The sequence below is a fragment of the Brachyhypopomus gauderio genome, chromosome 2, assembly GCF_052324685.1.
Source record: "Brachyhypopomus gauderio isolate BG-103 chromosome 2, BGAUD_0.2, whole genome shotgun sequence".
In the NCBI taxonomy this organism is placed as follows: domain Eukaryota; kingdom Metazoa; phylum Chordata; class Actinopteri; order Gymnotiformes; family Hypopomidae; genus Brachyhypopomus; species Brachyhypopomus gauderio.
In genome coordinates this window covers 15,813,815-15,946,188 of record NC_135212.1, presented here as the reverse complement: position 1 = coordinate 15,946,188, position 132,374 = coordinate 15,813,815, and the positions used below count along the sequence as shown (strand labels likewise).

The window sequence follows — 132,374 nt, the reverse complement described above, 5'->3', positions numbered from 1 at the left end:
TATACTCTAGGAGTCAGAGCAGCAGTTAAAATAGTAAAAAAAATAAACCTAAGTGTTTGGTAAGAGAAAACAGCACTTATATTTCACCTCTAATCATAAAACTCGTAGTGACCTAGTAAAAAAATAGCTACATAAAGAAATTAAAACAAAAAGAAAACAGCAGCTAGCCCCATTAAAAACACACTGGAATCTGTTTAACGGAAGGGGCAAGAGAACATAGCATGTTAGCTTTAAATGGTTCTAACAAGAATACACGACACAAGCACCATATCAATGAGTTAAATCCATCAGTCTATTAAAATATGCACAGTATCAGACGGATGTTAAAAGATACATACCCCATTCACAGGCAGCAATTCTATCGTTCTCCCAGTCAACTTCTTATGACCATAGTGCAGTTCTCAGCTAGCCTATGCACAAGGCCTAAATTACTAGTCAAGTATTTAAGATAAAAAGAACACACAAAGAGGGGGGGAATTACACAGCAACATACCTTTAGTTACTTCTGAGCTCTGTGTTACTCTCTGTGCTGCAATACACACAAGCCAGCACTCACGCACACGCAGCTCCAACCAGCCTCTCAGTCTCAAACTCTGGCTTCGTCTGCAGTGACTCGCGCTGATCCCACACACGCCGTAGGTTTGGCTAGCTTAGCTACTTCTGCTAACAGGACCCCGTAGCTGCCCATCATATCGGCCTGTCCACAAAAACCCGGGAAGCCCAGCCAATGCCGACTCGCAACCCATTAACCACAGCCCCCAAGTACCACTGGCTACATTACACCCCCTCCAAAGGAATCGGCGTCCCGACGATTGCCGCTCTGAACATACCCGTACTAGGCCTCCTCTCGCATGGTTCCTAAACACACTGTACGGGGGAGTCTAAAGGGATTTGCATGTTGGCCTGCTGTAGACCTACTTGAGCGTCGAATGGGCATGTTATCAACTGGGACATCTACTTCATGTAGAACTCCACCCTCTGGGGCATCAACATCCTCCTGGCTCCCTTCCACGCATAGGATTAGGGATTCTGACAGTTCCTCTATCTCACTTTCTGAGGTCACAGAACTGGGTGTAGATGGGGCCTCCACTGGCACCAGTCGTTGCCCTTCAGGGACTGCTCTCAACTCTGTCCGATGTACCTGCTGGACTGGGCCCTCCTCAAAGGCAGGGACTACAGAGTAAACAACTCCTTTGGCCGGTCTCCGGACCACCCTGTACACTTGAGAGTTCCAATAATCTTGTATTTTGTTTCGGCCAGGCACATGGTTCCTTTTGTACACCAGCTGCCCGTCTTCAAAGCCAGGGTCATTTACCCGATCATTATGCTTCTGGTTCCGCTGTTGAGCCCTTTTCTTTGCTCTTTCACTCACTTGCTCCCGAGCCAGCCTCAAACTTTGCTGATGTTTCCAAATCCAGTCATCTAAGGTGTCCTCTTGTTGTGCATCATCCGCAGTCCCCAGCAGAAAATCAACAGGAAGCTTTGGCTCATACCCGAACATGAGATAATATGGGGTCTTTCCTGTGGTTTGGTGAGGAGTGGTATTATAAGCAAAGACTAACTGAGACAGATACTCAGGCCAATGTCTTTTTTCTGATTGTGGCAATGTTCGTAGTAGGTCATGCAGTGTCCGGTTGAATCGTTCACATTGGCCATTCCCTTGAGGCCTATATGCAGTGGTCCTACTCTTCTGGGCCCCATACATCTTGCACAGCTGCTGAATCAAGGTGCTTTCAAAGTTTCTACCTTGGTCTGAGTGGATGCGGGAAGGTACGCCAAAGCGGTGAAACCAGTGTTGAACTAACACCTTGGCCACTGTACTTGCTCGTTGATCTCTCGTAGGAATGGCTTGAGTATATTTGGTAAAAACATCAGTAAGAACCAACACATTTTCCCTTCCATCACTTGCCGGTTCCAACAGGGTAAAATCGATGGCTAGGATCTCATGAGGCCGAGTTGCTTGTAGCGTGCCTTGGAATGCTCGAATCTTTGGTTGAACGGCTTTACCTAGTACACACCTTTGGCACTGCTGACACCATCTCTCCACATCTTTGGACATACCAGGCCAAAAACAGCGGTTCTGAAGCAGTTTGAGTGTTCTCTCCATTCCTTGGTGCCCATGATCATTATGAACACTAATCAGGACTTCTTCTTGCAAGTGTGTTGGAAGGAGCAGTTGACATGTTTCTGGTTCGCCCCCAGGCGGGTGGACAGCTCGATACAAGACTCCTTCTTTCTCCAGCAAACGATTCCACTGCCGAAAAAGAGCCTTAGTTGGACTGGACAGGGCTTCTCGCTCCTCTGTTCTAGGATACCGCCCTTCCTTACGGAATTTGCACACTGGCCCGATGACTGGATCTGCCTCTTGCAACAAGCGCAAGTCTAATGGGGAACGTCCAGCGAAGGCCACCATCTCTCTACACTGACGCGCCTCTACCGTTGCTGGTTCACTCTCCAAGACCTCAAATCTCAGTGGTGGGACCTCTGTTCCAACGGCGAAACGCTCCACATACTGCCTGGACAAGGCATCAGCATTTTGATTACTTTTCCCAGGACGATACTTAATTTTAAAATTGAAAGCGGCCAGTTGCGCTGCCCAGCGTTGCTCGATGGCTCCAAGCTTTGCAGTCTGAAGATGACTCAAAGGATTGTTATCTGTTAAAATGGTGAACTCGTTTCCCAGCAAATACTCACGATATTTCTCAGTTACTGCCCACTTAACGGCAAGAAGTTCCAACTTCATTGAACTGTAGTTCTCCATGTTCCGCTCCGCGGGCCTCAGTCCTCTGCTGGCAAAAGCAATTGGACGTACCTTGCCCTCGTGTTCTTGGGAAAGAACTGCTCCCAACCCGCCATGGCTGGCATCTACCTCTACGATAAAAGGCTTGCTGAAATCTGCATAAGCCAACACTGGGGCTGATGTAAGTCGCTCTTTCAGTGACTGAAAAGCAGATTCACATACTTCGTCCCAAGAAGCTGCCAACGGGACAGGTGGAGTTTTCCCTTTTCGGCGCGCACCTGCAAGTTTCCCAACCAGCTGGTGTAGAGGAGCAGCTAACTTGGAGAACCCTTCTACAAAGCGCCGATAATAGCTGGCAAAACCAAGAAAGGAACGTAGTTCTGCAAGATGTGAGGGCCTTTTCCACTCTCTCACTACTTCGATCTTAGCCGGGTCTGTGGCCACGCCTTCTCTTGACACGACATGCCCAAGATAGTTCACTTGCCGCTGGAAAAAGTGACACTTTGACAATTTGACTTTGAGCCCTTGTTTCTGGAGGCGAGAGAACACTTCCGCTAGCCGTTCCAGATGCTGTTCGACACTAGATGAAAACACAATCACATCGTCAAGGTATAATAAGACAGACTGGTAGCGACAATCGCCAAACATGCGCTCCATGAGCCGCTGAGAAGTAGCTGGGGCGTTACAAAGTCCAAAAGGCATACGATTGAATTCAAACAAGCCAAATGGAGTGCAAAAGGCAGTTTTACACTTGTCTTTTTCCAACACGGGAACTTGGTTATAGCCACTGGCTAAATCCAGGGTCGAGAACCATTTTGCACCGGCTAGAGCATCCAAGGACTCCTCGATCTTGGGAAGAGGGTAAGCATCACGACGGGTCTTAGCATTTAGCTGTCGATAATCTACACATAACCGAAGGCTCCCATCCTTTTTGGTAACCAGGACAATGGGGGATGAGTATGGACTGGTGCTGTTTCTAATCACTTTACTCTCTAAAAGTTGCTGGATATGGAGCTTGACTGCTTCATATTGAGAGGGAGGGATACGTCGATAAGGTTGGCGAACTGGAACTTCATCCCCCAGTGGAATCTCATGAGTCATTAAAGTAGTACACCCCAAATCTCCTTCGGTTTGGGCAAAGATATCAGAGTATCTGTCAAAAAGTGAACTCGCCGCTGCCATTTGTTCTTCACTCAATCCTTCAATGTCAGATAGAAAGTCATGGGAAGACTTGGGCCTGGAAATAGCTTCTTGAACAGACACGAAAGCAGAGCACTCATCCCAAGACGGGCTGATTGAAACAGAAGATGAGGTCGTTATGGAAGTTACGGTTCCAGGTTGTACTGTGCCAATCACATGACGTGGTGGAAGCCAAACATCTGAACTGCTAACATTAACAATTGGGGCATATAACAAGCCATCCTTGGCTGAAACCCAGGCAGGGGACAGAAGTAGACCCTCAGGAAGGTGTCCATCAGGGCGATCAAGAGGCTCAAGGAGAAACTCCACAGAATCTAACTGGGGGCAGGTAACAGGAACCATGGAGAGAGTACCAGCACATACGCGAATGGGTTGTCTACCTTGGACTTTTACCCTGAATGGAGAAGCAGAATTATAAAAGGCTTCGATCTTCTCAACCTGTTCCAGAGCACGCCTAAACGCCGGGTCCGCTGACCGCACGGGAGGGGACCGAAACAATTCCGCACCATGTTGCTCAAAGAGAATCTGATAGCAGGCTTCAAGCACATTCATACCCAAGATACCCGGTATAGAAGCCTTACGCTCACGCAAAACCGTGTGTTCTGGGTCCTTAACAATCAACACCCCCCTTTCTGGTATGTGTTGCCCCAAAACCCCTATACCCAACTCAAGGTAGCCTGTGTATGGTATATCTAGCCCATTTGCTGCTTTCAAGCCCAACCACTTACAATCCTTTTGTTGCATATGTGAGAAATGTTTAAGAAAGAAACTCTCTGTAATAGTCGTTACCATAGACCCAGTATCAATCAAACAAGGCACTTTTATTCCCCCCATAGATACAGATAAAACCGGGCAATTACCAACCAAATGATTAAAATCCGAACTGGGAGAGAGACATGAGCCAGGTATTTTATTTCCCAGAATGTGGCTCTGCACGCTGGGGATTTCTAGTTTTCCGACTGGCTATTAACACGACCCGAAGGCACAAACTGGGCAGGTCTGCTACTAGGAGGAGGAGGCGGGTTAGCTTGGCAATAACGCGCTATATGGCCAGGTCTATCGCACCTAACACAAATCGGCCGGCCATCAGAGGTGCGTCTAAACCGCCCATCTCTAGGTGGAGCGGTGTGGGAATTACTATCTAGAGGTGCTAAGCGTCTAGTTAGCATATCTAATTGTGCTTGCTGTTTTAAAACTAGATCTTTTAACTCAGCTAATTCAGAAGAATGTGAAGTTACTGAATCACACTGTGAAATGAACTCAACCTCATTATCCCGTATCGCCACACGTGGACTCCTACCACGACTCCTAGGCCGATCCTCCTCCAACCACCTCATAGCCTCCTCCCGCACATCCAAAAGTGAAAGCTGCCCGTCCGCCCGCACCAACCTCTTGAGTTCTCTGCACAAAGCATGATCCATTACATTTTCACAAAATTGGTCTCTTAACACCATATCAGCATTGGCAATGGAACCACTGTTACACTGTTTGACCCTTTCCATTAACTCCATCAAAGCATGTGAAAACTCAAATACAGACTCTCCCTCCCTTTGCCTCCTATCAAAGAAGCGCTGCTGCCAGTAAACATAAGACTTGCTACACCCATATATTGCTTGTAAAACAGTAATTATTTCGAGGTAGCTTTCTTTAATTGCTGAAGGTCTATATTTAATCTCATTACGAGCTTCTCCCTCTAAATGATCATACAGAAACATTGCTTTGTCAAAGTCAGACATATGCTTTGATCTAATACAACTCTGAGCTTCTTCTACCCACTCTTCAATGGAAAGACCACCTGAACTCATGGAGCCAGAGAATTTGGGGCACTTCCTTTCCCTTGGAATGTAGAATGCCTGCTCCCGTCGTACTGGTTGAGCATCACCAGCTTCTGCACCTGCAGATCGTACTACAGATAGTCTCTGGTTCTCTGTCCGCAGATGCTCCACCTGCTCTCTCAATCTCTGTAGTTCGTCGTCCATTCTCGCCGTCGGCTTGGTCCCTCACACTGGTAACTAGCTGCTGTTTTCTCTAAAAGGCTAAACTAATGCTGCTCTGCTCCACCAAACAAACCAAAAAAACAAAAATCTTGTCAGCCAACCTAACAGTGACCAAATAGATCCTGCCGACTACGCCAAATATGTGGCCCGTACCCCTCCTTTTGGGCTATTTAACAAAATCCGACTACGCCACCCCTTAGTTTATTCCTAGAGCAAGGGGAGCTCTGAAAGATCGATACACACAGGTTGCTTTAAGAAAAATATAAATTTCCTTTATTACAGAGTTTGGTCACACAAGGTTGACAGGCAAGCAAGAAAAATAATGATTGTAAATCTCAAAGAAGAAAATAAAACAGAAATCTTTAATTACCAACTAAATATAAATAAACAACTAATCATAACGGAAAATATCCAGGTTAGGGATGGGACAGCTAAACCACTCAGTAGTGACTATAATTCCAATAAAAGATAAAGAAAACCCAATACTAGTAATATGAAAATTCCACTGCAAATCAAATGAGTGATCACTGCACACCACTACAATTACTGAGTGGATAGTGGTCTCATTACCCGGATCTAAGTAAACCTATGATATTTAGTTGTAGCCAGACCCCCCTAGGCAAAATATCACTACGAATAACAATTAAACAATTGTTATATACTCTAGGAGTCAGAGCAGCAGTTAAAATAGTAAAAAAAATAAACCTAAGTGTTTGGTAAGAGAAAACAGCACTTATATTTCACCTCTAATCATAAAACTCGTAGTGACCTAGTAAAAAATAGCTACATAAAAGAAATTAAAACAAAAAGAAAACAGCAGCTAGCCCCATTAAAAACACACTGGAATCTGTTTAACGGAAGGGGCAAGAGAACATAGCATGTTAGCTTTAAATGGTTCTAACAAGAAAATACACGACACAAGCACCATATCAATGAGTTAAATCCATCAGTCTATTAAAATATGCACAGTATCAGACGGATGTTAAAAGATACATACCCCATTCACAGGCAGCAATTCTATCGTTCTCCCAGTCAACTTCTTATGACCATAGTGCAGTTCTCAGCTAGCCTAAGCACAAGGCTAAATTACTAGTCAAGTATTTAAGATAAAAAGAACACACAAAGAGGGGGGAATTACACAGCAACATACCTTTAGTTACTTCTGAGCTCTGTGTTACTCTCTGTGCTGCAATACACACAAGCCAGCACTCACGCACACGCAGCTCCAACCAGCCTCTCAGTCTCAAACTCTGGCTTCGTTGCAGTGACTCGCGCTGATCCCACACACGCCGTAGGTTTGGCTAGCTTAGCTACTTCTGCTAACAGGACCCCGTAGCTGCCCATATATCGGCCTGTCCACAAAAAACCCGGGAAGCCCAGCCAATGCCGACTCGCAACCCATTAACCACAGCCCCCAAGTACCACTGGCTACATTACACCCCCTCCAAAGGAATCGGCGTCCCGACGATTGCCGCTCTGAACATACCCGTACTAGGCCTCCTCTCGCATGGTTCCTAAACACACTGTACGGGGGAGTCTAAAGGGATTTGCATGTTGGCCTGCTGTAGACCTACTTGAGCGTCGAATGGGCATGTTATCAACTGGGACATCTACTTCATGTAGAACTCCACCCTCTGGGGCATCAACATCCTCCTGGCTCCCTTCCACGCATAGGATTAGGGATTCTGACAGTTCCTCTATCTCACTTTCTGAGGTCACAGAACTGGGTGTAGATGGGGCCTCCACTGGCACCAGTCGTTGCCCTTCAGGGACTGCTCTCAACTCTGTCCGATGTACCTGCTGGACTGGGCCCTCCTCAAAGGCAGGGACTACAGAGTAAACAACTCCTTTGGCCGGTCTCCGGACCACCCTGTACACTTGAGAGTTCCAATAATCTTGTATTTTGTTTCGGCCAGGCACATGGTTCCTTTTGTACACCAGCTGCCCGTCTTCAAAGCCAGGGTCATTTACCCGATCATTATGCTTCTGGTTCCGCTGTTGAGCCCTTTTCTTTGCTCTTTCACTCACTTGCTCCCGAGCCAGCCTCAAACTTTGCTGATGTTTCCAAATCCAGTCATCTAAGGTGTCCTCTTGTTGTGCATCATCCGCAGTCCCCAGCAGAAAATCAACAGGAAGCTTTGGCTCATACCCGAACATGAGATAATATGGGGTCTTTCCTGTGGTTTGGTGAGGAGTGGTATTATAAGCAAAGACTAACTGAGACAGATACTCAGGCCAATGTCTTTTTTCTGATTGTGGCAATGTTCGTAGTAGGTCATGCAGTGTCCGGTTGAATCGTTCACATTGGCCATTCCCTTGAGGCCTATATGCAGTGGTCCTACTCTTCTGGGCCCCATACATCTTGCACAGCTGCTGAATCAAGGTGCTTTCAAAGTTTCTACCTTGGTCTGAGTGGATGCGGGAAGGTACGCCAAAGCGGTGAAACCAGTGTTGAACTAACACCTTGGCCACTGTACTTGCTCGTTGATCTCTCGTAGGAATGGCTTGAGTATATTTGGTAAAAACATCAGTAAGAACCAACACATTTTCCCTTCCATCACTTGCCGGTTCCAACAGGGTAAAATCGATGGCTAGGATCTCATGAGGCCGAGTTGCTTGTAGCGTGCCTTGGAATGCTCGAATCTTTGGTTGAACGGCTTTACCTAGTACACACCTTTGGCACTGCTGACACCATCTCTCCACATCTTTGGACATACCAGGCCAAAAACAGCGGTTCTGAAGCAGTTTGAGTGTTCTCTCCATTCCTTGGTGCCCATGATCATTATGAACACTAATCAGGACTTCTTCTTGCAAGTGTGTTGGAAGGAGCAGTTGACATGTTTCTGGTTCGCCCCCAGGCGGGTGGACAGCTCGATACAAGACTCCTTCTTTCTCCAGCAAACGATTCCACTGCCGAAAAAGAGCCTTAGTTGGACTGGACAGGGCTTCTCGCTCCTCTGTTCTAGGATACCGCCCTTCCTTACGGAATTTGCACACTGGCCCGATGACTGGATCTGCCTCTTGCAACAAGCGCAAGTCTAATGGGGAACGTCCAGCGAAGGCCACCATCTCTCTACACTGACGCGCCTCTACCGTTGCTGGTTCACTCTCCAAGACCTCAAATCTCAGTGGTGGGACCTCTGTTCCAACGGCGAAACGCTCCACATACTGCCTGGACAAGGCATCAGCATTTTGATTACTTTTCCCAGGACGATACTTAATTTTAAAATTGAAAGCGGCCAGTTGCGCTGCCCAGCGTTGCTCGATGGCTCCAAGCTTTGCAGTCTGAAGATGACTCAAAGGATTGTTATCTGTTAAAATGGTGAACTCGTTTCCCAGCAAATACTCACGATATTTCTCAGTTACTGCCCACTTAACGGCAAGAAGTTCCAACTTCATTGAACTGTAGTTCTCCATGTTCCGCTCCGCGGGCCTCAGTCCTCTGCTGGCAAAAGCAATTGGACGTACCTTGCCCTCGTGTTCTTGGGAAAGAACTGCTCCCAACCCGCCATGGCTGGCATCTACCTCTACGATAAAAGGCTTGCTGAAATCTGCATAAGCCAACACTGGGGCTGATGTAAGTCGCTCTTTCAGTGACTGAAAAGCAGATTCACATACTTCGTCCCAAGAAGCTGCCAACGGGACAGGTGGAGTTTTCCCTTTTCGGCGCGCACCTGCAAGTTTCCCAACCAGCTGGTGTAGAGGAGCAGCTAACTTGGAGAACCCTTCTACAAAGCGCCGATAATAGCTGGCAAAACCAAGAAAGGAACGTAGTTCTGCAAGATGTGAGGGCCTTTTCCACTCTCTCACTACTTCGATCTTAGCCGGGTCTGTGGCCACGCCTTCTCTTGACACGACATGCCCAAGATAGTTCACTTGCCGCTGGAAAAAGTGACACTTTGACAATTTGACTTTGAGCCCTTGTTTCTGGAGGCGAGAGAACACTTCCGCTAGCCGTTCCAGATGCTGTTCGACACTAGATGAAAACACAATCACATCGTCAAGGTATAATAAGACAGACTGGTAGCGACAATCGCCAAACATGCGCTCCATGAGCCGCTGAGAAGTAGCTGGGGCGTTACAAAGTCCAAAAGGCATACGATTGAATTCAAACAAGCCAAATGGAGTGCAAAAGGCAGTTTTACACTTGTCTTTTTCCAACACGGGAACTTGGTTATAGCCACTGGCTAAATCCAGGGTCGAGAACCATTTTGCACCGGCTAGAGCATCCAAGGACTCCTCGATCTTGGGAAGAGGGTAAGCATCACGACGGGTCTTAGCATTTAGCTGTCGATAATCTACACATAACCGAAGGCTCCCATCCTTTTTGGTAACCAGGACAATGGGGGATGAGTATGGACTGGTGCTGTTTCTAATCACTTTACTCTCTAAAAGTTGCTGGATATGGAGCTTGACTGCTTCATATTGAGAGGGAGGGATACGTCGATAAGGTTGGCGAACTGGAACTTCATCCCCCAGTGGAATCTCATGAGTCATTAAAGTAGTACACCCCAAATCTCCTTCGGTTTGGGCAAAGATATCAGAGTATCTGTCAAAAAGTGAACTCGCCGCTGCCATTTGTTCTTCACTCAATCCTTCAATGTCAGATAGAAAGTCATGGGAAGACTTGGGCCTGGAAATAGCTTCTTGAACAGACACGAAAGCAGAGCACTCATCCCAAGACGGGCTGATTGAAACAGAAGATGAGGTCGTTATGGAAGTTACGGTTCCAGGTTGTACTGTGCCAATCACATGACGTGGTGGAAGCCAAACATCTGAACTGCTAACATTAACAATTGGGGCATATAACAAGCCATCCTTGGCTGAAACCCAGGCAGGGGACAGAAGTAGACCCTCAGGAAGGTGTCCATCAGGGCGATCAAGAGGCTCAAGGAGAAACTCCACAGAATCTAACTGGGGGCAGGTAACAGGAACCATGGAGAGAGTACCAGCACATACGCGAATGGGTTGTCTACCTTGGACTTTTACCCTGAATGGAGAAGCAGAATTATAAAAGGCTTCGATCTTCTCAACCTGTTCCAGAGCACGCCTAAACGCCGGGTCCGCTGACCGCACGGGAGGGGACCGAAACAATTCCGCACCATGTTGCTCAAAGAGAATCTGATAGCAGGCTTCAAGCACATTCATACCCAAGATACCCGGTATAGAAGCCTTACGCTCACGCAAAACCGTGTGTTCTGGGTCCTTAACAATCAACACCCCCCTTTCTGGTATGTGTTGCCCCAAAACCCCTATACCCAACTCAAGGTAGCCTGTGTATGGTATATCTAGCCCATTTGCTGCTTTCAAGCCCAACCACTTACAATCCTTTTGTTGCATATGTGAGAAATGTTTAAGAAAGAAACTCTCTGTAATAGTCGTTACCATAGACCCAGTATCAATCAAACAAGGCACTTTTATTCCCCCCATAGATACAGATAAAACCGGGCAATTACCAACCAAATGATTAAAATCCGAACTGGGAGAGAGACATGAGCCAGGTATTTTATTTCCCAGAATGTGGCTCTGCACGCTGGGGATTTCTAGTTTTCCGACTGGCTATTAACACGACCCGAAGGCACAAACTGGGCAGGTCTGCTACTAGGAGGAGGAGGCGGGTTAGCTTGGCAATAACGCGCTATATGGCCAGGTCTATCGCACCTAACACAAATCGGCCGGCCATCAGAGGTGCGTCTAAACCGCCCATCTCTAGGTGGAGCGGTGTGGGAATTACTATCTAGAGGTGCTAAGCGTCTAGTTAGCATATCTAATTGTGCTTGCTGTTTTAAAACTAGATCTTTTAACTCAGCTAATTCAGAAGAATGTGAAGTTACTGAATCACACTGTGAAATGAACTCAACCTCATTATCCCGTATCGCCACACGTGGACTCCTACCACGACTCCTAGGCCGATCCTCCTCCAACCACCTCATAGCCTCCTCCCGCACATCCAAAAGTGAAAGCTGCCCGTCCGCCCGCACCAACCTCTTGAGTTCTCTGCACAAAGCATGATCCATTACATTTTCACAAAATTGGTCTCTTAACACCATATCAGCATTGGCAATGGAACCACTGTTACACTGTTTGACCCTTTCCATTAACTCCATCAAAGCATGTGAAAACTCAAATACAGACTCTCCCTCCCTTTGCCTCCTATCAAAGAAGCGCTGCTGCCAGTAAACATAAGACTTGCTACACCCATATATTGCTTGTAAAACAGTAATTATTTCGAGGTAGCTTTCTTTAATTGCTGAAGGTCTATATTTAATCTCATTACGAGCTTCTCCCTCTAAATGATCATACAGAAACATTGCTTTGTCAAAGTCAGACATATGCTTTGATCTAATACAACTCTGAGCTTCTTCTACCCACTCTTCAATGGAAAGACCACCTGAACTCATGGAGCCAGAGAATTTGGGGCACTTCCTTTCCCTTGGAATGTAGAATGCCTGCTCCCGTCGTACTGGTTGAGCATCACCAGCTTCTGCACCTGCAGATCGTACTACAGATAGTCTCTGGTTCTCTGTCCGCAGATGCTCCACCTGCTCTCTCAATCTCTGTAGTTCGTCGTCCATTCTCGCCGTCGGCTTGGTCCCTCACACTGGTAACTAGCTGCTGTTTTCTCTAAAAGGCTAAACTAATGCTGCTCTGCTCCACCAAACAAACCAAAAAAACAAAAATCTTGTCAGCCAACCTAACAGTGACCAAATAGATCCTGCCGACTACGCCAAATATGTGGCCCGTACCCCTCCTTTTGGGCTATTTAACAAAATCCGACTACGCCACCCCTTAGTTTATTCCTAGAGCAAGGGGAGCTCTGAAAGATCGATACACACAGGTTGCTTTAAGAAAAATATAAATTTCCTTTATTACAGAGTTTGGTCACACAAGGTTGACAGGCAAGCAAGAAAAATAATGATTGTAAATCTCAAAGAAGAAAATAAAACAGAAATCTTTAATTACCAACTAAATATAAATAAACAACTAATCATAACGGAAAATATCCAGGTTAGGGATGGGACAGCTAAACCACTCAGTAGTGACTATAATTCCAATAAAAGATAAAGAAAACCCAATACTAGTAATATGAAAATTCCACTGCAAATCAAATGAGTGATCACTGCACACCACTACAATTACTGAGTGGATAGTGGTCTCATTACCCGGATCTAAGTAAACCTATGATATTTAGTTGTAGCCAGACCCCCCTAGGCAAAATATCACTACGAATAACAATTAAACAATTGTTATATACTCTAGGAGTCAGAGCAGCAGTTAAAATAGTAAAAAAAATAAACCTAAGTGTTTGGTAAGAGAAAACAGCACTTATATTTCACCTCTAATCATAAAACTCGTAGTGACCTAGTAAAAAATAGCTACATAAAAGAAATTAAAACAAAAAGAAAACAGCAGCTAGCCCCATTAAAAACACACTGGAATCTGTTTAACGGAAGGGGCAAGAGAACATAGCATGTTAGCTTTAAATGGTTCTAACAAGAAAATACACGACACAAGCACCATATCAATGAGTTAAATCCATCAGTCTATTAAAATATGCACAGTATCAGACGGATGTTAAAAGATACATACCCCATTCACAGGCAGCAATTCTATCGTTCTCCCAGTCAACTTCTTATGACCATAGTGCAGTTCTCAGCTAGCCTAAGCACAAGGCTAAATTACTAGTCAAGTATTTAAGATAAAAAGAACACACAAAGAGGGGGGAATTACACAGCAACATACCTTTAGTTACTTCTGAGCTCTGTGTTACTCTCTGTGCTGCAATACACACAAGCCAGCACTCACGCACACGCAGCTCCAACCAGCCTCTCAGTCTCAAACTCTGGCTTCGTTGCAGTGACTCGCGCTGATCCCACACACGCCGTAGGTTTGGCTAGCTTAGCTACTTCTGCTAACAGGACCCCGTAGCTGCCCATATATCGGCCTGTCCACAAAAAACCCGGGAAGCCCAGCCAATGCCGACTCGCAACCCATTAACCACAGCCCCCAAGTACCACTGGCTACATTACACCCCCTCCAAAGGAATCGGCGTCCCGACGATTGCCGCTCTGAACATACCCGTACTAGGCCTCCTCTCGCATGGTTCCTAAACACACTGTACGGGGGAGTCTAAAGGGATTTGCATGTTGGCCTGCTGTAGACCTACTTGAGCGTCGAATGGGCATGTTATCAACTGGGACATCTACTTCATGTAGAACTCCACCCTCTGGGGCATCAACATCCTCCTGGCTCCCTTCCACGCATAGGATTAGGGATTCTGACAGTTCCTCTATCTCACTTTCTGAGGTCACAGAACTGGGTGTAGATGGGGCCTCCACTGGCACCAGTCGTTGCCCTTCAGGGACTGCTCTCAACTCTGTCCGATGTACCTGCTGGACTGGGCCCTCCTCAAAGGCAGGGACTACAGAGTAAACAACTCCTTTGGCCGGTCTCCGGACCACCCTGTACACTTGAGAGTTCCAATAATCTTGTATTTTGTTTCGGCCAGGCACATGGTTCCTTTTGTACACCAGCTGCCCGTCTTCAAAGCCAGGGTCATTTACCCGATCATTATGCTTCTGGTTCCGCTGTTGAGCCCTTTTCTTTGCTCTTTCACTCACTTGCTCCCGAGCCAGCCTCAAACTTTGCTGATGTTTCCAAATCCAGTCATCTAAGGTGTCCTCTTGTTGTGCATCATCCGCAGTCCCCAGCAGAAAATCAACAGGAAGCTTTGGCTCATACCCGAACATGAGATAATATGGGGTCTTTCCTGTGGTTTGGTGAGGAGTGGTATTATAAGCAAAGACTAACTGAGACAGATACTCAGGCCAATGTCTTTTTTCTGATTGTGGCAATGTTCGTAGTAGGTCATGCAGTGTCCGGTTGAATCGTTCACATTGGCCATTCCCTTGAGGCCTATATGCAGTGGTCCTACTCTTCTGGGCCCCATACATCTTGCACAGCTGCTGAATCAAGGTGCTTTCAAAGTTTCTACCTTGGTCTGAGTGGATGCGGGAAGGTACGCCAAAGCGGTGAAACCAGTGTTGAACTAACACCTTGGCCACTGTACTTGCTCGTTGATCTCTCGTAGGAATGGCTTGAGTATATTTGGTAAAAACATCAGTAAGAACCAACACATTTTCCCTTCCATCACTTGCCGGTTCCAACAGGGTAAAATCGATGGCTAGGATCTCATGAGGCCGAGTTGCTTGTAGCGTGCCTTGGAATGCTCGAATCTTTGGTTGAACGGCTTTACCTAGTACACACCTTTGGCACTGCTGACACCATCTCTCCACATCTTTGGACATACCAGGCCAAAAACAGCGGTTCTGAAGCAGTTTGAGTGTTCTCTCCATTCCTTGGTGCCCATGATCATTATGAACACTAATCAGGACTTCTTCTTGCAAGTGTGTTGGAAGGAGCAGTTGACATGTTTCTGGTTCGCCCCCAGGCGGGTGGACAGCTCGATACAAGACTCCTTCTTTCTCCAGCAAACGATTCCACTGCCGAAAAAGAGCCTTAGTTGGACTGGACAGGGCTTCTCGCTCCTCTGTTCTAGGATACCGCCCTTCCTTACGGAATTTGCACACTGGCCCGATGACTGGATCTGCCTCTTGCAACAAGCGCAAGTCTAATGGGGAACGTCCAGCGAAGGCCACCATCTCTCTACACTGACGCGCCTCTACCGTTGCTGGTTCACTCTCCAAGACCTCAAATCTCAGTGGTGGGACCTCTGTTCCAACGGCGAAACGCTCCACATACTGCCTGGACAAGGCATCAGCATTTTGATTACTTTTCCCAGGACGATACTTAATTTTAAAATTGAAAGCGGCCAGTTGCGCTGCCCAGCGTTGCTCGATGGCTCCAAGCTTTGCAGTCTGAAGATGACTCAAAGGATTGTTATCTGTTAAAATGGTGAACTCGTTTCCCAGCAAATACTCACGATATTTCTCAGTTACTGCCCACTTAACGGCAAGAAGTTCCAACTTCATTGAACTGTAGTTCTCCATGTTCCGCTCCGCGGGCCTCAGTCCTCTGCTGGCAAAAGCAATTGGACGTACCTTGCCCTCGTGTTCTTGGGAAAGAACTGCTCCCAACCCGCCATGGCTGGCATCTACCTCTACGATAAAAGGCTTGCTGAAATCTGCATAAGCCAACACTGGGGCTGATGTAAGTCGCTCTTTCAGTGACTGAAAAGCAGATTCACATACTTCGTCCCAAGAAGCTGCCAACGGGACAGGTGGAGTTTTCCCTTTTCGGCGCGCACCTGCAAGTTTCCCAACCAGCTGGTGTAGAGGAGCAGCTAACTTGGAGAACCCTTCTACAAAGCGCCGATAATAGCTGGCAAAACCAAGAAAGGAACGTAGTTCTGCAAGATGTGAGGGCCTTTTCCACTCTCTCACTACTTCGATCTTAGCCGGGTCTGTGGCCACGCCTTCTCTTGACACGACATGCCCAAGATAGTTCACTTGCCGCTGGAAAAAGTGACACTTTGACAATTTGACTTTGAGCCCTTGTTTCTGGAGGCGAGAGAACACTTCCGCTAGCCGTTCCAGATGCTGTTCGACACTAGATGAAAACACAATCACATCGTCAAGGTATAATAAGACAGACTGGTAGCGACAATCGCCAAACATGCGCTCCATGAGCCGCTGAAAAGTAGCTGGGGCGTTACAAAGTCCAAAAGGCATACGATTGAATTCAAACAAGCCAAATGGAGTGCAAAAGGCAGTTTTACACTTGTCTTTTTCCAACACGGGAACTTGGTTATAGCCACTGGCTAAATCCAGGGTCGAGAACCATTTTGCACCGGCTAGAGCATCCAAGGACTCCTCGATCTTGGGAAGAGGGTAAGCATCACGACGGGTCTTAGCATTTAGCTGTCGATAATCTACACATAACCGAAGGCTCCCATCCTTTTTGGTAACCAGGACAATGGGGGATGAGTATGGACTGGTGCTGTTTCTAATCACTTTACTCTCTAAAAGTTGCTGGATATGGAGCTTGACTGCTTCATATTGAGAGGGAGGGATACGTCGATAAGGTTGGCGAACTGGAACTTCATCCCCCAGTGGAATCTCATGAGTCATTAAAGTAGTACACCCCAAATCTCCTTCGGTTTGGGCAAAGATATCAGAGTATCTGTCAAAAAGTGAACTCGCCGCTGCCATTTGTTCTTCACTCAATCCTTCAATGTCAGATAGAAAGTCATGGGAAGACTTGGGCCTGGAAATAGCTTCTTGAACAGACACGAAAGCAGAGCACTCATCCCAAGACGGGCTGATTGAAACAGAAGATGAGGTCGTTATGGAAGTTACGGTTCCAGGTTGTACTGTGCCAATCACATGACGTGGTGGAAGCCAAACATCTGAACTGCTAACATTAACAATTGGGGCATATAACAAGCCATCCTTGGCTGAAACCCAGGCAGGGGACAGAAGTAGACCCTCAGGAAGGTGTCCATCAGGGCGATCAAGAGGCTCAAGGAGAAACTCCACAGAATCTAACTGGGGGCAGGTAACAGGAACCATGGAGAGAGTACCAGCACATACGCGAATGGGTTGTCTACCTTGGACTTTTACCCTGAATGGAGAAGCAGAATTATAAAAGGCTTCGATCTTCTCAACCTGTTCCAGAGCACGCCTAAACGCCGGGTCCGCTGACCGCACGGGAGGGGACCGAAACAATTCCGCACCATGTTGCTCAAAGAGAATCTGATAGCAGGCTTCAAGCACATTCATACCCAAGATACCCGGTATAGAAGCCTTACGCTCACGCAAAACCGTGTGTTCTGGGTCCTTAACAATCAACACCCCCCTTTCTGGTATGTGTTGCCCCAAAACCCCTATACCCAACTCAAGGTAGCCTGTGTATGGTATATCTAGCCCATTTGCTGCTTTCAAGCCCAACCACTTACAATCCTTTTGTTGCATATGTGAGAAATGTTTAAGAAAGAAACTCTCTGTAATAGTCGTTACCATAGACCCAGTATCAATCAAACAAGGCACTTTTATTCCCCCCATAGATACAGATAAAACCGGGCAATTACCAACCAAATGATTAAAATCCGAACTGGGAGAGAGACATGAGCCAGGTATTTTATTTCCCAGAATGTGGCTCTGCACGCTGGGGATTTCTAGTTTTCCGACTGGCTATTAACACGACCCGAAGGCACAAACTGGGCAGGTCTGCTACTAGGAGGAGGAGGCGGGTTAGCTTGGCAATAACGCGCTATATGGCCAGGTCTATCGCACCTAACACAAATCGGCCGGCCATCAGAGGTGCGTCTAAACCGCCCATCTCTAGGTGGAGCGGTGTGGGAATTACTATCTAGAGGTGCTAAGCGTCTAGTTAGCATATCTAATTGTGCTTGCTGTTTTAAAACTAGATCTTTTAACTCAGCTAATTCAGAAGAATGTGAAGTTACTGAATCACACTGTGAAATGAACTCAACCTCATTATCCCGTATCGCCACACGTGGACTCCTACCACGACTCCTAGGCCGATCCTCCTCCAACCACCTCATAGCCTCCTCCCGCACATCCAAAAGTGAAAGCTGCCCGTCCGCCCGCACCAACCTCTTGAGTTCTCTGCACAAAGCATGATCCATTACATTTTCACAAAATTGGTCTCTTAACACCATATCAGCATTGGCAATGGAACCACTGTTACACTGTTTGACCCTTTCCATTAACTCCATCAAAGCATGTGAAAACTCAAATACAGACTCTCCCTCCCTTTGCCTCCTATCAAAGAAGCGCTGCTGCCAGTAAACATAAGACTTGCTACACCCATATATTGCTTGTAAAACAGTAATTATTTCGAGGTAGCTTTCTTTAATTGCTGAAGGTCTATATTTAATCTCATTACGAGCTTCTCCCTCTAAATGATCATACAGAAACATTGCTTTGTCAAAGTCAGACATATGCTTTGATCTAATACAACTCTGAGCTTCTTCTACCCACTCTTCAATGGAAAGACCACCTGAACTCATGGAGCCAGAGAATTTGGGGCACTTCCTTTCCCTTGGAATGTAGAATGCCTGCTCCCGTCGTACTGGTTGAGCATCACCAGCTTCTGCACCTGCAGATCGTACTACAGATAGTCTCTGGTTCTCTGTCCGCAGATGCTCCACCTGCTCTCTCAATCTCTGTAGTTCGTCGTCCATTCTCGCCGTCGGCTTGGTCCCTCACACTGGTAACTAGCTGCTGTTTTCTCTAAAAGGCTAAACTAATGCTGCTCTGCTCCACCAAACAAACCAAAAAAACAAAAATCTTGTCAGCCAACCTAACAGTGACCAAATAGATCCTGCCGACTACGCCAAATATGTGGCCCGTACCCCTCCTTTTGGGCTATTTAACAAAATCCGACTACGCCACCCCTTAGTTTATTCCTAGAGCAAGGGGAGCTCTGAAAGATCGATACACACAGGTTGCTTTAAGAAAAATATAAATTTCCTTTATTACAGAGTTTGGTCACACAAGGTTGACAGGCAAGCAAGAAAAATAATGATTGTAAATCTCAAAGAAGAAAATAAAACAGAAATCTTTAATTACCAACTAAATATAAATAAACAACTAATCATAACGGAAAATATCCAGGTTAGGGATGGGACAGCTAAACCACTCAGTAGTGACTATAATTCCAATAAAAGATAAAGAAAACCCAATACTAGTAATATGAAAATTCCACTGCAAATCAAATGAGTGATCACTGCACACCACTACAATTACTGAGTGGATAGTGGTCTCATTACCCGGATCTAAGTAAACCTATGATATTTAGTTGTAGCCAGACCCCCCTAGGCAAAATATCACTACGAATAACAATTAAACAATTGTTATATACTCTAGGAGTCAGAGCAGCAGTTAAAATAGTAAAAAAAATAAACCTAAGTGTTTGGTAAGAGAAAACAGCACTTATATTTCACCTCTAATCATAAAACTCGTAGTGACCTAGTAAAAAATAGCTACATAAAAGAAATTAAAACAAAAAGAAAACAGCAGCTAGCCCCATTAAAAACACACTGGAATCTGTTTAACGGAAGGGGCAAGAGAACATAGCATGTTAGCTTTAAATGGTTCTAACAAGAAAATACACGACACAAGCACCATATCAATGAGTTAAATCCATCAGTCTATTAAAATATGCACAGTATCAGACGGATGTTAAAAGATACATACCCCATTCACAGGCAGCAATTCTATCGTTCTCCCAGTCAACTTCTTATGACCATAGTGCAGTTCTCAGCTAGCCTAAGCACAAGGCTAAATTACTAGTCAAGTATTTAAGATAAAAAGAACACACAAAGAGGGGGGAATTACACAGCAACATACCTTTAGTTACTTCTGAGCTCTGTGTTACTCTCTGTGCTGCAATACACACAAGCCAGCACTCACGCACACGCAGCTCCAACCAGCCTCTCAGTCTCAAACTCTGGCTTCGTTGCAGTGACTCGCGCTGATCCCACACACGCCGTAGGTTTGGCTAGCTTAGCTACTTCTGCTAACAGGACCCCGTAGCTGCCCATATATCGGCCTGTCCACAAAAAACCCGGGAAGCCCAGCCAATGCCGACTCGCAACCCATTAACCACAGCCCCCAAGTACCACTGGCTACATTTAGCTAACTGCTCATTCCCCCGTGTAAGCCGTCGCGGCTCATGGTTCAAACCACAGGTGTCAAACTCAAGGCCCGCGGGCCAAATGTGGCCCGCCGCGTCATTTTATGTGGCCCGCGAGAGCTTAAAAAGCCAAATTGTCCAAAAACAAAAAAAAGAAGTGAGCAAAAACTACATTTCCCACAATTATGTTACCAGCGAAGTGACGGTATCTCGACACTTCGGTGTTTCCATATCAATGCGATTTTCCCAATAAGTGTAATTGGGAAATACAAATAATGATCCCAAAATGTCCAGGAAGAGAAACATCGATGCAGATAGAAGGTTGTTTCAAGAAAGGTGGGAAAGCAATGTTTGCGCTTCAAGGAGAAAAATGGGTATGAAGGGGTGGCGGTTGTCAAAGAGTACAATATACGTCAGCATTTTGCAACCAAACACGAAGCTACGTATGCCAAAATTAGCCATCAAGAAAAACGACGAATTGTCAAAGAATTAAAAAGCAAACTGCGATCGCAACAGAATGTGTTCACAACCACAAACGAAACGGCAGTAAAAGCTGGTTTTGTTGTGGCTAAAGAAATCGCCGCGCTTCAGTCTTTTTCAGAGGGAGCATTTTTGAAGCACAATCGCTATTTTCACAGTAACTTGATATTTCAAGTTTTGAACAAAGTAAATGTGATATATTTGATAAATTTTTCTTTATTCACTTGGATAGATTGATCGTTGATTGATGGAGTAATGTGGGTTTCATAACCTAACAAATTTAAAGGATTTATGTTATAATAACAGCAACAAGCAAACTTTTTTTTACATTTACACAAATATATCTGTAATATTTGTAACTTGAATAAGTAATAAATTCAGAGTTATTTAACATTAAGGAGTAGGTACATTCATAAGTTACATATGGCCCTCCGTGGGTAACGATTATGCTGATGTGGCCCGCAGTGAAAATGAGTTTGACACCCCTGGTTTAAACGATTCCTCGCCATCACAGGCAGTATTGTTATACTGTGCATAAATACTGCATTGTACCAGTACGTTTCATAACATCAATAAAAACTTCAATACTTTACCAGATTCAGAAGGCAAGGAGGAAGAGGAGGGCAAGGACTATCCCCCCTCCGTGTGCTCCGCCCCCACCATAGATTACGGTGAGGGTGAGGAGAAAGAGGAGGGCGAAGAGGATGAAGACCAAGCTCCCTCTGTGTGTTCCGCCCCCACCAAATAATATGGTGTGGGCGAGGAGGAAGACCATCTTCCCTCCGTATGCTCTGCCCCCACCGAGTACTACGATGAGGGTGTAGAAGATGAAGACCATCCTTCCTCCGTATGTTCCGCCCTCACTGAGTACTACGGTGAGGACGAGGAGGAAGAAGACCGTTCCCCTTCCGTGTGCTCGGGTTTTACCGAGTACACGGACAGCGAGCTGTTTACAGAGGAGGAGGATGAGGATGAGGGGAGCTTGCTCTACTTGGAGTGCTCTGCCAAGACCGTGAGGGGGAGGAGGAAGCCAGAAGAGGGCATATCCCCTTTTTTTATGCATATGGACTACTCCAGGGGTGATAGCCCGGAGGAGCCCATGAGAGCCTGGGCAGTGAGGATGAGATGGAAGTCGAGGACAACGCTCCCACTGCCAGGTCTGTAGGGCGTCCACAGACCCACTCTGCGGTGCGCCCCACGGGGGCTACCAGAGAGACTGGTCGCGCACCCAGCGAGAGGGCGGCGAGGGCGTCCGCTAGCCACGCCACAGCCGGAGCGTCCACCAGCCGCGCTGCACCCAGCACGTCCGCCAGCCGCGCCGCACCCAACGGAGGGTTTGCGGCAAAGGCAGGAGGAGGACCGTAGCGTCTGCAGCTCTGGGAGGGTTTCCCCTCCTGACCACCCTCCTACAGGTGCGGAGCCTGGTCCCGTTTGTGTGTGTGTCTGTCCCAGTGTTTGTGTCTGTCCCGTTGTTTGTTCCAAATCCCTATTTCCCTTTCATGCCTCTGTCCTTTAATGTTCCTGTTTTTGTTAATGTGCCTGTATGTTTGTCTAAAGTGTTTTCCCCTGTCTTCCCAGGGAGGGTGTTCTAAGCTGTTCGCTGACTCTCCACCGAGGGCGGTCATCTCCCAGACGCAGGACAGAGCGCTCCGGATCCGCCCATCAATGTGGGTTCGGGGCACAGGGTGGGTTCTTGGTCCTGTTGGCACCCCGGGACGGGTAGTGCCCTTGGTGGGGGAGTCTGTCACGTTACGATCCCCGACCCCTCCCTTTTGGGCACCTGTGTGAAGCTGGCCCCCCCTTCTACCCAAAATGCTGAAATAACACTGCAGTTCGTTTGTGCTAGGTTTGTGCCCGTTTGTGCTGCAAATATTTTCGTTTGTGCTATTAAGGCTTTTGAGTAATTTAAAAATGCATTTTCTGACCGGTGACGTCACGCAGCCCCCCCTCCACGTCCAAATTTCTCCAAAGTAGTTTCATTCGTTTGTGCTACGTTTGTGCTGTTAAAATGAACGCTTCAGTCACTTGCTTTGTAAAGTTACAGTCGTTTTATTTTTCACACGCGTGACATCACCAGCCCCCCCTCCACGTCCAAATCACTCCAAACTGGTCTCGTTCGTTTGTGCTACGTTTGTGCTCGTTTGTGCTGTTGAAATTAATGTTTGTGCTTAACGTCACGAGCGCACCTCTCACGTGTTTAACTATAGCTATACAAAAGAATGGGCTGGATGATGTTGGACTACAGAAGGGACAGGAGGTGAGGGGTAACAGAGAAGGCAGAATTTCTGGATGACATCAAAGCTTCTGTTGAGAGATGTATGAGGATCTTAATGTTCCCTTATGCAGATCAACCACATCCTTGTCTAGAAGGCCTCTGTCCAGAAATCTTCAGAGGTGTTGTGGGCAGTGGAGAAGATCAGGAACTGTCCTCTTGCTTCATTGCTGAATTACCAGAGCAGCTCCAATGACAATGCTTTAATTAGCTCCATGTTTTATGTTGACCTCTTGAAAGTTTCTGCAACATGCGAAGCAGGGCATCCACATTCAGGTACCACTCCTTTGTCTGGCCATCTATCTGTTTAGCTCAGTGCATTCACATTTAAACATTTGCATTTAACCATTTTACTAGTACCTTTATTATATTGCTATAATGCTCATTTATTTTCTTTTGTCGCTTTCTTGAACCACCAAGAAACACCATCTCATTCAATTTATGTGGTGTATTGTTGATTGACAAAAAGTCTAAAATGTTGATTTATATGTACAGTACATTCAATGCATGGATACACAATGCAAACCATTTAAGGATACTGCTCTTTACTCACATTCAATAAAGAACTGCACATGCAAACACTCTTTGTATAATGTCTTGCTTGATAGCTGCCTTTTTTATGATTAACTTTTTATTGAATTTTAATTAAAAACATTACCCTGGAGTACAACATTTGATCAAACTAGAAAAGAAAAGGGGGCAATTTACACACATACAAAACAAACAAACAATAAATAAATAAGTCGCACAATAAATTAAACTCCTGACAGAATCCACTGCTATACACTTAAAGCATCATACACTGTAAAATAAATAAATAAAAATATTCCATACAATTAATGATTCGATATAGGCCTCACACACAGATATGAGTTTTATGTGCTACCCACCATTTTGAAATAGTCTAAGAATTTCCCCCATTTGCTATTGTGACGATGGGTGCGAGGCGAAGGACGAGACACAGATCCTTGCTTTAGCAGACGTCACGTTTATTTCTACAACTATTGCGCAAGACAGCGCACGTAAAACATAGACCACTCACACTGAAACGTGTAGACTTAGACAACGACGAGCACAAGACACTGCACGAACGCACATTAAATAGACAGACCACATCAACCCCACGTGATGACGAGACGAGCCACAGGTGAGACGGATAATGACAAGACGCACCCGAACCCACGGAGCTACACTGACGCAGACGAATAGACGCAGACCACGTTAACACACGCCCCAAAGGAAGGGTTCGGGGACCGTAACGTGACAGACGCCCCCACCAAGGGCACTACCCGTCCCGGGGTGCCAACAGGACAGAGTGCCCCGAACCCACGTCGATGGGCGGATCCGAAGCGCCCAGTCCTGCGTCACCCTCCCTGGGAAGACCGGGGAAAACACGTTAGACACATTTAACGGGACGAACACAAACACACAAACAGGAACACTTACACACAGAGGAACAAACGGGAAAAAGGGGTTTGGTACACATACGGGCAGACTCACGAACACTGGGACAGACACACACGACACAGGCGCCAGGCTGCGTGCCAGGAGGAGGGCGATTAGAGGAGAGAGATCGGGAACTACTGGAGCTGCAGGCGCTGCGGTAGGCGATGCTCCTCCTGCCCTTGCTGCAAACCCTCCACCGGGTGCAGCGCGGCTGGCGGACGCGCCATGTGCAGCGCGGTTGGCCGACGCGCCAGGTGCAGCGCGGTTGGCCAACGCGCCAGGTGCAGCGCGGTTGGCCGACGCGCCAGGTGCAGCGCGACTGGTCTCTCCCCTCGGTGGACCGTAGGGCATCCCTCCTTCTCCTCTCGACCGCCCCTTGGAGCCGGCAGTGGGGTCTTCTCCCTCTGTGTCCATCGCCTCACTGCCCCGGCTCCAGCTCATGGGCTGCTCCGGGCTGCCACCCCGCGAGTAGTCCATCTCTTCTCCCTCGGAGCGATCGGAGGATGGGCCCGCCTCAGGAGTCCACCTCCCCTTTACCGTCCTGGCAGACAGCTCCGAGGGGGGAGGGCTCTCCTCCTCGTCCTCAGTTTAGGACCCCTCGTCATCTTCCTCCTCTCCGCCATAGTCAGCGGAGAGTGCGGAGCACACCGACGGAGGGTACTCTTCTTCATCCTCCTCTCTCCCACCGTAATCTATGGTGGGCACGGAGCACACCGACGGAGGGTAGTCCTCTACATCCTCTTCTCCCCCACCATAGTCTATGGTGGAGGCGGAGCATACGGATGGAGGGTAGGCATCTTCTCCCTCACCGTAGTATATGGTGGGGGCGGAACAAACCGAGGGAGCCTGGACTTCCTCTTCGCCTTCCTCTTCCTCCTCCGAGCCCTCATCGGCGAACTCGCCCTCTGGGGTCTTCTCGGTGGTGTAGAGCTCCACTGAGCCCACCAGTATCGGCGAGAGTTCCCTGGTGGGAGGGAGGTGTCGCTCCCTCCACATCCGCACCGCAGACTGGCGGAACATCTCTGCCCTTTCGGGATCCACGGTCTCCCGTGCCGCACACAGCATGTACGCGCACACTGGGTCTGACTTCAACTGCTCGGGAGTCGGCGTGGTGGTGTTGCGCGGGTCGGAAGAAGAGGCATGGCGTCGCTTGCTAGGGCGCTGGCCCCTCTTTGGCCGGGTGGCGTAGCCTGGCATGCTTAGGGTGTCTCTTGTCGGCTCGTCGTTCTGTGACGATGGGTGCGAGGCGAAGGACGAGACACAGATCCTTGCTTTAGCAGACGTCACGTTTATTTCTACAACTATTGCGCAAGACAGCGCACGTAAAACATAGACCACTCACACTGAAACGTGTAGACTTAGACAACGACGAGCACAAGACACTGCGCGAAAGCACATTAAATAGACAGACCACATCAACCCCACGTGATGACGAGACGAGCCACAGGTGAGACGGATAATGACAAGACGCACCCGAACCCACGGAGCTACACTGACGCAGACGAATAGACGCAGACCACGTTAACACACGCCCCAAAGGAAGGGTTCGGGGACCGTAACGTGACAGCTATGATACTGATCCAGTCTATCCAACAGTTTAAAAGACAATTTTTCATAAGCAGCCACTCTTCCCAGCTCCAAAAGCCAGCCCTGAATTGACGGTCCTGTTGAAGACTTCCAGATTCTCATTATAATTTGACGGCCCAGCATAATAGCAGTTTGAATCCAAAGAGATTCTACTTTGCTGAGATGTGATAGAGGGGAAGGATCTCCTAGAATATAGAGACTCGGACACAGATCAAACTGCTCCTTGACTATTTCCAAGATATGATTATGCACCCCTTCCCAAAAAAATTTTAACGCTTGAGCAGGACCAGAGCATATGGATTAAGGAGCCCTTTTCTATTTTACAACGCCAACATAATGGAGAATCCTTCAGCCCCAACCTATACAACCGGCTGGGAGTCCAGTAGAACCTGTGCAAGATCTTGAATTGAATGAGCCGTGTTTTAATGTCTCTAGACATCTGTTTAGAATTGCCTACTATCTTTGCCCAGTTATCCTCTGCAAATGAGTGGCCCAAATCCTCCTCCCAAATTGCCTTCAAAGCAGATACAACCTTACTACCTGTAAAATTTATCAACAAAGAGTAGTATTTAGATGTCTTCTGACCAGATCCAAGAATATTTAAAATTGTTTTGAAGGGATCTATGCTTTGGAGACAAGAAGGAGTGCCAAACACGCTTGTAAGCAAATGTCTTAGTTGGAGATATCGCCAAAACTGGTTGTTGGACAAGTCAAATTTATCTTTCAGTAACTCAAATGAAAGAAGTGTGTTACCCTCAAATAAATCACCTAGGAATCACCTAGGAATAAAATTCCTTTATTTACCCACTGCTTCCATAATATAGGCGACTTGTCTATCTGTAACTTTGGATTACACCACAAACTAGCTGACCCATTTAAGAATGGGTTAACACCCAAAATGCGTGCAACCTTCCTCCAAATTCCCTGAAGATGAGTAATGATAGGATGTGTTTGTAATAAAGAAGACAACTTGGAAGTCGGAAGTGCTATTGGAGGCAGAGTTGGACAGAGCGACTGCTCAATAACCAGTCAAGGGGGCGCCCTTTCGGGGGGCAACAGCCACTGACCGACATGTCTGAGACTGTAGGCGTAATAGAACAATGTCAGATTAGGCAGACCTAAACCACCCTTATCAACTTGATAGCTGCCTTAAGAAAAATACTGTATTACTGACACAAAAACATTGAACTGAATCTAAACGCCTTCATTATTTATTAACTTCACTAAAACAGTTGAGCAATGGCTTACATTTTCATATTAGTTCAAGCTGCCAATAATTGCAAACATTTGAGTGAAAAGTGAAAGTAATATTGATCTTCCAATAATGAAATTGACTGACAGGAATCTTTGTGTGAATCATTGTTTCTGTGGGGATGCAAAAACACAAAGACACAAACCTCATGCAGGAATCTGCACTTCTGTGCTAATCATTTTCTTGACGAATACATGAGTCAGAGTTAGGAAATAATGCATCTTATTTGACATGGACACTCAATATTGAAGTAATTCATACAATTTTGTATGTTGTAATGTGATTAAACCATACATATTGCATTAAGTTGTACTGTATTGCCATTCCCTTAAATGCGGGCAAATTTGATCAAATACACAGAGCATGAAATTATGGTTTGTATTTAAATATCTACTTCTATGATTAAGTAATTGATCAGAAATAGCCTACAAATTTAGCATGTAATAAAACTAGCAAGCTGCAAGTGAACTAACCTTCCTAGCCAACTATTATGGGAAAATCTTTGAATGTATCAGTTTTGGAACTAACAGTGGGGGATGGGCTATTATCGACTTCCTGCGCAACAATTTTGTTTGTCCAGTTGGTGGCAGTAGCGAACCAATACTCAGCCATATGTAAAGACTGCACATGAGAAGTAAATAAGGCTGCACATGAAAAGATTGATCGTGTTAACATAGTAAAAAACAGACATCTGAGGGATGGACCACACACAAAAAATTCAGAACAATAAGGTTTAATTTCTAACAGGAAAGAAAACAATAGCAATTGAACTGAAATGAATTCTGGAATAAAAAATTAATGGAACTAAATTCTTAACTTCACTAGATGCCAAAGCCAGAAATGAGAGCCTGGGTGGCTGAGATCTGTGAACAAAGTTTAAGTCGTGCATCACACCATGGAGACCATGACAATTTGCATTACCTTCCTGAGCTCATACCACAACTTGTCAGAATTGGCTCCTACCTGCCTCTGTGGACCGGTGTATGTGGAGGCCGAATTCAAAAATGTAAAACGTGGCCTCTTCAGGAACGAAAACCTACCTACACATGTGGATCGTTTTGTGGGCAGACACCTAAATTACATTGAAGGGGAGATGCGGCTTTCCTCAGCCAAACACAACAAGCCAGACAGGGATGATATTGGTTGCGACAAAGGCCTGGCAGTGGACACACCCAATCAGCCAACACTGGAAAACTGGAGGGGCCTGGCAGTACCCCCAAAAAAGAGGCAAACCTCCTATCTTATCCCACAGCCAGAGTGGCTACACACAGCTCCAAAGCAAACCAAAATTCAAATGGGACTTATGGAAATATGTGCAAGTCCATTAAGATTGGAAAAGCAACAGTAAGCCTGGCCAACACCTGCGCATTTGACTCTTTCTGCCAATGTTCATGCTGCACTTTCTGCGACAGTGAAAACTTCAACAAGCACCTAACCACCACTGACAAGAGAAACACCCAGATATTTCAGCTGGTCACAACCATTGTGACAGATGGGGTACATTCTGAAGCCTACCGGTAGAGGGCAAGAATTTTGCACAACATCTTTGAACACAACACATTAAGATCTGGAACACTGAAGATCAACGCAGCATGCAACATTGCCCAGGTCATAACAAAAGCAATGGATCATTCTCCAAGTTTCATTACAAAGGCACAGTGTGGGAACCCAGAATGCTCAAGAGCAATGGCCAGCTTCAGAGCATGTCTCCTTGCACCCTTAAACATAGGGCACATAGAAAGAGAGGGCATCAAGGGTCTTCAAGCAGCTCTTGAGGATGGAGTGCAGTTGCAGTATTCAATTTGCCAGCGACCTGCAAAAGCAGCACAATCAATTACTGACGAGGCCTGCAATGGTGTGGTCACCCACAGCCACACTGCTCGGACAGCACTGTCCATTGAAGTTGCTGCAGAGAAGGATTATGTGCTGCAAGTCTTCCCCATCAACCTCACCTGCAATGAGCCCTTCATTCTAAGGGGTGTTGTAGCATTCCGTCTGGGGCCTTACTGGGCAGCCCTCGGGTATAACGTCGCCTACTGCCGGAGGCCTTTCTCAGGGTGGCAATGCTTTGACGACCTCTCCAAGGGGGTTTCCACTGTGCCTGACAAGCATACAATTACATCATGTGTTTTTTACACGAAAGAGTAGGTTGGGAAAACAAGCAGCAGATTAGTTAAATTACATTACACTACACTTAGCTGACATTTTTTTTTATTCAAAGCCACTGAGTTATTTAGAAAAGTACATAAAGAAAACCCTAAAGAAAAGTACATGTTCCATCAAATAACAAGACTTTCTACAGTAAAAATGGATTTAAGAAAAAAAATGTTGTATGACTTGTGTTTTTACTTATTAATGTTTTTGAGTGCCAATCAAATAAGATGCATTATTTCCTACCTCTGATTCATGTATTCAGAAAATGATTAGCACTTTGCAGAAGTGCAGATTCCTAAAGCATGGTCATTGGAGCTGCTCTGGTAATTCAGCAATGAAGCAAGAGGACAGTTCCTGATCTTCTCCACTGCCCACAACACCTCTGAAGATTTCTGGACAGAGGCCTTCTAGACAAGGATGTGGTTGATCTGCATAAGGGAACATTAAGATCCTCATACATCTCTCAACAGAAGCTTTGATGTCATCCAGAAATTCTGCCTTCTCTGTTACCCCTCACCTCCTGTCCCTTCTGTAGTCCAACATCATCCAGCCCATTCTATTGTATAGCTATAGTTAAACACGTGAGAGGTGCGCTGTTAAGCAAAACGTTCGTTTTAACAGCACAAATGAGCACAAACGTAGCACAAACGAACGAGACTAGTTTGGAGTGATTTGGACGTGGAGGGGGGGCTGGTGACGTCACGCGTATGAAAAAGATCCAGTTATAGCCTAATTTAAAAACCATAAAAGCACAAACGTTAATTTTCACAGCACAAACGAGCACAAATGTAGCACAAACTAACAAGACCAGTTTGGAGTGATTTGGACGTGGAGGGGGGGGCTGGTGACGTCACGCGTATGAAAAAGAATCGGTTATATTTAAAAAACCATAAAAGCACAAACATTAATTTCAACAGCACAAACGAGCACAAACGTAGCACAAACGAACGAGACCAGTTTGGAGTGATTTGAACGTGGAGGGGGGGCTGGTGATGTCACGCGTGTGAAAATAAAACAACTGTAACTTTACAAAGCAAGTGATTGAAGCGTTCATTTTAACAGCACAAACGTAGCACAAACGAATGAGACTACTTTGGAGAAATTTGGACGTGGAGGGGGGGCTGTGTGACGTCACTGGTAAGAAAATGCATTTTTAAATTACTCAAAAGTCTTAATAGCACAAACGAAAATATTTACAGCACAAACAGGCACAAACCCAGCACAAACGAACTGCAGTGTTATTTCAGCACTTTGGGTAGGAGGGGGGGCCAGCTTCACGCAGGTCTTTTGGGCGTGTGTTTACTATTGTCTGCGTCTAATCGTCTGCTTCTGTGGATCTCCGTGGGTGCGGTTACGTCTTGTGCTAATCCATCTCACCTGTGGCTCGTCTCATCATCACTTGGGGTTTATGTGGTTTGTCTATTTAAAGTGCGTTAATGCGGTGTCCTGTGCTCGTCGTTGTCTAAATGTAACTGACTCGGGTGCCTCTTGTGGAGGTAGAAGGCGTGGCATCCGAGCCAGGCCTGACAGAAGAGGCTTGTCTCGGACGCCGGTCAGTGCCTGAGGAAGACCACCTGGCTTTGTTTAGAGGTCACTTGACTGACTATTGAGAATCGCCAGAGCCTGGACTCTCTAACAGCTCCATGAGTTCCACAGCCCAGCGTGCCAATCTCTGAGACATTTGTGTCAAATTTACCCAGTAGAATTTTGCAGCTCGTTGAGTGTATGCAATCTGTGTCTTTACCTATGTTTTCTGCACTAGTCCCCGATTTTATTTACATTCTGGTGTTGTTGTGTCTTGTCCCTTATCTGTTTCTATGTTTACTCCTGTATCTGGTTTCCAGACTCGTGCCTTTGCCACCATACCTGTCCCCAGTGTTGTTACCAGTCTGGTCCCTTTACACCAGGGGTGTCAAACATACGGCCCTCGTGCTGGAACCGTCCCGCTAGGGGGTTCAGTCCGGCCTGCGGAATAAACCTGCATTATTAAAGAAGAATAAACTCCATTTTATTTAAATAAATATATAATTTATATATAAATATATTTATATATAAATTTCCTATATTGTCCGCTAGGGACAGTTCTACCACTTTGCCCGCTTTACCTGCTATCCTAAATTGACAGCACTGGCTGCAAAAATGTTGTCCATGTTTGGAACTACCTACCTTTGTGAACAGGGGCCTCATGTACGAACGGTGCATATGCACAAAAACATTGCGTACGCAATGTTCCACGCAAACAGTCAGATGTACTAAATGTGATTTGAACGTGAGAAAGTGTGTACACCCACGACAGGCGTACGCATGTTTCTAATGTGTTTTCGTCAATTAGCGACACTTAGAGTTGATGCATTACAACTGTGGGCCGACGAGCACACAGTTCGCATAAAACCAGTGAGAGTGAAGGTCGCGCTCTGTGTGAGTGTTTGTTGTTCTAGAGAGCGTGGGTGAGCTAAATCTGTTGTAATTATCTTAATAGTTTTATTTACTTTACTTTTTTATTATATTGTTTACTTTACTTTTTTACATTTTATGTTTTTACTTTAATTTCTTCTAACATTTCCTTTTTGTCTTCTCCTTTTTATGTTTCTTTTATTTATACTGTAAAGCACTTTGAGTTCCATGTATGTATGAAAGGTGCTATACAAATAAAGATTATTATTATTATTATTATTATTATTATTATTATTATTATTATTAATAAGATATCCTTCACGCACACATTGTAGTAAGCCCTTATTAGGTAAAATAAAGTAAATTAATCAGACAATTAAATAGTAAATTAATCAGACAATGTCATTGCCTTACTGAAATAATCATTCAATGTGTTTCAACTTAGAAACTCAGCCTAGACTATATAAACATGCATTAAATGTTGCGCTGGAGTTCTTGAGAGATGGCAGCGTTGGCATTACTGGAGGATATTGCTAATGGCCGAATTCGCCAAGAGCACGTTTTCCATGACCATTATGATTTTTTGGCCCATGATGAGGACTGGCTTATAAGCAGTGTTGGGAACGTTACTTTAAAAAAGTAATTAGTTATAGTTACTCACTACTTGTTCAAAAAAGTAACTGAGTTAGTAACTGAACTACTCTATAATAAAAGTAACTCGTTACCAGGGAAAGTAACTATTTGCGTTACAGTTTAAAAAAAGGTTATATGCCAATTAATTAAGTTTTTTTTTTTAAGCAGTTTTCACAGTCAGTTGAAATGAGTAGATCAGAAAATTATTTAACTTTTGAAATTTATTGCACATCCACAGACCAGTGCAGGATAAAATCCTTTAAAATCCCAAATCTTTGGGGGAAAAAAAGCAAAAGTAAACAGTTACACTATATAAAGTGCATTTACATCTATGAAATTAAATTAAATTCTCTCAACCTGAGACAACTGGTTTGTTTACAACAGAAGTAAATTTAACAATAAAACCTCTATTCTTAATTAAATAAATCAAATTCCCAGTCTGTTAGACATTCAGGAACTTCAAGTATTTTCTTAAATAATGTTTATATCGCCTTGAAAGTTCTAGTTTTCTTCGACTTGCACCTGACGCCATTTCGGCCTCTTCTCCATTTGTGTCGTGTCACTCGCGTGCTTCGGCGCGCGTGTAAAAACACTGGCTCTGATTGGCTATCATAACGCTGCCTTAGCCAATCGCTTACTGACTTGTTAAGTTAAACAGGTGTTACACCGAGAACTGTGACCTATCGGGATCTGTTACTCCTCACTAGCCTGGGCAGCGGTCTGCTCGCATTACTGTTAGTATATCAATATATAGTAACGCACCGCTTTTAATGACCAGTAACGTCAATGGCGTTGTAACGACAGGAAAAGTAACTAATTATATTATCCCGTTACTGACAAAATGACTGCTTATAAGCCGTTTCAGATTTCCAAGATCTGTCCTCTTGTGCTGAGTTGGTCCAGTTTTGAAGAGAGAAACGGCGAGGAGTCGCGCATTGCCAGCGACAACGCTCGGCTTCCTGGTAACTGGCTCGTTTCAAAGAGAACTGGCAGACCGGTTGGGGATATCCCAGTCATCTTTGAGCCGGGCCATGCCAGCTGTTTTGGATGGGATCATCTGCATGTCAGCTTGTTATATAAAGTTTCCATATGATGCGGTTGACCATGCAAACATTAAAGCACAATTTGCAGCAATAGCCGGTTTCCCTAATATAATCGGAGTGATCGACTGCACACACATTTCTACAAAGGCACCATCTGAGGAGGAATTTGCTTATGTGAATAGAAAGCGCTTTAATTACAAAAACGTGCAAATAGTCTGTGATGCAAAAATGTTACCTTACTGGGGCAGTCATGGCCTGGTGGTAGGGAACTGGTCTAGCTCTCAATAGGAGTCTCATCGCGAAAGCCAGTTGAAACCGAAAGCGACTGCGCTTTCTTCTGTGTGTGACGAGACTTCCTTGTTCCCGCAGCGCCAGGGGAATTCCTGTCTCTGGCTCGTTCGTGCTGTAACACACGAGAGTTAAACTGCACGGGGGTAGCCAACAACTCGTTACAGCGACTGAACTCAACAGTCTCGCTCCCTCGCTGTGTCCTTGTATGATCGATTATTATGTAACGAACTGCATGACACAGAACATGGAGGTGGACTCAAACGCTGAGGAGAGCGAGATTTATTATTGGGAATTTCATAGGCAGAGTCGTAATAGCAAGCAGGGGTCATATCAGGCAAGCAGTCCGAACATGAGATGTACACAGGCAGTCATGGCCTGGTGGTAGGGAACTGGTCTTGTGACCGGAGGGTCGTGGGTTCAATTCCCAAACCTGAGGCCATGACTGAGGTGCCCTTGAGCAAGTCACCTAATCCCAACTGCTCCCCGGGCGCCGGGCTAGGGCTGCCCACCGCTCTGGGCACGTGTGATCCACAGCCCCCTAGTAATCACTAGTGTGTGTGTGTGTGTATTCTCACTGCACAGATGGGTTAAATAAAAGCATTTGACATTTCCAGCTTAGAATAATTATTTTAAAACATGGGTAATTGTTACATTACTTGGGAAACAGCGGCTACGTGCTCAAGACATGGCTGATGACCCTTTGTAATCCACAGACTCAGACTCACCGGGAGCGAAGATACAATTCTCTCCATTCTCGCAGCCAGTCAGTTGTGGAGAGAGCGATTGGGCAGCTGAAAAGCCGGTGGCACTGGCTGGACAGGACCGGGGGTATGCTCCTGTATTGGCCAAAGAAGGTGTGTCGTATTGTGAGGGCATGTGGGGTCCTGCGCAGCCTAACCCAGGTGCCATACAAGCAATGCAACAAATCATAGCTACAATATAAAAAGGTAAGGGACAGCATTCAAATTGGCACAACGTGCCAAACAAACACTTTTTCTGCAACTCTACCTCATTCAGGAGCGTCTCCACTTTCACATTCAGTGAAGTTCCTCTTCTTTCCCCGTTTAGACATGGTTTGTGATAGATCAGAGAGGAAACTTCTCCGGTGCAGGGCAAATTTAAATGCATTTGCATATTTATCCATGATGCCTGATATTGATGCACTTGTGCAGGCTAAACGATGCTAAGTTTCAGGGGCAAATACTGAGCAAGACTAAATGCTGCTTTCAACATTGCACTATAAAAATAAACAGCTGTGAATATTTGCTGTTGTAATTGTTGTGAAAGCAGGGCTTATTTTGAGCCGGATCCTTCGACAATTTCCGTTCGTTCGCCCCCCCCGTCAACAATTTACGTTCGTCACACCCCGTCGCTTTTTGCGTTCTGGCAATGTTTGATTTACAAATTAAGCCCTGTGTGAAAGTCAGTGCTAGTCAGTAACAGATTTACAACAGTTTTGTTGAGTAAAATATCATTTCTTATGCATGCCATGTTATGTATGTGAGGGTCTTATTTTATCAGGGAAACATTTTATGCATTAACAAGGAAGGGGACAAATTTACTTTATCAAATGTCTGTTTAAAACACATTTAAAGTATGTAGAGTCAGTTAATGTGTTCAGAATTGCTTCCCAGATGTGGAAAATGTCACAGTGATCAGTTTTTATGCATATTTAAGTGCAGTAAAAGTGTTGAAATTGCATACTTTTTCTTTCTATATTTAGTAAAAGGACAATTAATTTCACATAAAGATTTTTATCATCCGATTAAGTTGTATGCAGACCCCAGACCAAAATGAGTTTGACACCCCTGCTTTACACTATTCTGTCATAATTAATGTTCGAACCACTTATCAGTACAAGAATCAGGCATCAGAATCCATATACACGTTAGTAAAACTTATCATAGGTATTATGTGTTAAGTGTCAAGACTGTCTATTAATATTTATAAGTTAGTAAGTAAAGTAAAATTCATTTATATAGCACTTCTCACAGGCACAAGCCACAAAGTGCTTTACAACGGAAAATAAAATAAAATAACAAAAAATAAAAACACACACTATAAAACAGATGTAGGAGCCATTTCTTATCTGCACGTATAGGTAGGTTTTTAGTGTAATTTTTGATTTACTCACTTGGGGGAGCACTTTAGGTCACAGGTATAAAGGCAGGTGCCTGTGATGAGTAATTAGGACGGTTTGGACTGGGTTCTTACCGTAGCGTGGGGAACCAGCCAAGACAGCACATTTTTAATGCACTCAACAGCACTGAGGTGAACTAGTTTTTGTATTAACCATATTTTTTGTTGCAGTAAAGAAGGAACAACCTCGAAGGATATTTTTGGCTGGAACTTCACCTTTCTTTTATGGCTTTGAGTTTGAGAACACCTTCAGTCCAAGCCGAGGCTTACAGGGTAGCCCCCACAACAGAAATAAAATACAGTGCACAAGGTCAATGGCTGCAACCTCCACCACTAACTAAACGCCTGCATAAAAAGGAAAGTCTTTAGCTGTTTTTTAAAAGTATCCACAGAGTCAGCTGATCTTAAATGTGGAGGAAGTGTGTTCCACAGTTTTGGAGCAACCACCTTAAACGCTCGGTCTCCACGAGTCTTTAGACATGAGCGTGGCACAGACAGTAAACTCAGGTTGTTTGACCTGAGTGATCGCGATGAAGTGTAGGGGTGGAGCAGGTCAGCGACATACACAGGAGCTGTGTTGTGTAGTGCTCTGTATGTTAAAGTTAAAATCTTGAACTGGATCCTGAATTCTACAGGAAGCCAGTGTAAGGATTTTAAAATGGGTGTTATGCGAGACTGTCTGCTTGACTTGGTCAGTAACCTCGCTGCAGCGTTTTGAATTATCTGTAAACGTCCACGAGCTGATAAACTGAGAGATGAAAACAAGGCATTACAGTAGTCTATGCGAGATGAAATAAACGCATGGATCAGCATCTTTAGATCTGCTGTTGAAACCATAGATCTCAGTTTACTGATATTTCTCAAGTGGAAGAAACAGGATCTTGACAGCTGTTTAACATGAGAATCAAATGCTAAAGACTGATCAAAAATAACTCCCAGATGTCGGAGGCTAGAGTGGACAGCAGAGGAAAGAAGCCCAAGATTTTGCTTAATCGTTTGACTAAGCCTTTCGGGAGCAATGATCAATACCTCAGTCTTGTTGTCATTTAGCTGTAGGAAGTTATTTGAGGTCCATTCTCTGATTGATTGAAGACAATCTAATAGCCTAGACAAACTATGAACCTCACTTGGTTTAAAAGAGAAATAAAGCTGAATATCATCAGCAAATAAATGATAGGAAATATTAAAACTATTTAAAATCTGCCCCAAAGGTAACATGTACAAAGAAAACAACAAAGGCCCTAAAACTGAACCCTGTGGAACCCCACAGGTTAATGGGGTTGCCTCAGACGTGTAATCTCCCATCGTAACTGAGAAACTTCTCCCAGTGAGATAAGAAATAAACCAATCAAGTGCTGTTCCAGATATGCCCACCCAGTCACGTAACCTATTTATCAGTATTTCATGATCAGTGGTATCAAACGCAGAACTGAGATCCAGCAGCACCAACACAGAGCAGTCATCGACATTAAAAGATCATTTGAGACCCTCAGGAGAGCAGTCTCTGTAGAATGCCTCTTCCGAAACCCAGATTGTAAAGAGTCGTAGCAATTGTGATTTTCTAAAACTGTAATCAGTTGGTTTGCCACCACCTTCTCTAAAATTTTGGATAAGAAAGGAAGCTTAGATATAGGCCTATAGTTCTTAAGCACAGCCGGGTCCAAATTTGATTTCTTTAAAAGAGGCTGAACAGTGGCGTGTTTAAAATAAGATGGAAAGCAACCTGTTAACAGTGAGGAATTTACAATGGCCAATATAGCAGGGCCAATGGTAGGTAAGACCTTCAACAATAATGAAGAGGGTATCACATCCACAGAGCTACTTGATGGTTTTAGCCTCACAATTACATCCAGCTAGGCCTGTGTTGAAAAAATAGATTTTCCGATTCAGAATCGATTCGCATATGATGATCTGATAATCGATTCGTACGTCCAAAGATCCATTTTTTTGTGAACTTTTACCCCCGCCTCGTCACTGAATTCACGCAGGCGTGCTCAGTTTAACTAACTGTAAAACAACATGTCGTCAGACAGTGCCGGTAACGGCGATAGTCAAATCGGAAAAAGCAGAAGGACAGTTTATCCAGTGTCAGTGACTATTTACAGTTAGTCCATGTCACTGACAGTTTACCCAGTGTTTTTACAGTTTAAAAAAGTTTAAAATGTTCTTGTAACGTTGGGCGCAAGGCGATGGACGAGACAGAATCCTTTGCACTTTCCAAATCGTTACGTTTATTACATTTACCGAAGCGCAGACAGCGCACATAAAACACATTTACATAGAACATGTGTGACTCAAACAACGACGAGCACAGGACGCTGCGTGAGCGCACATTAAATAGACAAACCACACAAACCCCACGTGATGACGAGACGAGTAGACGCAGACAACGTTAACACACGCCCAAAAGGGAAGGGTCGGGGACCATAACGTGACAGTTCTGTTCTTATATTCACACTTTAAAGAAAAATACACGTTTACATTTTATACTTTCAGTTTATTAAGTGTGAGCACTTTTAAAATAAAAATGCATTTGGTAGCGACAGCTTTTGGGTGAATTCTTAATTATTTCAATCATAATAATAATGCAGATAATGCTTAATCTTCAGAATCGGAATCGGATCGATTCTTGGAATTCGAATCGATACCCAGCCCTACATCCAGCAGATCATCTAAGCTGATAGGCTGAAAGGAATCCAAAACAGTAAGAGAAGGTGGGCGGCTAGAAGAGGAAACACCTGCCACTGGCTTAATGCTGGACCTAATGTCCATGACCTTCTCCACAAAAAATACATGAAACTTATTACAGTCATTGACTGAAAGACATGGCAGTGCTACAGGAGGAGGAGCTACAATATTGTTTATGGTATTAAATAAAATCTTTGGGTTTCTTTTGGAGAGTAAAATTTGATTCGCAAAAAAGGAGGACCTAGCATCCTTTACTAGATCATTAAAAGAGATCCGAAGCTCCTTTAGGTACAGACGATGTACTTCCAAACCCGTAGCTTTCCAAAGTCTCTCAGATCTACGACACTTCTGTCTTAAAGAACGAACTTCATCAGTCATCCATGGAGTTTTGTTAATGATAGGCCTAGACCTAGTCTTTAGAGGAGCTAAGTTAGATCAACCCAAAGTTAACTTTTAACCTGGAAAGATAGCTATGTTCATCGTGCTCCCATCTTCTGAAGACTGTGTACCGTCAATCACAAAACCATCAACCAATAGCATTCACTGAAAGAATCTCCCATGAGCCCACCTCCAAAGTTCCAAAATGCCCTTTGTCAAAACTCGCGCAGAGCCAAAGTAAATGTGCTTGTTGCGCGAGCACCATCATGTCTGTGCTCGCGCCTGTCACATTTTACGCTCGCGAGTTGAATATTTACGCTCGCGAGATAAATAATTACGCTCGCGAAATGCGTTTTAGCGCCCCTAGTTTTGGCACGGAAATGACGTCATAGAGGTTCGGAAAGATTTTTTTTTTTTTATTGAACAAAAAGTGAACATACATAGATGCAATTTACAAACAATAAGGCGCAAAGACATTACAATTCCACCAAGAAAGAAAGATGGATAGGTGCACACAGAGGAGAAAAAAAAAAGAAGGGAAAACAGGGGTTAAATTATTCTAAATTATAATCTTCTATTAAAGAACAGAAAAGGCGGGCATAACGACCATGCAGCAAACAAACAGTTTTGCAGTGGAGACTGAAGTAATTGTGGAAATGACAAAAGTGAGGCTTGACTTTTTATGTATGAAGAATTGTCCCAGGATGATGATATTATTAACAAGAAAATCATCCTTATAGTTGTCTATGCACATTCCATAAATTATGTCATTACCTGAAAACCGTTTGAGAGAAAGTATTTTAAAAGATAACCAATTAAAAATATCAGACCACAGTGTTTGAACAAACGAGCAGTGAAAAAATAATTGCTCAGTTGATTCGGTGCCATCACAAAAAACACAATTGTTGGTTTCAATTCCAAACCGATGTTTAATAAAATCACTGGAGGGATAGATTCCATTTAAAGTTTTAAAGTGGACGTCTTTGGCTTTAGGAGCAATTGGATATTTGAGATATCTGGTATGCAACTTTTGGATAGATTGTATTGTGTAAATTTGAAGAATAGAGTTCCTATATGGCAGAGTGGGGTACAAGATGCTATCAAATGTGTGCCGGATTACCTTATTGGAAACTTTAGAGTCCTTAAAAGAACAGTTTGCAATCAATAATTGTGGTAAACTGGGGACAATGGGTGAATAAGTGAGAGCTCCAACAATTAGACATAAAACAGATTTAGGAATGGCATTCACAATGGACTTAAATATTTTTGGGTTTGACTTTAAATTATATTGCTGACATAGAGCATTGTAGGACAACAGACAGCCATTACTATCGACTAAGTGCAACACCGACCAGATACCCTTTTCCATCCAGTCCTCATTAAACAATGATTTGTTCTTAACTGTGATGTAGCGATTATTCCAGATTGGTGAATTATGTGGAGTGAAGTTATGACTGTATATAAGTTTCCAATATAACAGCACCTGCTGGTGAAAATTTGAAAGTTTCACAGGAAGACGTTGAACACTGAAGTCACAGCTTAGGAGAAAATCAATCCCTCCCATTGTTTTGAACAGACTTTGGGGAATGTGAAACCACAAGTTGTTAGAATTAAGGCATAATTTTAACCAATTTAATTTAAGAGTTCCGTTCATAAAATCAAAGTCTATAGTTTGTAGACCCCCATCCTCATAATCTTTAGTCATATCTGTTTTTTTGATGTAGTGTACCTTTTTCTTCCATATAAAGTCATAATTAATCTGATTGATTTTTTTAACAGCTTTGTTTGGAATGGCTAATGAGTATGATGGATAAATACATCTAGATATTGATTCCAATTTAACTAGAAAAGCTCTGCCAAACACACTAATGTCCCTCAACAACCACAAATTGAGTCTGGATTGACATCTCTCAGTCAGCTTCCATATATTCTGTCTTTCACTCTCATCAGGATCCTTAGATATCACTATACCCAAATATTTAACCGATTTCCTAACTGGGATATTATGTACTTCTTCAATCAATCAATCAATCAAATTTTATTTATATAGCGCTTTTTACAACAGTTGTTGTCACAAAGCAGCTTTACAAGTGCCGAGTCCTAGCCCCCAGTGAGCAAGCCAAGGGCGACAGTGGCAAGGAAAAACTCCCTAGTTTTTGCATGAGGAAGAAACCTTGAGAGGAACCAAGACTCAGGGGGGGAGCCCATCCTCCTCTGGCCGACACCGGTCACCATGACAACAACAACAATATAGACAGAATGTAGACAGAATGTAAAAGATGCAATAATGTCCATTTAGACCGAAAAAGATGTAATAATGTCCATCATGGTGTAGGCATCCGGTTAGGCAGGAGGTGGCCGGCCAGGATGGATCGCTTGTCTCTCCTCATCTCATTATACCTCAAGCAGGCGGGCAGCCATGTGGAGAAATGAAACAGGGAAAATTAGCTCTGTATGAGGACATATACAGGACAGGTAAAATTATAAACATTTCTGGAGTGTGGCAGCAACTCCGGCACTAAGTTAAATTATTACAGCCTAGCTAAAAAAAAGGCAGAACCAGAAGGTAACATAGGCTTGGGGGCATTCTGAGACAATGGCATCCGTCCACTGCACTGTCAACAAACTTGAGTGACCACGAGCAGTGACAGGATGACAGCACCAGCACCCCAGTCTACCATAAAACCCTTCGTCTATGAACCCCTGGATCTGTACCTTTATCTAAGGGGGATATTAATTATCAAATGCTAGACTAAATAAGTGGGTTTTCAACCTAGATTTAAAGATTGTGACTGTGTCAGAGTCCCGGACACATTTAGGAAGATTATTCCAAAGCTGGGGGGCCTTATAAGAAAAGGCTCTTCCCCCTGCTGTTACCTTGTTAATTTGTGGAACTAATAAGCACCCTGTGATCTTAGTTGACGTGGGGGTTCATAGTAGGAAATAAGTTCCTGGAGGTATTCAGGAGCAAGCCCGTGTAGTGCTTTATATGCTAATAATAGAATTTTAAAATCAATACGAAATTTAACTGGGAGCCAATGCAGGGCTGATAGGACTGGTCTAATATGCTGAAATTTTCTAGTTCTGGTCAGAACTCTAGCTGCGGCATTTTGAACTACTTGAAGTTTATTTAGATTCCTATTTGAACATCCTGACAGTAGTGAATTGCAGTAGTCTAGTCTAGAGCTAACAAAGGCGTGCACCAATTTTTCTGCATCATCCTGTGATAATGCATTTCTTAATTTGGCAATGTTGCGGAGATGTAGAAAAGCTATCCTAGTAGTATTATCTATATATTTATCAAATGATAGGTCGGAGTCGAGTATGACGCCTAGGTTTTTGGCTACTGTGCCAGGTGTAATGGGATAGTCTGCAAGATTAAGCATAAAATTTGGAATTTTCTGTCTTGCGGCCTTAGGGCCCACAAGGAGAACTTCTGTTTTGTCCTCATTTAATTGTAGGAAGTTTAGAGACATCCAGCATTTAATATCTCTTACACAGGCCTCAATATTTCCTAAACTGAGTTTGTCATTGGGTTTGGCTGATATGTAAAGTTGAGTGTCATCTGCATAGCAGTGAAAGTTGACACCATGTTTGTTTATAACTGTGCCCAATGGTAGCATATATAATGTAAATAATAGTGGTCCTAAGATGGAGCCTTGCGGGACCCCATATTTAACCATTGTATGTTTGGATGAAATATTATTGAGCTCTACAAACTGATAGCGATTTGTTAAGTAAGACTGAAACCATGAAAAGGCTGTGCCTGAGACTCCAACCCAGCGTTCTAACCTTTCTAGCAAGATCCTATGATCAATTGTGTCGAAAGCTGCACTAAGATCAAGAAGCACTAACAGTGATACATAGCCTTGATCTGATGCAAGGAGGAGGTCATTTGTTACTTTAACTAATGCTGTTTCAGTACTGTGATGGGGCCTAAAACCAGATTGGAACTTTTCAAATGTGTTATTCCTATGCAGATATAGGCATAATTGCTGGGCAACAGCTTTTTCTATGATCTTAGATATAAATGATGTGTTTGAAATGGGTCTATAATTAGATAGCACAGTCGGATCAAGATTTGGTTTCTTGATCAGAGGTTTGATAATTGCTAATTTACATGATTTGGGCATGTGACCTATTGTAATGGATGAGTTAACTATAGTTAGAAGAGGTTCAGTTACAGCTGGTAATACCTCTTTTAATAACTTTGAGGGAACTGAGTCTAATGTGCAGGTAGTACAATTTAAGGAAGAAATTATTTTCTCTAATTCTGATTTTGGGAGTGGATGAAAAGCATCAAGTTTTTCTCCCGGTATGTAATTTAAATCAATATCAACCAAACCAGATGACATACCAGTTGTATTGCTAATAAAGGGTTTTATATTTTGTCTAATATTCTCTATTTTATTATCAAAGAAATCTATAAATACATTACTAGTGAGGTTTACTGGAATCTGAGGTTCTGTGCCTGCTTGATTTTTTGTAAGTTTAGAAATAGTATTAAAAAGAAATCTAGGATTGTTTTTATTTTTCTCTATCAGTGAGGCTAAGTATGCTGAGCGTGCTTTAGTGAGTGCCCGTTTGTAGTCAATAATGCTATCCTTCCAGGCACAGTGGAATACTTCCAATTTCTGCTCTAATTTACGTGCTATTTGTTTTAAGTTTCTAGTTTGGTCGGTGTACCATGGGGCGAGCTTTTTGGATCTAGCTTTTTTATATTTTAGTGGAGCTACTATATCTAGAGCTGATCTGCAGGTATTCTCTAAGTAGTCGGTTAGACTACCTAACTCTCCTGGATCGGATGGCGAGTGGGCTAAAGCAGTTAAGTCAGGGAGGGTTTCAATAAACTGTGTTGCTGTTGATGAATTTATTGAGCGCTTTATACACTGCCGAGGAGACGGGCGGGTATTTATGTTAAGGTGAAAATCGAATTTTACTAACTAATGATCGGAGATTGCTACGGTTTGCGGGAGTATGTTTATATTATCTACGTCGATACCCAGCGTTAATATTAGATCTAGGGTATGATTTCGATAATGTGTAGGTCCTACTACGTTTTGTTTAATGCCGACAGAGTTCAATATAGAAGTAAAAGCCCTTGTCAGTGGATCCTCCGCATTATCAAAGTGTATGTTAAAGTCTCCTACCATTATTATTTTGTCACTACATACTGCTAAATTTGCTGCAAAATCGGTGAAATCGTTTAAGAAATCTGAGTAAGGCCCTGGTGGTCTGTATACATTAGTTAGGGAGAATGTACTTTTATTTTCAGATGGACTAATTACATTAATAGACTGCATCTCAAATGAGTTTGAAATATCTAAGTATTTCTGATGAATTTCTAAACAATCACGATAGATTATACATATTCCACCTCCTCTGCCTGACAGTCTAGGTCTATGTATATAACTATATCCCACAGGAGTGGCTTCGTTTAGAGTTAAATAATCACCAGATTGAACCCACGTTTCAGTTAGACAAAGAATATCAATTTTCTGGTCTGTTATAAGTTCATTTACAAAAACTGCTTTTGAGTTGAGCGATCGAATATTGATTAATCCAATTTTCAGATCGGTCATATAGGTTGTAATAATTTGATGTGAAGTCTGAATATTAGTTAAAAACTTCGGGCGGACTATTTTCTTATGATTTAGTTTAACCTGGGGCACAGACACAGTCTCAATCCTAAGGGAACTTGGTGACGCATCTAAGCGGCTCGCAGACAGGTTTAACCCGTTAGTCTGCGGCCTGGTCGCGACCCTGGACAGTCAGCAGCTCCTAGTGCTACTCTGCCGACTAGCTAACAGGCTATGGGCTATGCTGCAAGATAACAGGGCAGCGCCATCCCGGGTGGGGTGGACACCGTCCCTGCCTAAAAGACCAGGCTTGCCCTTGAACTCTTCCCAATTATTAATAAAGCCCACTTGATTTTCTGAACACCACTTGGACATCCAGCGATTTAGCGACGTGAGCCTGCTGTACTGCTCATCACCGCGCCGCATTGGGATGGGGCCAGAGCAGATTACGGCATCGGACATCGTCTGGGCTAATTTAACCACCTCTTTAACATTAGCCTTAGTCACCTCTGACTGCCGCAGACGTATATCGTTAGCCCCTACATGAATCACTATCCTAGAAAACCTCCTATGAGCTAACAATCTAAGGTTGCCACTAATGTCCGGCGCTCTGGCTCCCGGTAAACAGCTGACTGTAACCGCTGGTGCCCCTACAGCTACAGCTACTTTCACGTGTCGGACTATAGAGTCTCCTATGACCAGAGTCTCCTCAGCGGGTGTAACACTGAGCGGGGCAAACCTGTTGGACACGTGAACCGGGGAGTGGTGCTCTGGTGGGCTAGCGCTGGCGTTAGCGGTAGCTGCAGCCCTCGCTCTCCGACTACGCCGCCGAGACGTCACCCATTCGCCCCGCTTTGAGGGCTCTATCGCCGGAGTCGCGGAGGCGCTAGTTCTCCCTGGCGCGTCCACACCTACTACAGACCCTGTCTCTCTATCCCTCAATAATGAGTGGACGCGTCGCTCTAAACTTTCCACTTTCGCCACAAGAGAAGTAACTAACTGGCACCTCTCACAAATACTATCACTATTACTATCAGTGGCGAAAGGGTCTAGACCACATATGTCAAAGTCAAGGCCCGCGGGCCAGATCCGGCCCGTGAATTGATTATCTATGGCCCCCTGGATGATATTTAATTACTGTTAGAACCGGCCCGCAGGCCACAGCCGCCCGCTGGTGTTTTGCACGCACAAACACTACATTCCCCACAATGCAACGGTAGCCCGCGAAGTCACTGCAGCACGCACAAGCGGCGAGGGTCAGCGCGGCGAAAATAACGTAATCGCAGTGGCTCAGCTCGTGCGCGAGCGTCTCGCGCGCTGTCGATTCGCGAGGTCGTGCATCTCTCGAATTTTGTACTTTGCGCGCGCCGCGCCTCAGCGCAATGAACAAAGTCATGTTTGCAGGGTTCATACACCTTTACAAGGTGGAATTCAAGCACTTGTACGTCACTTTCAAGGTCCATTTCAATATTTCCCAGCACGTTAAACTTAATTAAGTTAAATATTTATACATATATTCGAAATGATTCAAAATAATTCACTTTTTTATCACATTATTTTCAACACGCCCAATATTAACGTCTTCACGTTCTCTCATATTTTGTCCTGGAATTACAAGAGGCTCGTATTTGTTAACGTAATAAAAGAGAACTGTTCAGTCAGATAGCTATTTGTTGTGAAACGAAGTAGTTACAATTTCAAGCATTTTCAAGTACTTTAGCTTAAATTCCAGCAATAAACCTTTATTACTTTATTCATGTTTGCTTGTTGAAAAATATTTTCACTTGAAATTACTGACAGATCCATAAGAAAATATTGCTTTATTCATTTAATCATTAAATAATATACACTGTGTTAGGTCTTGGTTCAATAGGCTATGAGCAATCATTTTAATATGTTTTAATAAACATTGAACCAGTCCGGCCCTCGGCTTGTAGCAAATTTGTTTTTTTGGCCCTCGTTGTATTTGACTTTGACATCCCTGGTCTAGACTAAACATGCCACACTCCGAACACGGGAACAAACCAACACCAGCCATGAATAAATCAAAACACTTACCGTGTCTAGCCGATATATAAACTTACGCTAGCTGATTTGTGAAGGCAGAAAGTTGGTCAGCGGCTGGAATAAAACCTGTAAAATTTATCTAGGAATGCAAAAGGTAAAGATTAGCACGTAAATAGATTATTATACTTTAGAAAACAATTTCAAAATTCGCTCCGCAACAGCGTCGGTCGGCAGGAAGCAGCGTCGACTTCTTCTAAGTCAGTGGGATGAACTGACATCATTTCACATTTATTCAGATTTAATTAAAGGCCTGACGCTTTCGAGAACATACTAATAATTTGAAAAAATTTTGGAGTCTCATTTATATCCTTCATGAAAATAGTGGTGTCGTCTGCAAATTGACTAATGATAAGAGGTCTACCTAACATATTAAGAGGAGCAATATTGGAGTTCTTTATACAGATAGAGAGCATCTCTGTGGCCATTATAAGGGTCATTCCAGGATTTTGGTACATTTCCTGTCCCACCACTTAAATTTCAAATGTACATATCCAAAATATCTAAATGACTATTTTTTTTAAACATTGTACTTGTTATAAGACAAACTGTAAAATTTGGTGGAAAAATAAGCGCCTTAGATATTATTCAAAAGACCGAATACCTTTGAACCACCTCAAAAAATGGCCATTTTCTCTTGTCCCACACATTGGGTGACCAACTCCTTTGCCAAATTTAACAATTAAAATAAGCTCTAAATAAATTACTTCCTCTTGTATATTGTTGAAATGCATCTCCTTTACTTATGAAAACAACTTATTTGGTCTACATTGTATTGCATGTCACAGTTTTTACACTATTAAGTTGTGTCCCACAACATGCGCGCAACCCTGTTACCATATGGAATTTTATCTGGCAGAGAAAGGGTTAAAAATATTTGTGTACTAGCACAAAGGAATTTGCATCACAAGGACATTTCCTGCCCACATGGCAAGAAAAATGGTAAGTGCTCTAACAATTTTCAAGGTTTTTTTCCAAATATGTTTGTCCAAGTTGTGTGTGTCACTCAGTGAATGCAACCCTGTTCCTCATATTGTAAGACTAATATTGAGTAGAGTCAAAATTTACTTTATATACTTATATAACCATATTTGTCCTTGATCTTGTATACATAGCTAAATTTTACAGTGAGCATCTGTTCCTGGGGTAGACCACAACTTAGCCTAAATTTGCAACCCTGTTAGTCGCAACCCTGTTACTGCATACCAATTTACTGCACACCAATCTAATAACGAAAAAACTTCTTCCATATCTGAGATTGACGAATCAAACTTTTTGATAGTTTATAACCTGTAGATTATAAATATATGATTTTAAATGATCAAATTGAAGATCAAATTTTCAGAAGTTACCACCCCTGAAATGTACCAAAATCCTGGAATGACCCATAAAAAGTAAAGGAGATATGGGACATCCTTGTTTAATTCCACGTTCTATAGAGAATCGAGGAGAGGTTCCTCTCGGCAGTGAAACTGATGAAGTTGTGTTCTCATATAAACATTTAATGATATTCTGAAAGCGAATTCCAAAACCAAAAGATTTTAAGCTATGAAAAATAAACGGATGCTCTACAGAATCAAAGGCCTTGTAAAAATCCAGGAAAAGAATAAAACCATCATCTTTAATAAGATGGTTATAATCAATGAGATCCTGTATAAGACGAATATTATTATGTATAGATCTTCCCTTCATAAAACCAGATTGTGTCTCACTGATAATTTGGTGCATATTAGTTTTCAATCTATTTGCAAATAACGAAGTAATAATTTTATAATCAGTGTTAAGCAAAGTGATGGGTAGGTTCGGAAATATACGGTCTAGGATATTGTGCAGTTTAATAGTATTCCAATAGGTGGCAGTAATATTCTCGAGTGATCCTTTACTGACCAGATAAAATAGAAGAAGTTTCCCTTGCCTTTAGCATTATGACTAGCTGAAGTACGCTTAGCTATTAACTAGGTATCTATAAAATTTTGAAATGGACTTGGATAGTGGTACGCGCGCACCTGGTTTTGTTGGGATCCGATTCTGTCAAGAATGGTAAACGTGACGAGTTTATTTCAATTTTTATACTAGGTAACTAGCAAGCTAACGTTATTAATATGCTAGCCAAGGCAAGCTAACCTTAATCAGAATAACTAAATCTCATATAATCCTAAATCGATTACGGATCCCCATTTCAGATAGGTTGGGTTGCCTTGGTGGTGTTGTTTTGGACATATTCGCAGCTGTATAACTACCTAATGTTATTTTTTAGTTTATGTCCAGAAGCGGGACAAAATGTTAAGCCTAACCCTAACCCAAGCCTTCCAGTACTAGTTTTATCATATTTATCAGATCTTTTACCGACTATATACACACTCACGTAGTATGTTTAAAGTTGTACAAAGGCAATACGTATAGACAGATGAACATTTTAGCATAAGCTACTTGACACAACATCCTGTAAAAACATTACAACATATTACAAAGTATTACAAAATAATGTGTTAATTTGTTTTTACAGTAACAACATGTTGTATCCCAAAGAGGACAAGGAAAACCGCATACTGCTGTATGCTGTAGGTAAACTTAAAATGCTTAAATTCTGTATCTGTAATCGCTGTTGTGAAGTTGGGTTCTGACAAAATCCTAATATCTGTGTTCAGTGCAGGAATTGTGACTATCAGCAAGAGGCAGACAATAGCTGCATATATGTGAATAAAATTACCCATGAAGTGGAGTAAGTAAAATCCCATAGCATGTCAAATTTTCTGGTGGTTCTCAGGCCTGAAGACGTGTGTGTGTGTGTGTGTGTGTGTGTGTGTGTGTGTTCTCACTGCACAGATGGGTAAATACGGACAAAAAATTTTGATTGGGGTGAAAATCACAAATATGGCAACTTAGCTATATGTTGGTGTTCAGTACTTTACACTATTTTAAAAGTATTAATTGTTTGTTTTCCCCAGTGAACTCACACAGATTATTGCTGATGTGTCCCAAGATCCAACACTACCACGGACAGAGGACCACCCATGCCCTAAGTTAGTATTGAACGTCACACATACCAGTCCTTTACTAGACACCAAACAAATCTTTCTTCTTCTCACACTTGTCAGAATATTATGAAAGAACAAAATACCATACAATATCACATGTTCACAATAAACCTATACACTGCTAAAAAAAAATCAAGGGAACACTTAATATTCACTATATAACACCAAGCTGTGGTGTGTTTGATACTACAAAATTTATAATCAGTCTGCTCCCAAGTAAATAAAACTTGCATGCTTATTCATTCAGCTTATTCAGGTTTTTGTTCAGGAATAATTAAATAATAAAACAATTATCCCTTCCATTTAACTTCTCTGGCTTTTTGTCACATAAACAAAGTGCACAAAATTATTACTGGAGAATAAATGCTTTAAAATGAAAATTGTTTTGCAGTTAGAGTTCAGAGTTTTTATTTAGATCCGAAAACAATATAAAAAATACTAAATATCTCCCTTTCATTGCACTTCTATGGCTTTTTTAAACACTAGGATTAATATAATCAACTTCTTCAAGAATTTCCCTCAGGGATCATTAAAGTATCTATCTTTAACATAATTAATGACAGATATGGATAGAGATACAGGTAAACTTCCTGTGTTGCTGTACCTGAATTCAATGTTCAAGTCATCTGTTTTGCTGGTTACCCAGCATGCAAATCATGCACAACAAAATGTGCCAGCAATCCTAATTTGGAACCATTTCTCATGTTTCCATCACATTAAATAAGTTCTGGAGGCCTACAAGTTCATTCCTGCCTGGAAACAAAAAGTCACACAACTGGGACGTGTCTACTTTTTGATTGTAATGTGTAACTGTAGTGTGTAAATGGAGTGTGTAACTGTAGTGTCGATCCCATCACGCTAGCTGCAATCCAGTCCTAATGTTGGTATCTACACTGTTGATTTGGATGGATCCACCCATCCCTAACACCAAGACCAAGTTAAATTTCAGAAACTTCAGGGATATCTTCTGTGCATTTAGAAGGCATTCACAATTGTGAGTCAGTTGCAAGTGAAAGACAACTGGTGCACTGGAGAGGCCACAGCAAGACAAAAATGGAAAATCGAATGGTTTTGCAGGTGGTGGGCAAAGAATTACACTCGCTTTATCCTTCCTGACTAATTTTTTTCTCCAGTTTTGTAGTTTTGTGTTTTAAGTGTCCTTTTCGCTTCTGGTATCGAGGCAGTACTTGCAGCCCATTCAGGTTGCACAAGTAAGCCGGCTTCTCCAGGATGGCATGGGCATATATGCCAGGACAAGGTTTGAAAATTTCTACAGTGCTTACATCAGCGCTGCAGGAGCAAGTACCTGTGTGCATGTTGTACAACTTCTACTTTAATACCAAGTTATGTTTCCAGGTGTGGCCACAAGGAGGCAGTGTTTTTCCAGTCTCACAGCATGAAAGCTGAGGTAATGTATGAAAAAAACAGGTGTATTTGCTTCCATCTTATAGTAAAGATAAAGAATAGAATTAGTATTTTAAAACTCCCCTGTAAGTATTTTACTATGTAGTTATTAGGAGATTCTGACACAGATTTATCAAAACCGATTAAAGATGTCAGTATGTTTTTTAAATGAAACAGTAAAACAATAAACAGGTTTGAGATCGATGCCATTGAGGCTGAAAAAAAGGGGGTTTGTGTTTGTTTTTTTTTTTACCAAAACTTGTGTTCATGTCTAGTTGTGCCCAAGCAATTACTTTCAAGTCCAAAGCATAACTAAAGAGCTTTAAAAGGGGACCTTACATGTTTTAAGAAACTGACACTTATATTTAAAAAAGTAAAATCAAACACATGAAATTATTTTGAAGTGTATTTGACTATAATGTTGCACAGATGCACAAAAACATACTGCTCTGTAACTGTGTTATAGGATGCCATGAGGCTGTATTATGTATGTACAGCCCCACACTGTGGACACAGATGGACAGAATAAGGAAGACTGAGTGAAGAGTGGCAGTTAAATGTAAATGCTAGTGATTTAAAGGTTTAGTTAGTGTAGCAACTTTAACTGAATCACCAAATGAAACCTTTTTTGGAAGTGGTAGCTACTTTGAGTTATGGATATAACTTGTAATAATGTTATTTTAATGTTATTTTTAAATACATGCTAATAAATGTAAAACTGTAATTGCTTGAGATTTTCATTTTTGTGTCCCAACAGGATTGTGGGTAATGACAATAAAAATAAAACCTTCCTCTAACTGCTTATTTCATGCTGTTGTATAGTTTATTTGTTTCATTTATATATTAAAGATATTGTATCTTGATCAAAATAGAATGCTTTATCATGGACTTCATTTAGACTTAATTAACCATGATTAAATTATAAAATTATTATATTGATCAGGGATTGTTCTCTGTCCACATAGCTATTGGCTCGTTATTTTGGAGCAGTAGGCTTGTATTAACCCAGCACAGATAAATGTCAATGTTACTATTATGTCAATTTTAATAGCATTTTGAGAGCTGTCCACCACTCCACATATTTGGTCATCGGTGGCCCTGTGATTAGAAATTGACAAATGATGAACGGAGCAGAGCTTTGCTCACTCTAGGAGCATCAAATGGAGTGGCCAAGAAGCCAGCTCAAAGATTTTTGTCTTTACGAAGTGCAATGCAATTTCTACTTGCATGTCGTTTATGAAAAACATGTAGTATGTGTAAATTCACAGTGACAATTCCTTCATAAACGTTAAGTACACGATTGCATAAAATTTCCTCAGTGTGATTTGTTTGACTTCCTTTTTCATGCCGCGTACGCTACGCTGGCAACGACTGAGAAATCGGTGCTGAATCATGTTGTTTGTGTAAGGAATTTAGGCGGAAGCTAGACTGCTTGTTGCGTCACGGCCTCCTTATCCTGCTCAGTATCGAGCTTTTAATTTATTCAAAGTACAGTTCAAGAGTATTAGCAGGATCTGTAAAATCTTATAGCCTAAAAATATTTGAATGCGTATTGCTGATGTTTATGCGGAGACAACATGCTTAAAGGAAAAGAGAACGAAAGCAGCACAGGTGAAACTGAAAATTGCTGTTAAATCAATTCGCTATGCTACGTTCAGTTCTTTCAAGACCTTATATGTATTTATGGTTTAACATATATGGAAAATGAGGGGTACGTTTTAACCAATTTTTTAAACTTCATTTTATCGCAGTGTTTATCGTTTCTCGAAATCACTGGAACGCCGTGGAGCCCCGAAGCAGAGAAAGAATGGACGGTCTTGCTCAGCAAGTCATAATTCACCACACCGCTCTCGGGCCCTGTCGCCAGCCGCATGAATATATCTCTCAGCTCACACATATTCAGAAAATGCACATGGAGGATCGGGGCTTTGAAGATATCGGATACAAGTTAGAAGGATGCAAGCATCATATTTTTAAAAACCTAGATCAACAAGTCCAATGACAGATGAATCGTTAATCAGGCTAAACGATCGTAATTTATAATAAGCTAATTATATTTATTTCCAGTAGTCTGTTTAAACCAGAAAATGTTTTTTTTTAATTCAAGCTTCTTCCCTTCGAGCTTTTAGCTTTCTTCTTGGGCAAGATGGTATGGTGTACGAAGGGCGAGGATGGAGCTTTGTAGGGGCACACGCAAAGAACCACAACTTAAATTCTATTGGTATTGCCTTCATGGGCAACTTCAACGGTACGACATACAAAATAATATATTTCCAGACATATTGATAAATACCTGCATAAATTGACGGGCTCATTCTTGTATTTATTTACATTTATTTCCCCATCTTTCAGATGTTTCTCCCAGTTGTGCTGCACTGTCAGCTGCGAAGAGTCTAATACTTTATGGAGTAGCTCAAGGGTTTATAAGCCCCACTTTCCTGCTTTTGGGGCACAGAGACGTTGCAAATACAGAGTGTCCAGGAGAAAATCTCTATTCATCTCTAGCAACACTTAGATATCAATAAATGTTCCATTAATAAAATGATTCCAAGCTGATTTTAAGGTCTGTTTAGAGTACATTATGTCATAGAAATAGCACTGCACTGAAAAATGTAATAGTGTATAGGCTACTGTAGAAGAAGTGACTGTAGTAAAGATTTTGGTATTCATCTCAATAATAAGCACTAGCATACTGATCACTTTTTACGTATCTTTATTATTTTATAGCATATTGCATTATGATGTATTTTAGAAAGTAATGTGTACAAAATAAAAATATTAAATCATTTATCTTTAGTGCATATTTTGAGGTTGTCTTACAAACGTGTGTGTGAATCAGAGGTGGAAAGAGTACTGAAAAATTGTAATTGAGTAAAAGTATCATTACTTTGCCTAAAATCTACTCAGAGTAAAAGTAAAATTACCCATCTCAAAATTTACTCGAGTAAAAGTACAAAAATTACTTCATTTAAAATGTAATTTGAGTAAAAGTTACTTAATTACTTTCAGTTATTTAATGCATGGATGAATCATGAACCAAATTCAGCACAAGTTGTTTTAATCGATTTCAAAGTTTATTTAAGTGCACATCCACACTTGCAAAAAGATCAGCTGGGCTCAGGAACATACTTCCTCACAGCACAAGGACAGTCACAACCTGTACCATAAAGTGCAAACAATTTTCAGTCCTACTGTCTAACGGACAACACTACAGACATCCCAAGTCTCCCGGAAGGTGCGGGAGTCTCCCGCATTTCGGTAGTGTCTCCCTGATACCCGCGAGTCACATATAATCTCCCGGAATTCAGAATGAGTGACCCACACAAACGCGCACACAGGCGACAGACTTTTATTTTCTCTAATTGTGAGTGGGATCCAACAGGATCCAACTATTCAAAATACAGTGCCCACCGGATCCCACTATTCACAATAAAATGCCCACAGGTTGCCACAACTCAAAATAAAATATAAAATGACCACAGGATCCCACATCTCAAAATAAAACAAAATGCGCACAGGATTCCACTATTTAAAACGCTCACAGGAACCAACTATTCAAAATACAGTGCCCACAGGATTCCACTTTTCACAATAAAATGTCCACAGGATCCCACAGAACCTGATAGATAGAAGATTTAAAGATAGAACAATTTCATCCTTTTGGAAAAAAAGTGCACCAGATTACGACCTGATTATGAGACAATGGAAAGTGTGCGCGCAAGGCAAGGCCATGCAATTTGCCTTCAGTTCTGGGACTCGAAGTTTAAATTTCTGCCCGCATTAAATTTTTCACCATCAATATTTTTACTCAGTAATTTGAGGTCGATCAAATGTAGTGAAGTAGAACTACTTGGGTCAAAATGTACTCAAGTAAAAGTAAAAATTACATATTTCAAAAACTACTCAGAAAATTACAAATTACTCATAAAAAGTACTCAATTACAGTAATGTGAGTAAATGTAATTAGTTACTTTCCATCCCTGGTGTGAATGCAGAAAAGAGCACTGAAATAGTTCAGAGGGTAAACGCTTACATCGTTTACTCCCCTTGATCCTCCGCTCTGCTGTCATCTGCTTAGAAACCCTTTTTGACAAGCAACGAAGTGCATCCTCGAATCTACCTATATGCATTCTGGTTTTTATTTGCTCATCCTTCTGACTGTTGTCTTTAGGTTAGCCTAGCCCATTTCTTGACACTCCCGTTTTGATGAGCATTTAACAGAGATATTGTGTCAACAAAGGGGAAGGGCACGAGCTAAGAGGCGTTTCCAGGGCAAGAGACAGGCCAAGTTTGTTAGGTTTCACAAGTTCGAGCTTTGGAGTTCATTCATCAGGCAGAGAGACTGGCTGCACAGTAAATTCGACCAAAGAAGAAATTTGTAGGGATTTCTGCTTTATCTGTTTTTTTTTTCTTTCAAAACAACAATTCTACTCTGAGCACGTGCGCTATTTATTTTAACCGCTTAAACATGTGGTTTACATGTCGTAATTTGATAAATCTTTTTCAGACGTAAAGATTCTTAACAGACTTTTGAGAATTTTCTGAGGAGAATGATGTTGAACATGGAGGAAGTCCCAGTTAATTTTTCCCACAAGTCCTTCAGCATCAGCAATTTACTATTTCGACAAGAGGAAATTAAGAATAACAACGGTACTACTTCGAACACAGTCTGCTCCCGCGGGATAAAGTCCCTGACCTGTTCACACAAGGACCAGACAATCAAAGTGGGTCATACTCCGGATATCAAATATGTGTACTTCGACGAAAAAAGTGATAAACTCCGATGTTCGTTTTCAAAAAAAAAAACCCTATCAATAGTTTCCGAATGTAGCGAAAACAGAAAGGAACCCGGAAAAAATTGTCAATCTGTGGTAGGAAATGGCAAGGAAAAGACGAAGCCCGAGAAGCCGCCGTTCAGTTATAATGCTCTAATTATGATGGCTATACGGCAAAGTCCAGAGCATCGACTCACACTCAACGGTATCTACGAGTTTATTATGGGAAACTTTCCATACTACAGGGAAAACAGACAGGGCTGGCAAAATTCCATCCGACACAACCTAAGCCTCAACAAATGTTTTATCAAGGTGCCTCGCCATTATGACGATCCCGGCAAAGGTAACTACTGGATGCTCGACCCATCCAGTGAGGACGTGTTTATAGGTGGCACCACGGGCAAGCTCAGGCGACGCTCAATGGCTGCCTCGCGTGTAAAAGTGGCAATGAAAAGGGGAACGCGGCTGACCTCCACTACGGCAACAAGACTAGCGTTCGCGGGCTCATTTTATTGGCCAGTACAGTCATTTCTGCCACTTCAACGTCCTGCTCATCAACTTACAGGCTCTACGCCGTATCTGGACTCTCATCACAATTACCAAACGCCGGTGCTCCCACGGAGTGCGCATCACGGTATGGGTATAGAAAGACTTGCTCTCTCGACGATTGAGTCTCCTTACATTTCCTCGGGTAGTGATCACTGTCGTCATCACCAGGTGACTTCTACCGCCTCGTTTGCGTCTTCTTCTGTGCCTTCTGTGCCGTTGTCTCTCCCTAGTCAGTACTCTTTCAACTTACTATCTGGTCAAACAAGTTTATTTTACTCTCATCAAATACCTCATACATCGGCACTTTCCCCTTGGACTCGAGAGGATACCTCAATGTCTAAAACGTCTTCCAGCAACGTATTTCCTGGAAATAACTCTCTCTCAGAGTACAGGGGAGGACTGTGCGCAGATTTCCCCACTTATTTTCCCAATTAATACGACGCATTGAAAAGGCTGCATTTAATGTTCGATGAATTAAAAGCCTTTTATTTTCTATTATTTTTTAATTAAAATATTACAATCTGTTTATACTCTTTAAAAATAATTAACTAAGTTATAATAATAATAATAACTAAAACAACAATAATCCATCTTTGATAATAATAACGATAACGATGACGTATAGCCTAATTGTTCTTACAAATATCAAAATTAATGAGGAGCATGATTACAATCGCTGTACACATAGACAACTTTAGAAGATAGTATCAAGAAATTATTAAAAAATAACATGCAAAATTTAAAAGAAAATCAACATCAAAAGCACGTCAAGTTATTTTAATTTCTTGCACGACTGTAACTTGCTTTCTGTAGCTATGTATAATCAAAAGTTAATCAAAATTGCATGATTCAGTCATAGCCAAGCACGACCTAACCTCTGACACAATTTTCATATACAAATACGCTATTTCAAACTATATGTTGAAAATAGTTCATAAAAAAATTGTTTAATTGAAACTGGATAAAACATAGTCTTCATTTGTTTTGTCTTGGATTCTTAGCATGTTATAAAATCAGTGTTTTTACACTAGTCTGTGTTTTATCAGAAATGTGCCTGTTAAATAGGTTGCAAAATGTAATGGGATCTGTTTTTGCTGTTTCCAACAGTCATTCAGTCATGTATTAGGGCACTAGTTCTACAGGATGTTAATTTGAAGTGTTATTGTTTTTTGTGTATTTTTTTGTGTAATAACTCATGTTCTCTATGTATGTGATATATAACAATGGCTTACATTGTTACATTTACAGCTTTTTTTGCTGTTTGTTGCTTCACATATAGGTATGTGGATGCATGGACACTTGCATTTTATTGACAATTGTAGAATTTAAAAAAATCATTAACTTATAGTTTATTAAAACGCAATTAACCTATTGTGTACAATATTTACTCATTAACTTATACATGTTAGTTTATTAAAACACAATTGGTATATTGTGTACAATATTGACAGTATTGCCCCCAAATCCATTGACATTTATTTATGTTTATGACTGATACAGATTATTTAAGTCTTTTCAGATTGAAAACTTTGATCCTAAATGTTTTGCTGCATAGTTTTAAAGACTGTTATGGCTTTGGACTTTGAGACTTTATATTGGGGCAATTAAAAATTATATGAATGTAAGCTGTATTAGTTAGTAAAAAAAAAAGCAAGAACCAGGAAACAGATACCTCAAAAACCTTCTCAGATGTGTAGTTGGGTTTACATGGTATACATATCGCTTATCTTGAATAAAGATTTAATTGTTCCTTGGAAAATGTGGCCTAGATGAATTAAGTATTTAAAATCCCTATGGCTGGATTACTATTATTAATAATAATCATCGTCATTGTGTCATCTACAGTTTTCAGCTTTTCATCTTAAAAATAAATTATTTAACATATACAGCATAGATGTGTGTGTGTGTGGGTGCGTTTGTGTGCTAATATAGAACTTCCAGTTTCTGACTGGTCCATAGAGGTTTTTCAAGTGTGACAGATTCACTCTGCTGAAAATGGGCCATACAACTGACCCAGCGTACTCCCTCAGCTTCACTGAGTTCCCTTAAGTGCTATCAATAACTTCGCTCAGTAAGTGGGTATCTTTTTTCATAGGAGTGGGAGCATCTATCAAAAGGGACATCAGAAATTTCCTTTCATCAAATTTCGCTGCATCCAATATGCACAAATGTTTTTTCAGATTTGAACAAGCTGCAGTAATTAAGTGAGGTAGATAAAGTGTTGCCCTTGAAGAAAACCAGTGACCGAATCAGTGTCTCACTCCTCATGAATGTATAAATAGGCCTCACAGTTGTTACGTTTATATATAATATTGTCTAAATATACATTCATCAGTTCAAATTTGTTCTAAATATACAATATATAATGATGTATATGTATTTAAAGAAAGTAATTCTGTTAAAAGAAATAGCTAACATCCATCAGTGATGATGACAAAACAACAACAACAACAAATCAAAGATTAAAAAACAGCATGTGAGTGAGTCTGTTTCCCAAACAAAAACAAAATCACTGAGAATTATTATGTGTCCAAGAGTGTAAGTAAGAGTAATTGCACCAGTAATTGCACTTTCTTTAAAATATAACTGAAAAGAAAGATGTTTTATGAAGCCATAGGTAGTTGGAAACAAAACACACTTTACATGGAATGTCTTTTCCATTTAAATATTAGAAAGTCACCATGGTCAGCACAATGTCAACAAACATTAGTTGCTAACTTTACAGTAATACTGCTGGCAAACTATGATAAAAAAGAATTAAATAAAAAAAGATTAAAACTATTTAAAAATCTTATACTCAGTAATTAGTTTTAATTAGTTTATATTGTTAGAGAGAGAGAAGAAGCATACATAGAAGAAAAGCAGCCAGCCACATAGTCAGTCTCATCAGTCAGCAAAAGGGAAATAAAGACATAAACAGGCTGACTATACAAGATGCGACCATCGATATCAAGGTTTTGAAGCAAAGATTGTTTAAGGGAGGGTCTAAGTTAGGGCACTACATTTCATACAGCCTGAAATGAAAGTGAGCGCCTCCCAGCTGTCGGACTGTGGACACAGAATCACAGCACGCTTTTCCCTCCACACGGTGAGTGTGTAAGCAGTCCGGTGCTTAATTGTAAATTCCTCTCTTAATGCCATTTCACCTAAACGCGATGTTTTTGCGGGGTAGTATTGGTTAAATATAACATTTGAGTGTGATTGTAGAGTGTGTTGGGTCGAGGAGGTGAAATGATGATATCCATTTTGGAGTACCAGCTAACGCACAATAAGTGTCACGGTGACAGCTCCGGACCCTTCCCTGTGGGCGTGCCGTTACGTCGTCTGCATGTCGTTATGTCCATGTATGTACTTCCGTGGGTGTGGGTTGTTTGTGAGCGTGTTCGTTTGTTACACCTGTGCCTTGTCTCGAGGTCACGTGGGTCTGTGTAACTCACCTATTTATTGTGCGTTCGCGCGGTGTCTAGTGCTCGTCTTTGTCTAAAGCCAGGTGTCAGTGTGAGTGTGACTGTGCTGCTTGCGCTCCGCACCGAGCTTACTCGTGTCTTTGTTAATAAATGTTCATCGTTCACCGTAATCGTCTTGGTGTCTGCTTCCCACACCCAAGCGTTACAATAAGGAGGAGAGCCATTCTTGTGATAGATCACTGCTGATATTGATTAGAATGCATATTTAAGACTTCTAAATAGTACACAACAGTGTAATTTATAGATCAAGTGTTTGTAGGTTTTGTTATTCTGTTGACTATTATCTTTATTATGCTCAGCAGACTTTGGATTGATGGCAAAGGGAGAGGGAAGGTCATCAAGAGAGATTGAAAACACAAGGTAAGTTGAAATTAGGGTGGCAGTTTTGATCAATGAATCTTACAAGACTCAAGAGGAATACAACATACTAAAATGTTATAGTACAGTATGATATATGTAATCATATGTAACCATACTAGACTTATATTCTATTATTGTATTATTTATGTTGTATTTAATTTATCTTGTTAGTGTATATTAGTTGCCTGCTTTGGGATAATTGGGTGCTGACCATGATGAGATTGAAAACACAACAAGGTAAGTTTAAAATAGCAATAAGTAATCAATGTTTATTACACTGCTGTATGTTGGCTGTAGTAGTAGTGATGTTGGCTGGGGGCTGGAGCACTTGTAGGTGCAATGATTAGTCCAAATGTTTCTGTTGGAGTGACTAATGGGCTTGATGGCACATTTGGAGCTGTTTGGGGGTTGCTGGATTTTGAAGCTTGGCTACTGGAGTTGTTTTTCACCTTTCTGGATTGGCTCTTGCTTCCAAGATGACCATCTTTTAACTGTTTCTTCTTTCTATCATTTCGTATTGTGCAGGGGGCTTCCTCTTTCTGAGTGTGGGGCGATGCACAAAAATGGTGGGAACAGCATCTGCTCTCAGCCTAGTCTTGCCCTGTTTGGTTTTGATGAACTGGTCTGCCTCAAAATGTGCCTGCAGAGTAATGTGAGTTTACTCCTCACACATGACAACTCAGTTTTGTCATATCCCATAGTGGGTGAATACACAGTATTAGAGAACACTTACTGGATACGTATACACTCATTACACGTATAAAAAACAACCAAGGATGTACAACACTATTCTGTATTTTAATAAATCGGGCATTAAGCATTCCAATAGTGTGTTTATTGTGAAAAGTGCAAATGCAGTGTTTGATGATTACCTCACATATTTTTTTTGCTGTTGTAATCTTTAGTAAGGGTAAGATTGCTCCTGCTCAGTTGAGACAACATTTTTTTTTCTCCTCTCAGTATCAGTGGGGGAAACCATACATTTTTGCTCCTTTCTCTGATCAATTGGTGCATCCCCATGCAGCACAGCAAACCATGGTGGACACTAAACAAACAACACGGAGGAAAGGACACAGAAAAACTGTTTGACATGATATTCATCATATTTGAGATTCTTAGAGATTTATTTAATGAATTAATTGCTGTAAATAAGTGTGTATTAAAAAGACAAATATATATAATTTATCAATGTATTTTAATATGTCATATACTGTCTGGATGTAAATGTAATGTTTTAATGTACCCTTTTAAAGCAGATTTCTGCACAATAAAGTCAAAGAAAAATTTCCTTCTGTCGTATCTGAAAGTCAGAAAATGTACATTAGTCATTTAGATTACTTAGGTCTCCAATACCATGGGATTACAGAAATCACCATGATTTAAAGATATGTTAATGTTAGAAAATTAATCTGATTTGAATTTCTCACCCCTTCCTGTCCATCTAAATATATAAATGAACGTAATATATAACAATTATAAAACAATCAAGGCATTCAACAGCAATGTGCTCTAACATTAGCCTAAAGTTGGTCGCTATCCTTAAATCGCAGTTTTGTCTCTGTGCTTACGCACTCAAATTGCCCGCAAAGAACTTCCTGGAACTATCTGAAGGCACATAATCACGTGACCATCAAGCGTTTTGAACTTCCGTTGTCGCGACTTCCGTTGTCCGAAGAATAAACAAATCAGTAACTTCCGGGGCACACAAATGGGTCAAGTTAAAAAAATCAAAATCAAGTTCGGCTCCGAATCCGTTTTTAAATTTTGCTATTTTTGTTTGGAATATCAAATAAAAAACTGAAAAATACAAGCCTGATTTGTTTTTTTGTTTTTATATTCAAAACGAAAAACAAAATAATAGTTTTTTTAATTTTCTGATTTTGATTTTCAGTTGAATATCAAATGAACAAATGATACGCGGATTTACACGGACCCTGCTGGCTACCCTTACAAAAAATGAACGGGATTAAAACTGGGTCGACTTCACAATTCACAATATATATATATATATATATATATATATATATATATATATATATATATGAACAAATATAACATATAGACAAATAACCAACCAAACGAGACTGACCCGGAAATAATTGTATTAAAGGCGGTATTACACAAGGAACTGGCATCAGACAACGTTTTGTAAGCGTGAAAATATTTCGCTTAGCTTGGTTAAGAACATATCGGCTGGTGTCGTTCTCTCTAAAGATTTTCGACCGGTCAAAATAAAATGTAAGTTCATTCATATTTTTTGTTACGACTGTTATATGTAAATTCAGTTATAAAATTAAACTCGATAATACAACTGTACTTGGAAAAAGACGAAATGCAATGTGCTTTAACAATCGAATAACCTAATCCGACTAGTGAGCCCGTTAGCTGTAGGGATTACACGAGTTTATGTGAACGAACCTTTAGCTAGATCAATATTCACTGCCGGATTGTTCACGTATTCATATTTATGAGTAGACTGCTGCTTTGTTAACATTGTATTTAACACAATTATTGATCGTTTGTGATTTTGTGTGGATAAATTGGCCTAGCCAAGTTGGCTAGCTAGCTTCCATACGTGGTTGAGAAAAACTTGGCTATTATTAGGAGCTTAGCGATAGTAAATTTTGCAGTGTAACTACGATTAAGTTTAATTGAATAAAAACGTATAACGTCCTTGTACACTTGTTTGTCAGGTTAGGTAGGATAACTAAACTAGCTAGCAGGCTACTACACAGAGTGCTACGGTGTCTTTACAAAGTACTGCTCATGAACACTGTTTTTAGGAGTCTTCTGAACAAGCCCAAGTCGGAGATGACTCCGGAGGAGCTTCAGAAACGTGAAGAGGAAGAGTTCAACACTGGACCCCTCTCTGTGCTCACCCAGTCTGTCAAAAACAACACGCAGGTCCTTATCAACTGTCGCAATAATAAGAAACTGCTGGGCCGAGTGAAGGCCTTCGACAGGTACGTACTTGTCGTGCTTTTTCAGTAGTAACCATTTTAATTATTTGCTGAATTACAAAATTTGTATATGAGCTAAAGTACGTATGACATTTTCAAAATATTTTCAGATACATTGTGGACAATGTTTTGTTGTATGGTGCGTACAAGGAAAGGTGTTTCTGTTAATTGGGGAAAAATAGTTCAATTTTTAAATGTGAAAATACTAGTCATTCTGGCCCTTGAGTACATGTAGCCTAGCTACTAGACATAGAAAACAGAAAAAGATGGTCATTCTTGAAAGTGTCTTTAGATTTAGCCAAATTTTCATTCTCTTTAAAAACAGCATTATTGCTGTTATGTTGAAAGAATATGACTGTTTTTTTTTCAGTGAACTTCTTAGCTAACAAATGCATTACTTGAGATTCTGGGTACAGCAATTTTAATACTGACTTGGTCAACAAACTGACCTTTTATTAATGATTTTGTAAATGGCTAAAACTCAGAAATCGAATTATAGATGCCATAAGTCAACCAGCATACAAGTCGGAGAACAGAAACAAAGTGGTGGATGTAGTATGTCTGTGGATGTGTTAATGTATACCAACTTGGATGCACCCACAGAACATTATTTTACAGTAGAATAATAAGTTCCGAATTCAATTCACTGCACTCTTCAAGTGTGTATCTTCTTAAATTAATATTGGTAAATTATGCTGGACATGGCCATCATTAATATTTCGTGGTCAGATTGCAAAAATTTGTTTAAAGCAACCACTAAATTTGGTTTCATAGCATTACACAATCATCAGCAGTTCCTCAATGTGTTCTATTGCAGGCATTGTAACATGGTGCTGGAGAATGTGAAGGAGATGTGGACTGAGGTTCCTAAGAGTGGCAAAGGCAAAAAGAAGTCAAAACCAGTCAATAAAGATCGCTACATCTCCAAGATGTTCTTGAGAGGAGATTCAGTCATTGTTGTACTGAGGAATCCTCTTATAACTGGCAAATAGACTTTTGTGGATTTAATTGTTTGATATTTTTTGTTTTTGTCTTCCTTTTTTTGGTAAGGCTTTGATTTTGTTTTCAAAATAAAATTTTGTATTTACCCTTTTCAACTGGTACTATGATGTCTGCATGCTTTTATTTGTTGAAACATTCTACCCAGAACTTTACGGCAAAGTTTGCTGTTAATTACTAGTAGAAGTTGTATATATTACTAGCAAAATTGGTCTTAGTAATAACAGGTCAGCCATGGGTGGCAAGTAAAATTCTTTTTTTTTTCTATAGCTTTTTTTTTTTTTTTTTTTTTTGAGGGGTGGGTTCTATAATGCATGATTTTATAAGTAATGTTCATGTGGTATAACTATACCAATATAACCTAGAAATAAAGTTGGAGTTACCCATCTTTACAATGGGTTACCTGGGCTGACCCATGTTTCATTTTGGTAAAAAAAAAAAAAAAAACCTTGGTTGTAGAAGGAGTATTGGTTGATGACTCCCCTATTTGAGTTTGCTACTGTCCCTTGGCTACAGCTTGAGTGTCGGTGTAGTTTTCAGCAAGCAGGATTCGGTAAGTGACAAACTGCCATTTAAAGGGCTTTGCATTATTAATATGACCAAATGTGCTGACTGTCACTTCACACCCCTGTCCACAATTGCTAGTTCTTTCTGATCATTTGCTGGCTCTGTAACACATAGTCTGACGGTATCTTAAACTATACTTTAGTTTTCCTAGATTCAGAAATGTAAGCAAAACTGACTTGCATGGCATGAATGATAAGATTTTGAAAAAAATACCTTGAGAAAATGAGACCTCTTGAATCAAGGCCTTCACTGGCCTTAATGCTACATATTTAATTGTAACTTTGATTTATGCACATGAGATTGTTCTGTGCCCTGACGAAAGATTGTTAATAAGTAGCTTTAATCATTGAAGCATACGTATTAAATTAGTTAAAGCAGGAAAACTTAATTTGTATCAAATTTGATATAAGTGGAGCTTGTTCAGAAACAGAAAAAAACATGAACTTCCCAGGTAAGCTATGCACGAATCTGATCATTCACAAAATGCAAAAACATAGTTCATCAGACCAGGCCACCTTTTCCACTGCTCCATTGTCCAGTTTTGATGTTCACATGCCCTATGTAGGTGCTTTGGATGGGGAACGGGGCACTAACCTGTTTGTGGCCATGCACAACCATACACGGCAAGCTGCAAAGCACCCTGTTCTGACATGTTTCTGTCATATCTAACATTACCAGTAATGTTATAGCAACTGTTCTGTGACCAGTTGGCCTAGCATTTGCTCTCTACATATCATTAAGTCTTCTCCAGCTCTGACCCTGTTGCCAATTCATTTTTTGCCTTTCCTTGGACCAGTTTGGTATGTACTAACCCTGGCATACTGGAAACACATCACATGATCTTCCATAATGGAGCTGCTCTGACCCAGTCATCTAACAAACATGCTTTTTAGCCATTTTTCATGCTTGCAAATCAACTTCAAGACCAGACCGTTAACTCGCTGCCTAATATATCCGAACCCTGAAGCCTGGGGTCCACACCCCACCCTACAGCAGATGTTCTAGAGGATCACCCCCCCCCCCCTCTGGGGCTAGACATCTGGAGCCTCTGTGTGTGGCAGGCTAGATCTGATTATCAGATTTCTGATTTACAGGTGAAGCTCTACCTGAGACCGTTTTATAAGCCTGTGAGTAGGATTTGCATAGTAATTTCAGCAGATTTGGGGGAAATTTATTTGACTTTTGCATAATAAGATTAAGGGTGGTTTTGACTAGCTTAAAATTTGCTGTGATACCCTCAATTGGCATTTTAACATTTACATTTCTGTGTTAAAAGTAATTCTTAACACCCTCACCATGGCCCTACAACTCTTTCTAGTTCAATTAAATTTAAAACTTCTCTTGGCTACAAGTCTATGTTTTATTCAAAGGGTTAGATGAGCATGCAGAGGTGATAAGAGGGGAAGTGATTACGATAGTGATCGGCCATGCATGGACACTCAACACCCTTCGTGCTACACAATACCATCACTCTGCCCAACATCGATTGCTGCAGTAACTCGAGAAGCTGCAATTTATTTTCAAGTAGATTTTCAGCTCTGTGAGATCAAGGATGCAAATTGATGCAGAAGCACCGCATAGCTAATGTATGTATTAAAAATGTCCATCCATCCATCCATCCATTGTCATCCACTTTATCCAGGTTCGGGTCGCGGGGGCAGTAGCCTAAGCAAAGAGGCCCAAGTTTCCGTCTCCCCAGCCACCTCTTCTAGCTCCTCTGGGAGGATACCGAGGCGTTCCCAGGACAGCCGAGAGATAAAATATCTCCAGCGTGTCCTGGGTCTTCCCAGGGGTCTCCTCCCAGTTGGACATGCCTGGAGTGCCTCCCTAGGGAGGCGCCCAGGTGGCATCTGGACCAGATGCCCGAACCACCTCAGCTGGCAACTCTGTGGTGGAGCAGCGACTCTACTCTGAGCCTCTCCCGGATGACCGTGCTCCGTACCTTAACTCATTTTGGCCTATTGTATTCGCGATCTCATTCTTTCGGTCACTACCCAGAGCTCATGACCATAGGTAAGAGTCAGAATGTAGATTGACCAGTAAATCGAGAGCTTTGCCTTTTGGTATTAAAAATGTACTCTATCAAAACAAGAAGTTGAATGCATCACAGTACTGGTAAGTAAACGGTTTAATCATGTGGCAAGTTTTAATTCTAACCACATAGAAGCACAACCAGTACAACAAATTCATGTCGTGAAGACTGAGACCAACAAATTAAACAAGTGGATTCATGTATGTGCCTGCCTGATTGAAACAAAAACCTGCAGCCACACCATACCTTTGCAGTGATTGCATTCTCCTGGGCTACAATTTGTAACTGTACATGTCCAAGATGCATCTCTAAGATAAGTGTACCTAAATAAAAATGGTAATTGACTGTATGTGCAATGCAGATGTTCCTTTCCAGGCATGAGGACTTGCCATGCCAATGTTCTGGAGGATTACTATGATAATTAATATTTTCCAACATTTGTGCATTTATATACAAAAATAATAATTCATTTATTCAGTGTCTCCCAGAACTTCCTTTCACAAAACCAAATAAAACAAAACAATAATAATACTCCTAAAGTAAATGTTGTGTGGGCACCTGTGTGTGTTTACCTACTAATGTGTAGTAATGTTTAAATGTCATACTTGTTTTTTGTTTTTACGTACATGAACAAGGGAAGGAATAAAGATAAAAAGGAAACAAAGAAGGAGGCAATAAAGGATGTGTGAGATATGTATTTAAGTGGACGTGTATTCAAATTTGATAAGATGGTAGCTATATTTATATATACACGGGCAGAGTGAGTTAAAAGGTCAATCAATCAATCAATCAAAGTTTATTTGTATAGTGCTTTTCACAACACATGTTGTCACAAAGCGCTTTCCAGGATTTAAAAGGTTAACAATACTATGGGTCCAGAACCCTAATGAGCAAGCCAAAGGCGACAGTGGCGAGGAAAAACTCCCTATGATGGTGGAAAATAGGAAGAAACCTCGGGAGAACCAAGACTCAAAAGGGAACCCATCCTCCATTGGGCGGCCCGTTAACACACAAATTACACAAAATACAGACAAATACACAAGTCACACACAAATCACACAATCAGACTAAGGTATAAAGTCTTGGTCATGCTGTTCTATAATTTTGGATAAGTTAGCCATTTTTTCTAATGTTCTTTAAGAGGTAATTATAATAAACAAAAAAAATAATTTGAAAGGAAGTTTTATGACAAGATATATAGCTAATAGCTAAATACAGCAAGGTAAGACAATGACAGTAGTAAACAACATGGAACAAACAATACATCATGTGAATAAACTAAGCACTAAGTATAATATCCGAAATAGAATAACAATAATCAACCTTTCCAGCCCATATGAATCAGTGAAATTAAAGTGTGTTTGTAAAATAAGCTGAAGAAAGAGTACAAAGAGTATTGGTAGTATTAAAATAATGCCTCTAATTATATAAACAGACTGTATATTCTGCTATGGATGGTCTTAATCTTATCAGATGTCCAGCAGATATTTGCTTTGGTTAATGGTATCCATGTTGTGTATTTAGATCGCCCCCTGATGGTTCCAATGTTAGGTGCATTCACAAATTACCTCAGAGGAAACAGCGAAAGTTTACAGAACATTCCAATCACAAAAACCATTGACTGAAGATTGTAACGTTTAAGTTAGTAATATTTGTTGCTGGTAAGCTGTAAATGATGTGCAGCAATGATGTTGCTGTATTTCTCTTGCATTAAAAAGTTTGGTTCAAAATTTGTGCCTGGATAGTGACATGTATTTTACCTGTGTGGTAGACTGGTTTAAAGAATGTTAAGTGTTAAGTTAAAGTTAAGTTAAAATTACATGTCTGTGCAGTGTAACTTGATTGGCCAATCATAAAATATTGCTGAAAATAGACCACTGTTTCTGGTAGTATGTTTATGCATATGGATGTTTGAGAGAATGGACACTAAGATGTCTTAAGATATCTTGTGGGCAGTGATGGCTAAGTTACCTTGAGAAAGTAATCCGATTACTGATTACTGATTACTCCTTTTAAAAGTAACTTAGTTACGTTACATATTACTTGATTTTAAAAGTAACTACGTTAGATTACAAGTCACTTTAATAGTTACATTCAGCAGCAAAATAAATTTTTCCAATACTCACTTTATTGGAAGTGCATTTTTAACAGTAACAATGTATTGAAGCAGGTTCGGTAACCGAGGCAGAAAGTGCTTAATACAAAAATCCCGAGGAGGCAAACTTTATTGATAACGCAACCCTGGCTCGCGCAGGCTCCGCCCCCCAGTGTCACTTAAAGGGCAAGACTCGCCGTGAGGAGTAGGAGTCGCTACAGTATCTCCTGACATTACGTTTGTGTAGCTGCGCGGTATTATTTGTAAATTTATTTGTAAACGTAATACAAGCGAACTGGGGTGGGTTTCCCGAAACGTTCGTAGCGCCAAGTACTTCGTAACCTCTCATGAAACGTACGAGGTTAAGAAGTACTTAGCGCTACGAACGTTTCGGGAAACCCACCCCAGTTCAGTCAGACAGCTTGTGAAACGAAATACCATTACAATTTCAAGCAATTTAAAGTAGGCTACGTTAGTCAAAATTCCAGCACTTTTCAAACGTGGAACACAAAGCAACATTAAAATTGGTCAGGTAAATGTTCCTTCCCCTGTTTTTGAGGGGTGTTTCTTTACACTACCACATATCGTTACGGGAGGACACTGCACAGAATGACTTGTAAAACGTGCTCGCGCTCTCACAGGGTCGCGCGCAGCGTGCGGAGTCGAGCGCTACGGTCAGACGCAAAAGTAGAACTGAGCCAAAAAGAAAGCAAAAATATATATTTTACTAGGGAAAATATAAATAGTAACGCACAGTTATTTGGATAAGTAACTTTAATCTGATTACTGGACTGGAAATAGTAGCGCGTTATATTCATACAAAATCAAATATTCAAGCAGCTAACAAATGTATAACCCAAAAAGAACAACCCCACTTTGACTCCATACTTTCTTTTTACTGACTTCTAACTCCTCCACCGGAAAAAATCTCTATGTTGCCGAACCAAGGATATTTTCCCCAAATATATAAAAATCACTTTTATAAGTCACTCTGGATAGAGGCCTCTGCAAATTTATGTAGGGGAAACCAGGTACGGTTGTAACATTTTAGTGGTTTCTCCAATAAATCAAAAACCATTTACACTGGAATAGCCAATTTGCTGTATTATGAACTTCAATGTGTCAACTACTGAAACAATGATAAGCTAGCAACTTGGTAAGCTAGTCCACATTTCCACATTGAATCATTCCGAGTCACATTTGTGGCAAGTGTAAAAGTCACTTCCATCTGTGCAGTCCTTGTGTGCCCAGGCTTTACAGGACTATCACTAAAGCCAGACCTGGAGTAGCTCTCGAAGCACACAATGCAGAATTCATCTTCATCAGGTGAGTCCTGAATTTTCTGCTTCTTGCTGCTTTTCTCAGCCTCCAGTTGTTTTTTCATGGGAGTATCTGTAAGGACAGCAGTTTCTCTTCTTTTCCTCACCTTTGTGGTCTGCTTTCTTGGTCTAGCTCGTGGATGTGGACAGACGGACCTGGGTGAAAAGGTCGTATCCATAGCAGACGGTGAAGGCTCAGGCACCACACATGGTGTGATGGGGAGGATGCTGCAAGTGATGTGTAGGATGCCACTGTTGCCACAGTGGGTGTTGGAGCTGTAATACATGCAACTGCATTCACTGCAACTGCAGTGGAAGATGGAACCTGTGGTGTCACTGCTGGCAGGGCGATCTGTGACTAGATATGGTGCAAAGTCGCTGTCACTAAAAATATCTCTTTTAAAAGGCCAAATTCCAGTGCATGCAAACCCTGCCTGAATATTTGATGGTGTTGCAGCCAGGGGAAGGGAACTCTTCACAATGCTTGGCACATAATAAATGGTCATTGTCACTGTCATGGTCACTTGGTTCAGGGATAGTTGTAAATAAGGTGTTACCAGTGTTGGGGAGTAACGAATTACATGTAACGACGTTACGTAATTTAATTACAAAAAAAGTGTAACTGTAATTCGTTACAGTTACAATGAGAAAATATGTAATTCAGTTATAGTTACTTCTGGAAAAATTGGCGAACGTAAGTTGTTGGTTCTCCGCCAGAGGCTCAGGGATTCCGTGTCATACAGCGCCGTGCTCAGGGTCCTAGTGCCTGTAGAATTAATGGCCCGACTAACGTAATTTAAAAACCAGGACATTTCCACAGTTTTAAAAAATATCCCGGGACATGACGTGAAATACGGACATGTCCCGGGAAATACGGACGTTTGGTCACCCTATTTAAAGTCCTAAACAGGTATTCGCTGAAATCATACATGACTATTATAGACAATGACAGACGGTATCAAATGAGTATTTATGACTGTTTGGTGTTGGAAAAACGTTTGTCGATGTCTATGACACAACCTAGCCTACCCAATTGGTATCATTGGACCTATCTTAGACCTACCGTTCGACAAGCAATACATTTAAATTAAATTTGTATGAAGTAATGAAATGCAGTTTAGTATCTAATCAAGTGCAACACATGCAGATTGTATAGAATGCAGTATTTAGAGATACAATGCAGTTAGTTACAGCTAGTGTAAGTAAAGATGGTTAATAAATATGTGCAGAGTAGATAAATTATCTAGGGAAATGCATGTGTGTGTAATGTAGTTATGGTAGTACAATGCACAGGGCAAAGAAAAATATATGGTATAAATGTGATAAATAAATACAGATGGAATCATACAGATAATATACAGATTATCCTATACCACTGTAGATATGGCTATACAGATGTGGATTGAAGAGGAACACTGTACAGATTTTGTGTGGATGGTAAGATATGGATAGAGGGGAAGGAAAGTATGGTCTTTGGGAAGAGTTCAATAAGGTGACCGCTGTGGGAAAGAAGTGGTTTCTGAACCTGCTTGTGTTAGTCTGCAAACTGAAAATGGTAGAGCCTGGGGGAGGAGCAGAAAAGAGTATGGCCCGATGACAGTAGTCTGAGAATCTTACATGCCTGGTGCAGGCATCTCTTCTTGTGGACCTCCTGTGATTGCCTGTCAGCAATTCCCTCTCAGCTTAGTACTCTTTTAAGTTTCACACTGTCAGTTCTCAAAAATTAAATGTTGATCATGGGTCAATACTCATTTAAACCTTAAAGTAATCAAAAAGTAATCAAAAAGTAATTAGTTACATTACTTTTCAAAAGTAATCAGAAAAGTTACACTACAATTACATTTTAAACAAGGTAACTTGTAACTGTAACGAATTACTTTTTCAAAGTAACTTACCCAACACTGGGTGTTACAATCGTCCCAGTACCACCGGCCATGTTTTCACCTCATGTGAACGAGCCTGACTGCTAGTTAAAAAATGTGTGTCATATTTTTTGTCAAATGTGATTTTTACACCCCAATCGAAATTTGTCCTCCGCTATTAACCCATCTGTGCAGTCAGAACACACACACACCCACACACTAGTGATTACTAGGGGGCTGTGGATCACACGTGCCCAGAGCGGTGGGAAGCCCTAGCCCGGCGCCTGAGGAGCAGTTGGGGTTAGGTGCCTTGCTCAAGGGCACCTCAGTCATAGCCTTAGGTTTGGGAATCGAACCCACAACCCTCCGGTCACAAGTCCAGTTCCCTAACCGCCAGGCCATGAATGGAAGCCCATTCCTGCCACCTAAAATTAAAAAAAAGATTAAGTAAATTGCTATCTCATTATTTCAAGATACTAAGTCATTATTTCGAGATACTAAGTTGTTATTTCAAGATACTAAGTCATTATTTCGAAATCTCAAAATAATGACTTAGTATCTCGAAATAATGAGATATCAATTTACTTAATAATGAGAAAAAATATATATGTGCTGTTTTTTTTTATTTTAGGTGGTGGGAATGGGCTTCCATAAGTTAGACACATGTTAATCAATACTATTTTTATCTTACAAAACAGTGATTCTAATAATGCTTGTTTGGATTCATAGGCATTTGATCTCAGGATAGTATCCAAAAAATATATCTGATAAAAAAGTTAAATTTTTACCTAAAAAAACACTTTTGGTGATTACCTTCTCTGGGAGATTCAAATATGGCTCCTTTTTTGTTAGCAAGAAGACAGTCTAACTGAGCATGTGCACAGTGAGTGTAATCACTCTAGCTTGTTTCTGATTGGAGGAATTCAAGGTGTTACAACCGTCCCATGTTACAACTGTCCCTGGTCTCCCCATACATATAAAGTTTCTCATTGTTATTCAGGACGAAGAGAATGTCCTGAATCTTAGATATATTACAATGATGCTTTGATGAACATTTTTTCGATTAGATATCGGAACGCAACATAAAATCCGAATTAACGCATTTTTGCCCCTTTAAATTAAAAAGGGATCCTGGTTTTCTTTCTCTTTTTTGCCGCTTCACCAAACGTTGCCCTTTTAAATCAGGATAGGAATTATGGCGCTGAGCCGTGAGGGAGAGACGAATATTTTACACCGCGCAGAATGGAGGACGAAGACAGGAACACGCCGAGTTATAGAAGCAGGTTAGGCATGGGCCTCCAAACGAAATTAGGCAGATTAGTGAATGACGGAGGAAGTTTATCGAGAATTGTTGAGCGTCAATGATTTGCAAACGGCAATTCAGCGGCTGCACACACAAACATGCATATTATCAATATTTTATGTATAAACATATTTGTAGCCAAATATTTAGGGAGGGAGGAAGAGACAGATGAGTCCAGGATACTGATTGGAGTTGACAAGCCCGCTCCACTCTCCCACCCTCTTTTCCCCCAAACCAGGAAATTAAAGGAGTTGAGATCCTGCGCTCCTTGAACAGAAAAAAAACAACTATTGGAGTGAGGTTAATAGATGAATAACTCGTCGATATTGACGGTTTGCTTTTTTTGTTTTTGTTTTGTTTTCCTTTGAAGGGAAACAGATCCGAAGCCTGTCCAAAAGAGAGGATCTACAGAGTCGCTAGACAATGAGGTAAAGCAGGTCGAATGCGATTTGCCTGTGCTTTTGTGTTCATTTTGTTTTGGACGGGATACAGTGCAGTGCATTGATTTAGTTACATCGGACAAATGCGGTGAAAGTTCTGGGGGCTATATCTCGATTTTTCTCATACGCCTGATGCGTGATTAGATCTCAGTATGAATTTTTGAATGTCGCCAAAGCGGCCGACTCATTGATGTTTATGCCTTCAAAGTTTAAGCAAGTATAGTCTCATAAAATGTGTTTACTTATTTGAACTTACCAAAATCGAGAGAAGAGTATTAATAGTTTTGTGGTATACTGGCTACGTGACGTTGTTTTCACTTTCGTGTTGTTATTTTTGTAAAGTCAGTGAAAGCGATAGCCTATACGCAGAATATTTATGTATTTTTCTGGTTGGCTTGTGAGCTACTTTTTTTTTTGGTTTTTAGGATTACTCCATCAGTGGTATATTTTGTTATATACAACAAGCATGCCCACACACGCTGAATAATATTTCCCTTCGGGAGTGCGAGCTTTATAAAGGCAGCCGTTGCATTAGCTACCTGTCCCTTTGTACGTAGTCCCCTTACTCCCACCTAGAAGTGGCGAGGGTGTACCCGGAACTACATGTGAGCCATGTGTGGCACGCAAAGATGTGCATTCCACATCCTGTTACAGCCTGTGCTGTTAGCTGTCCCACATTTACTTAGGATTGTGTGAATTGCTACTTTTCACTGTTTCTTATACAGTGGTCCTTTCCCATTCTATCAGAAGCTAACAAATAAAAAGGACAATTATGGAATACTGAGTTGCCAGTTAATTTTACATTATTCATCTAACTCTTCAACAAATTCCTAGGTAACCTGCATAACAGGTTCCTTATCAGAGCAGTAGCACTGTCTCATACTGTCCCAGCAGTGTAGGCATGGACATTCCTCTTCTGTAATGATTCTAAGGCAGCAGATGTCTTGCTATTTTAACAGACAGTCACTGTTTGTTGCCTTGCTGATGAAGAAAAACATCATTACGCATTTTTTGTCCTACAGTGGTTGAAAAATACTGATGGGCTATGGTTTATTGAGTAGTGAGAGGGCTGGGTTTTTTTTTTTTGGTTTTTTATTTGCTTTTCTTATTGCCTGTGGATTACCTAGTTATTCAATAGAGTATTGTCTAATGCTGAAATCAGGAGTCTGACTGTGTAATTAACCCAGAGCCTTGGGTTACAATGACAGTTCTATTTGGATGTCTGTTGTTTGTCAAAATGAGGAATTAAGAAATGTTGATGCCAATAAAGCAGGATCACAAACTTGTCAAGTGAAACATCAAAATACAAACAAGAAATGTGTCTGTCAGCTTTTTAGTTCATTGTTAAGAATTGGGTACAGAGTCAGAGTGGCTAATTGGGAGATTTGGGAGGATTCCTGATCTCATGTCAGTCTTGAGTTTGGGCTGGTTGGATGTTTCATTGATTCCTCCTCCATGAAGAAAGTGGGCCGAGTTTGGGCATGAAAATCTCGGGTTGAAAAGGGGCCATTCTGGCCCTGATCAGGTATGTAATTTGCGGTATCATATAATCTGCCAGACCACCTTAATGGATGAATAAAGAGTACTTTTAGTCTCAAAGAAAAACTCATGATCAGATCAAATCATAGACAAGGCATATGTGTAGCCCTACTATACCATTTAAAATAACCTTTATTTTTCATTGTTCTGTCATGGCCTTTATTTTTACCAGGATGACCTTTAAATGTGGAACAACAATGATGAAAGCCTGCCTTTTTGTTGTGTCATTTATTTCTTATCATTCAATTTGTCAGTTATTACTATTCTATAAATGGCTTTATCCGTGTTCTAACGGGATTAAATGTGAAATGGTGCTTTAGAATCGTTACTGAACCATTTTCTTGTGGTAAAACCTATCCTCCATATGCTCCCTTGGAGATCATTATGTGGAGGAGGGGGAAAAGTGAGAAAATATTTTTTCTCTTACAACATTTACAGTGTATGTTTTAAATCAAAGGAAAAAAAATTACCTTCACTTTGTGACCTTACTTAACTAAACAAAAATGGACTGCCAGAGGTATATTTGTTTTTTTTTTTTTTTTTTTTGGGGGGGGGGCTGACAACTCCTACACCTTGCACTATTCCTATAATGTGTTAGGTTGGGTGGTGTGAGCTCTGATCCCCCCACGACTGAAATGAAACCTTTGCCACTGCTGTTTGGCAATGAGCATAACATTTTTTTTTACTATATTCTTTTCTACTCTAACTAGGACTGTCGTCTGCTAATATTCTTAGTACTGCCCTATTGTCAAAGATTTGTGTTTGATAGCGATCACTATGCACTTCTGTAAGTCAGTCTGGACAGTGGTGTCTGACACAAGCTGCAGATGTAAAATGTTAATATAAAGCATCTAATATTTGATATGCTGATCTTGGGTGTGTGCAGCTAATTGGAGATGTAAACCCATATTATGTACCACACAATTCACAATTCAGTGAGTAACATAAAAAAAGAAAAAGGTGAATTGTGTATCGTGCTTCAGCAAACCATATTTTACTGCAATGAGACTGAGCTGGTGTTGCTCTAGTTCAGGGGTAATCAATTAAAATTGAAAGAGGTCCTGTTCAGCAATATTTCATGATGCCATGGTCTGGAAGTCCAACAATTTAACGTAAGATATTCAATTATTTATATATATATATATATATATATATATATATATATATATATATATATATATATATATATATATATATATATGAGAGATATAGATGCATGCAGACATACTGATTTAGTGCTACCAGTGGGGAATATAAACAGAAATTACTGTCCATTCCGGAATAAATGCTGTTTTCAGTGTCTACTTTTTGTTTTTTAGACACTGCCATTTGTGCCATTGCTACTTGTTCCCTCGTCCCAATTGGTCCGTAGATTTCTTTGGACACATGACCACAACCATAAGGACTGTAAAAGCTGTGCCGGCAAACCAAGTGCTTGACGAGATTTTACGTTGTCGTTTCTGTTTTGGTATCAGTTTCGGGTCTGCATGAGACATCATTTCAGTCCGGATCCAGACCGAGTTCCACCTACCTGTGCTCTAGTTGGTTTCATATTACAGTAACAGCACTGTAACAGATGGTCCTGTACTTTCATAACATCCTTTTGTAATTTTATGCAATTTCTTTTAGAATTTAAATCTAGACATTTTGCCAGTCATGTCATGTACTAAATTCCTATCTCTTCAGACCATAATCTTGATGGGTGGCTTACAGTGTCTTAATGCATTGGTGGTGCATTGAATAAAGGTGGACATTTGGTGATTAGGGATTCTAATCAACATTATCACTACTGAGACTACCAACTGATATATCTGGCTTTGATACAGCCTAATTTCCCCATACCTTCATTTATTTATATATATATATAATTATATATATATTTGGTATATATATATATTTATATTTTGGTATTTTGGTATATATATAATTTTGGTATTTGGATTTCATTTTTGGTATTGGGGTCATTTAGATTGACCATCTCAGAATCCCTTCAAACTTTCCCCATTTGTAGGCAGATATGTTTCATGTAAAAATCCAAAGTATTTATGTTTCATGTTCAATATCAATATAGACGCATCTTTTGCGAAAGTGGCTAAATAGCAATATTTGCAATATTTCAATGTGAATATTCTCTTTGAATGTGAATATTAGCAATATTTGAATGTGAATATCTCTAAAACTATTACAGCTAGAAGGCTAAATTTTTTTGTATGTTTAGAAACTTTCTGTTGCAGTAAGTTGTGTTGTGTCAATAGAAAGAATTCCCAAAGTTGGAAAAAAAATCAACTAAGAGTCATTTTCACCTGTCAATATCTCATGGATGGAGTAGAAGAAGGCTGATCTATGTTTTATGTTTCAATGTACTTCTAGTGGCAGTGTTGAAGTAATAATTGAGTTGCCTGTATGTGGTCCAGTTTTTGCACAATTTTCTGTCAAATATCCGATTTCACACGTACGGTACCCTTGTTTGGACACTGATTCCCAAAATACCTATATTTATTTTTTCAATTTTTTTGTTCTGTTATATACTTTGATATGTGCTGATTATAAGGTAGAAAAATTAGAATGGCCTTTTTGATATAGTGGTTTTATTCACCACTGAAAATCACCAATATCACACAAATTTACACAACTTCTTGGTTGATTTGACATGGAATGACGCAATAAATATAAAACCTGACGCTGAGTTAGCAGATGTTCAATTACTTGATAGTCAACTGGTGCCATCTGGTGGAACAATCATAGTTTTTCAACTTCTCTTTTTTGCATCTGCTAACTCAGCGTCAGGTTTTATATTTATTGGGTCATTCCATGTTAAATCAACCAAAAAGTTGTGTAAATTTGTGTAAATGAATTTTTTGTGTAAATACTGCATTTTAGCACAACATACATTTTGTTTTGCTTATCTTTTTTGAATGTTATTTTTCCATGATATTGGTGATTTTCAGTGGTGAATAGTTTGAAATAATTTGAAGCCACCACCAATGCCTTGCTCCCCTTCCACTTGGTCTCCTGTACACACAGTATATCTATCTTCCTCCTCTCCATCGCATCAGCTAACTCTCTCCCTTTACCTGTCATAGAGCCCACATTCAACGTACCAACTCTAACCTCCACCTTCCTGCTCTGCCTCCTCTCCTTCAGCTTCAGAAGCCTCTTCCCCCCTCTCCTCCTCCTCCTTGTCCCAACAGTAATCCAATTTCTGCTAATGCCCTGTTGGACAACAGCACCAGTGGAGGTCGTTGTTAATCCGGGCCTCGACCGATCCGGTATGAAATTTCTATTTTTGATCCGCATCATTTGATTTGGCGCAGTTTTTACACTGGATGCCCTTCCTGACGAAACCCTCCCTATTTATCCGGGCTTGGGACCGGCACTAAAATACACTGGTGTGTACACCGTAGTGGCTAGGTTTTTTCCATGACACTCTATATACTTCAAATTTTGAGTTTCACCATTTACGTTTCAGGATTTGTGCAGCTTGTTTGACACTACGCTTGTGCTCGTTGTACCAAGGAGCCATTCTTCTCTCACTTACTCTCTTAGATTGCAATGGAGTAACCTAGTCTAATCTGTACTTTAATACTATATATTTAGACTATATATACAGGCGAAGACATATATAGTTAGTTCCTGCCTGAATAACTATCTTCGACAACCATTACTTGCCTAAGATTACCTGCAATGTCCAGCGCCCTGTCCCCTGGCATACAGCTGTATACAGAGGCCCCTAAAGTCCTAGCAAAATTTTTCAGTTGTCTGAGTGTCTGTGCATGAATGTGTTTGTATGCCCAGTGGTGGATGGTGCTCTGTCACTAGGGTCTGTCCTCTCTCCCCTTTCTGCACCCCATTCAGTCCCCCAGGGGGCTGTGGATCCCGGTAGAGAGTACGCTGTGCGCAATTGGCTGCCGCTTCTCGCCGGTGTGTGAATGGTAGTGTAACAGTTGTGTCAAAATTGTAAAGCAACCTTGACTACCTAGAAAGGCGCTATATAAATTGAACATTCATTCATTCTATGTCATAGAATAGAGTCCCCTATAACTTGGTTTTCCATTCTGTTGCACCTTTTAAAACTCAGCAGGCAAATTCGCTTATACTTGACGCGTCGTGACTGACACGAGTGTCCGCACAGAAAAAATTACTCAATCGCGGTGGCTCCGCTGTCGCTTTGCGAGGTCATGCACCTCTTGTGTTTCGCTCTTCAGCGCTGTGTTTTGTGCCAAGTTATGTTTGCAGGGTTCATACACCTTTACAAGTGTCACGTCCAGCCCCTCCCTCCTTCCTGGTCCCGCCTAGCTCCCCGCTCCCATTCGTTCCTCCCTCTGTCTGTCACGCCCCCCTCGTTAGTGCCCACACACCTGAGTCTCGTTTCACTGTCTTGTCTCTGTGTATAAAGAACCCCGAGTGTTTCATTCCCTTGTCGGTCATTCCCTGTACGTGAGGCCTTGCTGTTCCCCGGTATTGCCTTAGATTGTTCATGCTGTTGTCCTTGTGTGTAGTTCCTAATTTCTCCTTTGCCCTGTTTCATAGGCTGTTCATGTTATTGTCCTTGTTCTCCCTCCCTGTTTCATTCTTAGCCTTCGCTAGTTTGGTTTTCCCTATGTTTGGCGTTTATGTTTGCTTTGTGTATATCCCTAGTCTTTGGTAGCTTGTACTTCGTTGTTTGTTTAGTTATCAGTTAATGCTCTTGTGGTATGTTCCCCTCGTATGCTTGTATGACTCTTGTTTGGTATCATCTTACGTTAACCTCTCCCTGTTGTTTAGCATAGTTCCTCTACCCTCCGTGTCTTTGTCGTGTTTGGTAACCTCTTTTATTAAAACCCTTATATATTCTGCAATTGCGTCATGCCTGCCTGTCGAAAACGTTACAGAATGACCGACCTTAGCAAATTGACGCAGCAGGATAAGCTATCTCTGGAATGTTCGAGAGTACGCCGCGGCTATGTTCATAGACAGCTTCGAGAAGCCGAGAACCCATGGTTGTGCTCGCATAGAGATCCCCGCGGTAACCCCGTCTCTCTGCCTTCATTGGCCCGTTGCCCGGACGTTTATGATGGCTTGTATTCTTCTGCGGACCTGTTCATCCGCCAGTGCACTACGTACATTCGGCTGCTCACCTGCCCCACTCCGCCTGAAGAGGTTTTAGTGTTATTTATGAAATCTCTTCTAACCAACGTTGCACTAGAAAGGGCAGAAACCATCTTATCGACCCGAGGAGAGGAAGCCTGGTCCGTGGAGGGGTTTGGGACATTAATGCGTCTCAGTTTCCCCTCGGGGTTACGTCAGTTCACCTCACCTCAAGGACCAGATTGCAGTATAGCGAAGGGCCCCACGACAAGAATTGTGGGCTGCTGTGCCCCATCACCCCGGGTTCCCCGGGCCCAATCATTCGACCCTATCCACCGTGTGAGGGGGATTAGAGGCCTGAGATCCAACCCCTCAGGGGCCACCACACCCACCTGCACGGCCCAGGTCTCCACACCGCTGCCAAGCAGTTTGGCGACTCCTGATGGCTGCACTCTAGCTGCCACGCCTACTGACGACGCCTGCCCGACGTCCCCGCCTGCTCCAGACGACGTCTCCTCTGCCTTCTCAGCCACCGATGATGTCAGCGTGGCGGTCACGCCCCCCGATGACGTCAGCGTGGCGGTCACGCCCCTCGATGACGTCAGCGTGGCGGTCACGCCCCTCGATGACGTCAGCGTGGCGGTCACGCCCCTCGATGACGTCAGCGTGGCGGTCACGCCCTCCGATGACGTCGGCCCGGTGGACACGCCCTCCGATGACGTCGGCCCGGTGGACACGCCCTCCGATGACGTCGGCCCGGTGGACACGCCCTCCGATGACGTCGGCCCGGAGGCTCCGCCCCCTGATGACGTCGGCCCGGAGGCTCCGCCCCCTGATGACGTCGGCCCGGAGGCTCCGCCCCCTGATGACGCCTGTGCGATGACTGGGCCACCCGATGACGTCGGCCCGGTGGTCACGCCCGCCGATGACGTCGGCCCGGTGGTCACGCCCGCCGATGACGTCGCTCCGGCTGCCACGCCCGCCGATGATGTCTTCACGGCGACGCCGCCTGTTCCCGCTCCCCGCCAGCGGACCCCGCCTGTTCCCGCTCCCCGCCAGCGGACCCCGCCTGTTCCCGCTCCCCGCCAGCGGACCCCGCCTGTTCCCGCTCCCCGCCAGCGGACCCCGCCTGTTCCCGCTCCCCGCCAGCGGACCCCGCCTGTTCCCGCTGCCCGCCAGCGGACCCCGCCTGTTCCCGCTGCCCGCCAGCGGGCCCCGCCTGTTCCCGCTGCCCGCCAGCGGACCCCGCCTGTTCCCGCTGCCGGCCAACAGACTCGGCCGGTCTCTGCGGCCCCTCCGCCGAGGTCCCCGGTCTTCGCTGTCCCTCAGCCGGACTTACCTGTTCCCCTGGACCCTCCTCCGGCTTCGTCGGCACCCCTGGACGCTCCTCTGTCTGCGAGTGCCCCCCCAGTGACTGCCTTGCCCGCCTGTGGGCCTGGGGCTGGCTCCGGGCTGAACTGTTCGGACGCTGACGCTCGTGTTAACCCGGTTTTGCACTCGCCTGTGTTCCCTCTTTTGCCCTGTCCCCTCCCTGGTTTCCTGTTGGTCCCTGTTCCTGTGTGCGTCTCTGTCCGCGTCCACGTACCTGTCCCTGTGTCCGTCCGTGGTAGTGTCCTCCACGTCCCTGTTCCCGTCTCTGTTCCACGAATCATCACCCATTTTGTTCCTGTCCCCGTCTCCGTAGTCCTCCGCCTGTTTGCCCCTGCATCCCAGTCCTCCCTGGTGTCCGGTCCTGTGCCCTTGACCTCGTCTTGTCCAGCCCCTTCGGTCCCGCCTCCTGTGTTGGCCCCCTGTCCTGTGCCGTCTGGCCCCGTTCCCACGTCACCGCCCATTCCTTGTCCCGGTCCTCCCATACGTCCGGAGTCCGGGCCGTTGTATCCGTCCTGCCCCGTGTCTGTTGTCCCTGCCCCGGCCTCACCCGCTCGTCTCCCTCTGTGTCGTGGTGTCTCTGTTCCCAGCTTCTGTCCGGCCCTCCCTGGTTGGCGTGCCCCGGAGTTGCACGCCTTGAGGGGGGGCTATGTCACGTCCAGCCCCTCCCTCCTTCCTGGTCCCGCCTAGCTCCCCGCTCCCATTCGTTCCTCCCTCTGTCTGTCACGCCCCCCTCGTTAGTGCCCACACACCTGAGTCTCGTTTCACTGTCTTGTCTCTGTGTATAAAGAACCCCGAGTGTTTCATTCCCTTGTCGGTCATTCCCTGTACGTGAGGCCTTGCTGTTCCCCGGTATTGCCTTAGATTGTTCATGCTGTTGTCCTTGTGTGTAGTTCCTAATTTCTCCTTTGCCCTGTTTCATAGGCTGTTCATGTTATTGTCCTTGTTCTCCCTCCCTGTTTCATTCTTAGCCTTCGCTAGTTTGGTTTTCCCTATGTTTGGCGTTTATGTTTGCTTTGTGTATATCCCTAGTCTTTGGTAGCTTGTACTTCGTTGTTTGTTTAGTTATCAGTTAATGCTCTTGTTGTATGTTCCCCTCGTATGCTTGTATGACTCTTGTTTGGTATCATCTTACGTTAACCTCTCCCTGTTGTTTAGCATAGTTCCTCTACCCTCCGTGTCTTTGTCGTGTTTGGTAACCTCTTTTATTAAAACCCTTATATATTCTGCAATTGCGTCATGCCTGCCTGTCGAAAACGTTACAACAAGGTGGAATTCAAGCACTTGTATGGCACTTTCAAGGTCCATTTTCAATATTTTCCACCACCTTCAGCTTAATTTATTTACATATTTATACAAATAAAGGATTTGAAATGATTAGCTTTTTATCACATTAAAAGAGATGGTACCATTCACATAAGTTGTATAAACCTACAGTTTTGATGTTGTCGGAAAAATGTTTTAAATAAAATGTTTAGCATTTTTACTGCAACTGTCATGCTATATGATTCATTCACTACTTTCGTGCTACCATTTGAAAACTGACCATGTGGGGCCATGCAAATCTGTATTACATGTAATACTTAGGTGGAGACATTTTTCTAACAGTGGAATAGGGTACTCTTAACCACTCTACTACAGGAATTCTTTTCGCAATCAATGCAGGTAACATCATGCATGGGGGAAAAACCATCAAATACCATGAAACCGATATAAAAAAAAAAAACCGTGATATAGACCCATGTTTTTGTCTAAAACAGTACAAAAAACAACAAAAAAATAGCAAAAGCTCAAAGTGGTTTTAAATCCATTGAACAACAACAACAACTAAGGCCAACTAGTGGCATGTGACCGTGTTTTTAACTGCAGACTAACGAGCAGATCTAATCTGAGGCAGGTGTCCATTTAGGGAAAGGAAACTGATGGGTGTGTCCTTATTTTCCACCTCCAATTTGACTATTTTGAAAACTGTATTTTGTTTACAAAAGTCACTCGAGTTGGGTTGGATTCCGAAGTTTTGTTCGGGCTCCGAGACAAAATTCTCTCGAAATTTTGCGTCAAATTCCAAAAAAAGGCGGTCGAGTTCCAGGTTTCTACTTGAATGGCATCTGTAATTTATATGTATATTACAGATACTACTGTATATACAACCCCTGGCAAAAAGTATGGAATCACCAGTCTGGGATGAGCACTCATTGACATTTTATTCTGTAGAACAAACATGAAGCAATAATAAGGTCATTCCAAAGTGCAACTTGTTGGCTTTCAGAAACACTAAAAGTAAAATAAATTTAAAAAACCATTGTGGAAACAAAGTAAATGTTACTTTTATTGAGCAAGCACAGGGGAAAAAATATAGAATCGCTCAATTCTGAGGAAAAAAAAATTAAAAAACTGATTCAAATACCTCACTAGTTCTTCATCAATTTGGTGCCTACTCTCTTTGATAGCAGTTGCCAGATCAGCTTTGCAGGTCGGAGCCTTCTTGTGGACCATTTTTTTCTATTTCCACCACAGGTTTTCAACTGCAAACTATTTGCAGGCCATGACATCGACTGAATGTGTCTTTCTCCAAGCAATGTCTTCACTGTTTTTGCTTTATGGCACGATGCATTGTCATCTTGGAAAATTATTTCATCATCTCCAAACATCTGTTAAATTGAAGGGATGAGAAAACTGTCTAAAATGTCAATGTAAACTTGTGCATTGATAGAAGAATTAACCACAGTCATTTCCCCAGTGCCTTTGTCTGACATGCTGCCCCATATTATCAAGGAGTGTGGAAATTTTGTTGTTTTCTTCAGGCAGTCCTCTTTATAAATCTCACTGGAACTGCACCAAACAAAAGTTCCAGCATCATCACCTTGTCCAATGCAGATTCTTGACTCATCACTGAAGATAACTTTGATCCAGTCATCCACAGTCCATGATTGCCTCTCCTTAGCCTATTGCAGTCTCGACTCTTTTCTGTTTAAGTGTCAATGATGGTTTTCTTTTAGCTTTCCTGTCTCGAAATCCCATTTCCTTTAGGCGATTTCTTATGGTTCGGACAAATATATTGGCTCCAGCTTCCTCCCATTTATGCTTCATCTGTTTAGTTGTGGCCTTAAGTTCTTTGTCTTGACACTTTGAGCTCTTTCTTGGTCTACCAGTATGCTTGGCTTTAACAACCATTCCATACTGTTTGTAGTTGGTCCATGTCTTGGATACAGCTGACTGTGAACAGCCCACATCTTTAGCAACCATGCGTGAAGAGTTACCTTCTTCAAAAAGTTTCACAATCCTCTCTTTTGTTTCAAGAGACATTTCTCTTGTTGGAGCCATGGTTCTTGCCACTCCACTTCGTCCAGCAACCCTCCAAGGTGTCATGACTGCAGGTGTTTCTAACTGCAGACTAACGAGCAGATCTAATCTGAGGCAGGTGTCCATTTAGGGAAAGGAAATTGACTTGGTGTGTCCTTATTTTCTACCTCCAATTTGAGTTATTCCATACTTTTTTCCTCAAAATTAAGTGATTCCACATTTTTTCCCCTGTGCTTGCTCAATAAAAGTAAAATTTACTTTGTTTCCACAATGTTTTTTTTTATTTCTTTTAGTGTTTCTGAAAGCCAATAAGTTGCACTTTGGAATGACCTTATTATTGTATCATGTTTTTTGATCTGAGTTTGTTCTACAGAATAAAATGTCTGAATGAGTGCTCATCCCTGACTGGTGATTCCATACTTTTTAAATATTAAATATAAATATATAATTGTAAATGTCTGTGTGTTTGTATGTATATTCACTATATTGCCAAAAGTATTCTCTCCCCCATCCAGGTTATCGGAATCAAGTGTTCCAATCACTTCCATAGCCATAGGTGTATAAAATGAAGCACCTAGGCATGCAGACGGTTTTTACAAACATTTGTGAGAGAATGGGTCGGTCTCAGGAGCTCAGTGAATTCCAGTGTGGAAGTGTGATAGGATGCCACCTGTGCAACAAATCTAGTCGTGATATTTCCTTGCTCAGCCACAAAGTAGTAGGCCATGTAAACTGACAGAGACGGGTCAGCGGATGCTGATGTACATAGTGCAAAGAGGTCACCAATTTTCTGCAGAGTCAATTACTACAGACATCCAAACTTCATGTGGCCTTCGGATTACCTCAAGGCTCCTTAGTTCCAGTAAAAGGAACTCTGAAAGCTTCAGCATACCAACACATTTTGGACAATTCCATGCTCCCAACTTTGTGGGAACAGTTTGGAGCTGGCCCTTCCTCTTCCAACATGACTGTGCACCAGTGCACAAGGCAAGGTCCATAAAGACATGGATGACAGAGTCTGGTGTGGATGAACTTGATTGGCCTGCACAGAGTCCTGACCTCAACCCAGTAGAACACCTTTGGGATGAATTGGAGCGGAGACTGGGAGGCAGGCCGTCTCATCCAAAACCAGTATGTGACCTCACAAATGCGTTTCTGGAAGAATGGTCAAAAATCCCCATAAAACACAACCATAAACCTTGTGGACAGCCTTCCCAGAAGAGTTGAAGCTGTTATAGCCTCAAAGGGTGGACCAACGTCCTATGTATTAGGAATGGTATGTCACTTAAGCTCATCTGTGAGTCAAGGAAGGTGAATGAATACTTTTGGCAATATAGTGTATGTATATGTATATATACATATGTATAAAATAAATCATAATTCTTAGGATCCATGTTTTCCATCGCTTGGATTTTCCACATCTGTTACCACTGCTGTTTTCTGCATCTTATCTTTTATCGCAATGGCTACTCAGTGTGCCTCCATTTGCTTATCTGTCTGGATCTGGAGGTCCCACAGGATCTAGTTCTCCTTCACCACTATCTACATTTCCTCCCATTTGTACTTGAGAGTAGCCAGCTGACATGCTTTGCATATGTACCTGTACATTATCTCTCCCTCTTGGTTGTCTCTCTCAGTGTATGCAAGTATGTGCTGGATTGTCTCAGAAGATCCTTTGCACAGTCTTGGGTCTGATGTGATGCACCCCTCCTTCAAGCAACTTAGTGCAACTTGATCTTGTGCTGCCTTGATTAGTGCTTCTGTGCTGTTCTTCAGTTCTGCCTTTTACCACTATTGATAGGATTATCTTAGAATGGACACCTCTGCAGTCTGTTGTTGGTACATTCCATGGAAAGGCTTATGCTACCATCTCCTTTGTTTCCAAGGTGCCCACTTCCACCATCTCACTGATAGATTACCACATCATCAGGTGGACATTAAGTGTATTGTTAATGTTGTCCTTCAGTTCAATGATAATATTTGCTGGCTAATTCCAATTTGTACTGTGAGGCACTTGCAATGGGTTCTGAATGAAGTCTGTGGTGGAGTCAAATTTATCCTAATTAATTAGTTTATTTATACAGTTAAAATATTTCTTGTTCTTTGGAACACCTAATGGGTGACATAGAAAATGACTTAAAATACCTCCAAACATTTTATACTAATACATCACCTGTTGGTAAATATGAAATGACATATGACTCCATATGAAAAACTAGTAAGGATTCATTGTTAGGATCCTAAACCAAGTACTGAATTTGCTGTGCTGTCATATATCTCTGTCCATAGGTCTGCATTTCCCAGAAAATAATTGTCTGATTTATGAAATTATATAAATATTCAGTTGTCTGTCTATTCAATTGTCTGTTCACTGTCGCCCTTGGCTTGCTCACTGGGGGCTAGGACTTGGACACTTGTAAAGCTGCTTTGTGACAACAACTGTAAAAAGCGCTATATACATAAAATTTGATTGATTGATTGAATTAACTTTCTATCTTATGACCTGCTTCCCGAGTAGCTTTTTAAATATCACTTCATGCTCCAAGGAGTGGAACTCTGGGGAAGTTAGCCAGAGGGAGTGGCTAACAGGGTGCTCACACTTTAACCTGTAAAAGGAATTAAGAGGGAAAGGCAGCTGCTGGTTCACAGACCCAAATAAGGTCATGCAGAGCAACAGCTACAGTCCAGGAAGAAAAGGAATGTTTGGTCTACTCACTGGAGCTGTAGAGGAGGCTGTGCACTAACAGTGAGAGTCTTCATAACATTAACATTTAATAACTGCCATTCCTTTCTGAATTGTGAAGTCATTTGAAAGATGCATTTCTAGTTCAAAGAGGGAAAGGATGTGGTAAAGTAAAGAAAGGAATGAGCCACTTTATCTCCAGTTCATAAGGGAATGATATCTTAATAATTTTATTTTTTTTGTTGCTGTACTTTATTTACTATATTTATTAAAATAATGTTTTGTCATTTTGCAACAAATATTCTAACAAATAATGATATGTCTACCTTCCATTAAATATAAGTTATGGACCAAGAAGATGCATACACTTTAACTTCCTTCAAAATTCTGTATTAGTTAACTCCTGAGTGCTGTAGCTGTCTTAAGAGTCATTCATTTGATATCTGCTGATGCTATAAGGCTTTTCGAAAACATGTTGTGGTTTATAGGGGAGGGGGTGAAAGTAATATTTTTCTATTTAAGTAAATAACAAACCAGTGCACAAAATTTTTACATAAAATCAGTAAACATAACCTGGAGCTGTGAAGTGAGCAAGTCTCTGTCATTTTATTATCATATTTCATTATTGTTATTCAATTATTAGGTATGGTGTAAAATTAGGTTAAAATAAGCTTCTCTGAACTGACACCTCCATTAACTTCCTTTTTTGCATTATAAGAACATAACAGGTTTACCAGATAAACATTGAGTGAAAGAGTGGGAAAGAAATAAAGAGTAGAATGAAGGAGCAACAGCTTTCTGCTTTTGACTACTGGAACAGCTATGACTGTTGAGCCATGAACAGACATTTTTTCCAGTTGTGCCCTGTTCAGCCACTGCAGTTTCCTGTTAACTCTTTAATGACAAGAAAACTTTGCATAGATGTAACATGAACATCTACACTTTATTTGTAATTTCTTATTGAGGAATTCTTTTCTATATTAACACCCACAAATAACAAAATAAAACTAAAACAAAAAAAGGGAAAAAGCCTCTGAAACAAACAATAGAGAGATAAAAGAGTGATAGGGGGAGGGGATCCGAGATATTATTAGTTCTAATAAAAATATAAATATTTAAGGAGAGGGAGGGGAGGGGAGGGGGTTTAATTAGTTGGTATAGTCTGAAGTGATTTAAAATATACAAGAAAATAATTCCATTTTGAGTGAAATACCGCAGTGCTACCTTTCAATGTGAGCCTGATTTTTTTTCTAGTCTGAGGTAATACATCATGTCACTGAGCCACATGGGAATTAAAGGAGGCTTAGAGGAATTCCATACAAATAATATACAGCACCTTGCTACTAAAGAGGTGAATGACAGTATATCCAACTCCATATTAGTGAGTGAATGTTCATTTATAGGAAAACCAAATAATACAATGCAGGGACACATTTGTACTTTACTCCCCAAAACCTTTGATATTATTTCAAAGTAATTAATCCAAAATCTTTGAAATCATTGCCTTACCACAATTCATTCTCTGAATTGCAGCCCTTACCTCCTCCTTGCTCACCTGAGGCACTTCTTGATTCACAACCTCTACTCTCTTCTAACCTTCTTTCCCTTTCATTCTCTTGCTTCATCAGTTCCTCAAAATACTCCTTCCACCTTCCCAAGACACTCTCCTCACCAGACAACACGTTTCCATCGTTATCCTTTATCATCCTAACCTGCTGCACATCCTGCCCATCACGGTTTCTCTGTCTGGCCAATCTGTACAGATCCTTTTCCCCTTCCTTAGTGTCCAACTTCTCATACAGCTTGCTATATGCCTTCTCTTTAGATTCTGCCACTGCTCTCTTTGCCTTGCGACACATCTCCTTGTACCTCTGTCTACTTTCTTTATCTCGCTGAAAATCCCAATTCTTTTTAGCCAACCGCTTTCCTCTCAAACTTTTCTGAACTTCCCCATTCCACCACCATGACTCCTTTTCCATCTTCCTCTGTCCTGAGGTCACACCAAGTACCTTCCTAGCCACATCCCTCACTGCATTTGAAGTTTCATCCCAGGTATCCAGAACACCACCACCATTACCCAGTACCTGCCTCACCTCATCCCTGAATTTTACATCACAGTCCTCATCCTTTAGCTTTCACCACCTGATCTTAGGTTCCACTCTCACTCTCTTCCTCTTCTTCACCACCAAAACCATCCTACATATCACCTAGGGTTGCAACGGTATGAGATTTTCACGGTATGATAACGTCTCAGAAAATACCACGGTATCACGGTTATCACAGTATCACAGTTTGTTACATATATTATTAAAAGATACACTGACCCTTAAAGAAATTACAACAAAAGTTTTTTTTTTTTTGTTCAATGAACTATTTATTGTAGAAACCTGGAACTATTGTATACAAAATGTCTCCTTAAAAAATAAGCTGTACACGTGTTTATATAAATACTGCAAAATTAGAGAAACCTAAATCATGGATTTCAGTAAAATTATTTAAGTTTAAATTATTTAATATCTGATAAACTGAGCCTGGATCAGTGTCTTATCAACAACTGTCAAATTGGATTATAACCAGATACTGCAGAAAGAGGGGATTTATTTCTGTCATGATCCTCACAATAGAGATTTCTATTTTAAGGCTTTCACACCAAGTCTGGTTTTAACATATGAAAAACAGGCAGGTCAGAATTAGAAAATGAACGGATGTAAATGAATGGCGTCTTTCACATCCAGTGAAAGCAAGGACCTTAAAAAGCTAGGTTGCTTTTGCGAGTGACCGTAGCTCGCGACTCCGCACACCTCGCCCGAACCTCCGCGGCGGAGGCATTCATACTCGCCTCACATTCTTTGCAGTGTTGTCCAAAATTATATGTGGTAGTTAGGGCTGCAACTAACGACTATTTTAGTAGTCGACTAATCTGTCGATAATTTTTTCGATTAGTCACGATTATTTGTCATACCATCAGATAGCATCTTTGTTGTTATTTATTTCCAATATCAAATCAAAATAAGGCGCCATTAAACATGAATATGAAACTAAAGCTTGATAGCTTAATCAAATTTATTTGAAACATTAACATGCACTATTAATGTCACAATAAAAAAAAAATAAATAAATAAATTTAAATTAGGTAATACAAAATAAAAGTGCACCATGTCTTTATGGTGCAATGTGCAAATGTGTAACTCAAAATAGGTTTTCACCACTCTACTATATAAGTTTGTGACATTTAAGTACAAAAAGGCAATACAATATACCTGTACAATACAATAAGCAACAAGTGACAAAGTATGAAAAAAAGAAAGAAAGAAAAAATATTCTGGAATATTCAATATAAATGTTCAAATAATGCCTCTACTAAAGAAAAAAAAAAGTTGAACTTGTTTCAGTTCACAGTTCAGTGATGAGGTCTTCTTTATACCCCCCTCTAATCAGGTGTGCGTCAGCAGAAAAAGCACACAAATTTGTGCAGGCCTTCAGCCTTCCAGAACTGGAATTCCCCACCCTTGTTTATAAAAGCTTTAAATTGCAGTGCAAGAACGTGAGCATATTAACATGCTCTGGAGAAAGACTGGCTCTCTTCTTTGAGGCAATGTTACCCGATGCTGAGAAGAGGCGCTCAGAGGGAGTGGAAGTAGCAGGAATACACAAGAATGATTTGGCCATTGATGCAAAAGTTGGATACTTTGGCTCATTCAGCTTCCACCAAGACAGGGGATTTTCTTTCTTTGAGATGGGCTGCTCTCCAAAGTACGCAAGCACCTAGCATATGAAAAACACAAGAAAAATGAACTGGGTGGCTACATCTGGCATGTTACCCTTGATTTTATATGTTCATTACTATGCTCTATTCATATTTAAATAATTAAAATTTATTTCATTAGTTATCACTTGGTGTTGCACATCCTTTTCATTGATTTCACTGTCACTGTCTGTTGAGTCACATCCAAGCAGTGATTCGATAGCTGAAGCTGAAACAGACCTACTTGGACTTTTCTTAGGTGAGCCTGTGGCATGCCCATCTGGTGGTGCTGCGGCTTCTTCCATCCTATTGGTGCTCTGGTTTGTTACGATGCTGCTCCCATCCATGCACTGTAAGGCCAGAGCTTGAACTTTACTCTGCATAATAAACCTCTCCTCTGGTGGCAGGAATTTAGATTTTCGAAAACATGGATCTAGTGCAGCTGCTATAATCAGTTTACTTGGGTTATCATCAGTGACCGTGACCAATTTTGACCAGCGTGCACTGATCTCTTCTGAAGCAGCTTTCTGGAAGGCCTGCACTGGAGTCATATCATAGACAGTGTGGGTGGAGTTCAAAAGGCCTTTGACCAGAGGAGGCAGGGCAGAGACAGTCACATAGCTTTCACCACTCAGGTAGACAGTGGCACATTCAAAAGCCTGTAGAGCTTTTTCCAGTTCTTCAATCAGTGTCCACTGATCAGATTTGAGGTCTAGGAAATGTTTCCCTCTTTGTGTTACAGCTGGATCAGACAGAGTTGCAGTCAGTGGCCATCTCTGTTCCAGCAGGCGATTCATCATATAATAGGTGCTATTCCACCTGGTAGAGATGTCCTGGACAAGTTTGTGTTCTGGGGTCCCCATCTGTTTTTGCTTGGCTTTAAGCTTGCTTGAAGCCAGTTCACTTCGTTTAAAGTGTTCCACGAGGCACCTTGATGCTCCCAGTGCTTTACTGATCTGAGGGTGTTTCAGTGCATTGTTGACAATCAATTGCAAAGTGTGTCCAGCACAGTGAACAGATATCCATCCATGTTTTTCCTGCAAAATGTTTGCTGCCAGAACCATATTGGAGCCATTGTCGTGGACAAGTGCCATGATCTTTTTTGGAGGGATCTCAAACATTTCCACAGTTTGCTCAATCCATGCAGCAATGTTCGATCCAGTGTGTCGTTCTTCTAGTGGCAATGTTGTGAGACAAAAGCTATTGAGCTCCCACTCATCACTTATAAAGTGACAAGTGATGCCAAGATACGCCTCTGTAGCAACACTGGTCCAGGCATCAGCTGTCAGGGAAATCTTGTTCTTGGTTGATTTAAGAGATTCTTTAACCTTACCAAGAGTAGCTTCATACTTTGCCTCCATGAGTTTGGTAAAGTGAGTTCTGGAAGGTAAGGTGTAACCTGGGTGGAATGTGTGTATCATCTGCTTGAAGCCTTCATCTCCAACCATAGAAATTGGTCTCATGTCTTTGAGAAACATGTCGAGGATGCTCCCTGTCAAGACCTCAGCCATCTGAGGGGTGCATAAGCCTCTTCTCTGGAAAAAGTCATCCACACGCCTCTGCTTAGTGCTATTAATAGAAAGAGCAAAACAGAAAGTCAAGTCAGATTGATTTATAAAGCACATTTAAAGGACATTAAGTGTCAAAGTTCTGTATAAAACTAAATTTAAAAGAAGACAGATCAATATAAAATATAGTAAACTCCTTATCTAGGATATAGGGGAGGGGGAAGCTAGTAATATTAACAAATCACTACAGCTGAACGCTATGTATCACAAATAGAGTACTGGCTATGCCAACTAAACATGACAGCTTAAATACCTTCACTGAATTATTGAGTTTCGACACAGACTAGCTAAGCTAAGCTAGCAACCAACCAAGTAAAAGAGGCTCATTATTTAACATTATTTTAAGAGCAGTCTCAAAACATTCCTGTTTAGATCCGCTTTTAGTTAAGAAACTCTATCTTAATAGTTTTATCTTATTTACTTTACTTTTTATTATCTTACTTACTTCACTTTTTACTTTTTATGTTATTTTAATATTTTTATCTTTCATTTCTTTTAACATTTTCTTCTGTCTTTTTGTCTTTGTCTTATCTCCTTTTAATGTTTCTTTTTATACTGTAAAGCACTTTGAGTTACATGTATGTATGAAAGGTGCTATACAAATAAAGATTATTATTATTATTATTATTATTAACAGAATGAATTATTTTTGCACGAGTAAAATGTTAAATACATAGCTAACTCATATGAATAACGTAATACGTTAGACAGCTAACAATCCTGAAAAATAGCGCTCTTTTAGAAGTTTTCTGACAGGTAAACTAACTACAAACATTAGCTAGGTTCGTTGGCTTAAACACGAAGCAATGTAAAAACTTACCCGTCCGAACTAGCACTTGAACTCAGAGCTCCAGGGTGCTTGCGTTTTAGATGCTCATGCATCACCGTGTTGCTGCCGTGAAATGATAACTCTGCTTTGCAGTGTCTGCATTCAACTTGTTTTTTTTTCTTTATTTTGGCTGAAATGTCCCCAAACTTTGGAAAGTTTAGGTCTCGCTTTCGCTGCCTCTCCGTCTTCATGCTGCGCCATCATTCAAGCTGCTCTTCTTTGTTAGCACTGACCGCACTCGTTGTAGGCAGCGTAAGTGATACTGCCCCCTATAGTTCCTTCAGTGCATTGCAAAAATACCGACGCGTCGACAATGAAATTCCTCGTCGACAATTTTTTGTAGTCGACGTTGTCGATTATGTCGACTAATCGTTTCAGCCCTAGTGGTAGTATAAAGAAACACCCCTCAAAAACAGGGGAAGGAACATTTACCTGACCAATTTTAATGTTGCTTTGTGTTTCAGGTTTGAAAAGTGCTGAAATTTAGGCTAAAGTACTTGAAAATGCTTGAAATTGTAACTACTTCGTTTCACAACAAATAGCTGTCTGACTGAACAGTTCTCTTGTATTACGTTTTGTAATTCCAGGACAAAACATAAGAGAACAAGAAGACGTTAAGTTAGGGAGTTTTGAAAATAAACAACCATTAAATAATGTGATTAAAAACGAAGAATTTCGAGTATATGTATAAATATTTAACTTAATTTAACTTAGGTTTAACGTGCTGGGAAATATTGAAATGGACCTTGAAAGTGATGTTCAAGTGCTTTAATTCCACCTTATAAAGGCGTATGAATCCTGCAAACATGACTTTGTTCATTGCGCTGAGGCGTGGCGCGCGCGCGAAGTTACAAAATTCAAGAGGTGCACGACCTTGCGAATCGACAGCGCGCGAGGCCACCGTAATTACATCATTTTCGCCACGCGGACCCTTGCACCGCGTCAAGTATAAACCAGGCTTAAACCTAGCTTTAAAGCACTTCTACGGCACTTTCAAGGTCCATTTCAATATTTCCCAGCTGACTCAGGTTCTCTCTAAGCTCGGGATCTGGAACGGAAAACCCTGAGTTTTCGTTAACTCTGAGTTTACTTACCCGGTTTCATCACTGAATCCGCTTTCTGGAATACCCCCCCTGTTCAGTCAGCTATTAGTTGTGAATCGAAATACACTTACAATTTCAAGCATTTTCAAGTACTTTAGCTTAAATTCCAGCACTTTTCAAACTTGGAACACAATGCAACATCAAAATTCGTCACGTAAATGTTCAGCAGTTCGCGCAGGTTCGCGCGAGGTGGGTGGAGTCGAGCGCTACGGTCACTCACAAAAGTTTAACTTTATAGTTTAACTTGTCGCTGATCACCTACAGTGTTTCTCGCACAGCTCACACGCACGTACGTCCACACGGAATTAACACAAACGTAGCGCTTTCAAAATAAAAGCGTCACAGTTGTATTGCACGCACGACATAGATATTTGTTTCATTTATGATTGGCCTCTCGCGGGCCGGACAGGGACGAACAACGGGCCGAATGTGGCCCGCGGGCCGTTGTTTACCCAGGTCTGGGCTATGACGTTCAAAGTCGACTAGGGGGTATAGTCGACTATAGTCGAATCAGCGACTATTGCAGGTCACCCCTAATATGTATAAATATTTAACTTAATTAAGTTTAACATGCTGGGAAATATTGAAATGTACTTTGAAAGTGACGTACAAGTGCTTTAATTCCACCTTGTAACCCTGCATACATGACTTTGTCCATGGCGCTGAGGCAAAATTTGAGTTACAAAATTCGAGAGGTGCACGACCTCGCGCACGGGCGGGGCCACCGGGATTACATCATTTTCGCCGCTGATTTTAGTTTAGCCTTTTTTTTTGTTAAAAAATTGTTAAGTCTGATGCACTTTCTGCCATCCTCACCGCTGTGTGCTGAGTAGCTAAACCGGAATGGAGTTGCGCATGCGCGGGTCAGTTTCTCCGCTGCCTTTCCTTTTTACCGGTGTAATATGCAAACGCACACGGTATGATAACCGTGCATTTTAATACCGTGGTATACCGTGAACCCAGTTACCGCTGCAACCCTAATATCACTATTCTATGCTCTTTTGCTACACTCTCCCCTGGTAACACCTTGCAATCACTAACCTCTTTCAGGTTTCGTCTCCTACAGAGGATATAGTCGACATGTGTGCATCTTCCCCCACTCTTATACGTTACCCTGTGCTCTTCCTTTTTCTTAAAGTAAGTGTTAACTTCAGCCATCTTTATCTACCACCATTTGTCCTTCCGTATTCCGTTCTTTAACACCATATCTACCCAACACCTCCTCATCACCACTGTTCCCTCAACCAACATGTCCATTTAAATCTGCTCCAATAACCACTCTCTCTTCTTTAGGAACTTGCAAAACAACTTCATCTAACTCTCTCCAGAATTCTTCTTTCTCCTCCACATCACAACCTACCTGAGTACCTACCATAAGTAGGGCCATGACGATAACCACATTACTGCAACACCGCGGTTATGTAATGCCTACCGCGGTGTTGGGCTCATTACCGCCATTTATTTATTTATTTATCTATAAAATGAATCGTTTCCATTGCGAAAAAACATCGAAAAAACATTTCCATTGCGATTGCTGTGTACGCGAGAGGAACAGTCCATTAAATAAATGGGGTTTGGGGGATGGGAGTGCTGGATTTTTGTGTGCGATTACCGTATTTTCCGTACTATAAGCCACTACTTTTTTCCCCACGATTTGAACCATGCAGTTTATAATGGGGTGCAGCTTTTCAGTAGATGTTTCTTCACCCGTCAGGGTGCGGAGCAGAAAATTAATCAGGTGGTAGGACAAAGTTGTAAATCAAAGAAGAGAGTGCTCAATTTCATTTAGCACATGCAAGCAGCAGCCACGACGGAGAATGTTTTTCAAACCAACATGTGTTGAGCACACGCATAAAGATGCTACAGATGATATTCAGGAGTTACAGTGATTATAATTTATTTCATTGAGCACTCTAGTTTTGTCCTAACTAGATATTTAGACATAATTCTGCTGTAATACTGCGAATTTGTGGTCAGAGGTGAACTTCGGCATAGCCAGTGTGTATTTTATTTAAAATAATTAACACTTGAGCCACTGTGTCTTTGGACATAGATAATGTGCCATTTGCTGTGATGGATAATTAAAGTCTAGCTCTTATTTATGCATAGAAACGTAAATCGACAATATAATATGTAGCATCTTTATGTGGATAAACGAGGGGAGTCGGAATTCGCCACAACACCAGCTGAAAGCCAAATCTGTCGCACGTGAAATGCTACAGGCATCGTTCAGAAACTGATCAGTTCAGTTAAATGTATTCAGTTCAGTAAGTATATGTGGCTTTTAGCACGGTGTGGCCTATACAACATTTTCCAAAAAGAAAAGACCTCCACTCCAGTCCCCAGGAGAATCCGTGTGGACACTAAACTCGCGAGGTATTTGCGATTCGCATTCGGATCCACTTGCCTGGTGGCGGGAAAATCAAAATCAATTCCCTCTTCTGTCAAACATTGCCAGAAAATATATGACCATTTGCACAACGAGCACTCCATCGGAGCATATATTCAGCACGGCAGGGAACATTACATTGCCACCTCGTTTAGATCGTCCCTTCAACCAGACAAAGTGAACATGTTGGTTTGTCTTGCAAGGAATATGAAGATGGAAAAATAAGATTATTTATAATTATAATAATTATTAACAATATTATACATTAACAATATTATTAACAATACCATAATTTTTAATTTTGCCTAAAGTATTTACTTTACGACGAATGAAGTTTTTGTTTATTTCAAAGTGCATCTTTTTATTTCTAAATTATAATTTATTAATGAATACTTTTTTCGGGGGGGGGGGGGGGGGGGGGGTGCAGTAAACCGCTTCACCGCGGTGATACGTTGCTCTCTCACCGCAGTAAGAAAAAATCCATACCGTCACAGCCCTAAGCATAAGCACTGATGACATTCACCATCACCCCATCAATCTCTAACTTTACACAGATCACCCTGACACTTACTCTCTTTACCTCCACTACACTCTTACTAAACTCATCCTTCAGGATTTCCCCTACTCCATTTCTCTTCCTGTCTACACCATGATAGAAGCCACCAACAATGCTCCTGGCCTTGCTCCCCTTCCATTCATTTGATTTGGCGCAGTTTTTACACTGGATGCCCTTCCTGACGCAACCCTCCCTATTTATCCGGGCTTGGGACTGGCACTAAAATACACTGGTGTGTGCACCCTAGTGGCTAGGTTGGACTCTGATGGACTCTGTATAATACCTTAAATTGTATTAGCTGTAGCCTAGCACTGGGCACAGATCGCCACATTACCCCGTCCTACCACCGATTTGTGAAAGTTGCATCTAATTCACGTTCCCACAATAGTTTGGTTTTATCAAAGATTTGCGCGTTTAAATCTAGAAGTTTAACATAAATCCTGGATATCAGAGATTTCCCAAAGGGTTCCAGGCTCAGAAGTTCGACCCAAGGGGGTCCGTCAGAAAGATAAGTATAGCTGGGAAAAAGGGAGGGTGAGAGGTAACTAAAACATTTTCTAAACTGTGCCCAAATGCGGGAACATATACACTTTAATTGTATGTTTTATTTCAAATCAAATGTGGTGGCATGTAGAGCCCAAATAATGAGGATCGTGTCACTGTCCAAATATTTGTAATATAATATGCCTATATATAGTATATAATAATCTGGCAAGTTCCATTTCCATTCATTCTTTTATTCTTTTCAGTTACTTATATATTAATTTATTATTATAAAATAAATATAATTATTTATTTATACAATTTTTTTGGGGGGGGGGTATTTAAAAAAAATTTACTTTAAAAGAGGAATGTTAAATGAAAAGTTATGTCCAATTATAGGTTAAAGTATTTTTTATGTTTGAGATTTCTCTGATGTGATGTCACTCATTGTGATGGGTAAGGATCGCTATTTATTTTAAAGAGCCAATGCACTTCATCGGTGTATGATATGACAAGTGACCTGTTATCTGTGTAAAAATAGCATTTATTGAACAGCATAAAACAACATAGTACCTGCCTTACACGTCAAGCTCTCTGCCTCATACGGATCACGACCCTGGCCAAAGCACGGACATTTTTTCTTTAACTCCTCCGTAAACGTACACTTTCGTTTCGGCATTGCTATAGAACTGGCGGACACACGTGTTTTCGCTTGTAAACACTCGGGGGTAGACTGGCAGGCCCACGCTTTCTTCTTCACACACACAAACAATGTAAAGTAGATAGATTTGAGGAGAAGGATGTGACTAATTTGCGATACAGAGAAACCTGGAATGAAGTGAAATGGAACGGAGGAACGGAGTGGCAATTCTAATCACAATGCACTGTACATGTATTATGTATGATTGAGGCACTCGAACAAAATCCCGGACGATTTTGAAATTCCCCCTGGGTCTCAAGGTCTCAAAAGTAGGACATGTCCGGGTAAATGAGGACGTCTGGTCTGGTCACCCTAGATTATCTAACTGACAACTAATGAAAATCCCAAAACAACAGCTTAAACTTTTCTGGGAAGGTTTAGGAGTGTGTTTATGGGGATTTTTGACCATTCATCTAGAAGCGCATTTGTGAGATCACATAATGATGTTGGACAAGAAGGCCTGGCTCTCAGTCTCCGCTCTAATTCATCCCAAATGTGTTATTTTGGCCAAACCCAGCACCTGAAAAACAACCTCACACCATTAACCCTCCTCCACCAAACTTTACATTTGGCACAATGCAGTCACACAAGTACCATTCTCCTGGCAACTGCCAAACCAAGACTCCCAGACTGGAGAATCGCGATTCGTCACTCCAGAGAACATGCATCCATTGCTCTAGAATCCAGTGGCGGCATGCTTTACAGAACTGCATCTGACACTTTGCATTGCAATTGGTGATGTATGGCTTGGATGCAGCTGCTTGACCATGGATATAATATATTTTTAAAAATCACACCGTATGATTTTTTTAATAAGTGTGTTACTGCTGCAAATAAAGGCTACAAATATTAACATTGCTTTTAACAAATACTCAAATACTTTTTTTCAAGCAGTAACTCACAAATAAATTATTTAAAATATCATACATTGTGATTCCTAAATTATGTCTCTCACGGTGGACATGCACCTAAAATGAAATTTCAGACCCCTCCATGATTTCTAAGTGGGAGTACTTGCAAAGTCGCAGGGTGTTCAAATACTTATTTTCCTCACTGTATATATACTACAAACTGGATTCCAAAAAAGTTTGGACACTAAACAAGTTGTGAATAAAAACTGAATGCAATGATGTGGAGGTGCCAACATCTAATATTTTATTCAGAATAGAACACAAGTAACAGATTTTTTTAAGGGGAAAATGTTGTTAAAAAATTTCATGGTGTCAACAAATCCCAAAAAAGTTGGGACAAGGCCATTTTTACTACTGTGTGGCATCCCCCCTTCTTCTTACAACACTCAACAGACGTCTGGGGACAGAGGAGACCAGTTTCTCAAGTTTAGAAATAGGAATGCTATCCCATTCATGTCTAATACAGGCGTCTAACTGTTCAATCGTCTTGGGCCTTCTTTGTTGCACCTTCCTCTTTATGATGCGCAAAATGTTCTCTATAGGTGAAAGATCTGGACTGCAGGCTGGCCATTTCAGTACCCGGATCCTTCTTCTACGTATCCATGATAATAATAACAATCTTTTTTTGTATAGCACCTTTCATACATACATGCAACTCAAATTCCTTTCAGAATAAATTAAAAAAGAAACATTAAAAGGAAGCAAAAATAAGACAAAAGAAAATGTCTAAGAAATTAAAGATAAAAAGGAAACAAACATTATAAAATAATGTAATAAAGTGACTGTTATGTTTGTAGTGTAGAAGAATGACAGAACGAACACATATGCAGAAACACGGGGAACTTTTACTAACTCGTCTCAAGGCATCGTGAAGGAAGTCTCCCGCGCACACAACAGGCACACGTAAAACACGTCACTTCCTACGCAGCATTTAGTCTGCTCCAATTCAACATCAAGTACACTTATGCACTAGACACAACATTTTCCCTTTCTTAGAAGAATTCTATGCATTACATGGAACAGGCATATAATGATTATGCATTCAATGCAATTACCTATACTGTAATAATCACAATAGGCACAACAGAAGAAACTTCAGCACATTAAATGAACATTAAGTGCCACATGTTGAAAAACAGCATTTGGTAGAGAACACAGTAGTAACATGTGCTACATTAAGTCAAGTTATGTAGTCTTTTAGCCAGCTTGGCTTCCGAATGTCTCGTTTTGGTCTGGATATGTCTCCAGAGTCAGGTGGCATTGTTTCAACCTCTGTGGTACTGTCCATAGCGTTCATTTCTGGGAAAGCAGTGAGGTGAGATGCATTCCAGATTTTTCCATTGCTCAGCATATATGTACCTTCTCCAACCTGCTCATGTATGGTTAGAGGGTCACTAAACCTTCTATGTCCTTTAGGTACATGTAGTGGGTTTCTCACACGCACTTTGTCCCCTCTTTGAAATGAAGGAGAACGGGCGCCCCGTTTGGCATCCGTGTATGCCTTCATTTTATCCTGTTTGTGTTGAACATGAGGACGTATGTCCACCCTTGTCCGCACTGAAGAATCAGGCGGCAGCAGAGACAACCTCGTTCGCATTTTTCGTCCACAGAGCAATTCAAAAGGCGAAGTACCAGTAGTGGCATGTGGAGTAGCTCGATAGACATGCAAGAAGTCAGTAACTGCTGATTTCCATGGTTGGTGTTGTTGAATTGCAAGCTGAATCGTCTGTTTAAGCACTCTGTTGAACCTTTCTATGGCGCCATTGGCAGCAGGGTAGTAGAGAGAAGAACGGTTATGACAGATCTGTCTTTCCTCTAGGAAGGCAGCAAAGGCTGATGAAGTGAATTGAACTCCATTATCCGTTACAATGCTTAGTGGATTCCCATGCCGACTAAACACAGAAGACAGGAATGTAATCACCGTCCCTGTAGTAACGTTGGGAGCAAATGCAACTTCAGGCCATTTAGTGAAATAATCACACAGTGTGATCGCAAATCTGCATTCTGAAGCAGCTGTATCAAAAGGCCCTACGATATCCACGGCAACCTTTTGCCAGGGTCCATCCGGTAGTGGCACTGGTTGTAGCGGAGCTGGATGTAGCTTAGCAGTTTTGTCATTTGTCTGACACCAATGACAAGAATGTATTGCACTGAGAACTTGTGCATCCATTTTCGGCCACCAGTAAAGGTCACGCAGCCTTTGTTTTGTTCTCACAACTCCCTGATGAGACTCATGTGCAATGGATACCAGAGTAGGTCGGAGAGTAGTTGGTACAACTAAACGGGATCCACGAAAAATGAAATTGTCCTTAATACATAGTTCTAAGCGAAGTTTGTAATATGGAAGAAGTTCAGCCCTTAAACCTTTGGGCGAAGGAGGCCACCCACGCCTGATCTGATCACGAAGGTTCGCAAATTCAGGACATGTTGTACAAGCAAGATCAAAGTCAGTAACAGACAATGTTGTGTGAGCAGTAGAGAGAAGAGCAACAAATTCTTCCTCAGCATCATCCAACTGTGCAGGTGGTGAGTCATGAGCAGAAGCTGTAGGTAATGGTAAGCGTGACATGCAATCTGCCGGAGCGTTTTCCACACCTGGGCGGTAAATGACATCGTAATTGTATGGCATGAGACGGGCAGACCATCTTGCAACACGTAAACCAGCACGTCCAACACCTTTAGTAGTTAACAATGTTGTTAGTGCCTGGTGATCCGTCCGCAGAGTAAAATGTCGGCCCCATAAGTAAGTACGCCATCTTTCAACTGCCCATACACAAGCAAGAGCTTTTTCCACCGTAGAATATTTCCGCTCAGCATCAGAAAGCGTTCGAGATGCAAATGCCACAGTCCTTTCAACCTTGTCTGTGCCTATTTGCGACAGAACACCTCCCAAACCGTAGTCAGAAGCATCTGTTGAGACAATGGTGTGTAAGGTAGGGTCAAACAATGCTAGAGCATGGCTAGACACCAACATATTTTTCACTAGGTCAAAACTGGCTTGAGCGTCCTCAGTCCACTGAAAGTCACTGTCAGGTTGTTTCAAGCACTGACGCATAGGCTCCACCAGTGTAGAATGGTTTGGCAGAAACTTTGAGTACCAAGAAAGAAGTCCTAGAAAGGAACGCAAGGTAGAGGCATCAGTGGGTGCAGGGGCATTTACAACAGCCTGTATCCGGTCCATATCAGGAAGCAGTCCCTCAGGTGAAACAGTATGTCCTAGGAAAGGCATTTTGGGCTGTCGAAATTTGCATTTTTCTTTATTGAGCAGCAAGCCAGCATTTTCAAGTCGTTGCAAGACGACTCCCAGTGCTTCATCATGAGCGGACATGTCACGACCATGGACTATAATGTCATCCAAGTAGTTCTGTACCCCAGGCACATCAGACAGGATGATGCTCATCATTTTCTGAAACGCAGCAGGTGCTGAAGCAAGTCCGTATGGTACACGGCAGAATCGGAATAATCCATCGTGGGTAATGAACGCGGTAAGGTCACGACTATCTTCATGCAACGGCACTTGGTAGTAGGCACTGGCTAAATCGATTGAAGAAAAAACAGTGGCGCCCTTTAAGGTTGACAGAAGTTCGTCCATATGGGGTAATGGAAAGGCATCCACGATAACCGCTTTGTTTGGCTCACGTAAGTCGACACACATACAAATCTGTCCAGATCTTTTTTGAGTGACAACAATCGGCGATACCCATGGCGAAGCATCAATGCGCTCAATTATGCCAGCTTTAAGCAGGTTGTTCAATTCCTCTGAAACTGCATTGCGTACAGAGAATGGCAGGCGACGTAGCTTTTGTCGTACTGGTGTGATGGTGTTATCAATTTTTACACGATGGATAAAGTTCTTTGCACAGCCAAAAGTAGGTTTGTCGGCAGTACACTCAAGCACAGGTGCATTAGAAGAAGCAGAACAGTCCGGAAGTAAGACTTTGTTGTCTGCAATGCGCATTTTTAGCCCTTCCATTAAGTCTCTTCCCAATAGCGGTGTTCCGTCTTTCACAATAAAAAAAGTTGTCTGAGCTGTATGGCCATTAAGTGACACGCTAGCAGACAAGCAGCCGCAAACTGGAATGTGGTTTTTAGAATATGTCACAAGTCTGATTTTGGGCTGTATCAGCGAAATGTGACTGAAATGCTGTAAATATATGTTGCGTGGTAGAATTGAGACAGAAGACCCTGTGTCGACAACCAGATTCACCATACAGGTTTGAGAGTCGGCAGAAATTTTTACAGTGCATGTTATTGGATTGGCTGTATGTGCTGCATGCTCAGTGTATAGAATTGTAGCTTCTGGTAATCCGACTTCACGTACTTCACGTGTGCGGGTCTGAGTAGAGCGACACACTTTATAAAAGTGCCCAGTCTTTTTACATTGTCTGCAAATCGCTGTGGTTGCAGGGCAATTTGTCGCATTGGCTAAATGTGTATCTGATCCACAACGATAGCATGTTTTCTTCTTACCAGGCTGGAAAGAAGTACGGTTACTCGCCGCATGGCCTCGGTTCACTCTGACGTTACGCTTAGACGCCTGATGCACAGCCTGTACTGGTGCTGCAGGTGTCTGAGTAATTGCTTTAGCTTGGTCCGCAGCAGACTCGATTTGTGTAGCTAAAGTCAAAGCTTTTTCCAGCGTTAGATCTGTCTCCAGTAGGAGCCTTTCACGTGTACGAGGGCTGCGCACGTTTTCCACGAGCTGGTCGCGAATCATTTCGTCTGCACGCTCGCCAAAATCACAAGAAGTCACCAGATCGCGAAGGGCTGCAACGTATTGTAAAATTGTCTCATGTGGCTCCTGAACTCGTCTACGAAAGGCATGGCGTTCAGCGACCACGTTAACTTTCGGATTAAAGTAAGTCTTAAGCGCATTCACAGCTGCATCATATGTAGTACCTGTGTCTGGGAGCGAGTAGAATATTCTCTGTCCCTCCGTACCAAGGCAATGTAATAAGACCGCTCGTAGTCTCGCAACAGGCCAGTCATCTCCATCTGCGCCGATAACAAGCAAATAATTCTCAAAAATCCGCAGCCATGTCTTAAACGGCACAGTAGGCTCACCTGGACATGGAAGAAAAAAACTCGGGAAAGGAACGTTTCCAGCAGACATCGTTCAAAGCACGTAGGCATCGACGTATCCTCGTCGCCAATTTTGTTATGTTTGTAGTGTAGAAGAATGACAGAACGAACACATATGCAGAAACACGGGGAACTTTTACTAACTCGTCTCAAGGCATCGTGAAGGAAGTCTCCCGCGCACACAACAGGCACACGTAAAACACGTCACTTCCTACGCAGCATTTAGTCTGCTCCAATTCAACATCAAGTACACTTATGCACTAGACACAACAGTGACAAATGATAAAATAATAGACAACATAATGTAATAAAATAAATAATGGCAAAACTTAAAATAATTAGAACAGACATAAAATGTAACTAAATAAAATAATGTAATAAAGTAAACTAAATAAGATAACAAGATAAGATGGAAAACTATTAAAATAATTAGAACAGAGTTAGAGTTTCTTAACTAAAAGCAGATCTAAACAGGAAGGGTTTTGAGACTCTTCTTGAAGCTGTGCAGGGCTGAAATGCCTCTGAACTCCTCAGGAAGAGAGTTCCAGAGCTTTGGGCCAAAGTGGCTAAAAGCACCCTCTCCAATCTTTAATCGGCTTTTAGGAATCCCCAGTAGATTACTGTTTGAAGCCCTGAGAGACCTGACTGGAACATATCTAACCATCATTTCACAGAGGTAAAGAGGAGCAAGACCATGAAGACATTTAAAAACCATCACATAGAACCTTAAAATCTATTCTAAAACTGATGGGTAACCATTGCAGTGAGTGGAGTGCAGGTGTAATATGATATCTCCTTCTCCTGCGGGTCAGGACCCTTGCAGCAGCATTCTAAACTCGCTGTAGGTGAGAAATAGAACTCTTTGTATGAGCAGATAGAACAGCATCACAGTAATCTAACCTTGATGTGATAAATGCATGGACAAGTTTTTCACTGTCAGCAGGAGAGAGCATACCTCTGACCTTAGCGATGTTTCAAAGGTGATGTGTGATCTGAAGCTGAGCTCATTATCAAAAGTGACGCCCATCAGGTTCTTAACACATTGTTTGGCCTTCAGATTCATTTTATTTAAATAAGTCTGGACATCATTCCTTTGTGAATCACTACCAAGAACAAGAATTTCTGTCTTTTCTTTATTTAATTGCAGAAAAGTGTCATTTATTTGATTTACTTTGACATAATCATTCAAATGAATTGACACAACTTTTTCAATTCTTTTGCTAAGAAAGGAAATGTTAGATATAGGTAGATAATTATTGAGAATTGTGGGATCAAGATTTCTGTTCTTTAATAGTGGTTTAACCACTGCAGTTTTAGGAATATTAGGGAATTCTCCCAGTTACTCAACACGTGTTCAAAAAAGTAACTGAGTTAGTAGCGGAATTACTCTATAATAAAAGTAACTCATTACCAGGGAAAGTAACTATTTGCATTACAGTTTAAAAAAAGTTATATGCCAATGAATAAGGATTTTTTGAAAAAGCAGTTTTCACAGTAAATTGAAATGAATAGATCAGAAAGGTGTTAAACTTTTGATATTTATTGCACAGACCAGTGCAGGATAAAATCCTTTAAAATCCCAAATCTTTGTTAAAAAAAAAAATTATTAAAAAAAAGCAAAAGTAAACGGTTACACTATATAAAGTGCATTTACATCTATCAAATTAAAATAAATTCTCTCAACCTGAGACAACTGGTTTGTTCACAACACAAACAACTTAACAATAAAACCTCTATTCTTAATTAAATAAATAAAATACCCAGTCTGGTAGACATTCAGGAACTTCAAGTATTTTCTTAAATAATGTTTTTACCGCCACCTTGAAAAAGCTAATTTTTCTTCGGGTTGCTCCTGACTCGCCATTTCTGCCTCTTCTCCGTTTTCTCCGCACTGGTGTTGGCTCTGATTGGCTACCATAACGCTGCCTTAGCCAATCGCTTACTGACTTGTTAAGTTAAACAGGTGTTACACCGAGAACTGTGACCTATCGAGATCTGATATCACTAGCCTGGGCAGCGGTCCGCTCGGATTACTGTTAGTATATCAATATATAGTAATGCACCGCTTTTAATGACCAGTAACGTCAACGGCGTTGTAACGACAGGAAAAGTAATTAATTATATTATCCGGTTACTGACAAAATGACGCCGTTACCTAACGCCGTTATTTTTAACGGCGTTATTCGCAACACTGGTGGTATCAGGTACCTTGCTGCTCTTTTGTGTCATTGTTGATGTTGGCTGGGACTGTTTTGCCTATACACTGTGTATTAGTTTTAATTTCTCTTTTTTTGTCTTTGTATTTCTCACCTTTTCTTAGTGAGTCAAGTATTTGTCAGGCAAGGGCCACAGTAATGGTCTACGATGATGCCAATAAGAAATGGATTCCAGCAGGCACAGGCCCCCAGAACTTCAGCAGAGTACAGATCTACCATAACCCCAGCAACAACACCTTTCGAGTGGTGGGACGTAAAATGCAGACTGATCAGCAGGTAGAGGAAATTGTGTTTGTGTTCCTTGTGATTGAATGCACAAATGTATAACAAATGCCTGTCATAAACATGTTTATACAAATGTATAAAAATGTTTGACACTATATATAATTTCATCCATAAAATCACCCCTTTTCACTCCACGTATATAGCATCAGACATGTATCAGAGACTCATACTTGAGTACAAGTACTCTTGAGTAGAAGTTGAATTGTTTGCGGCGCGCGGGAAGTTACAAAATTCGAGAGGTGCACGACCTTGCAAATCGTGCGAGGCTCTCGTGCACGGGCGGAGCCACCGCGATTACGTCATTTTCATCGTGCAGACCCTCGCGCCGCTCACGATGTGTCAAGTATAAACCAGGCTTAACTCGCTATATAGCCAAAGAGATGTTGCCATTAAATATGATCGAAAAGAAACCATTTATAAACATGCTGCAAAGATTTGACAAGCAGTATGAACTGCCAAAGAAAACCTGTATCTCCCAAACTGCCATTGCAACCTTATATAATGATGTGAAAGATGGCATTCTGAAGGAGATTAAAGACATCTCATTTTACTCTGCCACTACAGATATGTGGTCAAGCACAAATATGACCCCATACATGAGCTTTACAATACATTACATTACTGCAAACTGGTGTAATTGTATTATTATGCTACTATATTTTTATTGTGGCACATTGTCTTAAAGCTCCTTTGGGGAGCCCAGAAGCAAGAAATAAATTCTATAATGGCACTTTAAAATGACAATATTATCGTTTATCGCAATAATTTCTAGGACAATATATTCTTCTGAAAATTTTGTTATCGTGATGGGCCTAAGTCAAAGTTTTATGAATTAATACATTTTTTTATATATCACTTACAAATCAAAGCTGTCAAAGACCACAAAATACAAGTGTTCTGTATTTAAAAACAAGTTACAACTTTTAAACTGTGCTTAACACTTCATACACAAAAAACAGATAACCTATGTCCCGCTAGATCGTATGTTTGATGCAAAAGTACAAGTTAACCTTAATTTAGCGTACACCTTGAGAAAACAAGGTGTATTTTGGATGTAAAATCCGTCCCTCGGGTTCTATGGGTGAATCTACTGCCCTGCGTTTACCCTCAATAAATGCTCTTACCCTATAAATCACTACGCTATAAAAATGGGCACATGATTAGTCAGCACGAAATGAGACACGGCTTACTGTTGCTAATAACACAATTGACATAGCTTTTATGATTGCCAGCTAATGTTAAGTGAATACTGCAGCACGTCATGAACATAATTTGGTTAGTTAGCTAGCTAAGATAGCTAACTTAGCTAGCGCTTACTGATAGCTCAAGCTGGTGTCTTTTGTGTGTTATATTTGTAACTTACCTTGATGTACTTCTTCAAGTTTGAAGGTCAATATTTCACCCTCTTTAGGGAGGCAGAGTAGGCACTTCATCCTATAGGAATTACTTTCACTCCGGCAAACGAAAACATTGTTTTTAAGTAGGGCCAAGGGTGGTCTCCTTCACCCTCACCACCATGATCACTCGATGTTGGAGGTGTGGAAGGTGCCTATATACATTAATACAACAAGCTTATGTAATATAGGCCTACTTATTCTTCTGCTGTTACCAAACTCGATACTATCTCTTAATGTGATAAAAAGTGAATCATTTCGAATCTTCTTGAGTATATTTGTATTTGTATTAATATGTAAATTAAGCTGAAGGGCTGAAGGTGCTGAAAAATATTGAAAATGGACCTTGAAAGTGCCATACAAGTGCATGAATTGCACCGTGTAACTTCGCACACACAAAAATCGTGACCGTGCGCATGGCCAACGCACATTGCCAATGCATATGGGTGGAGCCACCACGATTGCATCATTTTTGTCGTGCGGACACTTGCGCCAGTCTCGACGCGTCAAGTATACCTAAAAGCTAGGTTTTACGAAGCTCAAGTGTTCAGTGAAGGCAGGCAGCAGAGTACATTAAGTAATTATACATACTGTTTGATTCCTAGCTAACATGTTTATAATTGTAACGAGTATCTATACAGCATGTAAAAAATGTATCGGAGTAAAAGTTTTAAACTAATGGAAAATATGTAGTGTAGTCTTTTTAGATCATACCTGTACTTTCATCTAATTTCGGCAAATGCAAGAATATATCCTGTCCACATGAGCCAAGATTCCTGCAGAATGAGTCGAGCGCTACGGTCACTCGCGAAAGTATAAACCTAGCTATAGGTGAAGACATTTTTCTAACAGTGGAATAAGGTACTCTTAACCACTCTACTGCGGTAATTCTTTTTGTAATCAATGCGGTTAACACATCATGCATTGGGGGGGGGGGGGGTGGTACCGGGACCGTCAAATACCGTGAAACTGATATAATTTTGAAAAATACTGTGATATCGAATTTTGGTCATACCGCCCAGCACTAGTTGGAACTAATAAGAGGCCAACACCCTGTGATCTTAGTGGACGTGGGGATTTCTACACCTATTGGAAACTGTCATGATTAACTGCTGTGGTTCTGAAGGCCAAAGGAGGTCCAACATTCTACTAGATGGGTGTCTCTAATAAAGTAGCCATTCATTGTAGGTTATAGTGATAATATCAACAGATGTTGACAGGTGTTATTTCTAGCAGTTCACATCACCCCATGTTCTGGTTTTGATTAGTTCCTCTTTTTCTGTGTAGGTGGTGATAAACTGTCCAATTATGAAGAGTCTAAAGTATAACCAGGCCACACCCAACTTCCACCAGTGGCGGGACGCACGCCAGGTTTGGGGCCTCAATTTCAGCAGCAAAGAGGATGCTACACTATTTGCTTCTGGCATGATGCATGCACTGGAGGTCCTCAGTGCCATGCCTGACATGGGTAGAGCATGCACAAACACACACAAACATGCGCAAATATCTCTAAAGTCAAAGTGCAACATTGGTATAATACAACTGAATGTCTGCTATCTTTAGGATACTCCACACTCCCTCGACCTGTGTCAAATGGACCATCCCCAGAGGAAATGGAGCAGCTCAGAAGGTAATGGCTCACATTTCATGGGATGAATTGATTCAAAGGGCTATAGATAATAGATAATTAAAATCTAATAGTTATAATCTAATAAATCCATAAATTATAAATTTATAATCTATAAAATCTAATAGTTCTAATAGCTATCAGAACTATTAGATAATTAAAATCATAAACACTATCTGTGTGTTAGGTATTAAGGTGTTGAGCTTAATGCATTTTGCAAACCTGCAACATAAATGCACATTACGTTACTTTTATGTTTGTTTTAGCTAGTACATGTGAAAATCAATTTACATAAGAAAGCCTATTGGATTCTGCCATATATTTTTATTTTTGGATTGGAGCAGTTACACCAGAACTTTTGTTATGTTTCTGGTTTTAAAAGGTGTAGGTAGCGTAAAATCTTAGCAACTTTGTAAACAACACAGAGCAAGTATTTTCTGTCATGTGCTTGCATGTTGCATTTATTAATTTGTAACCAAAGTCTTACCTAAATATGTGTATACAGGATTTTAATCAATCAAATATTTCCTCTGCAGAACAGCAGAACAGCAGAGACTGGAGCAACAAGAAAGAGAACAGCAGGAGAGGGAACGTCAAGAGTGGGAGCGACAGGAGAGAGAACGACAGGCTGCTTCAAGTCAGTGTGAGACCTTCATAAAAATCTACCCTTGAACACAAAATTCCCCCATTATTTCACCAATCATTTGTAAGATCCAAATGTTCCAGCTTGAGTTATTTTTGCAAAGTGGAAGCAGCAGGAGGCAAGGGTGGCAATGGATCATCTTTAATATCCATTTTGCCAAACAGAACACAATAAGGAAATGCTAACACACTTAAAAACTCAGTGCTAGTCTAAACAAACTCATAGTGCAAGTTAAACAAATGCGCTCGTAGTGCATGATAACGAATAGTTTTCTTGCACGGGAAAAGGGGAAAACAGAGTTCAGTAGCATTGCCGAGGAGACTCCTCAGAGATTCTCAGGTTAATGCACCGCACTGGACTTCTGGATCTATGAGCATTTTATATAAAGAAGAGGACAGCAGGTAATGACAGGTAATGTGCAGCAGGTGTGTGTGTTTTTAGATAGATTGGTCTTTATTGATCCCTTTGGGAGGTTTCCCTTAGGTAAATTAAGATTCCAGCAGAATCATTCCAGTAAGAAATTGATATATACAAGGAACATAAGGAAAAACATGAATCCAAAGAGTCGAGCAGGAGAGGTATTGCACAATAAGCAATAAGTTTGTCAGTAAGCAGGGGAATGTGAACAAGGGAGTGGTCTGCTGTGTGTGCGTGTCTGTCTGGGTGTGGCTGTGGGCATCTCCCATAAGCACTGGGACTGGTCTGTTTAATTTAAATAGTCAATGTGGTTAAATTGTTAAATAGCACCCTGAAAGTTTTAATAGTAAGACTAATATTACAATTGTTTTTTTATTTGTTTTTCTTATTGTGGCATCTGGATGGAGACCAGTAATTGAAGAAATCTTTCCGGTGCACTGACACCCTACAAAGCTTTGTTAACAGTATGCTTTTGTTTTGCAGTAATTGTTCCACCTGCTCCACCTCTGGCCCCTGGAGGCCCCCCACCACCTCCAGGGCCACCACCTCCCCCTGGGCCTCCTCCCTGTGGGCCTCCTCCCTGTGGGCATCCTCCACCTCCAGGACCTCCTCCATCTGGTGGTGGAGCACCCCCCCCTGCACCTCCCCTTCCCTCTTCTGCAGGTAGATGTGGTAACGGAGAAGGACCAGAAGGAGGTGGTCTTGCTGCTGCACTGGCTGGAGCCAAACTCCGTAAAGTACCCAAGGTGACAGAAAGAGTGAAAACATAGATAGACATACAATGACATTAAATAAATAAGCTTTATTTTCTTGAGTATTTCATGATTTGGAGGTATATCCTCAGTATGCTTTCATTTATTTTCTATTATTATTCAGTCACACCCCTATGCTTTGTGTTAATACTATAGGAGCTAACTTGTCTGAGCTGACTGTAGAGTCTCGCTTTCTGCTGTTCTCAGCCAGATGATGGTGGCGGTGCACCTCCTGTTCCAGCTCCTGCAGCCACATCCAAACCAGATATCAGCCGCAGCAGTGCCTCTATGCCTAGTGGGGGAGGGGATCTAATGGGTGAGATGAGTGCCATACTTGCTAGACGGTGAGTTATGGAGGAACAAAATGTGGCATGTCCATGATTTATGACTATATGGTTTATTATAAACTTTAGTCCTCAAATATATCTTTATTACCAGGGGCATCTACACATTAAAGCAGGGGTGGGCAATTAATTTTTACTAGGGGCCACATGAGAAACCTGAATTGTGTCAGAGGGCCACACAAACGAAATTACATAATTGCGGTGGCTCCGCCCACCTCTCGCGAACTTCCGCGAACGACGGAGCCGTTTATACTTGCCGCGTCACATTCTGTGCAGTGTTGTCCGAAACGATATGTGGTAGTATAAAGAAACACCCCTCAAAAACAGGGGAAGGAACATTTACCTGATGAATTTTAATGTTCCTTTGTGTTTCATGTTTAAAAAGTGCTGGAATTTAGGCTAAAGTACTTTAAAATGTTTGAAATTGTAACTACTTCGTTTCACAACAAATATCTGTCTGACTGAACAGTTCTCTTGTATTACGTTAACAAATAAGAGCCTCTTGTAATTCCAGGACGAAACATGAGAGAACAAGAAGACGTTAAGTTCGGGAGTTTTGAAAATAAACAACCATTAAATAATGTGATTAAAATGAATCATTTCGAGTATATGTATAAATATTTAACTTAATTTAACTTAGGTTTAACGTGCTGGGAAATATTGAAATGGGCCTTGAAAGTGACGTTCAAGTGCTTTAATTCCACCTTATAAAGGTGTATGAACCCTGCAAACATGACTTTGTTCATTGCGCTGAGGCGCGGCGCGCGCGCGAAGTTACAAAATTCAAGAGGTGCACGACCTCACGAATCGACAGCGCGCGAGGCCACCGTAATTACGTCATTTTTGCCGCACGGACCCTCGCACTGCGTCAAGTACAAACCAGGCTTAAACCTAGCTTTAAAGCACTTCTACGGCACTTTCAAGGTCCATTTCCATATTTCCCAGCTGACTCAGGTTCTCTCTAAGCTTGGGTTTTCGTTAACTCTAAGTTTACTTACCCGGTTTCGTCACTGAATCCGCTTTTTGGAATACCCCCCTGTTCAGTCAGCTATTAGTTGTGAATCGAAATACACTTACAATTTCAAGCATTTTCAAGTACTTTAGCTTAAATTCCAGCACTTTTCAAACCTGGAACACAATGCAACATCAAAATTCGTCACGTAAATGTTCCGCCGTTCGCGCAGGTCGCACGGGGTGGGCGGAGTCGAGCGCTACGGTCACTCACGAAAGTATAACTTTATAGTTTAACTTGTCGCTGATCACCTACAGTGTTTCTCGCACAGCACACACACACACACACGTACGTCCACACGGAATTAACACAAATGTAGCGCTTTCAAAATAAAAGCGTCACAGTTGTATTGCACGCACGACATAGATATTTGTTTCATTTATGATTGGCCTCTCGCGGGCCGGACAGGGACGCACAACGGGCCGGATGTGCCCCACGGGCCGTAGTTTGCCCAGGTCTGCATTGGAGTCTGGTGGGATGGCTAATGAATGACCTCAATAAACCAACGTAACAAATAATATACATACATTTCCTTCAGAAGTAATATTGTTGCGCCTTTATTACATATGACAACAGTATTGCTATCCAATACAGTCCAAACCTCTTCCTGTACATGTCTTCATCATCATGAAGACATCAGTCTTCGTTTAGGTAGCATGGGATCAGCCTGTCAGTATTTGTCGTTGGCCCCGTGCTAAGAGTAAAAAAATGATAAAATAACAGATTTACATAGGTTTACGTCAACAGCTTTAGTAAGCATCTTTTAATAAACATCATATAGGTATAAGCTAAACTAGCCATAGCCATCACAGTTCTGTTAGCAACTACTAATACCAAAGATTCCCAAGTATTGGCAAGGAAATATTAGGATCAGGTTGACAAATTAATAAACATTATATTTAGTACCTTGCAATTAAGCAAAAATTGGAGATAAAATACACCACCCAGGGTATTTCTCAGTCAGTATAGGATTGGATTATTTCAGAGTAGTTACCCATTGGTTGTTAGCCACTTGTTGTGTTTGGATTCATTGAGTATGAAGATTTGTGTGTTGTTTCACCAACAAGTCAGATACTGCCCAGGGTTTATCGTGCCCCACCAGGCGTGCTGTGACTCTACTGCTTATTACATTCATTAATTGTTTTTGTTTATGTAGATTTTCCTTTTCCAAAAGTCTGACACAGTAAAGTGTAAAGAGAATGTACAAAGTGAACATGCAAACACTGCTATGGGCTAAATGGAGCTAAATGGAGTAGCTATATTGTACTTTTGAACATTTATTGTTCATTTTGCTCATAGATTTTGTGTTTTTTCTGTTTTTTATGCAGTACCCTGTAATGTGTGTGCATGTGTGTACAGGAGGAAAGCTGCAGACAAAGGCGAGAAAGCTCCTCCGGTCCCAAAGACAGATGACCCTAGTAATGTGAGAATCTTTGTTTTTTATGTTTAGTACATGGATAACACTGTTTAGTTCAAGGATTGGCTTGTAATGGTCTGCCTCAAAGGTACTTTAAGAGTTGTAACATTCAACGGTTTCACCAGCAGTAACAGAGCTTTAAATTCAAAGATGGTATGCATTTCTTTTAGTGAAAATGGGAAAAAATTTACGTGTAAAATGTATTTTACACACAGTCAATAGGCTGTATTTGAATAGTAAAAAGACCATAACATGTAATAATAAATAAATAAGCTGGATGTGTTGTGGGTCAGTAGGACGGGGGGTTGAGTAATGAATCTGAGGTAATCTGAGTAATGACCCTCACATTCAGTTTTACCTTTCTTCTGTCTGTTAATTATCAGGATGATTCTGACTCCCAAGGTATAAGTGGTAAGACAGGTTTAATAAACCTTTTGTTAGACTTTAAGCCTAACTACATTTTACTAGCTTATTTTCTCATTGTTTCGTCCTTTTTTGCCACAGATACATTAAGGAGACCTTGGGAGAAATCGTCTGGCATACCCAGGTCAAACTGTTTCTCTTTTGTGTTCTATTGATGTTTTTGGCAGTTTTTTCAACTTGTTCTACTTTCATGGTTAACCTGCCTTTATGTGGCAAAACATTTTAATGGATCTAGCCTAGTTCTCTATTCTGGTAACCCCCTTCAGTCTTTTAATTAACTATTAACCTCTTTCAGTTGGGAATGGAGTGTGAGGTATCCATTATGTGGGGATTGTGTATATATCTAGTATGTGTTCCCACCAGGAATAATTCTCTGACCAGAGGTCTGGATTCCTCCCCTACCATGCCCTCCAGGTACCTCTATTCCCTGAAAACACACACACACACACACACACACACACACACACACACACACACACACACACATTTTAACATTGGTGTTATGTAGCTGAAGCCCATTATACACTGTTTCTTTTGTGATAAGTACAGCTGTGACCTTTTCAGAATTGTCATAGACATACTTTTTGTCATTTGAAATTTTGTAGTTGACTGAACTGTCTATCTCATTGTCTTTATACTTTATTACCCACTGGTGTGTTCCTTCTTCAGACTGAAAGCTGCAGGTTCATCAAACGAGGTTGAGAGTGGAGAAGAATCTGAGATAGAGAGAATCAAACAAGTGAGAACATATTCAGTGGTCGTCACGGCACTTTACTGATTACAAAAATGCAATTAACTCTGTCCTCTCTTTTATGTGAATTTTCTCTAGGAACTTTTGGAAGAGGTGAGGAAAGAGCTGCAGAAAGTTAAGGAAGAAATCATTGAAGGTAAAACCTCAAGCCAAACCAACTTGTTTCTTTGTGAATTTGTATGGCGTCAGGCAACTGGAACAAAGCCAGTTTCCTACATTGCTCAGGACACTGAAGAGTTTTATTCCTGTACATTTGCTGTAAGAGTCAGTTATCAGCAAACAAAGACAATGCTTCCTACAAGCAAATAAAAAATGTAAATGGCATAGGCCTATTTGTGATCTCTTAATAATGATTATTAATATATATATATATATATATATATATATATATATATATATATATATATATATATATATATATATATATATATATATATATATTCATTCTCTCCTCAGCATTTATTCAAGAGTTACAGAAGAGAGGCTCCACATAATCCTACAGCAGTGAAGAAAACAAACTACTTCCTTAATAACCCAGGGATACACAGACACAGAAATGCACATTCATGCATTCTCACACAGGCATAACTCAGATATAAAATAAGCAGGGATTCTATCTGTGAATGAGCACATCTCAGCTCAAAGTTATTTCAGTCACATCCTTATTATGTTATTGTGTGGTATGGACTCTTTCTTATCACCCTTATTGTCATCATCATTGTCAACATTAAGCTCCCCCCTCCCATCTTATTCATTTTTATGGTTCACAAATAACTCACAAAAATGTCCATCTGCCATTGAGAGCAGTTCACACCAACTTCTTGGTGTTAAGAAATCATATATTCATCATATAAGGGCATACTCACACTAGGGTCTGTGATCCGGGCCCGGGCACGGTTCCCTGCTGAAGCACGGTTCGTTTGACTAGTGTGATCGCTATCCATGCCTGGGCCCGCTTGGTGTCTCGTCTGATTGGTACATTTTGCCGTTACTCTAACATGACGTCAGTGATGCGACGCTCACGTTAAACAGTCATGGCGGCAAATGACAAATGATCGATAAATCTGTGCTTGCATCGTGTTTCTGCACTCCCAAAACGAATCCAAAAATATAATAAAAAGAGAATTGGGAACTCCATAGTGTTGTGCGAGCGCGCTTTTTTTTTTCCAAATAAAGTGGCGTTGTGATGACGTAAGCGTGCTCGGGCCGGCTTGATGAAGGCAGTGTGAGTGCAGGCCAGAGGGGGAGGGGGGATAACCGGGCCCCAGCACGGAACGAGCAAACCGTGCCTAGTGTGAGTACGCCCTAAGATACTATAATGATATCATACTGACATCTGTGGGTTTCTGCCCATCATGCTGTTCAAGCCACTGATTATGATACTGCAAGCCATCAGAGGGCAGCAACAAGAAAGAAAAGCGAGAAAGGACTGGGTTCATATATGGAGCTTGGGCTGCTTATCCACATCTCTTAACATCTCCACCTCTCAACATCCACAACTCTTAACATCCTCCCTCATTATTAAGGGGAAAATTTAAAATATGAGATGTGTATGAGATTACCTCCAGAACCATACTAGTACTTATTCTTTTATTGTGCCCACTACTATGCAGTGTCCTTTAAATTACACTTTATTTGAATTCTTCAATAAGATAGAAAAACTACAATGGCCATGCCAGACTGCCTTGGGGATATGTCTGTGTAATAAAAAATATATATATAAGAACATTTTAAAACGTTTCTATTTTTTATGATGATTGGTGGGAATTTTGTGATTTGTTATATTTTCTTTAGAGATTGGGTTTTCTGTTTACCTGTTTTTATAGAATATAGTATTTTTACTCTGAAAAACAAACAATGCATTAAACACTGGATTAGTTATCCCTTTATCATTAAATACAGATATTGTTGCATCTACTGCCATTCTGTCTTGTGTGATTCCTGTCACTCTAAGAAAATGTCTTACAGCACATCAGCTAGTGCACATGTAATCAGTCTAGAACACATGTAGCTAATGTTTGATATTGTCAGTAGGAGAAGGAGGATTAGCTACACATCATGCAGAGAAAATGTTTGCCATTTGTTTTTAATAAATAGTAGGCAACTAGTGAGCATTGTATAATGTCTTCCGTTTTTCCTCTGCTGACCGGAGTAGAGCCATAACGTTTTTCTATTATGTTTTGCTAAATGCTGGAAAGACGATAACCAGATTTTAACACTAGTATAATGTCGCTGCTAGTATAATGCCCTTCTTCAGTCGCTGCTGTTACATTTTCATAACAAAAACTGTGACTACAATCAGCAGCAGCTCCTAATAAAAACTGCAGAAACACATCATGCCAACACCATGACAACACTGATTATGTACATAGATTAAGTTTTTCTGAAATTTCTGTTCCAAGACCAAGAAAATCTGACCTGCAGCTTTTATAGCTTTAGGTGTTTTGGTAGGCTAACCACTAACTTACAACACACCCCCACCATTGCCTCTCAAAAACAAATTAAAGTACTGCAGCACCTGCTTAAGAAGAACCAGGAAACAAAATTTCTTCAAGTGGATTATGCTATTTTTTAATAACCACAACCATTGATCTATATTACTGGATTGGACATCGCCTGTTGCCGCTATAGCTAGCGATGCGCCGCCCTCGGAGCCAATACTATGCATTGAGTCATGTCAGCAAAGCAGTGTAGTTCCTGGGGATGTGCATCCATCTGTCACAAAAACAGTCCTAGCGCCCTTATTTCTTATCCGATTCTGATAAAATATGGCTTAAATTAAAGGTGAGTTAAAGGTGAGAATATTGCCGATGTTGTGATATGTAAAACTTCGTATTATCCCAAGAGATAAATTTATAAGCAGTCTGGGAATTTTTCAATTTAGGTAATATTTTAACAAAACCCTGCATAAAGCCCTTTTCTTTCACCTGCATGGCTAAAACTAAATAACACATGTATGTCAAGTTTTTGATATTCAATCATAATTATGGTAAAAAGTTGTAAATAAATAACTTTCATCACAATTCTGATATTGAAAGTCAAATTTATGAGTTTATCTCTTTGTCAACTCTCCCCGTTACAGCTGTAGTTTTCATAAATTCTTTAAGTGCAATACCTCTTATATATGTTCAAGTATAATATGAGATGGCATCAGTGTGGAGGAGCATCTTTGAGCACTACATGGCTAAATGTGGGTGAAATTAATTATGAAATTATGATAGAGAAAATAGTGAGTTTGAATCTGAAATTTATGACAAAATTTGTCAGATTTTTTTTTCCTTCAAGTAGCAGAAAAGAGCTTACACAATTCAGTTTCCCACAAATACATAGATAAATTGACATGACACAAAATATACAATTTTCAAAATCATTTATTGCAGCCACTTCTCACTGGCTACAGAATTTCATCAACTTTAATAAAATATTTATTATTATTATTAATATGGTCTGGAAGGTTGAAAATCTGTGGCACTGCTCCTTCTCTAACATATGCCCTGTTCAGTGTACGGTTGATATCAGTGGGCAGTGAGCACTGCATATCCCTGCAGTAGACAGTGGGGAACCGTCAGGGCCCTCTACGCCCTCTCAGAGGGCCTAAAATATTCTTAAAGCATTATATATATAATTATCCAATTTTATTTTATCTACTTACAGTTTGACATTCGACATCTAAACAATTACAAAAATATAAGCAAATAAAATATTCACCCGTGTCTATTCAATCTGTGTTGGAAGGTGAGGGGTTGAGTGGAAGCCTGTGAGCCTGTGTCTCCCCCTATCAGGACTGTGATGCCCGCTGTTCGTTTACAGAGGGCCTGGCAGTTATAATTCAGCGCAATACCAGTTTCAAATGACAGCAAAATTGACCAATCATATCTTCTCTCTTAGTGGGCGGGCTTAACTGTATGATAATTTCCGCCCGCTGTGGCGACGCTAGCTGTCGTTAGCACCATCGCTAGCTAGTTTCGATTCATCCCTTTGACATCCTCGTGCGCGTTGTTTACATATTCCGCTTCCGAGAACCACGGAGCTGTGAACCTTATTTTGTTTGGAAACTTATTTTGCTTAAGATGTTATCTAGCAGAGGTGGGACCAAGTCAGTGTTTTGCAAGTCTCAAGTAAGTCCAAGTCTTTATACCTCAAGTCCCGAGTCAAGTCTCAAGCAAAGACACTCAAGTCAAGTCAAGTCTCGAGTCAAGACAGGCAACAGTCAAGTCAAGTCCCAAGTCTGAAACTTGGAATTTCAAGTCCTTTCGAGTCTTTTTTTTTTTACCAATGTTGCAGGTATATTTTAAATGTAAATAATAGACATGCGTTCTTTTTTAAATCTGTATTCTCCTCAAATCTTGATAAAACGTGCAACTGAAAACACAAAGTATAAAAAAAATTAAAATTACACCTCTTTATTGCACAGTTCAATTTGTTAAACTTAGCTGCAAAAATATTCAATTTTCCAGAAATAAATATTATGTGAAAAAGTCATAAGTAGAACTCCATGTTCAAATAAAAAGTGCTGATATTTTCACAGTACAATACAACGAACCATAACAGCATTTTCCCTCTCTTCTCTTATCTGGTTTCTTGGAGAACATGTGTGAGTGACACAAGACAAACAAATATAAGAACTGAACAATTAACAGGAATCTGCAACTTTAGACATTTCAGTAAACTATTCTGCATTGCATTTGCTGGCCAAAAGTCTGTATGTCATTTGTGCACGATGAATGATGTCCCCATAGCTGAAAACTCGCTCCACTTTTGTCAATATATTTTTTTCTCGACGTAGATGTCTTCAAATACACAATCCATGCTGAGATAGAACTGGATATTATGATGGTGACAGAGAGAGGCTCTCTTCCCCGAGTTCAGATACAGAACCCAGGGTTGCCAACTCTCACGCATTGAGCGTGAGACACACGCATTTGACCGTCTTCACACGCTCTCACGCCACACATCCGATTTCTCACGCCGGAAAAAAATCTAGTTTATTTACCTCTGATCCACATCTATGATTCAATGAGTTACTAGTTCGCTCTGGCACCAACCACTGGCGATCGATCGATCGCGATATAATACTTAATTTGTGTCCATTTTACACCCCGCCCGGTAAAAATTTACGTTCGCCAACCCCCCATTTGATTGGTTGTGCTGCAGCTCATGCACACACACACGTACAGAGTGTGGAAAAGCAGAGGACTGGTCTGCGTCAGAAAGACGGAAATGAAATTAATGGGGCGCACTTTATAAATATTAATATGCGTTTTAAAATTTAGATTTGGGGTAAAAAAAAATGAAGTCTTTGCAAGTAAACAGGTTCAAGTCCAATTCAAGTCCCAAGTTATTGGTGTAAAAGTCCAAGTCAAGTCTAAGTCTCTGAATATTTTTTCAAGTCAAGTCAAAAGTCTTAATATTAATGACTCGAGTCTGACTCGAGTCCAAGTCATGTGACTCGAGTCCCCACCTCTGATAAGTTGCACCAAATTTAAGTTGTTACACAAATTTTTAACACAATCTGAATTCCCTGAGAACCAATCCCAATTCAAATCCCCCATGAGAATGAATTCAGAGTCATTGAGTTTATGTATTATATCAGATATAGATTGAAAGGCATCATTTGAAGCAGATGGGGGCCTATAGTATCACTTTGATTGCCAAAATTTCAAACTGTTTAGCTTTGGTAACTGACAGAGTTACAAAACTTAAAAACTTTGTTTTCACATATATGGCAACCCCACCTCCTTTGCCAACCCTGTCAGATCTATAAACAATATATCCTTCTATTGAGATTAATTCATCAGGTACCAGGCATGAAAATGGGTCAGGGGTTAAAAAGGTGAGAAGACCGGGGGGCGGGGCATGTGATGTCATGGGGATACGGCGACGGGGCGTTGACATGTGGGGGGGGGGGGGGGGGCGTTGACATGTGACGTCATGGGGATACGGCGCCGGGGGGGGGGGGTGGCTGCTGGTGTACGGGGGTACAGCGACAGGTGATGCCAAATATTACGGAGCCCGTAAGGTGACATCATGTAAAAAATATAATAACGCGTGGCCACGACTTACTAACGCGTGCGAACGAGATAATTAACGCGTGTGAACAAGATAATTAACGCGTGCGAACAAGATAATTAAGTATTACTTTATATAAAGCCAGGTTTACCTTCCTTGGGCAGTGAGTTCCCTGGGATCTTCTTGCTTTGCTGTGAAAAAAATAAACTTTGTTGCCGCGTGTGAAAGGCGACATTAGTATCTCATTCCCACGCGTTAATAAGTCGTGGCCACGCGTTATTTTTTTACATGATGTCACCTTACGGGCTCCGTAAAATATAGTAAAATCCATTAAAAAAATTTTTTTTGACTGTCTTGTCAATGGTTTCAATGTATGGAGCCAGATCCGTAAACGCGAGAAGCCGCTTTCGCCATTCCAGATGGCTCAGTCAAAACCATTATGTCTTAATGAACCAATAAATACATCAGCGGCGAAAATGAGTGTAAAAATACCAGGTTCACGTGTTTTTATTTTCTAATATGGGCTAAAGCACCGGGTAGACTCAAACTACAAGAGTTTACAAATTCATCTTCAACCTTTTCAGCCCTGGCGCGAATGTTATCCTCACACGTCCCTGGATTCACCAGTTACAACTACAGACACTAGAAAAAACAATCTTGTTTCTTATTTGATGTCACCGTTAACTACACGGGGTTGACACGAACTTAATGGGCCCATCTATCTACCTATTTATCACAAGAGCTTGTGGCTAGATCTGACAGTGTTCAACGCTGTAGCGAACGGCAGTAACTTTGTTTTACCGCAAAATATGAAAACGATTGAAACCATTAATAACCCAATTAAATCCACTGGTAAATGTACGATCTGGTAAACGTAGTGGTGATTGTATGATCTGGTAAATGTAGTGGTAAAAGTACGATCTGGTAAATGTACTGGTAAATGTACGATCTGGTAAATGTAGTGGTAAATGTTCGCTCTTCTGCCTTGTCCCTGGTGTAGCATTAGGTCCTGCTTCTCGTCCCGCTTAACAGTAAATGAATAACATGAATGAAGAACATTCGTATAAACGCTATTTGGCCCCTATGAAGGTTCTGGGCGGAAACTGCTGGCCACTGTGTCATTGAAATTGCCGATTTCGGAAGTGCTCTGTTTGCTTATTAAGTCAATATGATAATTAAAATATATACATATAATCTCCCGACCCCCCCCCCCCCCCCCCCCCCAACAAAAAACTAATCTGATCTACACGATTCACGTAGGTCACCCTTTTCAACTTCAAAACGGCAAATTTCGCCAAAAGGTGACATATTTTCATGCCTGAGGTACAGATTTTTTGAGCCAGGTCTCAGAGATAATAATGATATCAGTGCTTGTTGTACCCAGATCTTGATCAAATCCATTTTAGGAACAAGACTTCTAAATGTATAAAACCAAGACCACATATGTTTTTAAAATCAGAAGGAGTGATTAAAGATTGCAGGGTGGTAGTAAGCTCAGCAGGACCAGGATTTAGCTGAACATCACCAGACAACATCAATAAAAGCATAATCATACAACGCAATTTATGTTTGGCTGAATAATAATCATCGTTCTTATTGTCCTCTTCGAACTTAACAGATGAAAAATTTGAAACAATAAATCATTTAACAACAGTAGATTCTGAAGATACAGAATTTTATTTGCTTGTGAACAGTAAGAGTTTTTATAATGACAAGCTGGTTAACTGGTGGTATAACTCAAAGTAACTTGTAGAGGCAGTTGAAAATTGACCATAGTTCCACTGTATTGATGTGTAGCCTCTTATTTTGGACCCATTGAGTTCATCTGATATAGGACTGGACTGTATAAGTTATGAAAAGTATTTAAAAAAATATATATTGTCTAGTTACCTATTTATCAACTTAATATAAAACGATTTAGACTAGGTCATAGCAGGAGTCTAGCAGTCAACAGACAAAGCTAGCAACCAGAGCTCCTAGCAGTATGCTAGCAGAGAGGCTAGAGGCATCAAATGATAGTTAGCCAGCAGAGCTACTAGCAGCAAGCTAGCAAGCAGAGTATCCAGATGGTAGCCAGCAAACAGGGCTACTAACAGCAGACTCTGAGAGAGAGATTCAAGTGAAAGCTAGCAGATGAAACTACTAGCAGCAGGCTATCAAGCAATGCATCCAAGAGATGAATAACAGGCAGGACTAAAGGGTCGTTACTAGGGGTGTGACGATACACTCAGCTCACGAGACGAGACACTATATTGGGTTCAAGAGAACGAGACGAGATTTTAAGTACACTAAAATGACAAATTATATGACTGGACAACAGACTTTTATTTAACTGAGTTAAAGTGTTTTATTATAACTCTTAACATACATTATGTAAGCATTAACTTTTAATAAACTTCTTCCTCTACAAATTGAAATTAAAATAAAATTTCATAAAAGTTAAAATAAAAAAAAATTCAATATTTCTCCTTTTTTCAAGTGCAAACAATATTACAGTGAGTCCCCGCTTAAGTTTAGAGACTGAAAAGTCCGTTGTAAAGCAGTTTTCGTCGTTAAGCGTGACCCTAGATTTACATACGCTTTGATCGTAAATACAGTATAGAAAAAACTAACAATGTTCTCGCGCATACAGCGTGAGAAAGAGCGATCACGTTGCCATTGGCTGCGCTGCCTCAGCTTATCGTACACAACACTCCGCTGTGCTGCCACTGCTCCTCCGCGTACGTAAATTGTTACCGGGCAGGCTGTAAAATGGATACAAATTAATAGAGGTGTGCCAAAAAATCGATTCATATATCAAAAATCCATTCTCATTCACTATGATTCAGAATCGATTTTAAATGTCCCAAAATCGATTCTAAGTCGTGGTGAAGTCTCGTGTTATGCAATTACAAAATTACGCGATACTTTACGCAGCATGTTCTGGGACACACTCATGCGCAGAAAAGGTTCAAAACAGATGGAGGAAAGAGATATTCAACCTGTCCGGTCTTCATTTAAGGCAAAAATATTGGTTCATTTTGGTTTTTACCGAATGCCGGGGAAGACTGAACTGGACACAATGTAGCTCGTGTGCAAGGCTTGTGTAACGCGGTGAGCACGGGAGCGTTAATATAGAGAAGGGTGAGAAATAATAGAGAAGGATGGACCCAAGTGCCGGCTCGCAAGAGCAAGACGTTTGACATTCGTCAAATGTATTTATGTCACGTAGGGCAACGCCCCCTCTCGTAGCTGCCACTCTGGGTTCCCTTATGTCCGTGTTCCCTGCCTGTTCATCCCACCCAGCTCGTTTGTCTTCGTGATTCCTTGTTTGTTACCACGCCCCTGTATTATCGTTCACACCTGTCCCTCGTTTTCTGTCCCATGTATATAAACCCCTGAGTCTCCCTTGTCCTTTGTCTGGTGTTTTGATATTTTGGATGTTGGACCGTTTATTGTATACCTGGCCGTCGTGTGTTTTTGTTTTGTCATTCATAGTCTGTTCTCGTGTTCCCCTGTCTTTGTTATGCCCGTGTTCGCCTGCTATTCGGACTGCCCTCCCGTTATGGACCCTGCCTGGCTTTCTGACGACGAGTATGGTATTCCCTTTAATAAATCTCGCTCCTCTCAGCGATTGTGTCCGTCTCCTCGCTCCGTAGCGCGAGCTACGTTACATAACACCAGACCTATCAAGGACACAGCGAGAGAGCGAGACTCTGGTGAGTTCAAACACTGTGAATGGATGTCGGCTGGTTTAATCCGGTTCGACTCTCCGGTATTTCAGTGCAAACAAACCAGAGACAGGAATACCCCTGGCGCTGCGGGTACAAGGAAGTCTCGTCGCCGACCAAAGAAAGCGCAGTCTCTTTCTACTGGCTTTCGCGACGAGACTCCATCTGAGCGCTGTGTGTCTGCCCGGTTTTGCGAACACGACAGGGAAAAACCTCCTGTAGTGCGAGCAGCGGGCAGACGGTCTGAGCGCACAGACAAGTTTTCGCTTAACCCTCGGTTGACTCTCTCTGATCACCGCGAGCTCCCGGCGCCTCAAGAGAGGCGGAGCCGCAGCAGAGGGAGCAACCGAGGAGCTTCTGTGTCTGTGTGTTCTGCCAGGCTCGACCCAGACCCGGTGGAGGAGGACCTCCCTCTGCTGATCCCAGAAGCTACTCCCCGAAGGCCCCCCAAGAATTTTTTGGGGGGACGCAGTAGCCACGCACCCCGGGAGTGGCTGGCTCGGACCTGGGATGACGTCAGCGCGGCGGAGACGCCCCCCGGTGACGTCAGTATGGCGGACACGCCCCCCGGTGACGTCAGTATGGCTGACACGCCCCCCGGTGACGTCAGTATGGCGGACACGCCCCCCGGTGACATCAGTATGGCGGACACGCCCCCCGGTGACGTCAGCCCGATGGAGGTTCCGCCCCCCGAGGACGTCAGCCCGATGGAGGTTCCGCCCCCCGAGGACGTCAGCCCGATGGAGGTTCCGCCCCCCGAGGACGTCAGCCCGATGGAGGTTCCGCCCCCCGAGGACGTCAGCCCGATGGTGGTTCCGCCCCCCGAGGACGTCAGCCCGATGGTGGTTCCGCCCCCCGAGGACGTCAGCCCGATGGTGGTTCCGCCCCCCGAGGACGTCTCACCCACGCTGGTTCCTGTCTCCGCGACCCAGGAGGGGTCGTCCTTGCCGGCCCCTGTTCCCGCTGCCTGCCTGCCGGCTCCTGTTCCCGCTGCCTGCCTGCCGGCTCCTGTCCCCGCTGCCTGCCTGCCGGCTCCTGTCCCCGCTGCCCGCCTGCCGGCTCCTGTCCCCGCTGCCCGCCTGCGGACCCCGCCTGTCCCCGCTGCCCGCCTGCAGACCCCGCCTGTCCCCGCTGCCCGCCTGCGGACCCCGCCTGTCCCCGCTGCCCGCCTGTGGTCCCCGCCTGTCCCCGCTGCCCGCCAGCGGTCCCCGCCTGTCCCCGCTGCCCGCCAGCGGTCCCCGCCTGTTGCCCTTGAGACTGTGCTGCCCCCTGTTGGGCATGGACTTTGTGTTCCCCCTGCTCCACCCTGTGCCTCCTATGTTCCGTTGCCTGTGTTCCCCTTGCTCCCTGGTCCTGTCCCTGGTTTTGTTTTGGTCCCTGTCCCCGTGGTTGTGTCTGTCAAGGTCTGTGTTCCTGTTCCCGTGTCTGTTTCCTGTGGTGTCGTCTCTGTCCCCGTCCCCATGTCTGTTCCCCAAGTTGTCACCCACCTTGTGCCTGTGCCCGTCTCTGTTGTTCGTGCTGTCTTTGCCTCCGTGTTCTCCTCTGCCCTGTCCCCTGGCCCGACTCCCGTGTCTGTCCCCAGTCCTGTCCTGTCCAGTCCTGCTCCTGTGCCTCGCCCTGGCCCTGTCCTGCCCCCCTGTGTCCCGTGTCATACCGTGTCCCGGCCCAGCTCCTGGCCAGTCTCCATGTCCCCTGTCTTTGTCCCTGCCATGCCCCAGGTCCCATGTCCTGTTCTGCCCGGTCCTGTCCCTCTGGTCTGTCCTGTGTCTTCTGTTCCTGTCCCTCGCCGTGTGCCATAGTTCCCTGTCCTGTCCTGGTCGGTGTCCCTGTCCTGTCTGCCCTTGCGTGCCCCGGAGTGGCACGCTTTGAGGGGGGGTTATGTCACGTAGGGCAACGCCCCCTCTCGTAGCTGCCACTCTGGGTTCCCTTATGTCCGTGTTCCCTGCCTGTTCATCCCGCCCAGCTCGTTTGTCTTCGTGATTCCTCGTTTGTTACCACGCCCCTGTATTATCGTTCACACCTGTCCCTCGTTTTCTGTCCCATGTATATAAACCCCTGAGTCTCCCTTGTCCTTTGTCTGGTGTTTTGATATTTTGGATGTTGGACCGTTTATTGTATACCTGGCCGTCATGTGTTTTTGTTTTGTCATTCATAGTCTGTTCTCGTGTTCCCCTGTCTTCGTTATGCCCGTGTTCGCCTGCTATTCGGACTGCCCTCCCGTTATGGACCCTGCCTGGCTTTCTGACGACGAGTATGGTATTCCCTTTAATAAATCTCGCTCCTCTCAGCGATTGTGTCCGTCTCCTCGCTCCGTAGCGCGAGCTACGTTACAATTTATTAGTGAGAGGGAAACGCGCACAGCGACCCAGAACGAACAAACAAAACAACACGGAAGACTCAACGCACAAGAGAAAAGAAAGCAAAACCGTGAGGGCACAGAGTAAATAGAAACAAAAAACCAATGCGGAAAATACAACGCGTGAAAAATAACACTCAACCATAGTGAGACGGGAGGAAGAAACAAAACAACAGTAGGCCTAACTAAAAAACATAAATGCAATGCGAAAACGAAATCAAGGACACCAGCAGAAGTAACTGGCAAAAAACGCTGCAGCAAAATAAAACCCTTCCCAAAAATAAAGGCAAAACGGATAGGAAGACATACAGGATTGGGAAAACTTGAGATGGGTCAGGAAGCGACGCATGAGATACTCGAAAAAGTAAAGAGAAAGCATAACAGAGAGAGGTGGCGAGACACCATTAAACGATAAGCAATCACAGAGAAAGCAGAGACTGGCTGAGAACGTACGGTTACGTCGGTTTAGTCTGGGACTGACTCTGGTGCCCCTAGCGACGGCTGGGGGAACTGCATCCGAGCCAACCCTGACAGCTCGCAAAATGAAGCTCAAGAATTTTGGTAACAACAAAAACCATTTTATTTTACCAAAGCACTTAATTTTTGTTAATTAAATGTGAAAGACACTTAATTTTCTGTATTTGTCGTTCTGTCTTGCAAAGCAGACTGTAGTAGATCATGCAGATTTTATAGACTGAAGCAGACTTTTTTATAAATCAAATCGTTTTTTGAATCGAAAATCGTTTTGAATCGAAAATCGATTTTTGAATTGAATTGTGGCCCCCAAAATCGGAATCGAATCGAATCGTGAGATAGTAAACAATTCCCACCCCTACAAATTAAGTATTATATCGCGATCGATCGCCAGTGGTTGGCGCCAGAGCGACCTAGTAACTCATTGAATCATAGATATGGATCAGAGGTAAATAAACTAGATTTTTTTTTTCGGCGTGAGAAATTGGAAGTGTGGCGTGAGAGCGTGTGAAGACAGTCAAATGCGTGTGTCTCACGCTCAATGCGTGAGAGTTGACAACCCTGTACAATGTTTGCATATCAGACACTCTCTTGCCATTTATCATTTCCGCCGGGTACCCAAAATGCTGCCAAACAAACAATTTGAAAGTGGCGGGGGCATCTTCTATATTAATACCTGTATTTTCCGACGTCATTCTGGCTGCTTGCTGGATCACAAATCTCGCGAGACATATTTTTAACGCTCCGAGAAGTCTCGCGGAGTTACGTCTCGCACCCCTACTCGTTACAGATGGGCTCAAATGTGCAAAGGTTTATCATAAACACATGCAGCAGATGGGATCAGAGGTGGGGACTCGAGTCAGACTCGAGTCATTAATATTAAGACTTTTGACTTGACTTGAAAAAATATTCAGAGACTTAGACTTGACTTGGACTTTTACACCAGTAACTTGGGACTTGAATTGGACTTGAACCTGTTTACTTGCAAAGACTTGATTTTTTTTACCCCAAATCTAAATTTTAAAACGCATATTAATATTTATAAAGTGCGCCCCATTAATTTCATTTCCATCCTTCTGACGCAGACCGGTCCTCTGCTTTTCCACACTCTGTACATGTGTGTGTGTGTGTGTGTGTGTGCATGAGCTGCAGCACAACCAATCAAATGGGGGAGGTCAGCGAACGTGCAGAGGCGGTCTTTGCATAGAGGCGTGGCTAGGCAACTGCCTTGGGCCCCTCCCACTGCAACCCACTGTATGGACCCCCTGACTAGCTAACTTATTTCTCGCATATTAATGTTGATGGGCCCCCTAGCAAAATTCGCCTTGAGCCCCCAAATTTCTAAGTCCGCCACTGCGAACGTGAATTGCTACCGGGCGGGGTGTAAAATGGACACAAATTAAGTATTTTATCGCGATCGATCGCCAGTGGTTGGTGCCAGAGCGAACTAGTAACTCATTGAATCATAGATAAGGATCAGAGGTAAATAAACTAGATTTTTTTTTCGGCGTGAGAGCGTGTGAAGACGGTCAAATGCGTGTGTCTCATGCTCAATGCGTGAGAGTTGGCAACCCTGGGTTCTGTATCTGAACTCAGGGAAGAGAGCCTCTCTCTGTCACCATCATATCCAGTTCTATCTCAGCATGGATTGTGTATTTGAAGTGTACATCTACGTCGAGAAAAAAATATATTGACAAAAGTGGAGCGAGTTTTCAGCTATGGGGACCTCATTCTACGGCCTCATCGTGCACAAATGACATACAGACTTTTGGCCAGTTTGGTCTTTTGCAAATGCAATGCAGAATAGTTTACTGAAATGTCTAAAGTTGCATTCCTGATTCCTGTTAATTGTTCAGTTCTTATATTTGTTTGTCTTGTGTCACTCACACATGGACACACATGTTCTCCAAGAAACCAGATAAGAGAAGAGAGGGAAAAATGCTGTTATGGTTCTTTGTATTGTACTGTGAAAATATCAGCACTTTTTATTTGAACATGGAGTTCTACTTGTGACTTTTTCACAGAATATTTATTTCTGGAAAATTGTAGTTTAAAGTATGAATATTTTTGCAGCTAATTTTAACAAATTGAACTGTGCAATAAAGAGGTGTAATTTAATTTTTTTTATACTTCGTGTTTTCAGTTGCACATGTTTTATCAAGATTTGAGGAGAATACAGATTTAAAAAAGAACACATGTCTATTATTTACATTTAAAATATACCTGCAACATTGGTAAAAAAAAAAAAAAAAGACTCGAAAGGACTTGAAATTCCAAGTTTCAGACTTGGGACTTGACTTGACGGTTGCCTGTCTTGACTCGAGACTTGACTTGAGTTGACTGTCTTTGCTTGAGACTTGACTCGGGACTTGAGGATAAAGACTTGGACTTACTTGAGACTTGCAAAACACTGACTTGGTCCCACCTCTGGATGGGATACTTATAGGGAATTGGTGTTCGCATACATTTATCCTTATCTGATACTAATTATGAGCCCATCTAGCTCACTATAGCTATAACCAAGGGAGATTGTGGTTACACAATAACAGATTTATTCAACAATCAACAAAATATGAAACAATAGAACAATTCTAAACTAACAAGTAGTTACAAAAACAAGGTTAATTTTATCATATCAAAGATATACATAACTCAACACATGCAATGCTCACTTTCAAAATGGCAGAAGAAGAACTCCAAAGCAAGTCGGTCTGCTGGCATGGCGAATGTTTAGTTTGTGACCACATTGCCTCTGGACTCTTAATTATTCCATGGCCTCAAGGATGTCCACAGCAACCCTCCATATGCCTGTCTGAATGGAGGTACTCCAGTAGGGTGTATGACTGGTGCTTTTTTAAGATGTGCATTCAGTGTCATAAGCAAGACACTGAATGCACATCTTAAAAAAGCACCAGTCATACACCCTACTGGAGTACCTCCATTCAGACTTACAGTCATACACCCTACTGTCCCATACCAGCCTGCCCTTATGCTTGCTTATGCTAAACTGTCTTCAATCTGTATATAGCATTGACAGCTGTCACATGCTGCAGAGGCACACATTCCTTCCACAAACATTACAGCAGCCC

General features: G+C 41.8%; 5 protein-coding genes and 3 long non-coding RNA genes across 11 annotated transcripts; 7 read left to right on the top strand and 1 right to left on the bottom strand.

Moving 5' to 3' along the window:
* Window positions 1-28,668: 28,668 nt before the first annotated feature.
* LOC143508789 (uncharacterized) lies at window positions 28,669-34,248 on the bottom strand. Its single transcript, XR_013129468.1, has 5 exons — window positions 34,056-34,248; window positions 31,617-31,715; window positions 29,994-30,178; window positions 29,549-29,697; window positions 28,669-29,409 (listed from the first exon to the last, which is right to left on the bottom strand). It is a non-coding gene; the product is annotated as an uncharacterized LOC143508789 (long non-coding RNA).
* A 14,590-nt stretch (window positions 34,249-48,838) lies between these two features.
* On the top strand, window positions 48,839-52,205 carry polr2i (RNA polymerase II subunit I). Of its 2 annotated transcripts, none has more exons than XM_076988780.1 (6): window positions 48,839-48,999; window positions 49,466-49,520; window positions 49,608-49,681; window positions 49,908-49,982; window positions 51,354-51,405; window positions 51,868-52,205. In XM_076988780.1, exons 1-6 carry the CDS (start codon window positions 48,938-48,940, stop codon window positions 51,928-51,930), a joined length of 381 nt encoding a protein of 126 aa, XP_076844895.1. In that variant the 5' UTR covers window positions 48,839-48,937; the 3' UTR covers window positions 51,931-52,205. The 2 variants fall into 2 exon arrangements, with proteins under 2 accessions (XP_076844895.1, XP_076844896.1); XM_076988781.1 differs by having other exon boundaries at window positions 48,892-49,035.
* Window positions 52,206-52,363: 158 nt separating this feature from the next.
* Window positions 52,364-54,189, top strand: pglyrp5 (peptidoglycan recognition protein 5). Of its 2 annotated transcripts, none has more exons than XM_076988778.1 (4): window positions 52,364-53,012; window positions 53,153-53,359; window positions 53,509-53,649; window positions 53,754-54,189. In XM_076988778.1, the coding sequence occupies exons 1-4, from the start codon at window positions 52,979-52,981 to the stop codon at window positions 53,924-53,926; spliced, it is 555 nt and encodes a 184-aa protein (XP_076844893.1). In that variant the 5' UTR covers window positions 52,364-52,978; the 3' UTR covers window positions 53,927-54,189. The 2 variants fall into 2 exon arrangements, with proteins under 2 accessions (XP_076844893.1, XP_076844894.1); XM_076988779.1 differs by having other exon boundaries at window positions 52,369-53,012; window positions 53,153-53,348; window positions 53,531-53,649.
* A 1,468-nt stretch (window positions 54,190-55,657) lies between these two features.
* On the top strand, window positions 55,658-57,247 carry foxg1c (forkhead box G1c). Its single transcript, XM_076988777.1, has one exon. It carries the CDS (start codon window positions 55,952-55,954, stop codon window positions 57,158-57,160), a length of 1,209 nt encoding a protein of 402 aa, XP_076844892.1. The 5' UTR covers window positions 55,658-55,951; the 3' UTR covers window positions 57,161-57,247.
* Window positions 57,248-60,039: 2,792 nt separating this feature from the next.
* Window positions 60,040-61,775, top strand: LOC143489762 (uncharacterized). Its single transcript, XR_013124869.1, has 4 exons — window positions 60,040-60,552; window positions 60,724-60,789; window positions 61,078-61,204; window positions 61,513-61,775. It is a non-coding gene; the product is annotated as an uncharacterized LOC143489762 (long non-coding RNA).
* An 874-nt stretch (window positions 61,776-62,649) lies between these two features.
* On the top strand, window positions 62,650-64,615 carry snrpd2 (small nuclear ribonucleoprotein D2 polypeptide). Its single transcript, XM_076988776.1, has 3 exons — window positions 62,650-62,790; window positions 63,336-63,515; window positions 64,330-64,615. Coding segments are annotated over exons 1-3 (357 nt in total). The 5' UTR covers window positions 62,650-62,788; the 3' UTR covers window positions 64,505-64,615.
* Window positions 64,616-69,580: 4,965 nt separating this feature from the next.
* On the top strand, window positions 69,581-71,068 carry LOC143508787 (uncharacterized). The gene is made up of 3 exons (XR_013129467.1): window positions 69,581-69,737; window positions 70,442-70,531; window positions 70,658-71,068. It is a non-coding gene; the product is annotated as an uncharacterized LOC143508787 (long non-coding RNA).
* A 2,402-nt stretch (window positions 71,069-73,470) lies between these two features.
* vaspb (vasodilator stimulated phosphoprotein b) lies at window positions 73,471-118,654 on the top strand. Of its 2 annotated transcripts, XM_076988773.1 has the most exons (15): window positions 73,471-73,669; window positions 74,060-74,117; window positions 107,776-107,947; window positions 110,638-110,818; window positions 110,914-110,980; window positions 111,514-111,620; window positions 112,521-112,783; window positions 112,997-113,133; window positions 115,505-115,568; window positions 115,946-115,973; window positions 116,067-116,109; window positions 116,349-116,399; window positions 116,655-116,724; window positions 116,815-116,872; window positions 117,193-118,654. In XM_076988773.1, the coding sequence occupies exons 2-15, from the start codon at window positions 74,113-74,115 to the stop codon at window positions 117,228-117,230; spliced, it is 1,284 nt and encodes a 427-aa protein (XP_076844888.1). In that variant the 5' UTR covers window positions 73,471-73,669; window positions 74,060-74,112; the 3' UTR covers window positions 117,231-118,654. The 2 variants fall into 2 exon arrangements, with proteins under 2 accessions (XP_076844888.1, XP_076844890.1); XM_076988775.1 differs by lacking the exon at window positions 73,471-73,669 and having other exon boundaries at window positions 73,906-74,117; window positions 111,514-111,614.
* The last annotated feature ends 13,720 nt before the right edge of the window (window positions 118,655-132,374 follow it).

Excerpts from the sequence above, each read along its gene's own strand:
- polr2i (XM_076988780.1), top strand. The coding sequence starts at position 48,938 with ATGGACTTGGATAGTGGTACGCGCGCACCTGGTTTTGTTGGGATCCGA. Across the intron at positions 49,000-49,465 it reads ATCCGATTCTGTCAAGAATG|TAACAACATGTTGTATCCCA; the intron begins GTAAACGTGACG and ends TTGTTTTTACAG. Across the intron at positions 49,983-51,353 it reads GAGGACCACCCATGCCCTAA|GTGTGGCCACAAGGAGGCAG; the intron begins GTTAGTATTGAA and ends TTATGTTTCCAG.
- pglyrp5 (XM_076988778.1), top strand. The coding sequence starts at position 52,979 with ATGCTTAAAGGAAAAGAGAACGAAAGCAGCACAG. Across the intron at positions 53,013-53,152 it reads AGAGAACGAAAGCAGCACAG|TGTTTATCGTTTCTCGAAAT; the intron begins GTGAAACTGAAA and ends ATTTTATCGCAG. Across the intron at positions 53,360-53,508 it reads CGGATACAAGTTAGAAGGAT|CTTCTTCCCTTCGAGCTTTT; the intron begins GCAAGCATCATA and ends TTTTAATTCAAG.
- foxg1c (XM_076988777.1), top strand. The coding sequence starts at position 55,952 with ATGATGTTGAACATGGAGGAAGTCCCAGTTAATTTTTCCCACAAGTCC.
- snrpd2 (XM_076988776.1), top strand. Across the intron at positions 63,516-64,329 it reads CGAGTGAAGGCCTTCGACAG|GCATTGTAACATGGTGCTGG; the intron begins GTACGTACTTGT and ends GTTCTATTGCAG.
- vaspb (XM_076988773.1), top strand. Across the intron at positions 110,981-111,513 it reads GAAATGGAGCAGCTCAGAAG|AACAGCAGAACAGCAGAGAC; the intron begins GTAATGGCTCAC and ends TTTCCTCTGCAG. Across the intron at positions 116,400-116,654 it reads TCCCCTACCATGCCCTCCAG|ACTGAAAGCTGCAGGTTCAT; the intron begins GTACCTCTATTC and ends TTCCTTCTTCAG.